Raw genomic sequence first — 144,179 nt, forward strand, 5'->3', positions numbered from 1 at the left:
GTGAGACAATGTGGGTTTTGGTGGGTAGTCTCAATGATGCCAAGGATTGCCACTGAGGAAGAGGTTGGAGCACCTCAAAACGTGTCTGGCATTACTTGGCATCATTGAGACTACCCACCAAAACCCACTCACTTCAAGGGATAGGATCTTTCTATAATAGTGCCAAACTCCTCCAACCACGATTTAACAAAAGAAAGATTGGAGGAGTCCAATAGAATAATAATTGGTCTTATATATCCTCACTATATGTTTTTGGTCTTTTTAAATAATTTATATTAGAATAAAATGCGTATTTTAATTGATTGCCTGTGTTGAGTCAGATGGTGAGTGCCTGCCTGTTGTCCTTTATATGCTTTTAGTGACTGGGTGAGCCACTCCAGACAGAGCACCAACCCACAGCAATAGGCCGCTAAAAACATCCTTGTTATTATACCGCTTTGTAGACCTAGCCTTAAATGGGTTGTCCCATTTTGGCCTTTCATGGCCTGGGGTGGCTAGGTTTATGGAAAAGGTGATCAGTGCTCCACTGTTTTTTGTAAATCCCATAGCTGTGAATGGGAGCTATGCTACAGAGTAGCAGAGCAAGTTACACTGTTTCTGTAACTGTAGGTTAGTCCCATATTGGCCATGAAAGGCCAAGATGGGCCAACCCCTTTAAGGAAAAGAAAACATCTGAAGAAAGGCTGAATTGCTTTGTTATGGTATCAATTTATGATCGGTGGGATTCCCACCGATCCTTTGAAGGAAACGAGCTGATTCAGAGAATGGGGTAACCTGCACAGTTGGAGTTCGGGCACATTGACCAGCTGTGTGTGGCTGGGATGTAGCTGTACCACGTGCGACCTCGGCAGTGCTGGAAGCTAAGGACGGGAACTGTGCTGCAAGTCCAGAGCATGACACTCGCTCGTCAGAAAATTACCTAAAAATACGCCTAGTCTAATTCACCAACGGTTGTGCAACTTTTAATAAATGCTCCTAAAGGGAACCTGTCACCAGGATTGCTAGATGGCCGCTAGCACATCCGCAATATCCAGGCCCCATAGCTCTGTGTGCTTTTATTGTGTAAAAAAAAAAACGATTTGATACATATGCAAATTGTGGCCGCGGCCACGGTCAGTAAGGTGACAGGAGGGGGCCCTAACAGTGGCTGGTGTGTGCCTGCAGCCACGGGACGTGGGCCTGCCTAAAAGAGGGCCAACCCTAGGGAGAGTAGAAAGAAAGGGGTGGGAAAGGGGGGGGGAGAACGAGTAGGCGGGCGCGGTGAGGTGAGCTGGACGAGGGGGTTTAAGAAGGGGGACCTGGCCCCTCCCACAATTACAGGCTGCACGCAGCCTTAACTATTTAACATAAAAGAGTCCTATCTTACTTGTGTGACCAGAGAAGAGTCATATTTTCAAGCTCTGACTCCTCTCAGGTTAATTTACATATGTATCAAATCGGTTTTTATACACAATAAAAGCACACAGAGCTATGGGGACTGGGTATTGCGGATGTGTTAGCGGCCATCTAGCAACCCATGTCCTCAGCTCTATACCCAAATTCCCGGTGACAGGTTCCCTTTAAAAAAAAAAAATAATAATTTATGACCAAAAACAGGCGAACTTGATAAATGTGCCCCTATATTCTCAGCATGGTTGAAGTCCCGGGGGTTAGGATCTCCACTTTTATAAAGCAATGGCTTAGCCTAGTGATAAATCACTGCACGTGATTCCTGTTCCTGTGCATAAGTGATGTAGTTCTCAGCGACTACTGCTGCTTCCCTGAGTGAACCTGGTCCTTCTGCCTAATATCCATAGTATGAGGTGAACATTTAGTTCTCCAGTAGTAAATGATTAGCTCTAATGCATAGTTATCTAGGCTAATAACTTAGGCTGCAAGTTCTGTCACTGCACAGAAAGCATGAGGGCTGTGTCTCTTTAAATCACTCTCCTTCACTCTTCCAGCAGTCTTCAGGGCTCCTTACAAGTGCCTGTTGTTTAGCAACCCTCCCAATCTAGAGGGACATGACACAGCAGCGCATGAAGTCAACCTGTTGCCACACAAAATTCTTTTCATATGCAGAGAGGTCTGAAGGTGTACAAAGGTGACAGTTGATTTTAAGGAGTGAGACCTAAGATAAGGAAGGGCTAGCCGGCTTCCTCCTCCCCATGCTACCACACCCTTTCCCTGGATAAACCTGGCTGACTGGTTGACTACCTGTGGCTGACTGTGTTTTCTGTCGCTTTATGTAACTGAGTGCGGTGTAGATCTGTCCGATGGCTCAGCCCAAGTTCGCTCACTGTAATGGGACGCACAAACAGCACCAAAATCATCTAAATGGAATAACCAAGAAGAACGGATTTCATAAAACACTACAGGTAAGTGATAACAAGTGTGCTTATTAACGGGTCAATGTACAATCCTGTATCCCGGGCGTGTATACTTCTGAAATCATGACCGGCGATGAAAGGGTGTAGAGGCATTATCAGTCACCGCAGTCGTTCCCAGTTAATTTAAGCTGGATCTCCTCTAACCTCACATATGACCGGCTAACTTTGTTGTGAAAGCTCCTTGTAAGTCTCAGATTAAAGGGACCTTATACTAGGTCCTTATTCTCCTGCCCCTGGCACATGCTACTTTTGGGATTCACGTCTACGGCTTCACTTGGAAGATAAGTTCTATCTGGAGAGGTGACGGGAAGGGTTGTGCTGAATTAGAGGAACTTCTGGTGGGATGAGGAAGTAAATGTAAACCCTTTGACACGTACTGCGATTGTGTTGTAATCTGCATCTCATTAGGAATCGTTACGGCGATATGTGTCAGTTGACAGCAAGTCTCCGAAAAGTTGCATGACCAGAAATATTTGTGCGATTTGTTGCACAACTAATTTTGGCCTCATGCACGCGACCGTTTTACGGGTCCGCATCCAAGCCGCAGTTTTTTTGCGGCTCGGGTGCGGACCCATTCACTTCAATGGGGCCGCAAAAGATGCGGACAGCACTCCGTGTGCTGTCCCGCATCCGTTGCACCGTTCCGTGGCCCCACAAAAAAAAAATAGCACGTCCTATGCTTGTCCGTTTTGCGGACAAGAATAGGCATGTCTACAATGGGCTGCCAGTTCCGTTCCGCAAATTTGCGGAAGGCACACCGGCGGCTTCCGTTTTTTTGCGGACTCCAAAAACCGGCACGAGGATTTAGAGCTGTGATTTTGCTGTAAAGAAACAGCCAAGTCGCTGAAAAGTGGTGGTCTATGATGGCAAAGCAGCAAGTGACAGAAAATCCACCAGTGTTGGATTTTCTGTAATTGTCGCGTTGCGGTATTAGATGCAATGTCGCCATGTAGCCCAAGCCTAAGGGCTCATGCACAGGGCCGTAATTGTTTTGCTGTCATCAAATCATGTCCAAAACACAGATCCCGGCCGAGTGCATGTCGCCATTTATTTTTTAAGTTCTTTAGAAATGTCCTAACCTTGTCCGCAAAACGGGCAAGAATAGGAGCTATTCTATTATTTATTTATTTTTTTACAGGGCACACAACGGATGTGTGGATGTAGACAGCACACAGTGTGCTGTTTGCATCTTTTGCGGCCCCATTGAAACAAATGGGTCTGCATCCAATCCGCTAAAAATGCGTATCGGATGTGGACAGAAATTATGGCCCTAAGGCCTCATTATTTATTACTTGGCTCACTTATATAGTGCTGACCTGCTCTGCAGCGCTTTACAGACATTATCATCATCCTGTCTCCCGATGGAGCAGTATTTCCCAGACTGAACTCTGTTTCTGGGACACGAACCTGTGGCATTATAATGAATTCTAATGATGCGTGTTCCTGGCCAACCTCAGCTATTCTGAATTGTACTCGCATAATGCTGTCAGTACAATTCAGTACAGCTGCAGTCAGACTGGAATTCACAATGCCGTGAGTTCATGTCACAGGAGCAGTGGTCAGTCTGGGAAATACTGCTGTCACACTGAGCGTCTTTCTCGCACTGAATACACTCACGTGAAATTGCCCTTGTCACAGAAATAATTTCTATTCATCTGAATGGGATGGTTTTCTTGGCAATCGCATGGATTTCCACAAGTCTCATTGAGATCAATGGAGTGGTCACTAATTTTACATTCGCTAGACAGTAAAAAAAAAAAAAAAAAGTCTTTTTTTAACAGCTGTTTTTAGAACCATTGATGTCTATTGGTCAATTCGCATGGCCATTTTTTTTTTTAACGGCCTGTGAAAAATAGGAAATGTTATATACCAACGGCCCCCATACAATTGAAGGGGCCATTTTTAACAGCCATCTTTTAGAAAGCGCCCTTTACCTGAATTTACCTTTAGCATTAAGCAGGCTTCAGATCACATTTCTGGCATCACGGAGATCAGTGATACATTACAATAAAGCAAACATTTCTTTTTATGTCGAGTCACAGCACACTTATTTACTTTATTAACATTTCTGATACATTCTGGGTGATAGCTACTGTACAACCAGGGGCGGATTGGCCATAGACATTACAGGGAAATTTCCCGGTGGGCTGATGCCCAGGAGGCCGCCCAAGCCCCCATCTCTGCCGCTGGCCGGTTACATAATGAGCTCTCAGCAGTAATTAAAGCTGTGAGAATCAGTTACTCATGTACCCGACCAGCGGCCACACATGCCCTCCTGAATTCAACTGCTGTGGCGCACATGTCGCCTCCTGAGACCCCTGCTCTATATCTTAACCAGAGGTGACAGAAAATGGCAGCTATTGGTGGCCACCACAGAGGGACAGCTTTTGGGCCAATACATTTTGCTGCGCTGAGGTATGTGGTTCTGCTGTGGCAGTATTTTGTGCTATGGTATTGTTGACCCTGCCTACTTGTGTTGCCCCTACTTCTGGACCCCCCCTTACAACATTGATCACCCGTCCTCAGAAGCGCTCATTAATATCAGATCTGTGGAGGTCCTACTCCTGGCATCCCCACCTGTCACCTGTTTGAAGAGGCTGTGGTGCTACGGTAAGCGCTGCGGCCTCTTCCTAGACCAGTGAAACGTTGCGTTCATCGGTCACGTGGCATTTATGCAGCCCAGTCCCATACATCCATACAATGGATGGTGCTGTGCGTGGTATAGTATGAAGAGGTTAGAACAGATGATCAGATGGAAATAAGTCGCCAGTCCCTTTAATGCTACATCCTCCACACGAGAGGGAAGACACAGCAGAGAAGTTTGCAGTAAATATTGTTATGGACACGCATCAAAAAACTAAAAGAAACCATGACAAAAACCACATGTATTATATTTGTCCGTCTGAATCCCAGCTCGATCTCCACCAGACCCCATTATAGTCAATGAGGCAGACAGGCTTAATCCAGAGAACTAAGGCAGGCTGTTCTCTGCCGGAACAGACTGCCGGGCCTAATATGGGCTAGGTTAGGGCTCATTCACACAAACGAGTGCTGCCCGTTGCCGTATTGCGGACCGCATTTGCATTCCGCATCACGGATGCGGACCCATTCACATCAATGGGTCCGCAAATCTGGAGATGCGGAACGGAAGAACAGAACTGAACACTACGGAAGCACTACGGGGTGCTTCCTGGGGTTCTGTTCCGTGCCTCCGCACCGCAAAAAGATAGAGCAAGTTCTATCTTTTTGCGGAACTGCTGGATCGCGGACCCATTCAAGTTAATGGGTCCGCGATCCCCATGCGGCTGGGCCACCGTCAGTGCCCGTGCATTGCGGATCGCAATTTGCAGTCCACAGCACGGGTACGTGTGAACAAGCCCTTAAAGGAATTTTCCAGGAGTTCAGTATTGATGGCCTATCCTCAGGATAGCTCATTACTATCTGATCAGTGGGATTCAGACTCCTGGCACCCCGGCCGATCAGCTGTTTGAAGGGTGCTGTGGCCTCCTCACAGTATACCAAGCACAGCGTCATTGTACAGTGCCTGTGCTTGGTATTGCATCCCAGATCCTTTCACCAGGTCCATAGCAGCATATAGGCAATGTGACTGTTGACTGTGATGTCACTGGCCTAGGAAAGAGGCCGCAGCGTTGACTATTGAACTCCTGGAAAATTCCTTCAAAGGGTTACCCAGCCACATACATAACACTGCCCCTGAACATAATGGCTGATTCAAAGCCTCCTGTGTCTGAGTATTGTGTACTGTCACCATGGAGAGCTAACTGCACATCCTGTCACTCTTATCACTCTCCCTGCTATTATCTATTGCCTTAAAGGGGTTGTCCAAGTAAATGGGATATAATAACATCCGTGTGACGTCCGTGTTACATCTGTTTTTTTTGCGGATCCATTGTAACAGTGAACATTTTTTTAACTATTTTTTTTTTGCGGAACGGACTTGCGGACATACGGATACGGAATGCAAACGGAGTCATTTACGTTTTTGAAATGAATGATTCCGCATACAGGTCGCAAGAAAGATGGAACGGACATGGACAAAAAATAAGTGTGCGGTCCGCATCCGTATTTTCGTTCCGCGGCCCCGCAAAAAAGGTACAGCATATCCTATTCTTGCCCGCAATCGCGGACAAGAATAGGCATTTTCTATTATGGGGCTAGCAATGTGTGGTCTGCAAAATGCCGAATACACACAGGCCGGTATCCGTGTTTTGCAGACCGCAAAACACTAACGGACATCTGAATGGACCCGACGGCTGATGACACGCATAGGTTTTAACATTTTTGTTGTAGTGTATTTCAGTTTTTAAGGCATACTGTCGTTTTTGCTGCCGTTTTTTCAACCTTTTTATAGGCAAAAAAAGACAGTTCTGGACGTTGCATTTTTTTTGTTTCATTTGTTTTACTCTTGAGGTACATTTTTGGATCAATGGCTTTTTTTCTCAAATCGTAGCATGCTCTGGTGTTTAACAGCGTTTTTGCATGATATTTTTTTTTTTTTATATATATATCAGTGTTTTTTTCCAAAAAATCTTTACAGAGAAAGTGACATGGAGGGACATTGACTTACAAACAAAAACATACTATACAGACAAAAAAAAACCTGAAAAACATCTTAAAAATGCTGCAAAAACGCCTTTTTTTCTTTTGGAACCAGAACTTTGTGTGAAGTAGCCCTTAAAAGGGGTTGTGCAGCCAGTAATATTAATGACCTTTCCTCCAGAGAGGTCCTCAATATCTGATCGGTGGGGTCTGACTCCTGGCATCCCTTGTAGATCAGCTGTTTAAAGAGCAGGCGGCGCTGTTACGAGTACTAATTCTTCTTCACGTCGCCTTGGAAGTCTCAGCAGCGCAGTGCTATTAAGTGTTTGTTCCATTCACTTGAATGGGACGAGCACTTGTAATTACACTGCTGCGCCACTGCATACGAGACAGCACATAGTGTAATCTTAAAGAGGAAATAGTGCTCGTATGAGCACCATCTCTTCTTCTACACCCCCCCCCCCCCCCCACACACACACACACACACTTGTTATATATATATATAAAATATATATTATAAATTAAAAAAGAGAATTGAAAATTTCAGCCGGACACATTAGGCCAGTTTCACACTATTTTTTTTTTTTAATCTTTTTGACAAATGCCACCTTTTTGTCTTTTTGCTTAAAAAAAAAAGACCTGGCCAGATATTAAAATGTTTTGTTTTATTTGCTCCTTTTGGTGTTTTTTGAAACTATAGTAAGCTATGGGTGTAATGTTTTCCCATAGACTTCTCCATAGGGAAAAAAAAGTGTCTGGAAAAAGTGTTGCTTGACAAAAAAGAAGCCTCCCCCAAAAATCCCTTGTCTACAAGCCTGAAGCCGTCCTGTAAAGTACAAGGACAGGCATTTTTCACAAGTCTGGATCTGAGCTTCTATTATGTATGCAGAAGTGAGCAGTAACTCACCACAGTCCGGCTCCTGGGCTTGCCCAAAACTGTTCTATAAGTTTAGGAGAACAGTAAGGAATCTAATGTGCAGGTTTGTGGCTACAGCCGTCGGCGACGATTTGGCGAATGCCTGGGTAAAGATTTTTTCGATACAATATTCTTATGGCACAAGGGAAATGTACCATATATGTCTTTAATGTATAAAATAAGACTAGCCCTTTAATGGCACAGCATAAAGGAATTTTGCATAGAACCTCAATGTCCTTCCACCCCTGATAAAATTCTGTGTACTTCATTGGTAAGTAACTGTACTGCCCTGTGCGCTAAAAAGTATACTACATTTGATGCTAAAGGCACCAAGCCTCTTAACAATAGCTGTAATCTACAGTTTGTATCTGCATAATCCTTCAGGGCAAAGTATTCAGTAACCTGGAAACCTTGTAACTACACGGATGCCGTTGTGTATTGTTTCAGCCGGACATTAAAAGAGTGCTGCACCTCCTGCATTCTATGGATCACTGGAATCAGACTCCCATGAAATATATTCCAGTTATATTAAGTTAGCCCCTATCCACATGGTAGGGGATAACTATTAGATCAGAGGGGGTCCTATCATTAGGAGAAATAAAATGGCCACCGTAGCCATACCCCCACTTCCTCTCTCTACTTCATGTCTCCTCATGAACTCCATTCCTACAGAGATTCAGCTGAAGATCTTATCATCTGTATTCAGCCTATATAAATAATGAAAGGTATTTGGGAATATATTTATAATAAAGTAATATTTAAGTATTTTCAGTAATTTTCTTTTCTTAATTTCCAGAGAGCCCCTTTAATGGAGTGGCCAATCTGGCATCAACGCAGCTGCTCCATTCATTTCTATGGGGTAACATCCAAGCACTGTACTCAGCTGTACCAGAAATTAATTCAGTGGCTGGTCGGGTATGAGCGCAGCGGCTCCATTCATTCATACATGCCACTCTAATAATTTTGAGGATCTCCATAGGGCCACAGTTCTCGTGATCGGTGGGGATCCCAGCAGTAGGACACCTACCAATCAAATAATTATCCCCTATCCTGTAGATACAGGATAACTTAATATAACCAAAATACCCCTTTAAGAGATGACACATCCTTGCCATATGTCATCACTAAGGCCTCGTTCACATCTCCATTTGTGGTTCGGGCAGGCTGTTCCGGAACAGAGCAGACTGCCAGATCCTCTACTTCACCGTTAGATCCGCATTGACTGCAATGGGATCCCGGTGATGATCCAGCCTACTGAATCCACAAACGGAGATGTGAATGAGGACGTACTTGAGTTGTGAAATATATCTATCAGTTTTTACACCACAATAGTAAAGGGAGGTTCAGTCATTCTCTGCCGCTCCCTGATCACCCAGTATTTATCTAGAGAGAAAATCCGTTCTTTACTCATGCATGATCTCATACGGCATACAGTATGTCAGGAGGTGAGTGACTTCAGCATAGTCACTGATTAACCCGCACAGTATTGCTGTCACCGTGAGGTTGAACATCCAAGGAATCTGATGTGTGTGAGTAATTACCTAGAGGACAAGTTTAGTACATTGTGGCTAAATACATTTTAAGAAATGAAATGACGTAGATTTACTATGTATTCTAGTGCACCACAGAAGATATCTTTTAATAAGATTCTACTACAAGCTGCGGCCTCAACATTTTCCAAATATAAGCCTCTGTGAAATAATGGGTATTACTGAGGAGTTTCATAATGATCATATTACAGATCTACCTTAGTGAAATAGCACACTTATCAAGCATACAGGTTTCAGGAGTGCAGATCTAGCTGTGGTGGTCAATACAGCAATATCAGACTTAGGCCTCATGCACACGACCGTTGCCCGGCCATGCCCATATTTCGGCCCGCAAACCGCAGATCCGCAATATACGGGCCCCGGCCGTTTTTGCACTGCATTACGGATGCAGACTTATTTACTTCTACAGAGAGTGCTTCCGCGGGGTTCCTCTCCGTGCCTCCGCACTGCAAAAAAATAGAACCTGTTCTACTTTTTTGCGGTGTGGACAGATCATGGACCTATTCTAGTTAAATGGATCTAGACCCATCTGTGGCAGCCGCACGGATGGTGCCCGTGCAGACCCTTTAATTTCAAAGGGGCCACAAAAAATGCAGATATTGTTCTCCTTCACTTTCGGGGGGCCCATTCTGGAGATAGGTGCAGGTCCCTGAAGTGAGACCTGCATCTATCTGACTTTGTGGTATATCCTAGTCTTATGCCATCAAAGTCTGTGATGACACAACCACTTTATACACTCCCTGCTGCCTGGTCCTATACACTGGCTTCCATTCCTTCATCTCCTTTTCTCCAGTTGTCTTCTGGCCAGGGCAAGGACAATGCCACATGCATTGCTTTAGTTAAGTGTCCCAAGTGACATATAACCACTATGGCAGGACACGTGACCACGTCTATGCCCCAGCTAGAAAACAATAAGCCGAGGACTGAAAAATGGAGGAACAGGAGACAGCAGGGAGTAGATAAGTATAAATCTTTAGGAAAAAGATGCAGACTAGGGGGCTTCCCTTAATAATTTATACTCTGGGAAAACGCCTCTAAAGCCATTTTAAGCTGGACGGCGATTACCTGGATGATCATTCCCAATCATTGCCCTGTGTAAACAGCTCTGTTGATCAACCAAGCACTCATTTCACGTCTTATATGCAGATATAAAAATCATCATTTCTCAGCAGCACATAAACAGTGTGTAAGCAGGGATGTCCTGCTGACAATAATGCAAACTGTAAAGAGTCAATGATTGCACCATGGAATAGAATAAAATGAGCCCCATTCCTATAGACCTCTCATATTGTCAATGTGCACTTGACACAAGAAAAGTGCCCACATGACATGAAGGAAATGCACATTAATAGCATTAGTTACTTTTCTTACATGTTGCTACAGATATCCTTTTGAAATAAACCAAATTATTTAATATATATGTCCTAAGATATTCCATCGTGTAACGAACAAGCGGGTGTGTACCCACTGTGCCACTGACTGGCAATACTCTGGAGGGGTGTAACTAAGCAACACCAGGTCTTCACTAGCGCCACTGGTGGTGAGGATAGACTTGAGCCACAGTAGTTGCCAGGGGCGACTCCAGAGCGTAAACAGAGTCAGTGGCAGCTGGTCCAGCAGAAGATACAAACAAGACAGAAAACCTGATACAGATTCAGATACAGATCCACAGATGGTCAAGGCATAGCAAAGGCAGAAGCAGTTACCTGCGCTGCAAGCGATAGCAGCTAGGCGGTCCCAGGCAGAGCTGCACATGGATGGCGATTCCCCCTCCGGGGAATCCAGGGACCCTCTTCCGAAGGCGGACATAAAACAAGCAGATACTGACATGGACAGAACAGGGACAGAAGCCAGAGACACAATAGGACAGACATGGGACAGGATAAATCGGAAGAAGTTAAGCTCTGCCAGGCTCTCGGACGCAGTTACGCACTGCGTGGCGAACGGGGAACAGACCAGGAACATAACATAATACAGGGCAGGTACAGACATGGCATATACAAGATACAGAATACAACAATATAAACCTAGGTGGAACCATACAAACGGCCAGATGGTAAGACCCCTTGGGTCAGCAGCAAAGAGCTACACCAAGAACTGAACAGGACAAACTGACCCCAAGCCCCACAGCTCACAGGAACTTAAAGCTGCAAAACGAGGCACCTGAGAAGCCCCACCCAGCCACAAAACAGGGGAGTTAACCCCAACAGAACCAGTGTCCAGAACAGACCATAACAGACAGACTGCAGCACAGGCTGTTGCCGCTGGCAACCGGCATACACGGAGACACCCGCAGCCAGTACGCCAGAGCACAACCAACCCGTGAAACTGCAGACAGACTGACACGAAATAGCAACATCCACAAGTTCACAGACCCCACAGCCAGCACCCAGCCCCAAGCCACCAGCCTGCACAGGAATTCAGCCTGCAGCCAGTACGCAAGGGTGCATGCAGCCAGCCTACATGGAAAACGTCACAGTGAACCGCACTGTGACACATCGTAGAAAACTTTAAAGGGGTTTTCCAGAACTTAAAGTGTACCTAACTTTTCAACAAACCCTGCATTAATTAATAGTACAGTGTGCATACACGAGAAATAACACTATTATTGGCCACTATATGATATGTATCGGGTATTTTTTAGCAGCTTGTCTAGGTTCCCAGAGATGGTGGGTGATGACTAGCTGCCATCCACAGCACACAGAAAGTAGAGGAGAATCAGCTTCATAACCTTCTTTTACTCACTCATAGGCCTCCTGTACACGTGTGCTGCTCGTTACCGTATTGCGGACCGCATTGCCGATCCACAATACACAGGCACTGTTCCATGGGCATTCCGCATCACGGATGCGGACCCATTCACGACTGCTGCCTCTTTCTTGATTGTCCTCACTCAGGAACTGTTTTGTAGTGCTCCTGGTCTCTTCTGTTCATATTCAGTGCTGGATATATATATTTTTTTGGACACCACCAACATGTCTCATACCTCACTAAGAGTCATTGATAATTGTGATGAAAGACTCAAAAAAATCAATGCTATATTCAATATAGAAGATGAGGATTCACGCAATGTTCTGGATCTTAAAATTCACATGAGTCCTCTTGAAAAATTGCTCACACGTGAAATGCGCACCTGGTGGGATCTAACCTCATTAAAGAAGTATGTGGATAGAGGAATGATTCCTCGCGGCCTGAGGTTGCACAAGAAACCCACAACCACTTATTCTGAGGATTTTACCACCAAATGGCAAACTATTTTGTCAGATTGTTCCATTAAATTAATGGGACTGATTATCTCTCACGAGGAAGAGACCCTGGTTAATCTCCGGGAAGAAATCAGAGTTACAAAAAATTCTATTGCACCTCTGGCGGACTCGTCCATTTTCTCAGATCTGGAAGAGAAACTCCAACTGAATTTAAATAAAATGGAGGACAGTCTGATTGCCATCAAGCAGGATAAATTCGGCAGAGACATGCAAGATTATAAAACCCATAATGTCTAAAACTGGTCTGCTGCTAAAACCAACACTCCTCGCTCTATCATGAGAAGAATATACAGAGGAAAGAAGTCCAGGTTTTCCATAGTCAGCTTCAGTTCTACAGACATCGACTCCTCCGACTCAGCGTCAGAAACCGTACGTCCCAGCGCTTCATCTACACCTCACGTCACCGCAGAGGAAACCACCTGCCCTGGAAAATCAGCAAAAAACACCGAGCAGGGCGTAGACGCAAGAAAAGGTGGGCGTTACCCCTCGCGTGAGAGAAAAATCTAGCTTCTTCTCAAGTGATCAATATTTCCTCTATGGTACTCTCCCAATCACAGATTCAAGTTCTATCTAAAGGACTATCTTTTTCACCTACGTGTCATTTTGACATCTACAAGACCCTGTTGGATGTGAATAGCTCAGGACCTTACTTTTAAAGAAACATTTTGCTTGTAATGACACAGGTGAATCCTCCCCTGCTACTTCTGTTCCTGCCTCTACTCCCTCTGCCACAATTTCTTCAAGTCAGATGAATATGTCCTTCCAGGAACTTGTCCACATCTCTCATTTACAGCAGGATCGGGACTTTTCCAGCTCCTTGTCTGTGTCTGATTTCTCTCATAATTTTGCAACTCCCAATCGTGATTTCTATCCCATACAGTCTCGCTCTCTGGCTCTTGATCATTTTCAGGAATCAGTGGAGCGAGATCTGGTTCCATTGAGGGATAACTGTCAGTCCCGACCTAAATTTAATAGTAACTGCAATCTGTCTACTGCTGAAAAAACGGCTTTAAAGGAGCTTGAAAATATGAAAGATGTCGTCTTTAAACAGGCGGACAAAGGGGGGTCGGTTGTGGTCATGGACCGCTCCATATATGCGTCCCAAAATCTTCTAATGTTAGGAGACTCGGTCACATATCTGGAGATGTCACATGACCCCACTCCCCAATTCCAAAAGGATCTGCTTTCTTTGTTGTCCTTGGGGGTTAAGAGTGGTTTTATGGATCAAAAACAAGCTGATTTTATATATGTTTTACAGTCTATCATTCCCATTTTCCACTCTTTACCCAAGATCCACAAACCACGCTTCCCCCCACCCATGCGGCCTATTGTAGCCGGGATAGGCTCATTTACGGAGCGGTTGTCTGCGTGGGTTGACAGTTTGTTGCAGCCACTTGTCCAGACTATCCCTGGCTTCCTTCTAGACACTAGAACTGTACTTCAGTCCTTTCATCAATTTCCCTGGAAGCCGGAGTATGTCTGAATAACTGCGGATGCTACATCCCTTTATACTGTCATTCCCCACCATGCAGCTATAGTCTCTCTACGATGGTTCCTGAATACCTATGCTGATTTCAGCTTAGAATTTCAAGACTACATGTTGTCTCTTTTCTACTTAAACACAATGTATTCATGTTTAACCACCGCTTTTTCCTCCAACGCACTGGTGTTTCCATGGGGGCAAAATTCTCGCCCTCCATGGCTAACATCTACATGGCGTGGTGGGAATCCTGTTATCTCTTTTCAGATGACAATATATGGGCCCCCTCATTACGGTGGTATGGCCGTTATATTGAAGGAGTTCCTAAATTATAACACTTTGAATCTGACATTCACTCTTAATTCTAACTGCACATCTATTGCGTTTTTGGACTTGACTTTGAAGGGTAACATTACCGACTCCAAAATAGTCACCCGCACCTACCGCAAAGAGACGGCGGGCAATAGTACTTTATTCGCGTCCTCATGTCATCCTGCTCATGTTGTACCCAATATCCCTTGGGGCGAATTCAAACGCCACGTACGGAATTGCTCCAGTGACACAGGCCTCAGGGAGGAGCTCAATCTAGCTGCTGAGCGCCTTGTTGCCCGTGGTACCACAACAGCAGTCTGACTCAGGCTGCGGCTCAGGTTAAGTCCAAACCACGGATAGATTTACTGTTTCCACAGAGTAGGGCTGGCAGTCGTCTCAATTTTAACAGTGAAGTCCCAAAGAATAGAGCTCCAGTTTTTTCTACGAGCTATAGTGCAGAATTTAACAAGATCTGCCATATTATCAGAAAAAACCTGTCCCTACTTCGTACGGACGAGCAGTGGTCTGATGTTCTCAGCTCAAATATTAAATGCATTGCTCGCCGAGCTCCAACTCTGGGCCACCGTATCAGCCCTAGTTTGTTCATGGATGATTTGCAGACACAGCAGAGCTGGCTACGTTTTTAAAGGCAACTATAAGTGCGGACATCATATCTGCACTTGTTGCAAGCACCTTTCAATTGGCCAAACTGTTGTCTCTGTATCTAATCAAAAAACCTTTACTTTGAAACAATATATCAACTGCAATATCAGTTTTGTGGTATGCTGGATGACATGCCGCCTACAGTATATAGGCTGTACCTCTAACAGCCTTAAAACTAGAATTTGCCGACATATTTCTGACATTCCACATGCGCTGACCCAAAATGTTTCTGCGGTCAGTTCACATTATGCGGATTGTCATGCTGGTGATACCAGTATCCTTGTGGTGCAGGGAGTGGAAAGGATCAAATTTCCTAAACGTGGAGGTGACCATAGGAGAGTTCTTTTAAACAGAGAATCTTATTAGATCTTTACTATGGGAACCTGCGTACCAACAGGCCTTAACCGCCGGCATGATCTTATATTGCATTATTGATTGTGGTATACTTTCTTTGTATCCTTTGTCTTTCCTCTTTTTCTTTTTCTTTTAGCATATGTTTTTATGTGTTAGAGGTGGAGCTATGTGTTGATTGTGTCCACCTGATATGTTTGACCTGCCCCGCCCCTTTATTTAAGGCCAGTGTCTTACACTATCATGTTGTCATGAGTAAGGATCTGAATTTGTTGATCTGAAACGCGTAGACCTGGTGTACATGTCCGGATTTTAGCACGTTTTTTCATTAAAGCATTCATATGGTCGTCTGGGAGGTGGATTTCATTTTTCTTGCATTCACTTCAATGGGTTCGCAAATCCGGAGATGCGGAATGGTGCGTAACGGAAGGACGGAACTGAACCCTACGTAAACACTACGGAGTGCTTCCGTGGGTTTTATGCCGTACTTCCGTTCCGCAAAAAGATAGAACATGTCTTATCTTTTTGCGGGAACGGGCGGATCGCGGACCCATTAAAGTGAATGGGTCCGTGATCTGCTGCGGCTGCCCCATGGTCAGTGTTCGCGTACAGTGATGGCCAGTTCGCATTGTTCGCCCGCGAACATATGCGGGCTGCCATCTTTTTTCACAAGTCCGGCGAGGCACAGTTAAGCCCTTACCTGTGCCGCGAGCCGGCCTGAAAACAAATGCGGTCACCGTGAGCAGGCAGTTCCGGGAACAGCCCGATGAAGGCCCCCAGTGGCTGTTCTCAGAACTGCCTGCTCCCGCTGATCGCACTTGTTTTCAGACCGGCTCGCGCACAGGTAAGGGCTTACCTGTGCCTTGCCGGACTTGTGAAAAAATATGGCAGCCCGCATATGTTCTCGGGGGAGTCCTGTCTCACTCAGCTCTTCCATAGACTTGTATTGATATGTGTAATATGATTTCTTTTGTGAGCTTCTCCCATCCTGGATGGATTCAATGCATATCTAAAAGAGAAAAGCATTTAGCAAGCAGGGGTGGGGGGAGAGGTAAACAGATGATAACATGAGAACAGGGCCGTTTGAAGGAATTTGGGGGCCCCAAGCAAAATAGACATGGAGGCCCCCCTCCACGCCCTCCCCACCTTACGCACACAAAGCCTACAGGAACCACAGTATAGCCATACAGTTTAAGTTCACCCACACTTTATATAAATAAAAAAGGAGGTTTACAGTGCAAATACTGCTGTTGCATTTAATGTGCATGAAATTTGAACATTTTCAACAAATGAACATTTGCAAAAAACACCATTGTACCATACAATCCAATATACATTAAAAAAGTGCACAATAACTAAATCCAACATACTTAAAACACACACATTAACATTTTTCAGTTCTTACAAACATGTGCAAATGATCTAAAACTGCTGTTTGCGAACCTTGTTTTTTGCAAAGGCAATCACAATGTCCTCCATGTCCAAAGACTGGCGAACATCACGCTCAATTGATGTAAGTGCCAGTTCTTACTTCCCCCTCCCCCTCCCTGTGTCCTACTTACTCTCCCCCTCCCTGTTTTTTGTTTTTTTTACTCCCTACCCTACCTTAGATAAGTTCCTAAGTTAATTCAGTCCTCCGGCTCCTTCCCTGGACCCTGTAGCGTGACCGAGCTCCGAGCTCCTCGCTCTCTACCTTCAGTCCTGGCTGTCACTCAGTGCGGCCGGGAACCGCGTGGTACAGGTCAGGAGATTCAGTTTCCTGTTCCCGGCCGCGGCCGGACTAAAAGGAAGTGAGCACTCAGTGTACACTTCCTGTCAGTCCGGCCGGGAACAGGAAACTGAATCCCCTGTTCCTGTACCGCGCGGTACCCGGCCGGACTGAGTGACAGCCAGGAGGTAGAGGAGGAGAGCTCGGCCACGCTACAGAGCAGCAGTCAGCAGAGGAGGAACTCGGGAGGTAACCAGGAGTGCTGCAGCCGCCTGAGGCTCTCTATAGAGCGCTCAGGCGGCTGCAGCCTTAAAGGAAGCAAAACAAGCACCGGCTCTGCTTGGGGCCCCGGGCCAGCTCGGGGCCCCAAGCAATTGCTTGTTTTGCCTGTCTGTTAGCGACGGGCCTGCATGAGAACTAGACATTTCTCTGATGGGACATATTGCAAAGTTTCTTATGGTCAATTTGCTTGTACTATTGATTTATGCAAAGTTGTGTGAAAAGTTATTGACCATTTAAATATTAATGACCTGTCTTAACAATGAGTCAATATCTTATGCGTGGGAGCCTTACACCTGACTCCTCACCAATCAGCTGCTGGAAGGGACTACAGGACTCAGTTACATGCCTTTTCTGCATCTCAATTCTATTTGAGTGGATTGGATTGAGCTGCAATACCAAACAGTGCCACTGTACAATGTACAGTGCTGTGTTTGGCATTATATAAAGAGCCACAACACTCGTCTGAGCATGGTAACCCCTTCAAATAGCTGATCTGCTAAGGCAATGTTCCTCAACTCCAGTCCCCAGGATTTCCTTAGTACCAAGCAGGTGATATAATTAGTGTCAATGCATCAGGACTTACCAAAGGTATTAATTCTGTGGGATATTCTCAAATGCTGACAAGCAGGTGGGCCCTGAGAACTGGAGTTGAGGAACACTGTGCTAAGGTGACAGAAGTCAGACCCCAGTAATCTGATAGTGATAAGCTATCCTGAAACTAAGTCATGAATATCTAACTCCAGGACAACCCCTTTAACAATGAGTCATAAGGCAACAATTTCATTCTTTTCTACTGCCCAGAAAACGCTTAAAATTTTAAAGAAAGCCTGTTGTTATATGGTTCCTATAACTACAAGATCCCTATGGAGTCGTTTCACAGAGACTTTGCCTTTGACCTAGGAGCACTACAGCTCCAAGGTCACTCCCTGTTGGCTTTATGCAAACATTTCCAGTAGGGAGAGATTGCTTATTCTAACAGGGATTGAACCATTACTGCATGCTTTGTTTAGGATGGGCTAGCAATGAAACAAAGACACAATACAGAATGCGCATTTGTATGTGATTGGGGTAAATGGGCAGAAGTCTGTATTCTTGTTTTTCTTGCATGCCTGCCTTTGTTTCAACAATATAAGATATAAGATATAAGATGTTGCACATAATAAGCAGTTGTGCGTTGGTAATGGCTACACAATGCTTCCATTCAAACATATTTAGAGGTTTTTAGAGGTTCTTTATTTGATTGCGATTAGAGATGAGCAAATAAAAAAAATAAAAAAAATCGATTTGCCGGTTCGGAATTACGTTAAAAAACTGCTATTTCCTGGCTGCAGAGAGCCTTTATAGTGGTGTAGAACACTGTGCCTTGCAGTAACACGCATAGGGAGTCTGCTTTGGTAGTAAAATAATACTGTGAGACCGTATTACATGCAGATGACAGGCGTCGCTCTTAGAATCACTGCACACTTCACTTATGTGGGCAGTCACGGGGCCAAAACTGACCAAATAACTCAAGTATGAACTCAGCCTTACAGGTCGATGTTGGCGCCAAGAAGAAGCGCACTCCTTTTACACCGTTGTCAGCTGATTCCACATAGATGTCTACAGAACCTGTTCTATTAAACGCTTATACAAGTAGAGCCTCCCGACAGAGTGGAGAGGGTGTCAGCAGCAAGTTTGTGTGGACATCACTGATTATTTTGCCCTTCTTCTTATCCGTCAGAACAATAACCCACAAAAAACGGATCCTGTCTGTGGAGTATCCGCCTTCACTCGGTCAGCATTTGGTCAGTAATCCATCAGTAATGCTAATGCCAAAAAAAACAGGAGTGGATCAAAACCGAGATGTCACGTAAACTGAATATTTGCAAGTCTTCTGTGTTTTGTACCCACTCCTGCTTTTGGCTACCAAATCACAAGCCAATTCTGATGGGACCATACAGGCCTTACAGCTGCCACACAGACAGGATCCGTTGTGCATCTAATTTTACCTTCCTTCTGACAGATCAGAGGAAGGGTCAAATAAATTATGATGTCAGCCAAGCCAAAAAGGCTAAATAGTGGCCCAGTCACGAAGAAGGGAGGGTGGGAACAGCATGAGAAGTCCACGGAGTGGCCCTATGATATAGTAGTGAGCTGAAAGCAGCATGAGGAGACCACAGAGTGGCCCAATCACAGAGTCTGTAGGTGGTGGCAGCATTAGGAGGCCACAGAGTGGCAAGGTGACATAGTGTGGAGGTGGCGGCATCATCAGGACGCCACAGAGTGGCAAGGTGACATAATGTGGAGGCGGCAGCAGCATGAGAAGACCACAGAGTGGCAAGGTGACATAGTGGTGAGGTGGAAGCAGCATGAGGAGACCACAGATTGGCCCAATCACAGAGTCTGTAGGTGGTGGCAGCATGAGGAGGCCACAGAGTGGCAAGGTGACATAGTGTGGAGGTGGGTGGCAATACCAGTACCAGCTGAAGATGGTGGGTGAAAGAAGAAGCACTTGGCATCAGATGTGTGGCATCAGAGGTGGGTGGCAGCATCAGAATAGTAGGTGAGGCAGGTAGCCAGAAGAAACCAGTCTCTTTTGTCAAAGTGTTGGTGTGGCGCCATGAAATCTTGGATGATCCACGCCTGATTCATCTTGACAAAGGTCAGTCTCTCCACATCTTTGCTGGACAGGCGAGTTCTTCTTGGGGTAACTATGGCCCCACCGCACTAAACACCCGCTCTGATGCCACACTACTGGCCGGGCAGGACAGCTTTTCCAGGGCAAACTCGGCCAGTTGTGGCCACAAATCCAGTTTGGCTGCCTAGTAGTCCAGCAGATCTTCAATGTCGGCTGGCTGTGTGCACTCCAAGTATGCCACCACCTGCTGGTTCAGGTTCTGCTCTACGTCTAGCTGCTGGTGAGTAGTTTCTTCACTATGCGGGTGAAGAAAGCTGCTCATCAGCGACTCTAGACTCAGGCTGCTGCTGATGGAGCTGGCACTGCTCCTGCCACCCCACCCCTCCAGAAACAGCCATGGCAGTGGAACGTAAGTGCAAAGGGCCCCCCCTGGTCAGACCTGCGAGAGGATGGACGATGGCGCAGATAGGCAGCGGCCAACTGACTACATAGGATGCCTCTATAGTAGTTCACTACAAGAAAATTTAGACTAGAACCTTCAGAAATCACAGGTGCATATCCATGAAGCAAACTTACAAACATTAGAGCTAAGAAATGGGGGTCATTCCAAATAAGTGGTATGATACCTACTATAAATGAGTCAATAGAAGCTCTTAGCACACATATTTGATCAAACGTGTGTCGGGCCCATCTACCAGGCGTCAAGGTGGCTTCCGCAGATGGGTCCCTAACGCTAGTATACTGCCTCTCTTTGGACTTACCTAAGCCTACAATATTAAGGGCAGTGTAGGAACCAGCTACATACGTACTCTACTCAAAACTCCCAGGTATATGGGCGTGTTCAGTCTAAAAGAGGCGCTACCCTCAATTGATACTACAAGAAAATTTAGACTAGAACCTTCAGAAATCACAGGTGCATATCCATGAAGCAAACATGATTATAAAAAAAATAAAAAAAAGAGACTGAACACGCCCATCTACCTGGGACTTCTGAGCAGAGTACGTATGTAGCTGGTTCCTACACTGCTCTGAATATTGTAGGCTTAGGTAAGTCCAAAGAGAGGCAGTATACTAGTGTTAGGGACCCATCTGCGGAAGCGTCAACCTGGTAGATGGGCCCGACACACGTTTGATCAAATATGTGCGCTAAGAGCTTCTATAGTAGTTCAGTTTGTCAGTTTGACATTGTCGCTGGACCAACGGAGTGGCAATGTGGAGGCGGAAGCGGCGTCACCTGGGCAAGTTGCTGGTGTGGCTGTGGAGGAACCACATTCACCCAGTGGGCCATAAAGGATATGTACTGTCCCTGACCTTAGTTACAGCTCCACATGTCGGCGCTGCCGTGCACTTTGGCAGACACTGACAGGCTCAAGGACTGGCCCACCTTCTGTTCTACATGTGTGTGCAGGGCTGGTACTGCCTTTTTGGCAAAGAAATGACGGCTTGGCACTTTCAACCTCTGCTCGGCACAAGCCATCAGTTCTCTGAAAGGTGCAGAGTCCATCACTTGGAAAGGGAGGGACTGCACCAGCAACTTAAAAAGGAGCACATTCAGCTTCTGCGTCGTTGGTTGAGTGCACGCATACTGTTGTCTCTTGGCAATCGCTTCTGTGATCGATTTCTGGCGGAATAAGTGACTAGGAGAGGGAGGAGCAGGAGCATCAGGACCAGCAGATGATGGGAAGGACAGACAGCCCCCTTCGGCTGAGGTGGTAGATCCTTGACTGCCAGAAACCGGGTGCGTGCCATTGGGTGGACCACCACATCGGAGCCACGGTTTTCCCAGGCCACTTTATGACGACGCTGCATATGTTGATGCATGGCCGTAGTGCCAACATTGGCACCCTGGCCACGCTTCACCCTCTGCCCACAGATTCTACATACGGCCACGTTGATCTCCTCCGGTGGATAAAAAAAAAAAATGCCACACCACCAAGTAGGTGATTTTACCCCCAACACTACGCACTGACTGACTGCTATTGCCGCTGCCTCCTTGAGCCCCTGCACCGCTACTTCCCGGGCAGGTAGGCTCCCGCGAAGCGGGTGGTCTACCCCGGGCGTGTTTGGATACTGACCTCACTGACTCCCGTCCACACTAGTGACTTGCTGGCTCACGGGCAAGCTGCCACCCTTTTCTCTCGATGATGATGAAGCCCCTTCGTCACTCGACTCCCAAGTGTGGTCGTCGTCGTCGTCGTCGTCGTCCTCAACTGTCTCTGGATCAGGAGCCTGACCGCTCTCAACACCAGCTCCCACGCGACTCTCCTCCACATCTTGGCTGGGCAGTAGCTGCTGACTGTCCTCTAGTAGCTCTTACTCGCTGAAAAGTGGAGCAGAGCCTACAGCAAATAATACTTCTCGCAGTGAGGGAACAGAAAGTACAGAGGCAGGTTGAGAACAGGTGAGGGCACAGGGCCTGCTCCCAGGCCATGCCAATTAAGGGTTGTGTCTGACAAACCCACTGACTCTTGGCTGGGGGTGTCTGATGTCACTTGCGACGAAGTCGAAGATAGTCAACCATTGAAGAACCGCTGGGTTGCTGGTCAAGACTTGACCGCTAGCTGACACTCAGGCCTCTCGAAGTGACCCCTGCTGACATGGCCCCTTACTCTGCTGTGACCTCTGCCTGCGCCAGAAATATTTAGGCCTCTGCCACTCCCCTGTGCAGGGCCTGGCACTTCTCTGCCTGACATACTGTTAGATCAAATAATCAAATGTTAGATCAAATATTTTTTATTTCGCCACTAATACACAGCAAACAGGGCTTTAGAATATATCACTGCACCGCTGAACGGCAAATAGGCCCTAATTTTTTTAAACTGTTACAGAACACAACAGGCTTTTCAAAAGATAAGTGCAATGCTGAACAGCGAATATTTATTTTTTCGCCAGTAATACTCGGCAAACTGGGCTTTAGAATATAGCACTGCAATTCTGAACGGCAATTAGGCCCTAATTTTTTTTTATTTTTACACAAAAGGCTTTTCAACAGATAAGTGCAACAATGAACGGCGAATATATTTGTATTTCGCCAGTAATACACGGCAAACTGGGTTGTAAAATATCTCACTGCACCGCTATACGGCAGAGATATTTTTCCCTTTTCCACTAATACACGCAAAAAAGAGCTTTAAAACACATAACTGCACCGCTGAGCGGCAAATATATTTTTTCTTTTTCCACTAATACATGGAAAAAAGGGCTTTAGAAAAGATAACTGCACCGCTGAGCAGCAAATATATTTTACTTTTGCCACTAATACACGACAAAAAGGGCTGTAATTTTCGCACTTCACCACACAACGGCTAATAAGCCCTTTTTTTCCCCAATAATACAAGCCAAAATATGCTTTAGAACATATAACTGCACCGCACTAGGGCAAATAAGACGTATAAATATTTCCTTGTATTAACCCCTGTTAATGTCTGTACCAAACAGCACTTGCACCCTAATAAGAACGGTTTGCTGGAGTTACAGAGCTGTATAATGGCAATTTGGATACCCAGTCCGTGGAGCAAGGTGTAAGGCCTATTGCACACGACCGTATGGCTTTTTCAGTGTTTTGCAATCCGTTTTTCATGGATCCGTTGTTCCGTTTTTTTGTTTCCGTTGTGTTTCCGTTTCTGTTCCGTTTTTCCGTTCCGTTTTTCCGTATGGCATATACAGTATACAGTAATTACATAGATAAAATTGGGCTGGGCGTAACATTTTCAATAGATGGTTCAGCAAAAAACGGAACGGAAACGGAAGACATACGGATGCATTTCCGTATGTGTTCCGTTTTTTTGCGGACCCATTGACTTGAATGGAGCCACGGACTGTGATTTGCGGGCAATAATAGGACATGTTCTATGTTAAAACGGAACGGAAAAACGGAAATACGGAAACGGAATGCATACGGAGTACATTCCGTTTTTTTTGCGGACCCATTGAAATGAATGGTTCCGTATACGGACCGTATACGGAACGCAAAAAACGTCCAGTAAACGGGGAAAAAAAACGTCCGTGTGCAATAGGCCTAATAGGAATGTTCCTATTATCTAGCCTCCCTGAATGAACCCTGTTTAACAGAAATGCTGTGGATTGATTCCTCCCTATCCTTTCCCTATACTTGTAAATCGTTTTTTTTTTTTTTTAGAACAATTAGGTTTTTTCTATCACTGTCTCTAGCGCCTGCTGACGTCTCTTCCTGCACTAAGTACGCTGGTGAATGGCAGAATCTAAGATGGCTGCGCTATTTATAGGGCTGTGACATCACAGGGCTGGCTGCTGATTGGCTGCATGCATGGCATTATGGGTGATCCTGCCTTCCCAGAGTTCATTTCTCCATGTCCTCACATGTGCAGCAGCCATTTTAGGAAATTTGCATTCGGTGCGAATAGAATTTTTCCTGAACGAATTCCACTTCATCAGCTTCGATTCGCTCATCTCTAATTGTAATCTTGCAATTGTGGTGCTGAGCTAGTCATTACTGTTTCTAGTTGTGCACTCTAGAGTCAGATCTCCACAGCCAGGTTATGTCTACCATGTTTCTCTGCTGTCCTGCAGGCAACCACTGATATACAGTACGTGTTCATTGACAGTGTTGAACAGGCATGTAGATCTAATTAACGAGAACCTATCACCATGAAAATGCCGTGCAGTCCGCAGGCAGCATGTCGCAGAGCAGGAGGAGCTGAGCAGATTGATTCATGTTCAAGTGTGATGACATTTAGAATGTCTGGTCCTGTCAATCAAAGTGCAGAGAGCGCGGCAGTTGCAGAGAGAGCAGAGCTTCTAGGTGTAACAGCAACGCCCCTGTTGTTATATACAATATGGTCCCATTGTTACTAGTGCCTAACCATAAATTGTCTCTCTTCCATCCTGTACCAATCAATATATATTCCTATGTGCAACTATTGATTAAATCTGTGAAAAAACAAAGTAAATTGTGATTTTTCTACAGAATGGAACAGCAAATGGAAATCTTTACAAAAGAGAGTTCAAAGAGTCCTTTGAAGAAGCTCCGTTGTATGTTGCAGTACTCACCTACATAGGTTTTGGTGTTGTCACATTGTTTGGCTACCTGCGGGATTTCATGAGAGCATGGGGACTGGAGAAATGTCACATGGCTGAGGAAAGGGAAGAACAAAAAGTAAGACTTTTCTACATAATGTCAGAGATTGGTAACCTGTTCTCTCTACTAGAGGGGGTTTTCAAGCGGAATTATAAAAAAAAAAAGAGCAGATTGGGTTAAAAATAGCAATTAAGAGGGTTGTCTGGCCTTGGAGCCAACAATCCCGGGGGTTCTAACCTGCGCCCTTAAACATCGCCTGTCCTTGATCCTGTCCCTACTCGGTTGCTGGGCATTTCCCATACACCAAAGCCATGGAAGTGGCTTGGTCCCATGACCACTGCGGCCAATTGCAGGAATCTGTGGTCACAGCAGCTTGAATGATACGTTATATCCAAGATGTACTGTTCAAGTCCCTGTGAAGGCTGACTCCTGTGATTGGCCGTGCCTCTTCCAGATCCTGGGGGAGTGGGACCGTGAACATGTGAATGAGGGTTTTCTATGTTCAGGGGCACAGGGATTGTCAGCTCCAAGGCGAACAACCTTGTGAATCATTACTCTACTCCCCCATTACTCACCTCACTGATCACCCACTGCTGCCATAACACTGCTCTAGTCCTACTGCTCTCCACGTCATGGTCATGTGCTTGACACCCAGGAAATGGCTTGGACTGCTCACCGAGCCAATGACCGGTCTCAGCAGTGACCCACCTCACCAGTGATTGGCTTAGCTGACAGTCCAAGTCATTTCTTGTGTGTCAATCCCAGGACGTCGAGAGCAGTGCAGACCAGAACAGCAGTGGTGGGTGATCGGGGACATGAATAATGGTTGTTATTTTTAACCCATTCTGCCCAATTTGTTTTACAAAAAAACATATTTCTCTGGATAACCTGTAAAATATTTAGCAAACTCTGGACAGCACATACACTAAACTTAAAATGGATGTCATACAGAATATCCTTATTTTATAATTTTATCAATCAATATACTGAACTGCTCTGTATTATAATTTTACTAATTCACATTATAGCGACCCAATATTTTATCTCTACGGTGTGAATAACTCCAATCTATGTGAAGAAAAGTCATGATCTTTACTTTCTTACAATGGTAGGACTTTGTGCCTCTTTATCAAGACTTTGAAAACTTCTACACAAGAAATCTCTACATGAGAGTCCGAGACAATTGGAACCGTCCCATCTGCAGTGTTCCTGGCTCTCAGTTTGATCTCATGGAAAGAGTGACTGATGACTACAACTGGTCCTACAGGTGATTTTTCTGAGTTTTAATAGACCTGTGGCTGAAAATTAAGCTATTGCATATAACAAGGAATGTGGCGGCTACACCTGTAGATTGGAATGTAATAGGTGCTCTAGGTCTAGTCTGACTCACCCAGTCAGTAGAGGGTATATAGAAGGATAGGAATGTAGACCGGCACTCAGTATCTGGAGTCACGCAGAAATCCAGAATAAAATCGTCTATTTATTATTATTTGAAGAAAGTAATACATAAAATATAGAGGGCATAAGTATTACGGATGTTACTCCCAAAATAGGATTGCGCGTATCAAAATGCCTAGAAATATGCTGAGTACATGTAGCCATAAAAATAAAATAAAAATAGAGATATAGAGAGATATAAAAACCGTGTATCCTCAGATGTATCTCCAAATGTCCAGGATGTTGCTGAGGAAAAACTAAAATAATGGTCCGGTACAGAGTCCCTCTCCCCAAATGTTGATAATGTTTTATAAAACTTGCTACTAATTTTGATCCAGTCTGTTATATTGCACAGTGCCAGTTTAATGTTAGTCCATGTAACAGGTAATGACAATCTGGTATCGGTGTTCCACCGGTTTTTCAGACGTTCCAATAGCGCAATCTGATATGTATGGCTAATGAACTATACATTTGCATAATAATATATCGTACTTAGGGATTCATATGAAAGAGCGGACCAGTATAGGTGTATGTCTCTGGTGGCATCCCACCATACACCAATGTACTGGCCGTTATTACTTCTCCTGGAGTCTTCATAGACGGTGTCCGCTGATGTATCACTGGCCCTGTATGTGATGGCGTCCCACGTGGCTCTGTAGTAAAGTGCTCAGGTGCTGAGATGCAGGCGCTCGCCAATGCAGGTGAATATGTTAGCTGCTGCTGTGTAATGGACAGTGTATGCGCGCGAGTCTGGGCGTCCCACGTGGAACTACGCCAATGTGCCGGGGTACCAGACAGAATACACTGGGTCGGTGTATATAAATCCCTTGAATTCAGAGAAGCGCTACTCAATCTAGTGTCAGTAAAGGTTTATCCTGGTATGGGAGTGTGCAGGTAGAGTCAAAAAATTCCCAGACGCGTTTCGAAGTCTTAATCTGACTTCTTCATCAGTGGAAAATTAAGCTAATGTCTAGCACTGTAGTTCAGTGGTTAGCACTATTATCTTGCAGCACGAGGGTCCTGGAAGTTTATAGGAAGGAAGTTTGCATGTTTATGTAGGTTTCCTCCCAAACTACCAAAGCATACAGATAGATAGATTAGTTGACTTCCTTAGAAATTCATCTACAGTATACCTGTGTGAGAAAGGGACCATGTTATAGAGCAGGAGGAGCTGAGAAGAGTGATATATAGTTAATGGGAAAAGATTCAGTCTAGCTTTTAATTTATACGTCTAAATTCCTGCTCATTCTGAGCTTTGAGGTCCAGGAGGCGGTCCTATTAGTGATTGACCGCTATCTCTGTATACACAGAAATAGGGGGAATGCTGTCAATCACTGATAGGACCACCTCCTTGACTTCAAAGCAAAAAATGAACAGGTATTATAAGGAGTTGTCCATTTTTTTTATTTATATTGATGACCTATCCTCACCAATGCAGTTGCAACAGCGATCATGGAACCAACAAACGGAAGGCTGTGCTGGCACGGCATGCGCCTTCTCTTCAACCAGCTGATAGGTGGGGGTACATGGTGTCGGATCCCCGTCAATCTGATATTGATTACCTATTCTGTGGTTAGGACATCAATAAAAAAAACTTTGACAACCGCTTTAAACTGAATCTTTACCAACAAAACTATATATATCACTCTGCTCAGCTCCTCCTGCTCAAACACCATGTTCAATATGACAGGCTCCCTTTAAAGAGAACCTGTCCCCACAAAATGCAGTGCAGTGCAATCTGCAGGCAGCATGTTATAGAGCAGATGGAGCTGAGCAGATTTATATATAGTTTCGTGGGAAAAGATTCAGTAAAACCATTTATATATCTGTCTTTTCTCAACTTAAGTCTTTTGAGGGTAGTTTACATGGAACAGTTTTTCACTGTATTTTTTGTATGGCCCATTTATATACTTGTACAGGTTAATCATGTCCCCCCTTAGACGTCTCTTCTAAAGACTAAATAAATTTAATTATTTTAATCTTTCTTCATAACTAAGACCCTCCATGCCCCTTATCATTTTAGTCGCTCTCCTCTGTACTTTTTCCATCTGCAGTGCGTCCTTTCTATGGACTGGTGCCCAGAACTGAACTGTATATTCCAGATGAGGCCACACCAGCACTTTGTGATGTGGTAATATTACATCCCTGCCCCGGGAGTCCATGCCTCGCTTAATACATGATAATATCCTGATAGCCTTATCAGCAGCTGATTGACATTGTATGCTGTAATTTAATCTACCATCCACAAGGACACCCAAATCCTTCTCTATAAGTGACTCTCCCAGTGTTACATCCCCTAGGACAGTGGTGCACTGAGATTATTACTACCAAGATGCATAACTTTACATTTATCCACATTGAACCTCATTTGCCAAGTTGATGCCCAATCACTGAGTGTTCAAGTCAGCTTGTATTTTATGGACATCTTCCATAGACTGCACAGTACTACACAGGTTAGTGTCATCTGAAAATATAGAAATGGTGCTATTAATCCTGTCCTCAATATGATTATTAAATAATAGAGGACCCAGCACTAAACCTTGGGGTACACCACTTATAAGCCGGGACCATTCTGAATAGGAATCATTGACTACAACTCTCTGGACACGGTCCTCCAGCCAGTTTTCAATCCAATTACAATTACAAACTATACATTCCAAGCCTATAGACCTTACTTTACCTATTAAACATCTATCTATGGACAGTATCCAAAGCCTTTGTAAAATCCAGAAACACTACATCCACAGCCGCCCCTCTGTCCAGACTTCTACTCACCTCCTCATAAAACAAATCAGGTTAGTCTGACAACTTCTGTCCTTGGTAAACCCATGTTGGTTATCACTTATAATATTATTTACAGTCACATACTCCGGTATATGGTCCCTTAAGAGTCCTTCAAACATTTTTCCCATGACAGAAGTTAAACTAACTGGTCTATAATTACCTGTGGAGGACCTAGATCCTTTTTTGAATATGGGCACCACATTTGCCTTGCGCCAATCACTTGGCAGTGTACCAGTACCTAGAGAATCTTTAAAAAATTATAAACAAGGGGACATCAATGATTGAACTGAGCTCTTTAAGAACTCTTGGGTGTAATCCATCTGGACCCGGAGCCTTGTTCACATTTACCTTATTTAACTTAGCTTGGAACATATCTACAGTTAGCCAATTGAGTATATTACTGGATGTAATTTTTTTTTTACAGTAGCTGTAAGCCATGGGGGGTTTAATTTTAGCCGTTTATACTTGTTACCCGAAGGAATACATTTTTTAGTGCAATTACGCAATGTGGCTTTAAAGCTCTCCCATTTATCCTCAGTATTATTATGTGACAGTAGCTGCTCCCAGTCTATGCCCTGAAATGCTGCCCTCAACCCAGGGAAATTGGCCTTTTTAAAATTCTGTGTTTTTGCTCTATTACCTAGTGTTTCTCGAACAGTAACATTTCCAACAAGCTCTGCATCATTAGAAATTACCAGATCCAACAGAGCATTGCCCCTAGTGGGAGCTTCTACAAACTGGCCCATAAAGTTTTCTCCCCTTTGCGGTTGAGGCAGAACCATGACCCCAGTCAATGTCTGCGAAGTTAAAATCTTCCATTATGACTACTGTAGCAGCCTGTGCAGCCCGCTCTATTTGGTTATACAGTTAAGCTTCTATCTCTTCTGTGATTTTAAGGGGTCTATAGATTACACCAAGTATTATTCCACCCATAAGGTTTCCACATCCTGACCATCCTCACCCACAATTGCCTCTTTCACACTTGTCTTCAGATCACTCGTCACATACAGGCACACGCCACCTCCTTTTCTATTGACCCTATCTTTCCTAAATAGTGTAAAACCCTCAATATTAACAGCCAAGTCATGCGAAGAGTCCAACCATGTCTCAACCACACCAACTACATCTGTCATTTCAGTTTGTGCCTCAGCACTAGGGTTGTTGCGGGTATCGAAATTTCGATACCCAATCGATACTTTTGTCCCGGTATCGATACGATACCGGGATTTCCGTTTTTTCGATACTGGGCTGCGCTTCTGCGCAGTCTAGTATCTCTGAACATGAGCGCGCTGCTATCGGCGCGCTCATGTTCTCTCTCAGCAGCACGGGGAGAAGGAAGCTGTCCTCCCTCCCCCTGTGCTGCTGCCGCTGCCACCAATGAGAAGAGAGGGGCGGAGGAGGGGCGGCAATGAGAAGAGAGGGGCGGAGGAGGGGCGGCAATGAGAAGAGAGGGGCGGAGGAGGGGCGGCAATGAGAAGAGAGGGGCGGAGGAGGGGCGGCAATGAGAAGAGAGGGGCGGAGGAGGGGCGGGCGCACTGCGCCCCCAATGATAGGATTACTATCGGAGCGATGGGAGGAGACATCAGCTTCACTAGTGGGCGTTCCTTTTCCCTGCGCTGCGATTGGACAGCGCTACAGCCAGGGAGAAGGAACACCCACTAGTGAAGCTGATGTCTCCTCCCATCGCTCCGATAGTAATCAGCAGCATGTGGAGCAGGAGAGGAGACAGTAATGGGGCACTGCGGGCGAACGGAGCGGCGCCCAGGACTAATGGTGAGTGCTGAGACATCGCTGGGCGCCGCTCTATATGGCCTAATAGTGAAAGTCTGGACTCATATACAGTAGTCAGTCTTTAACACATACAGGAGGCGGGTGCCGGCAGCAGAATCGCATTGCCGGCACCCTGCCCCTGACAGGGAGCTGCGATCAGCGGCAGTTAACTGCCGCTGATCTGCTAGTACCCGCCTCCTGTATAAAGGGGTAAAATCATTGGTGGTGCAGTGTGCCCCCCCCCCTCAATCCCCCCATCCCATTAAAATCATTGGTGGCACAGTGCGCCGGCCCCTCTCAACCCTCCAGTATTAAAATCATTGGTGGCAGTGGCCACAGGGACCTCTCCACTCCCCCTCATTGGTGGTGCAGTGGCAGCTTCTGATCGGAGCCCCAGCTGTGTAAGCCTGGGGCTCCGATCGGTTACCATGGCAGCCAGGAAGCCCTGGTTGCCATGGTAACATCCCTGATGCTGTGTGCACAAAGCACAGAGCAGCAGGGACAGTGTGGAGTCCTATTCACCCTGATAGAGATCTATCAGGGTGAATAGGAAAAGGGATGAAAGATCCCAGGTTCTAGCCCCTAAGGGGGGAAATAGTTATTAAATAAAAAGTGAAAAAAAACAAAACACTAAAATATGAAGTATAAATCACCCCCCTTTTCCCAATTTCACATATAAAATATATAAAAGTCCAAACTATTAAAATATAAAAAAAAAATCTAGGTGGTGAATGCCGGAACAGAAAAAATAAAATAAAAACTGCGCGATTCGCCATTTTTAAAAATGAGGAATGCACGTGGCTTTTTTTGTTTATTTTTTTCGCGTGGTATCGAATGGTATCGAGTATCGCAATACTTTTTCATGGTATCGAAACCGAATCAAAAATTTGGTATCGCAACAACTCTACTCAGCACCGCAAAAAATAAAACGTGCTCTATTTTATTACGGTGTGGACGGATCGTGGACCTATTCAGTTGAATGGTTTTGCATCCGCCAGCCAGATCAGAAAGACAGTGCCCCTGCATTGTAGATCGCACAATGCACAGCATGGGCGGCACACGTTCATGTGCATGAGCCCTTACATTGAGAATGATATCAGTCACTGATAACCCTGGGTACTGAAAGCTGTTTACAGGGGTGGTATTAGGTTAGAAAAAGCACAGATATAAATGTATAAATTAAAAGTTTTAATGAATCTTTTCCAAAAACATTATACCGTATATCAATCTGCTCAGTTCCTCCTGCTATACAATATGCCAGGAGTCGGACACCCACAGAATACGTCGGAACCCAATTCACTATAATCGGATCCAGAGGGTTTCTGACATAAATACCGGCTTTCTGCCATAAAAATACTGCTGCAGGAAGCAGTACGTATCAGGCAGAAAGGCAGCATTTATGCAGGAAACCCGCCGTTGCCCAGCTATGCCGGATATGGTAACTCCAGTAGTCTTCTCCTCCGCTGGAACAGACTACCAGACTTACCGAATACAGATGTGGATGAAGCCTAATATACTGTAAGTGACTCCACTTGCTTATTTTAATGTCTTTAGGAAACAAATAGCAGATACATTTTTATTACTACCTTTGGCATGAACTGGTGAGGTCCAGGCGTCCACATGTTCTGGATGATCTGAGCCCCAGTAGGAAAAGTTTTAGAAGACCTGATCTAAAGTAAAATATTCAGTATAGAGGCCATGTTGCATAAGCTTGATGTATTGTATAAAGGATAGATAATCATGTGATAAAACATATCATTTGTATTTATAAATAGGTACACTGGAAAAGTCATTAAGGATGTGATAAACATGGGATCATACAACTATCTGGGGTTTGCAGAGAATGATGAAGAGTCACTGGAAAGTGTGAAGAATGTACTTGAGCGATATGGTGCTGGTGTCTGTAGTACAAGACAAGAAGTGGGTAAGTCAGATGACCAAGGGTGTTTTTGTGAATAACGATCTCTTCAAAATATAAGCTAATCAGATAAATATTCTTACACCTCCCATCCATAGTAGACTCCACTGTTGGCAGATCCACCTATCCTCTCCTCCTGGCCAGTCCCATAAAGGGAACCTGTCACCGGTATTTTGGGTATAGAGCTGAGGACATGGGTTGCTAGATGGCCGCTAGCACATCAGCAATACCCAGTCCCCATAGCTCTATGTGCTTTTATTGTGTAAAAAAAACTATTTGATACATATGCAAATTAACATAAAAGAGTCCTATCTTACTTGTGTGACCAGAGAAGAGTCATATTTTCAAGCTCTGACTCCTCTCAGGTTAATTTGCATATGCATCAAATCGTTTTTTTCACACAATAAAACCACACAGAGCTATGGGGACTGGATATTGCGGATGTGTTAGTGGCCATCTAGCAACCCATGTCCTCAGCTCTATACACGAAATCCCGGTGACAGGTTCCCTTTAACTGGCTACGTATTGCCCAACAAACTACTGATTATGACATACAAGGCCATCCACACCCTGTCACCTCCTCCCTAATCTCACGTCCCGCTCTCCTCTTATCTATTACTCTTATCGATTCGTTCATCGGAACAAAGTTTACACTTCTGAGAAAGTGTCCCCGCTGCACATGTGCCGTTACTGTGAGTAGTGCCGCACGTGCAGAGTCTTTGCATCAACGAGCTTGCAATGTAAGGGCTCATTCACACGACTATATAATTGAGTCCGCATCCATTCCGCAATTTTGCAGAACGGGTGCAGACCCATTCATTTCAATGGGGCTGCAAAAGTTATGATATGTTATGTTCCACGGCCCCGCAAAAAATATAGAGCATGTTCTATCCTTGTCCGCATTTTCTATGATGGCGGCGGCAATGTGCGGTCCGCAAATTGTGGCATGCACATGGGCCAGTATCCGTGTTTTGCGGATCCGCAAAATATTACAGTCGTTTGAATGTAGCCTAAAAATATGTTCTGCACATGCGCCACTTGTCAAGATTGTCAAGGCTGCGTGAGATGTTCAGTCCTGTCAATTTAGCAGCATGGTGGAGAATCGTCTGTAGAGGGACAGCCCTTCAGAGACTCAGAATGCGTTCGGATGAACGAATCAATGCGTACAAATCAACTCACTCATCCCTAATTTCTGCGTTTTCTCCAGTGCATCCCCCATCCTCTGGAGCTCAACACTACAACACATTAGACTCTTTTTCACCTTTGAAACTTTGAAAAGAAACCTGAGCCCTGCCTATTCAGACAAGCCTACCAACTGCAATAATCCTGCCTGAACTACATTGTACGGTATAATCAGCTTCTATCCGCTCGTACTGTCTCCCCCTTGCCGTCATAGACCCACTCTCCTCTTTTACCAGGTCCGATGCTCTGTAACCCCATGGAAAATTCTGTACCTTAGGGGGCACAATCTGTTTGACCATGTGTACAGGCTCGGACTGGCCCACAGGGGTACAGGGGAATCCCCTGGTGGGCCCCTGAGCAAAGTGGGCCCCTAGTCTCCCACCCCCTGCACAAGTGGCAGATAACACATTAGACTTACTGTACTACATACATATATTTAATGTACAGCACCTCAACCAGCCTATGTTAATATAAAAACTTGTTAGATTATTTATTATATTTGAATGTATGCGTACGGTGGGCCCCCAAAATAAATTTTACTGGTGGGCCCTAGGTACCCCAGTCCGACACTGCATGTGTACTATGACTACTATGAGAATAGCTAAATGTTGTTCATATAAATTCATTCTTCTCATAGTATTGTAATAACTGATACTCAGAATATTGCTCAAATATAAATAAAATAACTTTTTACCCATTTTCAGTCTTGGTCTACATTGGCAAGTATTTTTCAGCAAGACTAGCAAATACTAGTAGTTACATCACAATGTGTCATCGATGGTTTACACATTCAGACATTTCCCTTAAACACTGGAAGAACCAGTTTGTCACGTGGAATGTGAATTATTTCGAGCACAAACTCGCTGACCAGGAAACTGCATTTTCATGTGTGTGACCTTTCTACAGAGCTTCTAATTCTGAGCAAGTAATTCCCAATATTATTGCTACATAGTTCTAATCCCCCAAAATGTTACTTGCTGCCAGTGCCTCGCACATATATTATGTTTGCTACATCATCAAATGTTATGAACAAATTCTAGGTTCTAAGGCTTCTTTCACACTGCCGGCAGAGAACAGCTTGCCAGAGCGCTCTGGAGCCGGTATTGTTACTGGAATACCTGCTGACCCCGTTGACTATAATGAGGTCCATCGGAGATCCGGCCTCGACCCGACAAATATCACTGCAGCAGTATTTGTCTGGTCAAATCCAGGTATACTGTATTTGCTGGGTATCAGCCAGATCGCCACCAGACCCAATTGTAGTCAATGGGGCCGGCGGATATTCCTGTACTGTCCAACTATGCAGGTAGCGTGAAAAGGGCTGAAAGACCTACAATCCGAGGCATCCAATATTTTTATTGTTGCCCCAAATTTTTGTGTGTGTCATAAATTCCAGTCAATGGTCGGGTTTTTTTTTTTATCAGATGTTCCTGTAAGGAAGGTAAACCTGTTTTCATTGTGACTGCATTATTATCTTTGTTTTCTTCCGGATATCTGGGCAAAGGTGGCCTTTAGGCAATGTGATCAGTTTATGTGATATCTGTGTACTGTAAATGTGACACGTTCAGCTTCCTTCATTTACACATTTGCATATGTAATACAGAATTTGTAGAACTTTTTGGATAATGATGTGCAAAAACATCAGAAATGAAAAATGTCTCCCAAATCTGCTTGACAACATGCTAAACTGGTATTCCCGTTTCAGCAAATAAATGTTACTCTTTGCTTCATGAAAAGTTATGCAATTTTCCAATACTTTAGAACTGCTGTATAAGTTTACGGTTTTTACAACAAAAAAAAACTGTCTTAAAATTGCAGTAATAAAGATTAAAAGGGGCAGAGCAGGATTAGAAAAACATGTCTGCTTACTTCTAGAAACGGCAGCACATGCGTCCGCAGGTTGTGTATGGTATTGTAGCTCAGCTCGGTTGAAGTGAATGGGGCTAAGCTGCAATACCGAACAGTTTGTGGAAGAGTCTGATGATTTTTTCGGAGAAAAAAAAAAGCAGCCTTAATTTTCTAATCCTGAACTCCCCCTTTAACTTTAATGATTCCTACTGGGAAAAAGCATCTTTGTGACTGGCGAACATATTGTATTTTTCAGATGGTCGCCAATTTTTTTTTCTTATGAGGTAACTTTAAAGGCAATGGGTTATGCAGTAATTTACTATTGATAGCCAATCCTTATGATAGGTCATTCCTAGCACCCCCGCTGATCAGCTGTTTGTAGAAGCCACAGCACTCTGTGAGCACTTCGGCCTCTTCCTAGGCCAGTGACGTCACCATACAATTCTCATTCAAGACAATGGGGCCGAGCCACAATACCAAGTACAGCCACTATACAATGTACGGCGCTGTGCTTGGTGAGCTGTCAGGATATCCAGTGAGCATAGCGGCCTCGTCAAACAGCTGATCGGCAGGGGTGCCTGAATTTGGACCCCCACTGATCTGATATTGATGACCTATCTTGAGGATAATTTTTTCTTCTTTGTAGGTATCTTGAGGATAAGCCATCAATCTCAAACTCCCGAAAAAAAACAAAAAACTGTAATGTAGCAGTTTTACAGGGAATCACAGCCATTCCTGAGGACCCCTACCTGCCTCTACAGAAAAGGTTTTCCTCCCCACATGCTAAACCAGTTAGTTAGGATCATTTTACAGAAGTCGTAGAGTAGGCTTCCAGAAATAAGTCTGTCACCTCCAACAAGCACAATTAACTTCAGTACTACTCGAATAGCACAAATTCTTATGGTGATGCTCATTCTTCATTGAAATAGACTGACATCCTGAGTGCATGTGCATAATGGAGAGGACTTTCTGAGCATGAGCTACAGTGGCCACTTGTGGCTGTGTATCAGAAGAATGGAGGGTGGTATCAACTTGAAAATGAGAGATGCCAATTTTGGAGGTGAGAAGTCAAAAAGGAAACTTACACAACTAAAATATAACAAAAAGGAGAGTTTTTTTTTTTTTGTTTGTTTTTTTTTTTGTTTTTTTTTCTTCACCTGAAAACTTTACTAGAAATATTAGCAATGACTGTTCAGGACTAATTTCTTAAATCAGCATTTTAATTCCAGCATTCTTTTTCAGGACACTTGGATATTCATCAAGAGTTGGAGGATTTGGTTGCAGAGTTTGTCAAAACAGAAGCAGCTATGGTATTTAGTATGGGATTTGCCACAAACTCAACTAACATTCCTGCGCTGGTTGGCAAGGTACGCCTTCATAGGAATATGTCAAAGTTACTTCAAAAGTATTTTTTTATCCAAATATATATGATAATTTTCTTTCCCTTTTTTGTAAATTATGTTAACGATTTATACGTCACAAGTAAGGATGAGTGAACCAGTTTGACCTGAACCGAGTTAGGTCCAAAATTTCCTATTTTTGAGACCGCAGATGAACGCAAATTTTTCCGGGTTAGTTTCGGACGAATCCCCTAAAACAGTGAGTGGCGCCATTTTAGTGCACATATTGGTGATAAAAAAGCACTAGGGAGGAAGAAGAAGGGTTCTCACATGACCCTGAGAGGAAGGTGGGGAAAGGGCTTGCCCTGATTGGCTCATTCAGGCTGTCTGTCAGCCTGGGAGCCAATCAGTGTTGCAGCGGGCAGAGAGGTGCCCTAGAAGAACAAGCAGAACGCCATTCTGTGCTGGGCTGTGAATGAGGGTGGATGGGTGTTACAGTGTCTGCCAGAAGTCAGGGAGAGTGAAAAATCAATCAGGGACAGTCAGAAATCAATCAATTAAGCTTATTACCAGGGACAGTGAAGGGAAAGGCTATTGTTGTGTACAATAGAGAGAACCAGGGCAGCTGACAGGGAGAGAGGAGACAGGACCTGTGGCTCTGCCTGCTATCAAAAGTGTAGGTGCTCTTCAAAAGCTACAAGCAAATACTTTCATTTTGTTTCCCCATTTTCACAAAAATAATTTTTTTTGTGGTGTTCAATATAATTAAGCAATGTATGTGTGTGTGTGTGTGTGTGTGTGTGTATATATATATATATATATATATATATATATATATAATATATATATATTGTAAGAAGGTAAAAGGAATCATCGTGAATGATAGGTAGGTGTCACCGAGGTTCCTGGCCTCGGTGGAGTAAGAGCCAGTTTTTATGTGTTTCAGCAGCAGTTGCTGTTTTACACCTTGATGCTTAATATGGCTGTAATAGCTGATCCGGGATGGCTCTTACTGGGAGTAGTCAAAGTGCTGGGTGGGTGACTACTCCCCATGTTCCAGGCCGGGTTTTGCCAGGCATAAAAACCAGCCATCACTGCCAGGTGGGGAGGATTACCTCCGTATGACAGTGGAGCTCAGGAGGTCTGTGTTCTGTGATCTTAGGGCTGTGTTGGGATCCGTGGCTTAAGCCGGGCTGAAGGGCTCAGACTCCTGTGAGGGCGAACAGGAAGGTATGGAAACCATGTTGCCGCTGGTAAAGGAACATATGGAGGCAGCTCAGCGAGCTCAAAGTCGGGTGTATAATAAGAAGGGTCGGGTCCGGATCTTTAATGCAGGAGATCAGGTTTTGGTTCTCGTACCGACAGTGGACAGTAGGTTACTGGCTAGGTGGCAGGGACCCTACGAGGTACTCGAAAAGGTTGGAGAAGTAAACTACAAGGTACACCAGCCAGGGCGGCAGAAGCCGGAACAGGTGTACCATGTGAATTTGCTCAAACCTTGGAAAGATAGGGAGACCAGTACTGACGATAGCCCATGGCTGAGTTTTCTAGGAGGAGAGGTTCCGGCCCCTCAGTCTGATGTAAGGGAAGTAGTTGCCACAGTGAAGATTGCTGACAATATATTTCAGTGGACCGCGCTGTTTCTACCAGTAACCACTTCCTCCCAGAGTCATCCAACTTTATACACAGGGGAAAAACATTGATTCCCACAGACGTCTTCTCAAAAACTAAGAGCCCTGTGGAATGCCAAAAACCGCACTGATAGTGAAGTATTGTGGTCACTATTCACACACACTTGCACAGGTTGTACTCACAAGCGTAGAAGAAAACGCTGGCACAACAATCAGATTATTAGTTTCTCTATTCCTCTTGTAATTTGCACCCTTTAGTCACCGCTGCAAAGGAAGTGTATATCACATAAAACCAGCCCAATGGCATGAACATTTGGATGGTTTTATGTGATTTATATGCTTTTATACACCTATGCTTGTGAGTATAATAAATATTTATACGGTAGAATTGCCTACAGGACTTCACTATTTGGAGCACACTTCCTTTGCAGCGGTGACTAAAGGGTGCAAAGTACAAGAGGAATAGAGAAACTAATACTCTGATTGATGTGTGTGCGTTTTCTTCTACGCTTGTGAGTACAACCTGTGCAAGTGTGTGTGAATAGTGACCACAAGACTTCACTATCAGTGTGTTTTTTGGCATCCACAGGGCTCTTAGTGGTGAGAAGACATCTGTGGGAATCTATGTTTTACCCGTGTGTATAAAGTTGGATGACTCTGGGAGGAAGTAGTTACTGGTAGAAACTGCGCGGTCCACTGAAATATATTGACTGTTTGTGAATACGACCCACTTCACATTTGGGACTCGCCTCACTTCAGGATTAAGGCAACGTATTGGAAGGAAAAAAAGTCTTTATATTGCATAAAGATTGCTGACTGCCTCTCCTCTAAACAGACTCAGGAGGCCAGGAAGTTCGTCAGCGGGAACACGGACGTATACTTAGACATTCGTCACTGAGCCTCAGGCCAAAATCCGGTTGAAACCATACCAGGTACCTGAGGCGACAAGCCATCTCGTAGGAAGTGCAGCTAATGCTGCAACTAGACGTCATTGAGGAGTCCAAAAGTGAGTGGGCCAGTCCGATAGTCTTAATACCAAAGCCGGACGGGTAGTTACGATTCTGTAATGATTTCCGGAAACTAAACTAAATCTCCAAGTTCGATGCGTATCCTATGCCCCGGGTAGACGAGCTGATTGAGAGGTTAGGACAAGCCTGGTATTTTTCTGTTTTGGACCTCAAAGGGTACTGGCAGGTACCCTTAACGGAGGCTACCAAACAGAAAGTGGCCTTCATTACACCGGAGGGGCTATACCAATATAAGGTGTTACCCTTTGGTCTGCATGGTGCCCCTGCCACTTTCCAAAGGCTAATAGACATTTAGATGCAACCACATTGTCTGTACACTTCGGCTTACCTGGAAGATATTGTCATTCACAGTACCGACTGGGAAAGTCACCTGCCCAAAGTTCAGGCTGTAGTAGACTCCCTTTGAAAAGCTGGACTAACCGCTAACCCAAAGAAATGTGCGATAGGGTTAGAGGAGACAAAATACCTGGGGTATGTCATTGGGCGCAGAGTGATCAAACCCCAAGTAAACAAAATAGAGGCGATAAGAAATTGGCCCCGACCTGTCACCACTAAATAAGTAGTCATTCCTAGGAATTATAGGCTATTACATGAGATTTATTCCCCACTTTGCTACTGTAGCCGCGCCATTGACAGGGTTATTGAAGGGACACAAGTCAGTGATGGTTCACTGGAATGACCGGGTGGAAGAGGCTTTCTCCGCTTTGAAGTCGGCCCTGTGTGGGTCCCCGGTTTTGATGACGCCCGACTTCAAGCCGGAATTCGTAGTACAGACAGACGCCTGTGAAGTAGGCCTCGGTGCTGTACTGTCTCAGGAAGTCAACGGGGAGGAGCATCCCGTTGTCTTCCTAACCCTTAAGCTCATCCCAGCTGGGACCAGGTACAGTATAGTGGAGAGAGAGTACCTGGCTATCAAGTGGGCACTCAAGTCTCTCCGCTATTATTTGTTTGGTAGAACATTCCGCCTGGTGACTGACTCCCCTCTCAAATAGATGAGCCAGGCCAAAGAGAAAAATGCCCGAGTCACCAGGTGGTTCCTGTCCTTACAAAACTTTAAGTTCTCCGTAGAACACAGGGTAGGCCGGTTGCAGGGAAACGCAGATGCCCTGACCAGAGTATACTGTATGGCATGTGTTCACCCCCTCAGAGTTGAACAAAGGGGAGAGGTATGTAAGAAGGTACAAGGAATCATCGTGGATGATAGGTACGTGTCACCGAGGTTCCTGGTCTCGGTGGAGTAAGAGCCGGCTTTTATGTGTCAGCAGCAGTTGCTGTTTGACACCTTGATACTTAGTATAGCTGTAATAGCTGATCTGGGATGGCTCTTACTGGGAGTAGTCAAAGTGCTGGGTGGGTGACTACTCCCCATGTTCCAGGTTGGGTTTTGCAAGGCATAAAAACCAGCCAGCACTGCCAGGTGGGGATTACCTCCATCTGACAGTGGAGTTTAGGAGGTCTGTGTGCTATGATCTTAGGGGTGTGTTGGGATCCGTGGCTTGAGCTGGGCTGAAGGGCTCAGACCCCTGTAAGGGCGAACAGGCCACCTAATGCCTGCCTGTGGACTTCACAAAGCAGAACTTCCAACAGGGTGTGAAGTAACAACCAGGAGAAAAGGTGACTGTTTTGTATATGAACTTTTCATGTGTGTGAACGATCACCAAGCAACTTGCATTTTTGTTTTGCTTTCACGTGTGAATAAACACTGATGTTTTGAACCAAGAACTTTTACTTTGCCTCTGTGCTGCACCCACTAATCCTAACTACCAGAGCGAATCCCCACAATATATATAAAATTACTGCAGCAATCTACCTGTGTGTCAATTTGAAATTGAACATCAAGCCTCAGTCGTCCGTACAGGTGTTTTTAATCTCCACACAGTCGTAATTTAATTTTATTTATTTTTTTTTGGGGGGGGGGGGTCTTTCAGTTTAATTTTTGGGGAGATTGTTAGATGTAATTAAACCAGAATATATATGTGATTACTACGAGACTACCTGTGACAGCGATCTACCTGTGAGCACCAGGCCTCAATTGTCAGTTTCCAAGAATTCTATTTCCACACGGTTGGAATTTAAATGTTTTTTTGAGACTTGTTCAATTTAATTAAACCAGCATATAGGTGATCAACACCAATACACAGGCCAGCACACCAAAGTATCTGTGGGGAGTTCCGTCCTAGGGGCTCAATACCGGAAAAGAACTGATCAGTTTTATCCCCATGCATTCTGAATGGAGAGCATTCTGTTCAGGATGCATCAGAATGTCTTCAGTTCTGTCTTTTTGACTGATCAGGCAAAAGATAAAACCGCAGCATGCTATGGTTTTATCTCCGGCCCAAAAGAACGGAAGACTTGCCTGAATGCCTATATCTGGCTTTTTTTTCCCATAGGAATGTATTAGTGCCGAATCCGGCATTCAAAATACCGAAATGCCAGATCCGTCCTTCCAGTCTGGGCATGCGCTGACCGGTAAAAATGTGAAAAAAAATCTAAATGGATCCATTTGTCCGTATGACAAACGGACAGAGGGATCCGTTCTTGCAATGCATTTGTAAGACGGATCAGTCTTAAAATGCAATCAGTTGGCATACGTTTTTCCGGATCTGGCTGGCAGTTCCGGAGACGTAACTGCCTGCCGGATTCCTCTGCCGCAAGTGTGAAAGTAGCCTAAACTATGTCCAGTCTCTGTCGCATGCCAAGTTTCCTGACTCCGTGGATTTCTAGGCAGGCAGACTGGAACAGTGGCCCCAAATGGCACAGCACACTCTCTATCTTCTTTCTTGCCCAACCTCCAGTGTCATCTCTAAAAGGGTTTTCAGTGCTGCGAGGGCGGAACAGCTTGCCAGAATTCACAAAGGAGATGTGAAAGTAGCCTTAGATAGACCATAGGTTACATTACAATAAGTATTTTTTTCTTTGCCACCAGCGTCCGTTCCAAACAAGTGATTCTATGCACCAGTGATCCTATGTCCGAATGGGTAGCCTAGGTTTTTCAGCAATCGGCATATCACACCACAGTGTGCGACAGATAAATTGCATTAGCCAAAGAAGACCCCACTGATTCCCTGTCCCCCCTTCCCTCTTATGCTCGGTGTGGTGTTTCCCTCCCACACCGAAACGTGACATTATAACATGTTACTCCACACCTTTTGCAGAGAGTCCTGATGATTGAAGATTTTCATCATTCTTGAGGCTGCTCCGCACAGATGATTTTACGGTATTCGATGAACTGAATAACATCTGTAAGAATGAACTCTATTGCTCATAATAATTTTCAGCAAACCTAGTTCCCATTTTGGAAATGCAGAGTGAGGTTGAACACCACAAATGATCAGCAGATATCAGGGAAAAGTTGCAGTCACTAGAGATCAAATGTGATATTACATGGCAAATACTTGAAATCAATGTGTGAACATATAATACATGACTGGCGTAACTCTGTCGGCGCAGGAGATGCTCAGCCAGTGCTCTATCATTAGCAATATGGTGGTTACGGTATATGCCCTAACAGGCTTGTCTTGTTGAGACCTAATTAAATATAGGAGTGATTTTATATTTTTATGATAATTGTAATATTTATTAGGCTGGAAAAAAAAAGTTTTTATTTTTAGCATATTTTTTTTCTCTGCACTTGATTTTACATAATTTTGTATCCTGAGTAACCGGATTGCAATATCTCTCTGTGCTGTAATCATACCGTGAGGTCAGGAGTTACCCAGTGACATCTATAAATAAATCCAGTTCACGCTCCGACAATGCAAATATAAACAGCTACACTAATTAGTGATGACAAGCATTTGACGATTTCCCACAGGGGCCCTATTGTTGTGCTTTATGGAGGCAAGGAAAATGAAGCATAGTGGCACTAGACGGCAGTTTAATGGAGTGATCATTTATGTATCCTTAATGGCGACCTAATTGAGGCTTCTCTTTCCTCTGAAAAATTATCAGAGTGAAAACTACTCATCTAGATTTTTATCCTTTGCCCCTACAAGATTTACAGTATAGAGTCTTGTTCTAGATAGAAATATACTGTTGTATGCCGGAATAGGACACATTGGATGGTGCATATACACTTTTGTTTCACCTAAATGCATCTGGAAGGGGTGTTTTTAGAATTCTTTGTTTGCACCTGGGTTAGAATCGTTTGCATGTTGGATGTCGGAAATTCAAAGAAGCAAAAGGCAACTTCAAGGGCGACTGCTCTGATGTCCCAAAGGCTGCACACACGTCAAGATGAAATTAGAGGTGCTGAGAACCTTTACGATCTACAATGTAGTATCGCATTTCAACCAGGGAGTCGGGTCTTTATCAGATGATAAAGATCCCATTTTGGGGTTGAAACGTATTATACATTGCAGATAATAAATCTTGTAAGCACCTCTAACTTTATCTGGATTTTTGCGCATCCTTTGGGGCATCAGAGCAGAATGGAAGTTTCCATATTATTTTTTATTTATTTTTTTGGATCAATTTCTCTAAAGGCACTCGAGAGACCTCCAGGAGGCTTTTTAATGGTGGAAATGTTGCGGCTCAAAATCCCCACCATTTGGTCCAAATTCACCGCTAAATTCTTTATAGAGCTATGGCTATAGCTTGCACTCCATACCAGAATGCATTCAGTTCTGATTGGTTGCGTTTTTGAGTGCGTCATTGGATGCGGAGCAAGACGGATCCGGCATAAAACACAATGTAAGTCAATGATGCTGGATCCGTTTTCTCGGACACAAAAAAAATAAAAATGGATCTTGCACCCATTGACTTACAATGGTTTTAGTGTCGGATACGTCTTGGTTATTTTAGAGATAATACAACCGGATCCATTCATAATGGATGCAGACGGTTGTATTATCCTAACAGAATAATTTTTGCTGATCCAGCATAAAAGCAGATGTCAAAGTAGCCATATTTTTTTCTCTCCTCTTTTTTCCCACAATGCCTTAAAAAGGGCTCCATACATTGCATGGACTGCTATTCATTTGAATGGCCAGTGTCGTGTGACCACTACAGAGGGATTAGAGAAGTCAGAAGCCTGATAATCTGCTGATCGCCACGACAGCTTCTTTTTTTTATTAAGCTAGTTTTGTGAGACAACACATTTAAAATGGGTTGTCTCACTTCAGCAAATGCCATTTATCATGTAGACAAAGTTAATACCAGGCACTTACTAATGTATTGTGATTGTCCATATTGCCTCCTTTGCAGGCTGGATTCATTTTTCCATCACATTATACACTGCTCGTTTCCAGGAGTTATAACCACCCTGCAATCCAGCAAAAGTGGCCATGCTTGCACACTATAGAAAAAGGCTCCAGCCTCTCTAGTGGTCAGGACCATGGGAGCGCTTATAGGCATGCTTGCACAACAGGTCGCATCCCGGCCACCTCGGATCTGTGCTGCATCGGTAGCCATAACCCTGGAAACATGAAAAACTGAATGACTCAATCCAGCAATTCCATGAAAATACCGTACAGTTTTTCTGTATATCACTATTTCTTTTATGTTTCCTTTGAGCCTAAACTATTTAAGTTGAGCTTAAAAGAGTAGTCCCAGAAAGAAAATGTATCACCTATCTGCAGGATAGATTGGTGGGGTCCAACTACTGGGAACCACACAAATCATTAATAAATGGAGTCCCATGTTCCCCGTTTGAATGGACATACAATCCAATCAAGCTCTATTAGACTGATGGACATAGCTGAGCGCTGTACTCTACTGCAGTCACTTAGACTTTAAATGAATCGGCAGTGCACATGCTAGAGAGCCTGTCCATTCAAACAGACACATCACCTATCCTGGAATATAATGGGAAATCTCATTGAGGCAAGCATGCAAAAATTGCTGTGAAAAATGGTCTTCTATAAGGCATCGGGTCACAAAAACATAGAATATAGGTTAATTGAAAATCCCTTACAAACATTGCCGACCATAGGTGGTCTTTTGTTGAGGCTTTACTTCTTCAATAAAACTTGTTGGATTAGGTGACGTTGTGTTATGCCTTCATCTCGTTGTATGGAGTTTCTTTGGTCTGCTTTGACATATTTTTTTTCCTAACTAGACATAAGTAAAACTATTATTCTCAGTAGAAGAAAATATTTCTAGATCTCAAATTTCAAGAGCCTCACCCAGATATTTTAGAAATGCCTTTGTGTTTCGATAAACCTTATTTCCTGCAAAACATTCCTATTGCCGATCCAACTGTGATGTTTCCTCTGATTGTATTACTATAGGAGGTAACAGAATTGTGGAGGTGTTTTGATCTCAGTTATTTAATTTGGCCATTGCTGCTGTTTGGGGTAGATCAACATACAAGTGATATTCAAGAAAAGCGTTTTATGAATATAATTTTTGTGGTCTGCTAAGTTTCATAGAACTTCCATATTTTTTATAATAATCAGTGAGTGATTGTAAAAAAAAAGTGTTATAAAAACACTAATTTAACTCACAATTTTTCATCACTTGTAAGTGAATGGGACTTGTCTACTCAAATGAATGGGACTGAGCTGCAATACCCAGCATAGCCTATAGAATGGCACTGTTAAAATAAGACCTTTTTATTTTAATCTCATAAATCCTTTAAGGGTTTATTCACCTTATTATTATTTTTTTTGCCTTAAAGGGGTTTTGTCACTTCAGCAGATATCATTTATTATGTAGAAAGTTAATACCAGGCACTTACTAATGTATTGTGATTGTCCATATTTCCTCCTTTGCTGGCTTGATTCATTTTTCCATCAGATTATACACTGCTCGTTTCCATGGTTATGACCACCCTGCAATCCTGCAATCCAGCAAAGGTGGTCGTGGAAAAAGAACCAGTCTATGTGCACTCCCACGGTCCCATCCACCAGTGAGGCCCGTTCTTTTTCCTATAGTGTGCAAGCACGGCCACCACTGATGGATTGTGGGGTGGTCATAACCATGGAAATGAGCAGTGTATAATGAGATGGAAAAATGAATCCAGCCAGCAAAGGAAGCAATATGGACAATGACAATACGTTAGTAAGTGCCTGGTATTAACTTTCTCTACATGATAAATGACACTTGCTGAAGTGACACAACCCCCTTAATTTTGTTCTGAAAGCCATGGCGAAACCGTTGCATGACATGTGAACAAACCTGATAATGGATCTTCTATCCCCATGACTAGGCAACGGTTGTTCATAATTTCCAAAATAACACAGGGCTTCTTGGAGAAGTAACCTTTAGGTTCTTTTTGTGGACTATATTCAAATTACAGCACAACTGGGAGGTTTCTGGTATTTTATTAAAGCTGCCATTCAAAATCCCATTCTTCTCCCCTGTCTAGTTAGTACAGTTATTTAATTTTTGTCTAATTATTTTTTTTGTACCAGTAATTTTATTTAATTTTTTAGGGTTGCCTTATTTTAAGTGATGAGCTGAACCATACTTCTCTAGTTCTCGGTGCTAGACTTTCAGGAGCAACCATCAAAATTTTCAAGCATAACAGTAAGTGCCTACTTATCGTCTGTTGCCCAATGTAAAGGGTTATAGGATCATTAAAATTACCATATTATTAATTCTCATTAAATTATTTCTGCCATTTCTAGATAATTATTGATACCTGGCATCAGGACAGGTCATCAATATCAGGTCTGTGTGGATGCAGCATCAGCACCGGAAACAAGTACAGTGGATGGAGCCAGAAGCAGAAAGCTCCGTCCACAGTGCACTGGCTTTGCCGGGTTACTGCAGCTCACCTTCTATTCAGGTGAATGTGTGCTACACAGTGAATGGAAACTACACAGTCTTCTGCTTCCACCTCCATCCACTGTACAGTATCCAGCATTTACCGAAACAGCTGAGTGGTGGGGCTGATGAGTGTTGAACCCAAACTGATCTAATAAACCACCAGCAAAATTAATTTCTTGTTATAAGAAAAAACAAAGGGGCTTCAGTATGTTGATGATCTATCTGGATAGGCCATCAATATGATTTCTGAGGGTGACTCTCTGCACCCTCAACAATCAGCTGGTTGAAGGGGCTACCATGCTTGAGCACTGTTTCTTTATTCCCTTGAATTGGATAAATCTGCACCATCCTGCACCCTTGCCGCTAAGTAGACATCGTGCCGACAGACAGGCTCATGTAAATAATGAAGAGGCTGCAGTGGTCCCACAAGCATCAGGAACCATCAACCAGCTGATCAGTGGGGTTGCTGAAAGACAGCACCAGAGAGATCTTATATGAAGAGTCTATCAATAGGATAAGCCATCAATATTCTAAACCCAGAAAATCCCTTTTAAGGTTCATAAGAGAAGTCTTGGACCTCAAAGTAGAAACTGCCTTTCATGGATTTCTAAGCATGCGTGATTACTGCAGGTACAATCGCTTACACATCTCCCTACTCCAGGGAATCTCTTTCCTAAGGGATCATCATTACTGTCCTCTGCTTAGACGTTCACATAGAAGCAATTACTCTCCCCACTGCCAATCCTATGGGTGCATGTAGGGACCAAACTTCATCATTCAGCCCCTCCAGGTTAAACTCATGTTGACGGATGGCTGGAAAGATTGTTGTTTGTAGATAGCTGGAAACACACCTCTAAATGTAGACTGCTGGTATCTAGGGAAGAAGGGGAAGGGGACCACCATTTACTCACCTCTGGCCCCTTTACCCGACCTTGACCCATAACAAAAACACTGACAACTCTGTCACTTTTATTGCTGGGTGGTGATCGCCCACAGCTTCTTTATTAAAGTGGCAAACCTTAATAAACCATAATTATGGAGCGGTATGCCAAACGCCGGACTCCCAGCGGGCAAGTTAACCGTAATCATCAGAGCGGTATGCCAACCGCTGGACTCCCAGCGGGCACGTACGCCATATGCCACCACCATATCTCTGCTGAACTCAAATGCCGCCAGATGTGACTTCATAAACTTGACCATAATTCGTCTTTCTCCAAAGCCGCAATCATCGGAGCGATGTCCAAAACGCTGGACTCCCAGCGTGGATTCTTAAGAATAGAAAAAATAAAAACAGAATAACCAAGTCTCCATAGCCAAACATAACCCCGAACACTGATCTGTCTCCCAAGGATCACCACAGAGGGAGGGCCAATCTGCTTCCACTGGCAAGAGGAAGTGCCAGCATCGGGAGGGAGTATATGTATATCTCCAGGATCCCCTGAACCGCCCACATCCTGTCTAAGAAGGCTCCCCAGTGCATTAACCCTTAATGGCCCTAAACAACCACCTTCTTAAGCACTAATGTAATGGGGCCAGCTCCCTAAACGCCCTAAGGGGGGAAAGGGGAGGGGGGACCATCAGTCCCTAATCACCCTCCTTATACAGTCGGGTGCTTACCAGAATTACAGAAAAGACACTACGTGGAATCAGATTTATGACAGTTTCCACCTAAATAGATCTCTAATAACCTTCCTGGCTAAAAGATCATTTGACCAGGATCCAAAGTTGCACTTTCTAAATATGCAGGAAGCCTTTAACTTGAAGCTCCTGAGCTCCAGTGCAAAATCTGTAAAAGGACCTTCCCACCCTACCCCAAGTGTCATGTATAATACAGCATTTTATATGCCAGAGGAACCTATAGGTCCCTAAGGCACACTAGAACTGATAAAACTGCTGACCTTGCATGCTATATAGCTTGCATGCTATATATGCTATATAGCTATGCCCTTCAATATCACATATACAGGTGAAACTTGAAAAATTAGAATATCGCGCAAAAGTCCATTTATTTCAGTAATGCAAATTAAAAGGAATTGCATTAATGCAGCTTAAAATTAGAATTTTGTGAAAAGGTTCAATATTCTAGGCTCAAAGGGTCACACTCTAGTCAGCTAATTAATCCATACCCCCTGAGCAAAGGGGACCTGAGATTGAGACTTTGGAGTTTCATAAGCTGTAAGCCATAATCATCCAAATTATAACAAATATAGGCTTGAAATATATCGCTTTGCATGTGATGAGTCTCTCATGTGTTAGTTTCACCTTAAGTTGCATTCCTGAAATAAATGAATGTTGCACGATATTCAAATTTTTCGAGTTTCACCTGTATATATCTTACTGTAGCAGTTAAAATATCAAAAGAATGAGTGAAGTGCAAAATGGCTTGTGTACTGAAATGTCTTAGTTTCAATTGAAGTCACCTTCCCAGCAACTTTTACTGACTTTTTGGGTACGGTATATCCACCTGGCAGTTTTTTACAAAATCCTCTACATATCCCAGAGCAGAAACCAGCATGGCTTGTGCTGTGGTTTTCAATTTAAAATGCTGCAGTCCTGCTCTTAGTTGAGCTCCTTTGAACTTCGAGCAGACGCCTGCCACGCTTTTCCATGGTGTCAGCGGTGTGCGATCTGGAGAACTGCACATAAAAAGTCCTTGTCTACATGAAAGGCGGAGATGACTCCCATTAGAAACAATTGGAGGCAGTTTCAGTGCAGAATATGCTCTGAAATACAGAGTGGATTTCCTGCAATGGAATTTCTGTTGTGGATTTGCCGCGGATTTCACCCTATTCATAAATCCAAATCTGCAGCGTATTCATCCAATGTCAAAATTGTAAGTATTCAATATGGACAGCATTAATGAAAAATAGATTTGGAACAATGTTACCAAATCCAGTGTGATTTCAAGGTTCCTCTATTTAGGGTGGGGCGTTACTACCCCTGAAAAAAAGCCAGCAATCCTTGGATCTGTCCAATACGTGGTTTCTGCAAATTAACCACTTAAATGGCCTACAGGCTTTGTTAAATTCCCTTCAGAGTTTTTAGTCTGGCCATGATGTCCAGACTCAAAGAGGACATGGGACCATAATCAGATGAGCCATGATGTGTCTTCTAATGGGCCAAATAGATTTCATTTTATTTTAATGGGAAAAAAATATATTCCAGCAGACTACGCATTACTGGCTGTCACTGACCCTAGGCCCATGTGAACATAGTTGGGCAAGGAAGATCAGAAGTCCAGCTATAAAAAAGCTAGTCTGTGTCACATTCTCCTACGATGACTCCGTATTTATGAAGTGCCATTAACCTTTGCCATAGTTAACCATTCACTAACGTTTTACTTAGAATTTATGAAATAAGGGATAGGCCATCTTTTTAGGAAAGCCGTTTATATCGCACTATGACCTTAACCTAATAAGTCAACAATTACACTAAGAGAAAATCTATATACTATTGATGTGTTACATGTACACTCTATGTACAGAGTATTCATTGTCAAAGATCGTCTATGACGTGATGGCCATAAAATATTCACTGGTGACATTTAACTGGTCAAATGAATAACATGGTTTATCTTGTAGCAGTGGCACTTGTCAAGGAGTGGGATATATTAAAGGGGTTGTGCGGACTACAGATACTGAGAACTTATCCCCAGGATAAATATCAGATTGGTGTGGGTCCGACACCCAGCTCCCCCACCCATCTGCTGTTTCAGGCAGCCATAGCATCAGAAACTATACAGTGCATGGAGCTGAAACAGAAGGCCTTGTACACTGTGCAGCTGTCTAAAGCCGAAGAACAACAATCTTTTTTTGCAAATGGATTGTATTGTATACATTATATACACAAATCAGCCATAAAGTTAACACCATTGTCTGGTGAAGTAAATATCATGTAACAATAGCCCAAATGGAAGGATATATTAACTCCTTAAGGACACAGCCTTATTTCACCTTAAGGACCAGGCCATTTTTTGCAAATCTGACCAGTGTCACTTTATGTGGTGATAACTTTAAAACGCTTTGACTTATCCATGCCATTTTGAGACAGTTTTTTCGTCACATATTGTACTTCATGACAATGGTAAAATGAAGTAAAAAAGAAAATCATTTTTATTTATAAAAAAATACCAAATTTAGCAAAAAAAATTTATTTCAATTTCTCTACTTCTATAATACATAGTAATAACTCCAAAAATAGTTATTACTTTACATTCCCCATATGTCTACTTCATGTTTGGATCATTTTGGGAATGATATTTTATTTTTTGGGGATGTTACAAGGCTTAGAAGTTTAGAAGCAAATCTTGAAATTTTTCAGAAATTTTCAAAAACCCAATTTTTAGGGACCAGTACAGGTCTGAAGTCACTTTGCGAGGCTTACATAATAGAAACCACCCAAAAATGACCCCATTCTAGAAACTACACCCCTCAAGGTATTCAAAACTGAACTTCGTTAACCCTTTAGGTGTTGCACAGAGCGCCGTGTGGTTTTTGGAGGGCTGATTTTACAAATGCCGTTAAACCTTTAGGTGTTGCACAAGAGTTATTGGCAAATGGGGATGAAATTTGATAATTTAATTTTTTAGCCAAATTTTCAATTTTAACCCATTTTTTTCACTAACAAAGCAAGGGTTAACAGCCAAACAAGACTGTATCTTTATTGCCCTGACTCTGCCCTTTACAGAAACACCCGATATGTAGTCGTACACTACTGTACGGCCACACGGCGGGGTGTAGAGGGAACGGAGCGCCGTGTGGTTTTTGGAGGGCTGATTTTTATGGACCGGTTTATTCACACCGTGTCCTGTTTCAACCCCCCTGATGCACCCCTGGAGTAGAAACTCCCTAAAAGTGACCCCATCTAAGAAACTACACCCCTCAAGGTATTCAAAACTGATTTTACAAATGCCGTTAAACTTTTAGGTGTTGCACAAGAGTTATTGGCAAATGGGGATGAAATTTGATAATTTCTTTTTTTTGCCAAATTTTCAATTTTAACCCATTTTTTCCACTAACAAAGCAAGGGTTAACAGCCAAACAAGACTGTATCTTTATTGCCCTGACTCTGCCCTTTACAGAAACACCCGATATGTAGTCGTACACTACTGTACGGCCACACGGCGGGGCGTAGAGGGAACGGAGCGCCGTGTGGTTTTTGGAGGGCTGATTTTTATGGATCGGTTTATTCACACCGTGTCCTGTTTCAACCCCCCTGATGCACCCCTGGAGTAGAAACTCCCTAAAAGTGACCCCATTTTGGAAACTACGGGATAAGGGGGTGTTTTTTTTTTGGGACTATTTTTATGGTAGATATGATTTTTGGTTGCTCTATATTAAATTTTTGTGAGGCAAGGTTATAAAAAATTGAAATTCTGAAATTTCATCTCCATTTGCCATTAACTGTTGAGGAACACCTAACGGGTTAATAAAGTTTGTAAAATCAGTTTTGAATACCTTGAGGGGTGTAGTTTCTTAGATGGGGTCACTTTTAGGGAGTTTCTACTCTAGGGGGGCATCAGGGGGGCTTCAAATGGGACATGGTGTCAATAAAAAAGGCCATCAAAATCTGCCTTCCAGAAACCATGTCGGTCTTTTCCTTTTGCGGCCCCTCTTTTACTGATACAGCAGTTTACGACCACAAATGTGGCGTTTATGTAAACTGCAGTATCAGGGTAATAAATATTAAGTTTTGTTTGGTTGTTAACCCTTGCTTTGTTACCGAAAAAAACGGATTGAAATGGAAAAGTGCCAAAAATAGCTGTTTTGGCACAATTTTTTATATTTTTTTTTTGACAGTGTTAATCTGGGGGGTTAGGTCATGGGGTATTTTTATAGAGGAGATTCTTACGGACGCGGCGATACCTAATAAGTCTACTTTATTTACAATTATTGAGGTTTTAGACTACATTATCCATTTTGATACAAAAAATGTTTTGTTTTTTTTAGCCAATTATCTTATGTGAGGGCTCATTTTTTTGCGGGATGAGAGGACGGTTTCATTGGCACTATTTTGGTGGCTATATGACTTTTTGATCGCTTGCTATTAAACTTTTTGTTATGTAAGGTGACAAAAAAAAAAAATTTGCACCGTTTTTTTTGGTTTTTTTGGACCGTGTTAATCTGGGGGGTTAGGTCATGGGGTATTTTTTATAGAGGAGATTATTACCGACACTGAGATACCTAATTTGTATACTTTTAATAAATTATTTTAGTTTTTACATTTTTTTTGGGTGTCTCAAGTCTGAGAACCAGTTTTTTTATCCAATGTCAGTGGCTAAATTGGGATATAAATTTAGTACTCCATGGAAGTTTGGTACTCCCTGAAGCAACCAATAATGCAGAGGCCCGGATGATCGGGGCACGTGTCACATTGAGTAGTGGTGTCCTTCCGTATCCCCCTCCTGTGACACACTCTGCACCTTTTTTGGGTTCGTCCCTTCTTTCCAGTATGGGGGACCACACCTGGAAAGTGTTGGCCAGGGACGATCCGGGCGCCTACAGTTCCCGAGGTACTCCAGCCTGCTCTTTCCCGGTCCGAAAAGATCAGGGCCTTGAGGACTGCCTCATAGAACTGAAGGAATGTCCCTGTGTTGCCAGCGCTCCGGGACAGCACAAAAGAGTTGTACATGGCAACCTGCACCAAGTAGACCGCAACTTTTTTGTACCATGCCCGGGTTTGGGCATGGCATTATATGGCTTGAGGACTTGATCAGAGAGATCAACTCCTCCCATATACCAATTGTAGTCGACGATACAATCGGGCTTGAGGACCGTTGCCGCGGTACCTCGCACAGGGACAGGGGTGATGCCGTTACCATGAATTGTGGACAGTACAAGGACATCCCTCTTGTCCTTATACCTGACCAGCAACAGGTTTCCAGTGGTAAGGGCACGGGTCTCACCCCTGGGGATAGGTACCTGGAGGGGGAGGGCAGGGAGGCCGCGTTGATTTTTCCGCACGGTCCCACAAGCGGACGTGGATCTGGCGGCAAGGGACTGGAACAAGGGGATACTAGTATAAAAGTTATCCACGTAAAGGTGGTAACCCTTATCTAGCAGTGGGTGCATAAGGTCCCACACAAGTTTCCCGCTAACACCCAGAGTGGGGGGGACATTCTGGGGGTTGAATACGGGAATCTCGCCCCTCGTATACACGAAACTTGTAAGTGTACCTTGAGGTACTCTCACAAAGTTTGTATAGCTTCACGCCATACCTCGCCCGCTTTGAGGGAACATACTGGCAGAAAATGAGTCTCCCCTTGAACGCAATGAGAGACTCCTCAACCGCGACCTCCCTTCCAGGTACATAGGCCTGTACAAATTTGGCCGCAAAGTGATATATGACCGGCCGTATCTTATACAGACGGTCATGGGCAGGATCACCTCGGGGGGGACATGCTGCATTATCTGAATAATGCAGACATTTCCAGATGGCCTCAAACCGGGAGCGTGTCATGGCCGTACTGTAAAGTGGGGTCTGGTAGAGGACGTCCCCACTCCAGTAATGCCTGACACTGGGTTTCTTGACCAGGCCCATATGTAGCACGAGGCCCCAAAATGTCCTTATCTCGGCTGCACTGACCGGCGTCCAACCACCGGGCCTAGCCAAAAAGGAGCCCGGGTGTTGAGCAACGAACTGTTGGGCGTACAGGTTCGTCTGCTCCACCATCAGATTTACCAGTGGGTCACTGAAAAAATTACAAAAAAAGTCATATTCACTGTAGCCCACTGTGGAAATCTGGATTCCTGATTGGCCTACAAAATCAGGAATCGCGGGCTCATATCGCTCTGGGGTACACCAGACAAGTTCACCGGCAGGGGGCTCCGGTGGATTTAACTGGTGGGCCGGGAAACCAGTACAAGCCCCAGAGCTGCTCGTACTAGGGTGGGCCACAGGGTCCCTAACATGGTGGTCCCCTTCCTCCGCCTGGCGGCGTCTCCGCCGCCTTGGGGGCTCATCATCATCTCTGGATGATGAGGAGGACGCGGATGACAACAGGAAAGTGGGGTCATCCTGGTCCTCACTGGGACTCTCGGAGTCGGAGGCAAGCTGGGCGTATGCCTCCTCGGCCGAGAACGTCCAGCGGGCCATAGGGGAGTGTGTGTCTGCGTGTGTATGTGCGTGCGTGTAAATCTTTATTTGGTGTGCGTGTGTGTGGGGGCACGGGTGTTCGCGAACTCACCCTAAAAAAAAAAAAAAAAACTAACTAAAAAATAGGGCAAATAATGTGAAAAAAAAAAATCAAAACCGCTGATCAACCGTCTGAAGTTGATCAGCGGTGGGGTGTGCGATGCGCTAACAGTGGCCAGACGCTAAGAGTGACGGCCACAGTCGGTGTACACAAAAAAAAAAAACTGCACCCCAAAAAAGTTGGGGGGGGGCAAGCGACAGCACCCCTGGGGGGTCTAGGGTCACACAGCTGTGCTGTGGACCCCAGACACCCTACTTAGGGTGATGCAATAAAAGTTTTCTTCAAACTAACTTTCCCTTTATTATCCCTGCCTAGCCCAACCTTTCCCTATACTTTCCCTAAGTACCTGCCAATCAGATGGGGGGTCCTGGTGGGCACAGATGGGGTGATGCTGGCACAGATCGATGACGTGCAGGCAGCTCCTCTCTCCTCCGGCTCCGGGACACAAAAGGAGGAGGAGAGGAGCACTGGCAACATTTGAATCTCCCGCCGGCCCGCCCACCAACCAATCAGACGCGATCCTGAGAGGTGATGTCACCATCACCACTCAGGATCGCAGCATGGTGATTGGTGGGGTAAAATCACACCACCGATCACCATCCTGTTCCGGGTTATCTGGTCCCCCAGAGACCCGAATAACCCGGAAACGCAGAAAACCGTAGGTCTGAATTGACCTGCAGTTTTCTGCGATCGCCGACATGGGGGGGGGGGTCACAGGACCCCCCCGGCGCATTTAGCCTAGGTGCCTGTTCAATGATTTGAGCAGGCACCGGGTTCCGATCACCTCCCGCCGGGCGGAGGTGATCGGAACCATACATGACATACCGGTACGTCATGTGTCCTTAAGTACCAGGACAACATGACTATACTTACCTGGCTCCCCACTCCCTGCGCCACTCCTGGTCCCCGCAACGCCGCTGCTGCTTCTCCCCATGCACGGATGAAAATATCCGGTGTTGGGGGGGGGGGGGGAGCAGCCAATGACAGGTGGGGACGGGGGCGAGCCTCCCTAGCATAGCGAGTGATGCTCGGGAGGCTTATCCCCATCTGCCATTGGCTGCCCCCCCCAAACACCATATGTTTTCATCCGCGCACGGGGAGAAGCAGCAGCGGTGCGGGGACCAGGAGCGGCGAGGTAAGTGTATTCATTGTGAGGGGCCTGGGTATATGGGGGGAATTTAATGGTCTTGGATAACCCACTTTAAAGGGGTTGTCCAGGGTACAGATCAGATCGGGAGTGGTCTGACATCAGTCGTCCCCACCTAGGAGATATTTTGGGCAGCCACAGCACCAGAACCTATATATACAGTGAACAGAACCGAAACAGAAGACTCCATACACTGTGGGGTTTCAGGCGCCAGTGATCGAAGATGTGAAATAACCATTAGAAGTAGACCTTACTGGAAAGTGACTCCAAATAGGGTCTTTCGCAGGATCATTGCACGTTATTGTGTCACACATTGGCCAGCCAGAAGATCCTTTGGTTGCTTAGTCCAACCCTTGGTACTCAACAGAAGGGGATAGCTTTTGCATCCCACTCTTTACAGTATATTCAAATTGAGATTAAAATACACTCATACAATTCATTGTGTCCTGCCTCTCACTCTTAGGCCCCTTTCACACGGGCGAGTATTCCGCGCGAGTTGAACGCATTGCACCCGCACTGAATACCGACCCATTCATTTCTATGGGGCTGTTCACATGAGCCATGATTTTCACGCATCACTTGTGCGTTGCGTGAAAATCGCAGCATGCTATATATTCTGCGTTTTTCACGCAATGCAGGCCCCATAGAAGTGAATGGGGTTGCGTGAAAATCGCAAGAATCCGCAAGCAAGTGGGGATGCGGTGCAATTTTCACGCACGGTTGCTAGGAGACAATCGGGATGGAGACCCGATCATTATTATTTTCCCTTATAACATGGTTATAAGGGAAAATAATAGCATTCTGAATACAGAATGCATAGTAAAATAGCGCTGGAGGGGTTAAAAAAATAAAAATAAAATTTAACCCCTCCAGCGCTATTTTACTATGCATTCTTCTATTCAGAATGCTATTATTTTCCCTTTATAACCATGTTATAAAAATAATACAATCTACAGAACACCGATCCCAAGCCCGAACTTCTGTGAAGAAGTTCGGGTTTGGGTACCAAACATGCGCGACATCTGGTATCTCCGTATTCAGGAGAAGTTGGGGAATGTGTTTTGTGGTGTCATTTTACATATACCCATGCTGGGTGAGAGAAATATCTTGGCAAAAGACAACTTTTCCCATTTTTTTATACAAAGTTGGCATTTGACCAAGATATTTCTCTCACCCAGCATGGGTATATGTAAAATGACACCCCAAAACACAGTCCCCAACTTCTCCTGAATACGGAGATACCAGATGTGTGGCACTTTTTTGCAACTTAGGTGGGCAAAGGGGTCCATATTCCAAAGAGCACCTTTAGGATTTCACTGGTCATTTTTTACAGAATTTGATTTCAAACTCCTTACCACACATTTGGGCCCCTAGAATGCCAGGGCAGTATAACTACCCCACAAGTGACCCCATTTTGGAAAGAAGACACCCCAAGGTATTCGCTGATGGGCATAGTGAGTTCATGGAAGTTTTTATTTTTTGTCACAAGTTAGTGGAATATGAGACTTTGTAAGAAAAAAAATAATAATAAAAATCATAATTTTCCACTAACTTGTGACAAAAAATAAAAAATTCTAGGAACTCGCCATGCCCCTCATGGAATACCTTGGGGTGTCTTCTTTCCAAAATGGGGTCACTTGTGGGGTAGTTATACTGCCCTGGCATTTTCCAGGGGCCCTAATGTGTGGTAAGTAGGTAAATGACCTGTGAAATCCGAAAGGTGCTCTTTGGAATGTGGGCCCCTTTGCCCACCTAGGCTGCAAAAAAGTGTCACACATGTGGTATCTCCGTATTCAGGAGAAGTTGGGGAATGTGTTTTGGGGTGTCATTTTACATATACCCATGCTGGGTGAGAGAAATATCTTGGCAAAAGACAACTTTTCCCATATTTTTATACAAAGTTGGCATTTGACCAAGATATTTCTCTCACCCAGCATGGGTATATGTAAAATGACACCCCAAAACACATTCCCCAACTTCTCCTGAATACGGAGATACCAGATGTGTGCCACTTTTTTGCAGCCTAGGTGGGCAAAGGTGCCCAAATTCCTTTTAGGAGGGCATTTTTAGACATTTGGATACCAGACTTCTTCTCACGCTTTGGGGCCCCTAAAATGCCAGGGCAGTATAAATACCCCACATGTGACCCCATTTTGGAAAGAAGACACCCCAAGGTATTCAATGAGGGGCATGGCGAGTTCATAGAAAAAAAAAAAATTGGCACAAGTTAGCGGAAATTGATTGTTTTGATTTTTTTTTTCTCACAAAGTCTCCCTTTCCGCTAACTTGGGACAAAAATTTCAATCTTTCATGGACTCAATATGCCCCTCAGCGAATGCCTTGGGGTGTCTTCTTTCCAAAATGGTGTTATTTGTGGGGTGTTTGTACTGCCCTGGCATTTGAGGGTCTCCGCAATCATTACATGTATGGCCAGCATTAGGAGTTTCTGCTATTCTCCTTATATTGAGCATACGGGTAATGAGATTTTTTTTTTCCGTTCAGCCTCTAGGCTGAAAGAAAAAAATGAACGGCACAGATTTCTTCATTCGCATCAATCAATGTGGATGAAAAAATCTCTGCCAAAAAAAGAAAAAGGAGGGGAAAGGCGTCTGCCAGGACATAGGAGCTCCGCCTAACATCCATACCCACTTAGCTCGTATGTCCTGGCAAACCAGATTTCTCCATTCACATCAATCGATGTGGATGAATAAATCATTGCCGGGATTTTTTTTTTTATACAAAGTGTTTGCCAAAGTATATGAACACCGCCACCTCCTCAGCTCATATGCCTCGGCAAACGTATCTTTTACTGCAGAGGAGAAATCTCGTCTTGCAGCGCCGCATACACCGACTTGCGTGTAATCTGACAGCAGCGCAATGCTTCTGTCCGAATGCACATCAGTGCTGCAGCTAGTCGATCGGTTGGTCCACCTGGAAGGTAAAAAAAACAAAACAAAAAAGAAAAAACCAGGCCGCAACGCAATAAATTTATTAACTTTTGAACAGAACATATAAACTTTTTTTTAACTTTTTTAACTGAACGTTAACTTTTTTACTTACCGGTATTTTTTTTTTGTTTCGTTTTTTTTACCTTTATAGAACAAACCTCTCCTTCCCCATGGGACAATGTACAAAGCGCAAATCGCCCAAAGATGTGGCGAAGTACGTTATGCACTTTATCCCAGGTGAAAGGAGAGGTTTGCAGCAGCTGTGAGTAAAAGGGCCCTAATAGCCCTGTGTGCCTGTCCTGTGAGATGCAATCCCTATGCTAAGTGTACCTGTGTGTGGTACTTCCGGAAACACTCACCAAAGCATAGGGCAGGGTGGTCAGGACAGAAATAGCGGGTGTCACGCCTTATTCCACTCCTGCTACAGACACGACATCTTTTTCGGGGTGACGGTTGGGTTGAGGTACCAGGAACGACACTGGGGAAATGTCGCTCGTGTAGACGGCTAACTACACTGGTGGATGGGGCCACGGAACCTCCTGGATACAGGAGGTTCTCAATGATCTCTTCCTGGAATTTGAGGAAGGATCCTGTTCTCCCAGCCTTACTGTAGAGAACAAAACTATTATACAGCGCCAATTGAATTAAATATACAGACACCTTCTTATACCAGCGTCTGGTTCTGCGGGAAACTAAATACGGAGACAACATCTGGTCATTGAAGTCCACCCCTCCCATGAGCGCATTATAGTCGTGGACACAGAGGGGCTTTTCAATGACACGGGTTGCTCGCTCAATTTGTATTGTCGTGTCTGCGTGAATGGAGGAGAGCATGTAAACGTCACGCTTGTCTCTCGATTTCACGGCGAGCAGTTCTTCGTTACACAAGGCAGCCCTCTCCCCCCTTGCAAGACGGGTGGTAACGAGCCGTTGGGGGAAGCCCACGCGACTAGTTCGCGCGGTGCCACAGGCGCAAATCCGTTCTAGAAACAAATGCCTAAAGAGGGCCACACTTGTGTAGAAATTGTCCACATAAAGATGGTACCCCTTGCCGAATAAGGGTGACACCAAGTCCCAGACTGTCTTCCCACTGCTCCCCAGGTAGTCAGGGCAACCGACCAGCTCCAGGGTCTGATCTTTTCCCTCATAGATCCGAAATTTGTGGGTATAGCCTGTGGCCCTTTCACAGAGCTTATACAATTTGACCACATACCGGGCACGCTTGCTTGGGATGTATTGTTTGAAGCCAAGGCGCCCGGTAAAATGTATTAGGGACTAGTCTACGCAGATGTTTTGCTCGGGGGTATACAAATCTGCAAATTTCTGGTTGAAGTGGTCTATGAGGGGCCGAATTTTGTGGAGCCGGTCAAAAGCTGGGTGGCCTCTGGGACGGGAGGTGGTGTTGTCGCTAAAATGCAGGAAACGGAGGATGACCTCAAATCGTGCCCTGGACATAGCAGCAGAGAACATGGGCATGTGATGAATCGGGTTCGTGGACCAATATGACCGCAATTCATGCTTTTTAGTTAGACCCATGTTGAGGAGAAGGCCCAAAAAAATTTTACGTTCGGAAACTTGGACTGGTTTCCACCGGAAAGGCTGGGCATAATAGCTTCCCGGGTTGGCGGATATAAATTGTGTGGCATACCGGTTTGTCTCTGCCACGACTAAGTCCAAGAGCTCCGCAGTCAAGAACAGCTCAAAAAATCCCAGGGCCGAACCGATTTGAGCCGTCTCAACCCGAACTCCAGACTGGGCGGTGAAAGGGGGAACTACTGGTGCGGCTGAAGTTGGTGACTGCCAATCAGGGTTTGCCAGCACCTCAGGGATTCTAGGGGCTCTACGGGCCTGTCTGTGCGGTGGCTGCGACGGGGTAACTACTGCACGTGCCACCGTACCAGCTTCAACTGCCCTTCTGGTGCTCGCCACGTCACCATGTTGTACGGCAGTGCTGGTACTAGGTCCAGGAAGGGCTGCGCTGCTGGTGTATGCCTCACCACGTGATCCGGCAGCGACAGCCCCACTCTGCTGCTCTTGAAGCGGATCCTGCATAACCTGTGGTCTAGCGACACGGGGCCTGGTACGCCTGGTGCTATCAGGGACCTCCACCTCCTCGTCCGAACTTTGGGTCAGAGAGCCACTGCTTTCCACAGGTTCATATTCTGACCCGCTAGATTCGTCAGATGAGGGTTCCCACTCCTCGTCCGACTGGGTCAGAATCCTGTAGGCCTCTTCAGAAGAATACCCCCTGTTTGACATTTTGGACTACTAAATTTAGGGGTATTCCCTGAGACTACCCAAGAAAAAAAGCAAGCCTGTCTTACAAAGGGGAGGCTAGCGAAGTACCGGAGGCCGCTGCGGTTGATAAAAAATATCAAAACTGATTTATTTTATCGCCGCAGTGCGTGTAAAATGAATGTGCAGTGATCAAAAAAAATAATAATTTTTGTCACTGCGGTGGGGCGGGCGTGGGTAAACGCACGTGTGGGCGACCGATCAGGCCTGATCGGGCAAACACTGCGTTTTGGGTGGAGGGCGAGCTAAGGTGACACTAATACAATTATAGATCTGACCGTGATCAGTTTTGATCACTTACAGATACTATATACTAACCAAGGGGCCTAAACTATCCCTAAAACCTAACAGTCAATACCAGTGAAAAAAAAAAAGTGACAGTTTACACTGATCACTTTTTTCCTTTCACTAGTGATTGACAGGGGCGATCAAAGGGGTGATCAAAGGGTTAATTGGGGTGCAGGGGGGTGATCTGGGGCTACAGTGAAGTGTTTGGTGCTACTCACAGTTCAGTCTGCTCCTCTGCTGGATCCAACCGACGAAAAGGATCAGCAGAGGAGCAGAGAAGCCATATAACAGATCATATTTACTAATATGATCTGTTATATGGCTTGTGATTGGATTTTTTGAAAATCGCCAGCCTGCCAGTCAATGATCGTTGCTGGCAGGCTGGTGACGAACTTGTTCTTTAACTTTTGCCGGCCCGCGATGCGCATGCGCGGGCCGGCTTTGAGCGAAATCTCGCGTCTCGCGAGATGACGCGTATATGCGTGACTCTGCGCAGCGCTGCCACCTCCGGAACGCGAATCTGCGTTAGGCGGTCCGGAGGTGGTTAAAGGGGATGTCTCACTTCAGCAAATGGCATGTATCATGTAGACACAGTTAATACATGGCACTTACTAATGTATTGTGATTGTCCATATTGCCTTCTTTGCTGGCCTGATTCATTTTTCCATCACATTACACACTGCTGGTTTCCATAGTTATTATGACCACCCTGCAATCCAGCATTGGTGGCCTTGCTTGTACACTATAGGAAAAAGCGCCAGGCTCGCTGGTGCCAGAACTGGTGTGGAGTGCACATAGCATGATTTTTTTTTTTGCTATAGTGTACAAGTACGACCACCGTTGCTGGATTGCAGGGTGGTCTTAAAGCCTGGAAACAAGCAGTGTATAATGTGATGGAACAATGAATCTAGCCAGAAGAGGAGGCAATATGGACCACAATCACAATACATTAGTAAGTGGCTTGTATTAACTTTCTCCACATGATATATACCATTTGCTGGTGAGACAACCCCTTTAAAACTATAACTTGATTTTCTGAGATTTCCAGACTAAGGGTACTTTCACACTTGCGGCAGAGGGTTCCGGCAGGCAGTTCCGTCAAAATGTATGCAAACTGATGGCATTTGTCAGACGGATCAGGATCCTGATCCATATGACAAATGCATTGAAATGCCAGATCCGTCTCTCCGGTGTCATCCGGAAAAACGGATCCGGTATTATTTTTTTCCCACATTTTTTTGGCGGTCTGAACATGTGCAGACTGCAATGCCGAATCCGTTTTGCCTGAACACTCGGAGCCAGATGAAGTGTTCCGGAATTTTGGACGGAGATAAAACTGCAGCATGCTACACCTAGACTTTTTGTATCACTACTAATTGATTTTCTACAGCTGCAATCCAAAAGTGCTCCAAGAAGTCTAGGTGTAGCTCCAGCCCTACCAGGTTGCCATGCACCTGATATATTTATAGTAGACCATAACTTCCTCCAGCAAAAAATGCTGATCATGGTAGTTCAGTGCTTCGCACTGGTGTCTTGCAGTACTGGGATCCAAGGCTCAAATCTGACCAAAGAACAACATCTGCATACAGTTTGTGTACCATGCCATGTATCAGCTCTGCTAGTAAAACACTATGGGGGAGATTTATCAAAACTGGTGTAAAGGAAAACTAGCTTAGATGCCCATGGCAACCAATCAGATTCCACCTTTCATTTTCCAAAGGAGCTCTGAAAAAATGTAAGGTGGAATCTGATTGGTTTCAATGGTCAACTAAGCCCTTTTTCCTTTTCACCAGTTTTGATAACTCATCCCCAATGTCTCATGCCTTCTTATCTCTCTTATTACATTTTATTTCTGAAGAGCTCAAAACAATCTTGGTGACCATATTCTTCCAGTACTTTCTTCAGGACTCTTTATTATCACAGAGAGCAAAGACTTGGGTGCAGAGTAATGCGTGGCTTTGGTGATGCAATTTCTTAAGCAAACCCTAGCCCTGACTGACTATATATACACGAGGAGACGTTGACCTGCACGTACGGGCAAATGTGTCACATTGAATGAAGGACCTTGTTTTACTATACAGGTTCTTTAAAAAAAAATTGCATATTGTGATAAAGTTCATTATTTTCTGTAATGTACTGATAAACATTAGACTTTTATATATTTTAGATTCATTACACACAACTGAAGTAGTAGTTCAAGCCTTTTCTTGTTTTAATATTGATGATTTTGGCATACAGCTCATGAAAACCCAAAATTCCTATCTCCAAAAATTAGCATATTTTATCCGACCAATAAAAGAAAAGTGTTTTTAATACAAAAAAAGTCAACCTTCAAATAATTAAGTTCAGTTATGCACTCAATACTTGGTCGGGAATCCTTTTGCAGAAATGACTGCTTCAATGCGGCGTGGCATGGAGGCAATCGGCCTGTGGCACTGCTGAGGTGTTATGGAGGCCCAGGATGCTTCGATAGCGGCCTTAAGCTCATCCAGAGTGTTGGGTCTTGCGTGTCTCAACTTTCTCTTCCCAACATCCCACAGATTCTCTATGGGGTTCAGGTCAGGAGAGTTGGCAGGCCAATTGAGCACAGTAATACCATGGTCAGTAAACCATTTACCAGTGGTTTTGGCACTGTGAGCAGGTGCCAGGTCGTGCTGAAAAATGAAATCTTCATCTCCATAAAGCTTTTCAGCAGATGGAAGCATGAAGTGCTCCAAAATCTCCTGATAGCTAGCTGCATTGACCCTGCGCTTGATAAAACACAGTGGACCAACACCAGCAGCTGACATGGCACCCCAGACCATCACTGACTGTGGGTACTTGACACTAGACTTCAGGCATTTTGGCATTTCCCTCTCCCCAGTCTTCCTCCAGACTCTGGCACCTTGATTTCCGAATGACATGCAAAATTTGCTTTCATCCGAAAAAAGTTCTTTGGACCACTGAGCAACAGTCCAGTGCTGCTTCTCTGTAGCCCAGGTCAGGCGCTTCTGCCGCTGTTTCTGGTTCAAAAGTGGCTTGACCTGGGGAATGCGGCACCTGTAGCCCATTTCCTGTACACGGTGGCTCTGGATGTTTCTACTCCAGACTCAGTCCACTGCTTCCGCAGGTCCCCCAAGGTATGGAATCGGTCCTTCTCCACAATCTTCCTCAGGGTCCGGTCACCTCTTCTCGTTGTGCAGCGTTTTCTGCCACACTTTTTCCTTCCCACAGACTTCCCACTGAGGTGCCTTGATACAGCACTCTGGGAACAGCCTATTCGTTCAGAAATTTCTTTGTGTCTTACCCTCTTGCTTGAGGGTGTCAATGATGGCCTTCTGGACAGCAGTCAGGTCGGCAGTCTTACCCATGATTGCGGTTTGAGTAATGAACCAGGCTGGGAGTTTTTAAAAGCCTCAGGAATCTTTTGCAGGTGCAAATCCGTTCTAGAAACAAATGCCTAAAGAGGGCCACACTTGTGTAGAAATTGTCCACATAAAGATGGTACCCCTTACCCTTACCCCTTACCGTTACAAAGTCGTGTGGATCGCCTTCTCTGGAACCTAGTCATCACATGATGCCCCTTTTCTAAAAACCCTGCTTCCAACAACGTCATATTCCTTACCAGGTTTCAAGTACGGGCTATAGATGGTACATCACTTCCACTGTGGACAAGACCTGAGCTATTGAACATCCTAGTGTATGCACAAACTCCTAAATCCATCTCATCCGTAATTGTTTTGGTCTCAGTCACAGTGAAAGTAGCATCCTGCCCATAGTCCAGGCCAAAAACCTGGTAAAAGACGTAACATTGGCGGAACCAAGATTTGACATTACTGGGTATCGCGTCCCCACCTATACCTTGGTTGAACTTGATGGACGTTTGTCTTTTTTCAACCGTATTAACTATGTAACTATGGGTTCCTGAGAGGCCAATTCACGTGACTTCGAAGCAGTAAGTACAGTACAGACCAAAAGTTTGGACACACCTTCTCATTCAAAGAGTTTTCTTTTTTTTCATGACTATGAATGCATCAAAACTATGAATTAACACATGTGGAATTATATACATAACAAACAAGTCTGAAACAACTGAAAATATGTCATATTCTAGGTTTTTCAAAGTAGCCACCTTTTGCTTTGATTACTGCTTTGCACACTCTTGGCATTCTCTTGATGAGCTTCAAGAGGTAGTCCCCTGAAATGGCCTTCCAACAGTCTTGAAGGAGTTCCCAGAGATGCTTAGCACTTGTTGGCCATTTTGCCTTCACTCTGCGGTCCAGCTCACCCCAAACCATCTCGATTGGGTTCAGGTCCGGTGACTGTGGAGGACAGGTCATCTGGCGTAGCACCCCATCACTCTCCTTCATGGTCAAATAGCCCTTACTTTCAAAGTTTTCCCAATTTTTCGGCTGACTGACTGACCTTCATTTCTTAAAGTAATGATGACCACTCGTTTTTCTTTACTTAGCTGCTTTTTTCTTGCCATAATACAAATTCTAACAGTCTATTCAGTAGGACTATCAGCTGTGTATCCACCTGACTTCTCCTCAACGCAACTGATGGTCCCAACCCCATTTATAAGGCAAGCAATCCCACTTATTAAACCTGACAGGGCACACCTGTGAAGTGAAAACCATTTCAGGGGACTACCTCTTGAAGCTCATCAAGAGAATGCCAAGAGTGTGCAAAGCAGTAATCAAAGCAAAAGGTGGCTACTTTGAAGAACCTAGAATATGACATATTTTCAGTTGTTTCACACTTGTTTGTTATGTATATGATTCCACATGTGTTAATTCATAGTTTTGATGCCTTCAGTGTGAATCTACAATTTTCATAGTCATGAAAATAAAGAAAACTCTTTGAATGAGAAGGTGTGTCCAAACTTTTGGTCTGTACTGTATATTAAAGACTTTTCTCTACAGGGATGTTAAGAGTAATTAAAGTGGCTTTGCAGGATCCACTGGTCCCAGAGAACCCCTTTAATGCATGGAAACCTTTTTTCTTTAAAAATTGCATATTCAACCTCTCAATGACATTACACCAATGTCTGCCCTTTGCTGACTCACATGACAATAGTTTTCTTTTGCTTCATGTGGCTGAGAAATGTCTTGACATCTGAAATGTTATTGTGCACTGACATTTCTAGAGTTCACCCAACATCCTCTTGGAATGCAACACATCCCAACAGTTTGTGGTATTTAACATTCTGTACCATCATTAGGAGATTATTGTGGAGAATTATTTTTTGCAGGCTACAAAAGGGTTACCTGTCAGTCCCTATACAACTTTTTGTTTGAGGAACACTAAAGGAAAAACTGATGCCCTCTGTAATGCCTAATGGAGGTCTTCAAAAGTTATACAGAGCCTCTGTTTTTCTTGGAATTTTCCTTTAACATTTACCTGTACGCTGCACCTGCAGTTTCATTTCTTACATTTGTGTTCCTTTCATTTCAATGACACTAGCGCCACCTAGAGGGTCATTTTACATTTTATCACACTACAATAACACACACCTGAATATATAATACATGAAAGTTTTTCAGTTTTTCTGTGGGTTGGGGTCTTTATATTGGAATCTCCACCAGTTTCAAGAATGAAGAGACTAAGGGGGAGATTTATCAACACAGTGACTGGTTAGCACTGGTGCCTTGCAGCACTTGGGTTCTAGGTTCCAAACCGACCAAGGATAACATCTGCATGGACTTTGTATGTTCTGCCCGTGTTTACGCGGGTTTTCTCCTACACTCTAAAAACATACTGATGGGGACCGTAGATTGTGAGCCCCACTGGGGACAGTGAGTGATGATAATGGCAGTAAAGTACAGCAGAATATACACTGCTCAAAAAAATAAAGGGAACACAAAAATAACACATCCTAGATCTGAATTAATTAAATATTCTTCTGAAATACTTTGTTCTTTACATAGTTGAATGTGCTGACAACAAAATCACACAAAAATAAAAAAATGGAAATCAAATTTTTCAACCCATGGAGGTCTGGATTTGGAGTCACCCTCAAAATTAAAGTGGAAAAACACACTACAGGCTGATCCAACTTTGATGTAATGTCCTTAAAACAAGTCAAAATGAGGCTCAGTAGTGTGTGTGGCCTCCACGTGCCTGTATGACCTCCCTACAACGCCTGTGCATGCTCCTGATGAGGTGGCGGACGGTCTCCTGAGGGATCTCTTCCCAGACCTGGACTAAAGCATCTGCCAACTCCTGGACAGTCTGTGGTGCAACATGACGTTGGTGGATAGAGCGAGACATGATGTCCCATATGTGCTCAATTGGATTCAGGTCTGGGGAATGGGCGGGCCAGTCCACAGCATCAATGCCTTCGTCTTGCAGGAACTGCTGACACACTCCAGCCACATGAGGTCTAGCATTGTCTTGCATTAGGAGGAACCCAGGGCCAACCGCACCAGCATATGGTCTCACAAGGGATCTGAGGATCTCATCTCGGTACCAAATGGCAGTCAGGCTACCTCTGGCGAGCACATGGAGGGCTGTGCGGCCCTCCAAAGAAATGCCACCCCACACCATTACTGACCCAATGCCAAACCGGTCATGCTGGAGGATGTTGCAAGCAGCAGAACGTTCTCCACCGCATCTCAAGACTCTGTCACGTTTGTGTCACATGTGCTCAGTGTGAACCTGCTTTCATCTGTGAAGAGCACAGGGCGCCAGTGGCGAATTTGCAATATTGGTGTTCTCTGGAAAATGCCAAACGTCCTGCACGGTGTTGGGCTGTAAGCACAACCCCCACCTGTGGACGTCGGGCCCTCATATCACCCTCATGGAGTCTGTTTCTGACCGTTTGAGCAGACACATGCGAATTTGTGGCCTGCTGGAGGTCATTTTGCAGGGCTCTGGCAGTGTTCCTCCTGTTCCTCCTTGCACAAAGGCGGAGGTAACGGTCCTGCTGTTGGGTTGTTGCACTCCTATGGCCTCCTCCACATCTCCTGATGTACTGGCCTGTCTCCTGGTAGCGCCTCCATGCTCTGGACACTACGCTGACAGACACAGCAAACCTTCTTGCCACAGCTCGCATTGATGTGCCATCCTGGATAAGCTGCACTACCTGAGCCACTTGTGTGGGTTGTAGACTCCGTCTCATGCTACCACTAGAGTGAAAGCACCGCCAGCATTCAAAAGTGACCAAAACATCAGCCAGGAAGCATAGGAACTGAGAAGTGATCTGTGGTCACCACCTGCAGAACCACTCCTTTATTGGGGGTGTCTTGCTAATTGCCTATAATTTCCACCTGTTGTCTATCCCATTTGCACAATAGCATGTGAAATTGATTGTCACTCAGTGTTGCTTCCTAAGTGGACAGTTTGATTTCACAGAAGTGTGATTGACTTGGAGTTACATTGTGTTGTCAAAGTGTTCCCTTTATTTTTTTGAGCAGTGTAGCAGCGCGATATAAGTAAGTAAAATAAATAAATAATGGAAAACCGACTTGTTTGCCCATAGCAACCAATCAGATTCTACCTTTTATTTTTCAGAGCTCCTTTGGAAAATGAAAGGTGGAATCTGATTGGTTTGCTATGGGCAATAAGAAAGTTTTCCTTTGTACCAGTTTTGATAAATCTCCCCCTAAATGCGTCATTAATATACACAAACCTTTTTGGCTCAGACTTAAATTTCAGAGACATTCTGAGTAGAATTGTCCTCAGTGGAGCCATGTCAGGTGGGCACTTTAAACCTTTAATAAAAATCTAATACTTTCTCTGAAGAACTGTGTCAGAGATATATACATCTCTAATCTGGTCCTGCGTGTGGGTGTATTACTAAGTACAGTACCAATATAAATTCAGTGCCGAGACGGCAATCCCCGGCTATCCCCTCTACATGCATACGCACTGATGAGACTTGAAAAAAGGTCACCACGACTGAAACGTCGTCATCATTATCATGTTGAGAAACGATTTTTGAAATCATGAATGTCCTCCCTTTCTTTTCATTTTTTGCTGAGACAATGGAAATTATGTACAAATATCTCATCAAAGATTAAAAAAGATATAATTTGAATCCACATTTGTGTGAGCACTGAATTTATATCAAACTTGAATTGGGTTGTAGAACCCTTTTTGATTGCACCACACCCTACATATGGTGTGCTTCTCCAATATCTCTCCACTAACTACAGTACCATCACCCTTTCTGCTTGTTAGTATTATCTAATGATATATCGCTTGATCACATAATCACTACTCTTCAGAGTTTGTCAAATGACCTAATCAGCTTGACCATATTCTTCTAAGATGTTAGCGGTTCATGCTTTGCTGTCTTTTATATTTATATTATATGACTATTCATCATATGAAAAACCTATATCATAATAAAAATTCAATGGCAACTTCTGTGTGGACCATGCAGGACTTTTCTGTCCAGCAGATCCAGTAGCTAAGCAGAAAAGTGTCTTTGAGACAAATTGCATTCATATACCCTATCTTTTCACTTAGATATGAAGAACCTAGAGAAATTATTGCGGGATGCTGTGGTCAATGGACAGCCACGCACTCACAGAGCCTGGAAGAAAATCCTAATCCTTGTTGAAGGAATTTACAGGTATGACGCTAACTTTTTTTACAGCTCTTAGTTATCTCAGTCAGTCACACAAAGCTGATTGGAGCAGAGGTCATACATGAACATCTCTACTCCATTCACACAGTGGACTCCCACTCTTGTGCTCAATTAGGGTCCCAGTAGTCGGACCCCAACTGATCATATATTTATCAACCATTCCATGGCTGTCATAAATGTTGATTGTGGAACAACCTCTGGGGTCATTCTAAAATAAATATAAACAGTTTTTGATGAATTACTAAAGAACCTTGCCACCAGTTGTTGACTACGGACAACATGCAGACAACCCCATTGAAGGACCCTGATTTCATGTAGCGGAACAGCAAAAATTTTGCAAGTTCGATGTCTGATTTTAAGACTTATTTCGTTTCTTACATAATAAGCACTTTTGGTAGGATCCAAAACATAGATTTTACCAGTCTTTCTCTCTCTCTTTTGCATTTTCCAGCATGGAAGGGTCAATTGTCCGTCTTCCAGAAATAATAGCGTTAAAGAAGAAGTACAAAGCTTATCTGTACTTGGATGAAGCACACAGTATTGGAGCAGTGGGGCCTTCAGGACGAGGTGTGGTGGAATACTTTGGAGTGAACCCCGCAGACATTGAAGTGATGATGGGAACATTTACCAAAAGCTTTGGAGCCATGGGAGGATATATTGCTGGAAAAAGGGTATTTTTTTTTAAACCTCAGCCATATGGAATATCTATATATAATATCTATATATTAAAATCCTTTTTTTCTTGACACGTTGACACTGTATTGTAGAAATCCCAGTGTTTATTGTCTATATGTTCCACTTAAAATGGGTACATTATTTGTAAAGAATATAATAGTCTCACTTCCTGTGCTGGTTAACGCCAATATAGCCCTAGCCACCTTGAACAGGGGGATAGGTTGCTTTTTGTCCCTATTTCTCTTCCATGATCCTTCTCATGCCCTTGCGCTCTAACATTGTGCAGAATATGTAGATGGAATTTCCGCAGAGGTTTTCAGCACCCTCTCTCCAGGAACCCCATAGAAGCCACATGAGTGGTACATAAACCCTTGTTGTATAGTCAACCTTTGATTAACCTGCTACATTAAAATTGTATCTGTAAACATTTGTTTTTCGGTCTATAGGATCTTGTGGATTACTTAAGAACTCATTCTCACAGTGCACTTTATGCAGCATCTATGTCTCCGCCTGTGGCAGAGCAGACAATCAGAATAATGAAGTGCATCATGGCACATAATGGGACTGGTAAGTTTTTTTTTTTTTTGTAAAACTTCATTCATCTGCATGTTCCTGTATGTAGCAAGCTGCAGAATTCCATTGACGGTGAAATCCAGAGACCACTATCTCCTGTCCTGAACAGTCTTCTAATCCGAGTTATGACCAAATGAAGTCGATCATTTAGGATAGTAGAATGAGATGTCCTGATGAGCCGTCAGACATCCAGGCTGACAGATTTTCTAATGCACAGCATTCTGCAGCTTGCTATGTACTGTGAAACATAGAAACTGCAGAAGTCAAATAGTGCAGCATCTTTTGGATTACTTAACCCCTTAAGGACCGGGCTCATTTTCACCTTAAGGACCAGGCCATTTTTTGCAAATCTGACCAGTGTCACTTTAAGTGCTCATAACTTTAAAACGCTTTGACTTATCCAGGCCATTCTAAGATTGTTTTTTCGTCACATATTGTACTTCATGACACTGGTAAAATGAAATCAAAAAAATTATTTTTTTTGCACAAAAAAATACCTAATTTACCAAAAATTTGAAAAAAATTAGCAAATTTCAAAGTTTCAGTTTCTCTACTTCTGTAATACATAGTAATACCCCAAAAAATTGTGATGACTTTACATTCCCCATATGTCTACTTCATGTTTGAATTGTTTTGGGAATGATATTTTATTTTTTGGGGATGTTATAAGGCTTAGAAGTTTAGAAGCAAATCTTGAAATTTTTCAGAAATTTACAAAAACTCAATTTTTAGCGACCAGTTCAGGTCTGAAGTCACTTTGCGAGGCTTACATAATAGAAACCACCCAAAAATGACCCCATCTAAGAAACTACACCCCTCAAGGTATTCAAAACTGATTTTGCATACATTGTTAACCCTTTAGGTGTTGCACAAGAGTTATTGGCAAATGGGGAGGAAATTTGAGAATTTCATATTTTTGTCAAATTTTTCATTTTAACCCATTTTTTCCACTAACAAAGCAAGGGTTAACAGCCAAACAAGATTGTATCTTTATTGCCCTGACTCTTCCGTTTACAGAAACACCCAATATGTGGCCGTAAACTACTGTACGGCCACACAGCGGGGCGTAGAGTGAAAGGTGCGCCGTTTGGTTTTTGGAAGGCTGATTTTTATGGACTGGTTTTTTGACACCATGTCCCATTTGAAGCCCCCTGATGCACCCCTAGAGGAGAAACTCCCTAAAAGTGACCGCATCTAAGAAACTACACCCCTCAAGGTATTCAAAACTGATTTTACATATGTCGTTAACCCTTTAGGTGTTGCACAAGAGTTATTGGCAAATGGGGATGAAATTTGAGAATTTCATTTTTTTGCTTAATTTTCAATTTTAACCCATTTTTTCCACTAACAAAGCAAGGGTTAACAGCCAAACAAGATTGTATCTTTATTGCCCTGACTCTGCCGTTTACAGAAACACCCCATATGTGGCCGTAAACTACTGTACGGGCACACAGTAGGGCGTAGAGTGAAAGGTGCGCGGTTTGGTTTTTGGAAGCCAGATTTTGCTGGACTGGTTTTTTGACACCATGTCCCATTTGAAGCCCCCCTGATGCACCCCTAGATTAGAAATTCCTTAAAAGTGACCCCATCTAAGAAACTACACCCCTCAAGCTATTCAAAACTGATTTTACAAACTTTGTTAACCCTTTAGGTGTTGCACAAGATTTAATGGAAAATAGAGACACAATTTCAAAATTTCACATTTTTGGCAGATTTTCCATTTTAATATTTTTTTCCAGTTACAAAGCAAGGGTTAACAGCCAAACAAAACTCAATATTTATGGCCCTTATTCTGTAGTTTACAGAAACACCCCATATGTGGTTGTAAACCGCTGTACGGGCACACGGCAGAGCGCAGAAGGAAAGGAATTCCATACGGTTTTTGGAAGGCAGGTTTTGCTGGACTGTTTTTTGACACCATGTCCCATTTGAAGCCCCCCTGATGCACCCCTAGAGTAGAAACTCGTTTAGGGTACATATGATTTTTCGTTGCTCTATATTACACTTTTTGTGCAGCAAGGTAACAAGAAATAGCTTTTTTGCCACTTTTTTTTTTTTGTTATTTACAACATTCATCTGACAGGTTTTATCATGTGGTAATTTTATAGAGCAGGTTGTCACGGACGCGGCGATACCTAATATGTATACAATTTTTTTTATTTATGTAAGTTTTATACAATAACTTCATTTTTAAAACCAAAAAAATGTTTTAGTGTCTCCATAGTCTAAGAGCCATAGTTTTTTCAGTTTTTGGGCGATTATCTTGAGTAGGGTCTCATTTTTTGTGGGAGGAGATGACGGTTTGATTGGCACTATTTTGGGGTGCATATAACTTTTTGATCGCTCGCTATTACACTTTTTGTGACGTAAGATGGCAAAAAATGGCTTTTTTTTACACCGTATTTGTTTTTATTTTTTTACGGTGGTCACCTGAGGGGTTAGGTCATGTGATATTTTTATAGAGCCGGTCGATACGGACGCGGCGATACCTAATATGTATACTTTTTATTTTATTTATGTAAGTTTTACACAATGATTTCATTTTTGAAACAAAAAAAATCATGTTTTAGTGTTTCCATAGTCTAAGAGCCATAGTTTTTTCAGTTTTTGGGTGATTATCTTGAGTAGGGTATGATTTTTTGCGGGATGAGATGACGGTTTGATTGGTACTATTTTGGCGCACATGCAACTTTTTTGATCACTTTTATTACCTTTTTTGGGAAGTAAGGTGGGCAAAATTTCAATTTTCTCATAGTTTTTATTTTTTTATTTTTATGGCGTTCACCGTGCGGGGAAAGTAACATGACCGCTTTATAGATCAGGTCGTTACGGACGCGGCGATACCTAATATGTGTAGTGTATTTTATTTTTTTAATTTTTATTCAGTGATAAATGTTTTTTTTTTTATCTTAACTTTTTTCACTTTTTTTTACATTTTTGTGACCCAGACCCACTTGGTTCTTGAAGATCCAGTGGGTCTGATGTCTGTATAATACAGTACAGTACAATATATATTGTTCTGTACTGTATTTTACTTACACTGAACAGATCTATGCTTTTAGCACAGATCTGTTCAGCACCATGGACAGCAGGACGCCTGAGCAGGCGTCCTGTTGCCATGGGAACCTTCCCCGTCTGCTCAGAACTTCGCAGTCGGGGAAGGGTAAGCACGGGGCTGAGGGGGGCTCTCTGGGGGCTCTCTCCCTCTCCATCGGGGGGCTGCAAAGGCACAGCAGCCCCCCGATGGAGAGGGAGGGAGCTCCATGACCGATGACAGTTAACTTTTTCCATACAGCGGTCCGTACGGACCGCGGTATGGAAAGGGTTAAACGGCTGACATCTTCACAGATGTCTGCCGTTTATACCAGGGTGCCAGCAATGTGCTGGCACCCTGGTATAACCACTAGAAGCCAACGATCATTCATGGGGAGGCGGGCGGGGGATCGCGATCCCGCCTGCCGCACCGCCCGCCTCCCGCAACGCCCCCACCGCATGCGACACCCCCCCCGCACCACCCTCCGGCATAAAATCGTGCAGGGGTGCAGGGGGGGGTGAAAAATATTTATTTTAGCCACTCTAAAGTTTCTGATCCCCGCGGTCAGGGACCGCGGCGATCAGAAACTGCAAAAAGCGCAGCAAACCGCAGGTCTGAATTGACCTGCGGTTTGCTGCGATCGCCGATACGGGGGGGTCAAATGACCCCCCCCTGCATTGTTACGGGATGCCGGCTGAATGATTTCAGCCGAAATCCCGTTCCAATTAACCCCTGGGGCGCCGGAATACAGATTTTAAGTCAGGACGTACCGGTACGTCCTGGGTCCTTAAGGACTCGGGAAATAGGGCGTACCGGTACGTCCTGGGTCCTTAAGGGGTTAAGAACTCATTCTCACAGTGCACTTTATGCAGCATATATGTCTCCGCCTGTGGCAGAGCAGATAATCAGAATAATAAAGTGCCTCATGGCATGTAATGGGACTGGTAAGAGTTTTTTTTTTTTTGTAAAACTTCATTCATCTGCACATTCCTGTACATAGCAAGCTGCAGAATTCCATTCACAGTGAAATACATTGGATACCACTATATCCTCTCCTGAAAAGTCTTCTAATCCGAGTTATGACCAAATGAAGTCTATCATTTAGGATAGTAGAATGAGATGTCCTGATGAGCCGTCAGACATCCAGGCTGACAGATTTTCTAATGCCCAGCATTCTGCAGCTTGCTATGTATTGTGACACAGAAATCAAATGGTGCAACATTTTTATTAAAACCCTATTACAACCCTATTTCCAGCCCCAAATATTTGAATTTACGTGAAAAAAAACATACCCAAAGGTGCCCGTAGCTTTTACGGTTTCATTTACACATTCCAGATTTAATCCGTTTTTACAACGGAATCCAGTAGTGGATGCTAAGAAGAGAATAAGCATAACTGGTTAGAATCTAGTCATGGCTTACTGAAACTCATGCAAAAGACTGACCAAATCTAGAATGTGTGAATGTAGCTCTACCTGCACTAATACATTATTACAATTTAGTGTCTAAAGCTGGCCATGTTTGTGTTTAGTCAGTCACAACAGTTTTTATTAGGATCTGCTGACAAACTATGTGTAGGGCATCAGGATTGTCCCCAAGAGATAGATTTTCCATTTGAACATGTCAGAAGCCTTGCTACAAGATAAGTGAGTTTTTAAGAGGACCTGTAACTTCTCCTGAATGGTCTGTATTAGTTACTACTCACGTTCCCCATGTAATAACAATTCTGGAGTACCTATTCTTATGCCTCAAGCTATGAATGAATAGTTAGCAGTTTGCAATGAAGGTCAAGATGAGGGTCATCAGCTGGGGATGTGTCCCTGCATAGTTTGACACTGGCAGCACTGGTTACATAGTGTCAGACTGTGCAGGGACACATCCCAACTGGTAACACCCAGCTGGACTTTCTAGCACTTTATTCTTAATGCCTAGCAGGAATAATAAAGGAATGGTTCCAGAATTAAAAAAAAATATGTTCCAGAATTCTTATTACAAAGGAAGTGAAAGTAGTTAGTAAAACAGTCAAGTCAGGACAGGTTACAGGTCCTCTTCAAAATGGTTTTCCAAGATTTTCATACTGACCTCAAGATAGGTGGTCAGTAGGTGATTGGCGGAGATCCAAATCTCGACACCCTGTTGATCAGCTGATTGAAGATGCTGCAGCACTCCAGTGTGCGTTGCTGCCTCTTCCTAGGCCTGTGACATCATGTCCATCAGTCATAGCTGAGTCCCATTCAAGTGATTTGGGCTGAACTGCAACACCAAGCAAAGCTGCTATTCAGTAGATGGCACAGTGCTTAGTAAGTTGCAAGGAAGTCACAGTGCTCACTGGAGCGCATCGACCTCCTCAAACAGCTGTTCGATGGGAGTGCCGGAAGTCAGATGGCTACAAATCACAGATTGATGGTTTATCCTGATGATAGTCCATCAATATGAAAATCTTGGAAAACCTATAACTGAGTTTACACAGTGCACTTCTTTTTGGTAACAACTCAATCAGTTTAAACAGATAAACAGATTGTAAATACAAAGTAAAGCATAATAATTAAACCATAAAGTATTAGAAAACAGATTCAACATTTTATGTACATTTACATTATAGAGATATACAGTACAGACCAAAAGTTTGGACACACCTTCTCATTCAAAGAGTTTTCTTTATTTTCATGACTATTGTAGATTCACACTGAAGGCATCAAAACTATGAATTAACACATGTGGAATTATATACATAACAAACAAGTGTGAAACAACTGAAAATATGTCATATTCTAGGTTCTTCAAAGTAGCCACCTTTTGCTTTGATTACTGCTTTGCACACTCTTGGCATTCTCTTGATGAGCTTCAAGAGGTAGTCCCCTGAAATGGTTTTCACTTCACAGGTGTGCCCTGTCAGGTTTAATAAGTGGGATTTCTTGCCTTATAAATGGGTTTGGGACCATCAGTTGCGTTGAGGAGAAGTCAGGTGGAAACACAGCTGATAATCCTACTGAATAGACTGTTAGAATTTGTATTATGGCAAGAAAAAAGCAGCTAAGTAAAGAAAAACGAGTGGCCATCATTACTTTAAGAAATGAAGGTCAGTCAGTCAGCCGAAAAATTGGGAAAACTTTGAAAGTAAGGGCTATTTGACCATGAAGGAGAGTGATGGGGTGCTGCGCCAGATGACCTGGCCTCCACAGTCACCGGACCTGAACCCAATCGAGATGGTTTGGGGTGAGCTGGACCGCAGAGTGAAGGCAAAAGGGCCAACAAGTGCTAAGCATCTCTGGGAACTCCTTCAAGACTGTTGGAAGACCATTTCAGGGGACTACCTCTTGAAGCTCCTCAAGAGAATGCCAAGAGTGTGCAAAGCAGTAATCAAAGCAAAAGGTGGCTACTTTGAAGAACCTAGAATATGGCATATTTTCAGTTGTTTCACACTTGTTTGTTATGTATATAATTCCACATGTGTTAATTCATAGTTTCGATGCCTTCATAGACATGAAAATAAAGAAAACTCTTTGAATGAGAAGGTGTGTCCAAACTTTTGGTCTGTACTGTATATGCTATGCGAAAGTAGACATTTCCCTTTATGCAGTTAACACTCAGAAGCAATGTTTCAGAAATCTTCATGAGTTACTGTATTTCATATGGTACAGGTCTGCAAAGAGTACAGCAGCTCTACGAGAAGACCAGATACTTCAGACAAAGATTACATCAATTAGGATTCATAATATATGGCAATGAGGATTCTCCTGTCGTCCCTGTTCTCTTGTACATGCCAGGAAAAGTAGGGTATGTATGATAACGAATGGTAGGTTGTCATAGCCCAACCTGTTTCCAGCATCATTGAACAATTCCACAATTTTTACCAAACATTTTGTCAGTTAATAGCAAATATATTATTAAAGCCAATGCAAAGGCTTTTCCATAAGGGTGGACACAAAAATGTTCCAAAATTTGTTTGCAAATCTGTTTTTTGGAACATAATGAGAGGAGGCGTAATCCGATGACCTCCCCTTTCCACAAACATACTGCTACTGACAGTTGACTGCAAATAATGCAGTATTGGCGCCACTAAAAGATTTTGTCCTAACGTCTAAAAGTCTTTTGGGCATTAAAATATGTAGATTCAGAAAAAAATATTCAATAGTGTAAAACAGAAGTTGTCAACCTACAATGCAATTATTCCCCTACACCCCATCACAACAACACTCGAAGTGTTTGGAGATGCATCATCATGGATTTCGGCCTAGTTTTTCACGTTATCATTTAGAGATGTAAACCGTCCACTACCCTGTGTATTGTAAGACACATAATAAGCTATTTTCCTAAACTTCAACCAAAAAAATAAATAACATTTTTACTGTGTATAGAGGCACCTACAAGGATTTTGGCCTAGTATTTAGTGTTATCGCTCAGAGATATAATTGTCTGCTACCCTGCGTATTGTAAGACATGTATATGCTAGTTTACCAAACTTCAACCAAAAAAATAAAATTTTAACTGTGTGGAGATGCACCAACACAGATGTCTGCCTAGTATTTCACGTTATCACCCAAAGATATAATCGTCCGCAACCCTGTGTATTGTAGGACACACGCATGCTATTTTTTAAAAACTTAAAGGGGTTGGCCACTTTCTGGTTATTGTTGACCAATGTGTACATAAGATGATTACATGACGCTTAGTAATATAGGCTTTGTTGAAATTCTGCACCATTTTCTATATTTCATAAGGTACAAAAAGTATTTTGTGCTTTCCACACAGAGGTCTTATCCATAAAATGGCTGCTGGTGGAGGGTCATGTGACCAGGCAAATCACCTCCATGTGAGATCTCCTCCATTCAGATACACTGCCCCTGCCATCTGCACTTGTTCTGTTTGGAGTTTAGTGTAGGAGCAGTGTATTTGGATGGAGGAGACATTGAATGGACATGCCGGACAAAAGTTCAATACAAACGTTCGTAAAGAATCCTGTTCGTTACAAATTGGTGCGCTCATTTCTAATAATAAATATATATATAATTAGCAATTTTTATTTGTTAGATCTTGTCACAGGCAGTAATAAGGTGGGCCTGGGGAATACCCAGCTACCAAGACAACCACTCAGCACCTCACAATACTAATCAAAGGACAGAGAGAGCTTCTCAGATGCCAATGACCTCTGTATCTGAGGGGTTAAACTACCAGAATTATCTCTGATCCTGGCAGTGAAAGCAGGGTGCCAGCTGTAGGCTACCGACACCATGCCATCACAGCACCATACTATTGCGTCACTTCATGTTAACTATTACGTACATGAAGTGACGTAATAGTACACCACAGGGTGGGAAGGGGTCAATTTTTATTTTAGAGGAAATTCTGTAGAAAGTAGAAATCTGCTTTATATATCTTGTTATATTTATATATTTAGTTTATACATTCTGACTCCAATAATTGGACTTTAATTGAACTCTAAGTTTTTCTTTTCTGATTTGAAATCCACAGAGCCTTTTCAAGACACATGCTAGAGAGGAAAATTGGTGTTGTTGTTGTTGGATTTCCAGCAACTCCTATCACAGAAGCCAGAGCGAGGTTTTGCATTTCGGCAGCACACACAAAGGAGATGCTGGACACAGTACGTATGATGTACTGTAAATGTAATATATACTCTGATTCCAATCAACTGTCCAATCAATGTTGTTAATGTATCTGTCACTCTAATCCTTTTTAAATTTGCCGCAGCCTGGAAGGATCGGAGGATAGGAGTGGTAGTGGCTCTGGCTGGACCAGGAATTCATATAAATCACAGTGGCAGTCCTCATAACGATGCTCCCTAGGGCTGAGCAGGGACAAAACAGGGCACCTTCTCTTCCCTTAGGGCACACTCTGATGTTGGTATTATGAGTTTGGTACTGGTGCAAGGCAGAAAATGTAGGTGCTGTGAATGGTGCTGGAGTCAGAAACTAGGCCAGTTGTAGAAAATAGACAAGTCTCTCTTTAAGGTGCAGAATGGCAGTGGTAGTACATCCAACTATATTAAAGCACAGTTCCAAGTAATTCACAGTGCAAATTTTCCCTGATTGCAATGTATTGATATAGGCAAAGATAGGGTTTGTAGTACTCCTTTCCTCTATCTCTCCAAAGTCTATGTCTCTCTGCAGAATTCAACGCTGGCAGAAAGGTTCTTGCAAACTTGTCTGTAATTCCCAGACTGAGGAGTATAGGATTAATACACGGCTGTCTGGGACCGTGTCAAAGTGTGGAAGGGTGTATTAGCAATATCCCTCTCACTGCAAGTCTTTATCAGCCTTAAATAGTGAATACTTTATTGATTGACTCCAGTGCTCAGCCATACAAATTCTGTACCATTTAGTTTTTTTATTCCTTTCTGGAGTATTGTAAAGTAGAGATGGCTTTCTTGCTGCAAATATCTTAGAGTTACTTATTCTCTTGGGCTTAGAGCTGTATTACACCAACAGATTATCTGACAGATTTTCTGACCAATCATTGGTGAGATGACCTATTACACAGATCTTTTGTTATACAGACCAACTATTGGTCTGATTGGACAGATATTGGTCAGATAATCTGTTGGTGTAATACAGACTCAGCAGGGGCGGACCTACGTCAATCTCCTAGCCTCTTTCAAGAGCAGAGTCAGGATTGTTAACCCAGACCGATCATTACAGAGCTATACTGGATTATACAATACATCAGAACATTATACAAAAAGACAAAAATTGCAAGTACCCTATTCTTGGGTACTGAACATTCAGATGCAATTGTTATAATATTAGCTCTGTATGGTGGATATTCCCAGTAATGTAGAGTATAGTCCCAACCTTGGTCACATTTATTAAAAATATTATGGATGAATGATGCATGCCCACCACTGTTAATAAGCTTTTTATAAAGCCTTTCATCATTGGTTTAGATCATTGGTTCTTCCATGACCTCCCTGGTCCTATTGAAATGCACCAGTTTCCCTTACAATAGTTCAACAAGCTCTTGTGACATATACTGTCTTAAAGAGGACATTTTAATTACAATAAAAAATCTAAACTAAGTATGCTGACATGGAGAGCGGCGCCCAGGGATCTCCCTGCACTTACTATTATCCCTGGGCGCCGCTCCGTTCTCCCGGTATAGTCTCCGATATCTTTAGATTTTCGGCTCAACTGGGAGGAGCCTGCTCTTGTTTTCCTGGGCGTCTCCTTCTCCCAAAAAAAACTCTCAGGCTAAGAGCTGAGCGCTGCGATTGGCCAGCGCTACAGCCTGGGAGAAGGAGAAGCGGAGCGGCGCCCAGGGATAATAGTAAGTGCAGGGAGATCCCTGGGTGCCGCTCTCCATGTCAGCATACTTAGTTTAGATTTTTTATTGTAATGAAAGGTTCTCTTTAAGGCATGGTTACACTGGGCAATAGAAAAACGAAGACCACAGCACTCCAAAATGGCAGCCAAATGTGAGATAGTGGGCAATGATCATTGTTGTATTCCCATAATGAAACTGTCCCTCTTGTAAAAGCAGCCTAACCGTAGCCTGTGATGGGTTTCGTGTTCCACAATTGAACTAGCCCTACTCTACTTGCAGTGGACCCTGCAAAAACTGTAATAATGAAAATGAAAGGTGATCAGCTAGAATGACAATGACACAACCACAATACAGAGAAGCAAGAATCACAGGCTTCTAAGACATTTACTACATGCAGTTTCCCGCCAGACTCAAAAACACTCAAGGAAGAAGCTTGCTAGCATCCAATATACAGTCATGTGAAAAAATTAGGACACCCTTTGAAAGCATGTGGTTTTTTGTAACATTTTTAATAAATGGTTATTTCATCTCCGTTTCAACAATACAGAGAGATTAAAGTAATCCAACTAAACAAAGAAAACTGAAGAAAAGTCTTTTCAAGATCTTCTGTAAATGTCATTCTACAAAAATGCCTATTCTAACTGAGGAAAAAGATAGGACACCCTCACATGTATTCCCTCTTAAATTGGCTCAGATCTCACACAGGTATATCACACCAGGTGCACATAATTAGTAGATCGTTACTCTGCATGTTGAATGAGGCTTGCCCTATTTAAACCTCAGACATTTAGTTTGGTGTGCTCCTGACTGTTGAAGTGAGAGTGAGCACCATGGTGAGAGCAAAAGAGCTGTCAGAGGACTTCAGAAAAAAGATTGTAGCAGCCTATGAGTCTGGGAAGGGATTTAAAAAGATCTCAAAAGATTTTGAAATCAGCCATTCCACTGTCCGGAAGATAGTCTACAAGTGGAGGGCTTTCAAAACAACTGCCAACATGCCCAGGACTGGTCGCCCCAGCAAGTTCACCCCAAGAGCAGACCGCAAGATGCTAAAAGAGGTATCCAAAAACCCTAAAGTGTCATCTCGAGAACTACAGCAGGCTCTGGCTACTGTTGATGTAGAAGTACATGCCTCTACAATCAGAAAGAGACTGTACAAGTTTAACTTGCATGGGAGGTGTGCAAGGAGGAAACCTTTGCTTTCCAAGAGAAACATCGAGGCCAGACTGACATTTGCCAGCGATAAAGTTGACAAAGACCAGGACTTCTGGAATAATGTTCTTTGGACAGATGAGTCCAAAATTGAATTATTTGGACACAACAGCAGAGGACATGTTTGGCGTAAACCAAACACAGCATTCCAAGAAAAGAACCTCATACCAACTGTGAAGCATGGAGGTGGAAGTGTCATGGTTTGGGGCTGCTTTGCTGCAGCAGGACCTGGTCAGCTCACCATCATAGAATCCACGGTGAATTCTACTGTGTATCAGAAGGTGCTTGAAGAACATGTGAGACCATCAGTTAGAAAATTAAAGCTGAAGCGGAACTGGACCATGCAACATGACAATGACCCAAAACATACTAGTAAATCAACCAAAGATTGGCTGAAAAAGAAGAAATGGAGAGTCCTGGAATGGCCAAGTCAAAGTCCAGATTTGAATCCCATTGAGATGCTGTGGGGTGACTTGAAAAGGGCTGTACGTGCAAGAAACCCCTCAAACATCTCACAGCTGAAAAAGTTCTGCATTGAGGAGTGGGGTAAAATTTCCTCAGACCGATGTCGAAGACTGGTAGATGGCTACAAGAACCGTCTCACTGCAGTTATTTCAGCCAAAGGAGGTAACACTCGCTATTAGGGGCAAGGGTGTCCTATCTTTTTCCTCAGTTAGAATAGGCATTTTTGTAGAATGACATTTACAGAAGATCTTGAAAAGACTTTTCTTCAGTTTTCTTTGTTTAGTCGGATTACTTTAATCTCTCTGTATTGTTGAAACGGAGATGAAATAACCATTTATTAAAAATGTTACAAAAAACCACATGCTTTCAAAGGGTGTCCTAATTTTTTCACAAGACTGTAGATGGTATTTTATTTGTACTGATATAATTTTCCCACCATTTGTCAACCTGATCATCAAGCAAGCACTTAATAAGGACCCCTGTGTGCGTTAACCATGTACACCAAATAAAGTTATATCTATATTAGATGTTGGTAAACTTCTTTGAACAACCACATGATATGTCACATATAGGGTTGCCCATACTCCCTAGGTTATGGCTACTTAGAGACTTTTCAGTTTTAATTTTTCAGCTGTAGAACAGTCCATAGTAATAAGTCAGAAACTGGATTAGTATTTTCTCTTGAAGACGTTTCGCTAGTCATCCAACTTGCTTTTTCAATTAGAGGTTTTGCTAGTCCTCCAACCTGGCTTCTCAATTAGAACATCTTCAACAGAAATTATCCAGACATGATCTAGAGGAATGAGACCCTTCACATACCATGGCAGAACAGCTGTAGTTTACAGGAGTTAATTTGCCTGGATACAACTCAAAGTATTCCTTTGTGGCTGTAGCCCAAAAACTGGAAAGTGGCTCTACAAGTTTCTATGTTGCCCCAGCCTCAGGTCATCTGCAGATCCCCCATAGACAATGATGGAATCTGCCGTAGGTAATCTAATGTTTATAGATTACCTTTTTTTTCTATTGGATGTTAACTTGAGATTTTTGTTTGCCAGGTTCTGGATGCTCTGGATGACATGGGCAACTTTCTACGACTAAAGTACTCCCGTCAGTCTAAGTCACACCGAGCAGAGGTTTATGACGAGCCAAACGTTGAACTCGATGCTTGAAACGTTTTTTTTTATCTTTGTGACTTTTTTTTTTTACATTCTTCACCATTGTGGACATTTCTGATGTCAGATGAGAAAAGAAACATTACATGGCTTAGTACAAAGCCATGAGCAATACCAAAAGCAACCTATCAATGGATAAAATTATAATGGTTTATAGAAGTCATCTCTACGTGGTCCATTCTTCTCTGTTCAGTTTAGTTTTACTGTAACAAATCCAGATAAGTACAAGTCCATCATCATAAAGTGAGTGTAACACTAATGGAAGGAATGCCAGGAAGTGTGAATTTCTACCTCTTTATTTATAATACTAAAAACTTAGTTTTCTGCACAGTAATATCTATGTTATAAGAAAATGTCACATCCACAGTTTGTGCCAACATCCAGATTGGATCCTTATTTTCCATGCCTTCTGGGTAAACACAGTGTTAAGATAACTTATATGAATGTAATCAACAACAACAAGAGGGTTCGGAGTCTGGATATACTGTATTGGTTGTATATACAGATCCAAAAACAACAAAGGTCATTAATAATGTAATTAGCATTGGACATCTCTACTCAACCGAAGAGTTTGTTAACAATAGGATGATCACAAAGTGTTTCCTTGCTTAGATTCCCAGTAACCAACAGTAATCTGGTGGGAAACTTGGTGGTAAGTTTTCAATTTCCCTGTAGCGCCACCACAAGGAAAATGAAGCATTTACATAGTGACTTTTTAAATCAGGTCATGTCCTTGAGATGAGAGATGCTCTTTGTAACTGCTCTCCACTTTAGCAAAAAGAAATAAATGAGGAGTCCACCTCTCTAGATACTAATAGGGTAGACAAAATGGTTTTCTAAAGTAGACAACTACTGTAAAACTGCTAAAAATGAGTTTTTCAGTCTTTATATCAGAAATACGCTTCATCATATGCAAGGGAAATCTCCTTCAGACCAACATCGTTAATATTGCAGTGAAATATAGTCTTCTATAAGAGGCTAATATGCACAGAATGTAGGCTAACTGAAGATCCATTACAGAAGTATCTGTTTTAGATAAGGGGTGGATATCCTCTGAGAAGTTTTCAACATATTAAGGGCTTATGCACATAAACCACGGATCCACAAAATACAGATACTGTCCGCGTGCCATCTGCATTTTTTGAGGACTTATTGACTTCAATTGGTCCACGGATCGCATTTTGCAGACCAAAATAGAACATGTCATGGACATACAGATGCAAATGGGCATATGAATGTTATCCTTTTGCTGTCTGCATCCGTATATCCGTTACATAAATTACAGAACATATCCAATTCTGTTCCACAAAATGCGATCCACTGACCCACTGAAATTAATGGATTCACAAGAAAAATGCGGATGGTACATGGACGGTATCTGTATTTTGTGGATCCGTTGTTTTCAAACTGCAAAACAAATATGGTTGTGTGCATGAGGCCTAATGTATACTATATGACAGCACTGAAAATACTGTTACCTGGTGTATTGTCAATCAACTCTTTCCTCCATTTTCCGTGTCCATTAAAATGATTGTACGTTGGTTCTAGACCTAATGATGTGGAAAATGTGATCATTCCATTTTATTATGTCTGGATACTTCAGGCCAGCCATTGTGTCACATCGTTGTACAAAATCATTAGCATTTAAGTATTTGTGCTAGTTTTGGATGCTTGAGTGGCAGAAAATGGCTTTGTGCATATGTTCATGTATGAGGTTAGTCAGGAGTGATGGCGGTGAACATGAAGGAGTGGTCTATGTTGTTTTGCACTGAAAACGTTGCATACGTTCAGTTTGTGCCTTATGATAAATAGTTAGAATTTATTAAATAGTCATGAATGATGTATAACTGCGTGACGTTATAATTTTTAGCTTTACATAACTCTGTGCACTAAAAACTTTCTAAATATTTTTTTTTATAATGTGACGCTAATCTTCGGTAATCCTTCTCACACAAGACTAGTATTTTTAAAGGAGAACACCCCTTCTGACCTGTCATAGAGATATGTGAGATGAGGCTACCAATGGGCCTCAATGAGTTCAAAACCCCCACAAATTCCCAAATCACACCATTGAAATCAGTGGTGCAGTAGTACCTTTGGGTCTCAACAATTTTCAAGGGTTCCACTTTGGGTCACCATTTTCACATTACTATGGCAGCAATAATCCATCTATGCCTGGCGGAGTAGGTGAAGGAGGTCAAAGGTACCAGGGAAACCTGTACCCTGTTGCCCAAAGGCCCCTCTACCAAATAAAAGGACACCATTATTATACTGTAAATGACATGTGGTAGGTGGGCGCCCTGTTATGGATTTTTCAATAGGGTACAGGGGCTTCACATTACTTCACTGGATCAAAAGATGTAGTTGGATGAGGGGAGCAAGAATATTTTTGCACTATTATATTTAATCTCGGGCTTGTTTGCTTTTCTTCTTTTTATTTTTTATTTTCATATGTGCCCGCATTGCTGAGAAAAATGATGTTTTAATAAATGCAAACGAGCCTCTAGGAGCAACGGGGGCATTGTCATTAAACCTAGAGGCTCTGCTCTCTCTGCAACTGCTGCACCCTCTGCACTTTGATTGTCAAAGCCAAGCATTATGATGTTTTTACTGCCAGGCCCTGTCAATTAAAGTGCAGAGGACGCAGCAGTTGCAGAGAGAGCAGAGCCTCTAGGTGTAACGACAACGCCCCCGTTGCTCCTAGAGGCTCGTTTGCATATATTAAAACATCATTATTTTTCTCAGCACTGCACCCACATATGAACATGGGACCAACGCAAATGCCTTTAGCTGCCAAGCGCACATGTAACAGGTCAGCCAGTGTCATAGGTACAAATCTGCTGACAGATGCCCTTTAAGGACTATTAATCTTACTTTTATTATTGAGGTCAAGCAAATAATTGTAATGACTTGAAATTAACATTTCATGAGCTCATTTAACAAGCATTGTGCACTCATGACAGTTTTACAAGAATTTACTCCGTAGTCATGGATTTTTCTATAAAAAAAGCACTGGATATTTCCTATATCTTTAAATATTACAGAATAGTTGGAGTATATAACCTCATTGTATAGCTCCTGGCATAGTGTAAATAGATGAGGATTTTTTTCATTGCTAGGTTATTTTTATTTTATTTGTTGTAATCATTCATTGTGCAATAAAGTTGTCTGATATTTTGTTACCAGGTAGTATATTTTTAGCAATTTTACATATTTATTGCCTTTACTTTGGAATTGAGTTTGGCCCGGAGGGTGCAGGGAGGACTCGCCACATGAATACACCAGACTCATGACTTTAAAGGGGTTGTCCAATTTCTCAAACCCCCCCACCCATACTTACCCCGCTCCTGGCGCCGCTCCTGGTCCCCGCACCGCCGCTGCTGCTTCTCCCTGCACACAGATGAAAATAGCATCCAAAGGCAGGCGGGGACAGGGACGAGCCTCCCTAGCTTTACCCGCGATGCTAGGGAGGCTCGTCCCCGTCCCTGCCTGCCATTAGCTGCTCCCCCCTGACACCGGATGTTTTCATACATGTGCAGGGAGAAGCGGCGGTCCGGGGAGCAGGGTAAGTATATTACCGGTGAGGGGCCCAGCACATGTGGGGGGGTTTTGAGAAATTGGATAACCCCTTTAAGTTTGCCATATTCTTTCAATGCTACTATTAGCCAAAAGGGCCGAAAATTTTTATGCCGCTTTGACCACGAGGATTGCCATCCTGCAGCTGCGATATGCTGACCTAACAAAGGGCAGTGTATGGAGCGACAGATCCGCTTTACTGTGTCAGCTTTCATAGTTGTATTATACTCCTGTACTATGGAGGGATTTATCATACAGGTGACAAGGAAAACTGGCTTAGTTGCCCATAACAGCCAATCCGATTGATCCTTTCATTTTCCAAAGGATCTCTGAAAAATGAAAGGGAGGATCTGACTGGTTGCTAAGCCAGTTTTCCTTTGCACCAGTTTTGGTAAATCTCCCCCAGTGTGCTTTCCCCCCCTTCCCCCCTTTTTTTAATAAGCTGTTCTTCATTAGGTAGCATTGTGCATTTCAAAAGGAACTGCCATTTCATAAAACTTTTGTCATGTCCTAGTGACACATCGGAAGTGACAGTGATCACTGAAATGAAACACGGATCTGAGTGCTCTGCCCCTTGGGCTGTGGTCGGCTCTGCTTGACGGCTGGGTTAGGCCTCATGCAGACATAGTTTCGGTCCACATTTTTTGCAGATTGAGCGCAGACCCATTCATTTCAACGGGGCCGCAAAAGATGTGGCCCTGCAGAAAAGCTAAAACATGTCCTATTCTTGTCCATTTTGCGGACAAGGATGGGCCATTTCTACAAAAGAAATGGCAGCATGCACTCGGCCGGGATCCATGTTTTGAGGATCCTCTATTTGCAGACCGCAAAACACTTACGGCGGTGTGCATGAGCCCGTAGGGGTGTAATCCTCCCAGGGAAGCCAAATACTGCTAAAGGGGCTCAGCCCCAAATGAGCTCTTCTGCACCTTCATTGTAGTGGTTGGTGGGGGTCTGCATGATGAGAATCAATTTCTGACAGGTCTCTACCACATTTGAAAAGTTTCATCAAATGGTAGTTACAATTGCATATTATTTATATCACAGTAAAAATTGTAAAAATGTAATGATATTTTACATACTGTAGTTAGACAAACACCATAAATTTACTGTATAAACTTAGCACAGTTATAGTGATACCAAATTATATGTACATTATGATTCATGTATGGTAATTTTTTATATATGTAATAAATTTGATTTATTCCAACATGCCCCTCCTTGCTATTCATTCTGCTTACAATTCCCAGCTCGTCAGTGGTGTCCCTTCGTTGCTGACGCGCGCCTCGGGACCAGCCGTGTACAAATGATGATACTTTTTAATGTTTGGTTTCTTTAGCAGATATTTAGCACCATCTAGAGGATCATTTTATTTTATAGCATTACAAATACCTTACTGAATGCACCGCAGTTTATTCCAAAGTGTAAAGAAAAAACCTCAAGATTCTCTTATAAGACTGATCAGTTGAGGTAATGGTAATTCGCTAATTTAAATAAAAGAAATCAAAATGAAATTTACTTTCATAATCTGCTACTATGTATGCATCCAGAGATTACTAGCTAATAGAGTTGAGCGGACACCTGGATGTTCGGGTTCGACGGGTTCGGCTGAACTTCACAAAAAAGTTCGAGTTCGGTACCCGAACTTGAACCCCAACCCCATTGAAGTCAATAGGGACCCGAACTTTGGAGCACTAAAATGGCTCTAAAAAAGTCATGGAAAGGGCTAGAGGGCTGCAAATGGCATCAACATGTGGTTATAAGAGCATGGCAAGTGCTCTGCAAACAAATGTGGATAGGGATATGACTTAAAATAACATAAAATACGCAAAAAAAAAAAATCTTGATCTAGGAGGATGAGGTCCATTTGGAGTAGGAGGTTAAGGAGGTGGTGGATTTTGCGGAGTAGGTGGAAGCGGCGGTGGAGGAGGAGGTAGCCAACACTGGCTTTTGGTTTTTATTTATTTATTTATTTTTTGTTTAAATTGGGGTACACCCCAAAACATTGGGAAATATAACCTGTTATAACCCCCTCCAGCCGTACTAAACAAATGTTCAGACAATACACTGGCTGCAGGGCAGGCCAGCACCTCTAAGGCGTTAAGGGCAAGCTCAGGCCATGTGCCCAATTTGGAGACCCAGAAGTTGAAGGGGGCAGACTCATCAGTCAGTACGTATAGGCGTGTGCACACATACTGCTCCACCATGTTGCACGTCCCCGTGATGTCCACGATCCAATTGGATATCTTCTCTATCAACTTTCAATGTTCTTTTCTGGGCCTACCATGTTGATCACGGTTAGCGGCGAATCAGGGTTCCATGCCGGAGAGGGAGCGTGAGAGAGGGATACCACATCCAAGGGAGGTCAATGGCTGGAATGTGATCGAGCTGAAATGTGGGACAAGTTATTAAAGCAGAAGGATCGAATGAAAGGGCCAATTAAAGACGAATTTTAGAAATTTAAGTCCCTGTCACCTATGCAGAGCAGGGTTTTTCATCTGCAAAAATGGGTTAATGTCACCCACCAATGGAACAGACTATTTTTACAATTTCGGGCCCTGTCAAATATGTAGAGCAGGGGTTTATCTACGGCAATACTGTGTTCATGTCACCCACCAATTTAACAGACTATTTTACAAAAAAAAGGTTCCAGTCACCTATGCAGAGCAGGGGTTTGTATACGGCAAAATTGGTAAAATGTCACCTGACAATGTAACAGATGAATTTTTGCAATTTAGGTCCATGTCACCTATGCAGAGCAGGGGTTTATTCACGGCAAAAATGGTAAAATGTCACCCAAGAATGTAACAGATGAATTAGTGAAATGTATTTCCATGTCCACTAGGTAGAGCAGGGGAATATCACAGCCAAAAATGTGTGAATTTCAACCGACAATGTAACAGACAAATTTGTGAAATTTATTAACCTGTCCACTAGGTAGAGCAGGGGTATATCACCGCCAAAAATTGATGAATGTCACCCAACTATGTAACAGAAAAATTAGTGAAATTTATTAACCTGTCTACTAGGTAGAGCAGGGGTATATCACAGCCAAAAATTGGTGAATTTCACCCGACAATGTAATAGACAAATTAGTGAAATTTATTAACCTGTCCACTAGGTAGAGCAAGGGTATATCAAAGCCAAAAATATGGGATATGTATGTATCAGACAAATGAGTGAAATGACTTAAAATAAAATAAAACTATGTAAAAATTAACAAAAAATTATCTTGATGTATGAGGTGGAGGTCCATATGGAATAGGAGGTTAAGGAGGCGGTGGATGTGGCGGTGTAGGTGGAAGTGGCGGTGGAGGAGGAGAAGGTAGCCAACACTGGTTTTTGTTTTTTATTTTATTTTATTTTATTTATTATTTTATTTTTTTGTTCAAATTTTGGTAGACCCCAAGACATTGGGAAATATAAAAAAATAAATAAGAGAAAGTGCGCTGGAGTACAACAATGGCTGGGTGAGGTTAGTATACATGTCTATTCTGCACAAGGTACGGACAAGTCCTGTGGGATCCCTGCCTGGTTCATTTTAATGAACGTGAGCTTGTCCACATTGGCTGCGCTTGTCTGTGACGCCCCCTGCCGTGCTAAACACACGTTCAGACAATACACTGGCTGCAGGGCAGGCCAGCACCTCCAAGGCGTAAGGGGTAAGCTCAGGCCATGTGCCCAATTTAGAGACCCAGAAGTTGAAGGGGGCAGACCCGTCATTCAGTAGGTGTAGGTGTGTGCACACATACTGCTCCACCATGTTGCTGAAATGCTGCCTCCTGCTAAGACGTTCCATATCAGCTGGTGGTGCTGGTTGTTGTGGCGTGCTGACAAAGCTTTTCCACATTTCGGCCATGCTAACCCTGCCTTCTGAGGTGCTGGTGGTGCCCCGGCTGCATTGGCGACCTCTTCCTCCTCCTCTGCCTTCGCCTTGTGCTTCCACTGTGCCCCCGCTGTCAGGTGGGAATGCCACCAGCAGCGCGTCTACCAGCGTGTGCTTGTACTCACGCATCTTATGATCACGCTCCAATGACGGAATTAAGGACGGTACGTTGTCCTTGTAACGTGGATCCAGCAGCGTGGCCACCCAGTAATCAGCACAAGTTAGAATGTGGGCAACTCGGCGGTCGTTGCGGAGACTCTGCAGCATGTAATCACTTATGTGTGCAAGACTGCCCAGAGGCAACGAAAAGCTGTCCTCTGTGGGAGGTGTATCGTCTGTGTCCTCTGTATCCCCCCAGCCATGTGTAGATAAACTATACTGTGTAAACAGTAAATATCCCCAAATGGTGTCCAGACATCAATCAAATAAAAACAAACTAACAGTCCTCTCCATAGATAAACATAAGCATAGGAAAACTATATTGAAGAGTTTAAAGGACCTCTGTCAGCAGTTCTGTACCTATAACACTGGCTGATCTGTTCCATGGGCACTTGGCAGCTGAAGGCATCAGTGTTGGTCCTATGTTCATATGTGCCCGCATTGCTACAAAACAATGTTTTCATATATGTAAATTAGCCTCTAGGAGCAACGGGGGCGTTACCATTACTCCTAGAGGCTCCGCTTTCTCTGCAACTGTCACGCCCTCTGCACTTTGATTGACAAGACCAGGCAGTGGAAGCGTCATCACTGCCTGGCCCTGTCAATCAAAGTGTGGAGGGTGCGACAGTTGCAGAGAGAGCAGAGCCTCTAGGTGTAACGGCAACTCCAACGTTGCTCCTAGAGGTTAATTTGCATATATTAAAACTTTATTTTTGTCAGCAATCCGGGCACATATGAACATAGGACCAACACAGATGCCTTCAGCTGCCAAACGCACATGTAACAGGTTAGCCAGTTTCATAGGTACAAAACTGCTTACAGATGTCCTTTAACCATCTCACATCCGCCCATAGGATATAAACGTCCTATGGGTGAAGGTTTATCTCTAAATGGACGTTCTGGAACAGAGCGGAGGGGCCACTGTAAGTGACAGCAGGTTAATTTGCATATATTAAAACTTTATTTTTGTCAGCAATCCGGGCACATATGAACATAGGACCAACACAGATGCCTTCAGCTGCCAAACGCACATGTAACAGGTTAGCCAGTTTCATAGGTACAAAACTGCTTACAGATGTCCTTTAACCATCTCACATCCGCCCATAGGATATAAACGTCCTATGGGTGAAGGTTTATCTCTAAATGGACGTTCTGGAACAGAGCGGAGGGGCCACTGTAAGTGACAGCAGGGCAACCCAGGTGTCCCTGCCTTCTAGATTGCTGTATACACAGCACTCAACAAGCGCTGTGTACACACATCAGGAAGCGCTAAGCGCTATGCGCTGCACTGAGGCTGTACAGCTCTGTATTGCACTGTACAGCCTCTCTGGGGGCTGTATTTCCCTTGTAACTGGGGCTACTATGTCAGTCCAAGTTATAGGAGAGATCAATAGTGAAAAAAAAAAAAAAAGGGAAGTTAAATGTCCCCCAGAGGTCTTGTATGGCCTTATGGGGATGCAAAGTGTAAAATAAAAAAAGGTTTCACATGTAAAAATTAATTAAGTAGTTTAAAATAATGTTAAAAATAGAATTTTTTAAAATAAAATAGACATATTTGGTATTGTCGCGTCTCTAACGACCGGCTCTATAAATATATCACATGATCCACCCCGTCCGGAAAAAAAAGGTGTAAAAAAACCCATTTTGTCGATGTTTAATATAAAAAGTGCAACTCCAAGTGATCAAAAAGGCGTATGTCCTACAAAATTGTACCAATAAAACCGTCACCTCATCCTACAAAAAATGGGCCCCTACATAAGACAATCGCTCAAAAATAAAGAAAAAATATAGCTCTCAAAACATGGAGACATTAAAACATCATTATTTTTTTTATCAAAAATGCTATTATTGTGTTAAAGTGAACTAAATAAAAAAAGTATACATATTAGGTATCGTCGCATCTGTAACAACCAGCTCTATAAAAATATCACATGACCTAACCCCTCAGATGAACACTGTAAAACCTTTTTAATAAAAACAGTGCCAAAAAAGCCATTTTTTGTCACCTTACATCACAAAAATTGCAACACCAAGCGAAAAAAAAATAGTTTTCCCCTAAAATAGTACCAATCAAACCCTCACCTCATCCCGCAAAAAATGAGAACCTAAGACAATCGGTCAAAAAATTAAATCGCTATGGCTCTCAGACTATGGAGAAACTAAAACATAATTTTTTTGGTTTAAAAAATGCTATTATTGTGTAAAACTGAAATAAACAAGTAAAAGTATACATATTGGGTATTGCCATGTCCGTAACGATCTTCTCTCTAAAATTTCACATGATCTAACCCCTTAGGTGAACGCTGTAAAAATAAATAAATAAAAACTGTGCTAAAACAGCCAAATTTTGCCCCATAAAGTGTAATAATGAATGATCAAAAAATCATATGTACCCAAAAATTATACCAATAAAAACGTCAACTCTTCCTGCAAACAAACGAGCCCCTGCACAAGACAATCGGCAGAAAATTTTAAATGGGGAATGTTAAGTAATAAATATTTTATGAAGTATCACTTTCTGTTTTAAAAGCAGAGAAATTGAAATTAGGCTCTATCAGGAAGGGGGTAAATGGCCCGCATGTGAAGTGGTTAATGACTTCCATTGTACCATGTTAGCGCCCATAGTTTGATAAGGTGGGAGGAGATGATTAGGTTTAGGGCTTGTTCACACGAACGTATGTGTTCCGTTTCCGTATATGCAGATCCACAATACACAGACAACGTTCTGTGTGAATTCCTCATCACAAATGCGGATCCATTCACTTCAATGGGTCTGCAAATCCAGAGATGTGGAACGGTGCGGAACGGAAGCACGGAATGCTACGGAAGCACTACATAGTGCTTCCATGGGGTTCCGTTCCGTACTTTCATTCCGCAAAAAGATAGAACTTGCTCTAATTTTTTGCGGAACGGAAAGATGCGGACCCATTCAAGTTGAACGGGTCTGGATCCGTCCCACAGCCTGCACGAACGAAGCGAATTGCAGTGCCCAATGCACGGAACACAACACATGCGTTCGGGTGAACAAGCCCTTATACTGGGACTCAGCAACTTCAGTAAATTACAAGTCGCTGTGCAGTTCAGTGACCATATAAAAGCATACACAGTCCGTAGGCCAGATTTATCATTAGCTCAAGTCAAAATAATGGAGTAAAAAAGTCGCAAATTTTTGCGCAATCGCTACAACTGCGCAAAAAGTTGCGACTTTGCGACTTTTATTGGCTCTGCACTATGCTCACCAGTTTTCTGAAAGTGGGCATGTTTTCTTATGTAAATTAATCTCTAGACAGATTTACTATTGCAACAATTGAAAAAAAGTCGCAAAAAATTGCGCAATTTCACTCCAGTGAGGACCATGCTTATCTTATCCGACTTTTTAATAGAACATGCGACTTTTTCGTAAAGACGTGCGACTTTTGTAAAGCCGCTTACTGAAGGATAAACTGCTACCGTCAAACCACATTTATCACAGTATTAAAGGACCAGTAATGAATCTGACTTAGCCAAAAGTGACTTTGGACATTTTTAAAAGTGGAGTAAGATGTAGGTGTAATGATAAAGCTGGCCCCCATGTGTTTTTATATTATTCACAGCGATGATGTGTCCTCAGGTGACACGTGACTCAACAGTGACATACCACCTGGGCATACATCACTGTTGAGACCAGTCACTGGCTGCAGCGGTGCATGGGACCTTGCCTGTGCAGAAAGTTGAGAGGCACTAGTAGACCACTGAAGCAAGCCAGAGAGCCAAAACTGATCCATGGGGCCCAGGTGAGTATGGATTTCTCCACAGGTCCTGCTGGCTAGAGAACAGGTTTATAAAGAACCTGAACAACTTCTTTAAAGTTAAAAAAAAAAATTCATATTCTTACAAAGCTAGTGAGAAAGGAGGTAAAGGGGTTGTCCACTTCAGGATAGGCCATCACTAGCTGATCAGCAGGGGTCTGAAATCCCACTACCCCACAATCAGCTGTTCGGCAATCGCTCTTGCACCGGAAGCAGACAGGCATCACTTAGGCCCCTTTCACACGGGCGAGTATTCTGCGCGGACGCGATGCGTGAGTTGAACGCATTGCACCCGCACTGAATCCCGACCCATTCATTTCTATGGGGCTCTTCACATGAGCGGTGATTTTCACGCATCACTTGTGCGTTGCGTGAAAATCGCAGCATGCTCTATTTTGTGCGTTTTTCACATAACGCAGGCCCCATAGAAATGAATGGGGTTGCGTGAAAATCGCAAGCATCCGCAAGCAAGTGCGGATGCGGTGCGATTTTCACGCACGGTTGCTAGGAGACGATCGGGATGGAGACCTGATCATTATTATTTTCCCTTATAACATGGTTATAAGGGAAAATAATAGCATTCTGAATACAGAATGCATAGTAAAATAGCGCTGGAGGGGTTAAAAAAAATTAAAAAATTTTTAACTCACCTTAATCCACATGATCGCGCAGCCCGGCTTCTCTTCTGTCTCTTTCTTTGCTGTGTGCAGTAACAGGAACTGTGGTGACGTCACTCCGGTCATCACATGGTCCATCACATGATCCATCACCATGGTAAAAGATCATGTGATGACCGGAGTGGCGTCACCACAGGTCCTGTTACTGCACACAGCAAAGAAAGAAGACAGAAGCGATGCCGGCTGCGCGATCAAGTAGTTTAAGGTGAGTTAAATAATTTTTTTTATTTTTTTTAACCCCTCCAGCGCTATTATACTATGCATTCTGTATTCAGAATGCTATTATTTTCCCTTATAACCATGTTATAAGGGAAAATAATACAATCTACAGAACACTGATCCCAAGCCCGAACTTCTGTAAAGAAGTTCGGGTTTGGGTACCAAACATGCGCGATTTTTCTCACACGAGTGCAAAACGCATTACAATGTTTTGCACTCGCGCGGAAAAATTGTGCATGTTCCCGCAATGTACCCGCACCTTTTCCCGCAACGCCCGTCTGAAAGAGGCCTTAGGCCTCTTTCACATGGGCATCCCGGATTTGCTCCGGATGCGTTGTGTGTGCATTGAGGGAAACCTGCGCGAGTAGGCACGCAATTGCAGTCAGTTTTGACTGCGATTGCGTTCCGATGTTCAGTTTTTTCCACACGAGTGCAATGCGTTTTGCACGCGCGTGAGAAAAAACTGAATGTGGTACCCAGTCCCGAACCCGGACTTCTTCACTGGAGTTCGGGTTTGGGTTAAGTGTTCTATTCATTTAATTATTTTCCTTTATGGTTATAAGGGAAAATAATAGCATTCTTAATACAGAATGCTTACTATCGCACAGCTGGCATCGTCTTCTTGCTTCTTCTTTCAGGACCTGCAAAAGGACCTTTGATGATGTAATGACCACGTGGTGAGCACGGTGACGTCAGCGCAGGTCCTGCTGAATGAAGATAGAAATCTTTTAAGGGAAAAAAATACAGTGAATAAACTTTAATGCTTTCATCCCTATCATCTCCTAGCAACCATAAGTGAAAATCGCACCGCATCCGCACTTGCTTGCGATTTTCACGCATCCCCATTCATTTCTATGGGGCCTGCGTTGCGTGAAAAACGCAGAATATAGAACATGCTGCGATTTTCACGCAACGCACAAATTGAAGTGAATAGGTCCGGATTCAGTGCGGGTGCAATGCGTTCACCTCACGCATTGCATCTGCACGGAATTCTCACCCGTGTGAAAGGGGCCTTAATAAAAGATGGGCAACCCCTTTAATTCCTTAAGTACTGGGTAAATTTTTTGTTTTATATTTTCATTTTTTTCCTCCCCATGTTCCAATAGCCATAACTTTTTTATTTTTCCATTCACATAGCCATATGAGGGTTTATTTTTTTGTGGGACAATATGCATTTTTTAATAGCATCATTTAATTTAACATGTCTGTTTTAGGAAAATCACAATTCCACCAAGATTTTTGACTTCACAGCGTTCACTGCATGCTAAAAATGACGTCCTTATTTTGCAGCTCAATATGAATCTAGCAATACCAAACTTGTATAAGTTTTTTCTTTGTATTGCCATTTTCTGACAGCCATAACTTTTTTAGATTTCCGTCCACAGAGCTGTATGAGGGCTTTTTTTTTTTTTTTTAGCGGGACAAACTGTATTTCTATTCTTACCATTTTTGTGGTGCGTACAACTTTTTGATCACCGTTATTCAATTTTTGTTGGGGGGGGGGGGAGGTGACAAAAAAATTTCGAATTGTGTTGTTTTAATTTTTTATCTGTAGGGATTTAGGAAAACTAGAGGAATGGTCAAAAATCTGGCAACTAAAATTGAATGTTGATAAGTGCAAGATAATGCACCTGGGACGTAAAAACCCAAGAGCAGAATATAAAATCAGTGATACAGTCCTAACCTCAGTATCTGAGGAAAGGGATTTAGGGGTCATTATTTCAGAAGACTTAAAGGTAGGCAGACAATGTCATAGAGCAGCAGGAAATGCTAGCAGAATGCTTGGGTGTATAGGGAGAGGCATTACCAGTAGAAAGAGGGAGGTGCTCATGCCGCTCTACAGAGCACTAGTGAGACCTCATTTGGAGTATTGTGCTCAGTACTGGAGACCATATCTCCAGAAGGATATAGATACTCTAGAGAGAGTTCAGAGAAGAGCTACTAAACTAGTACATGGATTGCAGGATAAAACTTACCAGGAAAGATTAAATGACCTTAACATGTATAGCTTGGAAGAAAGACGAGACAGAGGGGATATGATAGAAACTTTTAAATACATAAAGGGAATTAACAAGGTAAAAGAGGAGAGAATATTTAAAAGCAGAAAAACTGCTACAAGAGGATAAAGTTTTAAATAAGAGGGGCAAAGGTTTAAAAGTAATATCAGGAAGTATTACTTTACTGAGAGAGTAGTGGATGCATGGAATAGCCTTCCTGCAGAAGTGGTAGCTGCAAATACAGTGGAGGAGTTTAAGCATGCATGGGATAGGCATAAGGCCATCCTTCATATAAGATAGGGCCAGGGGCTATCCATAGTATTCAGTATATTGGGCAGACTAGATGGGCCAAATGGTTCTTATCTGCCGACACATTCTATGTTTCTGTGTTCACCGCACAGGAATTTTTAAAAATATTTTAATAGTTCAAACATTTTTCGGACGCGGCGATACCTGATATGTTTATTTTTTTATTGTTAATATATTTTTAGATGTAAAATTGGGAAAGGCGTTGATTTAAACTTTTAATATTTTACTTTTTTAACTTTTTATTTAATAACTATTAGCCCCTTAGGGGACTAGAACCTTAGGAGTGCTTCCATGGGGTTTCTCTCCATGCCTCTGCACCGTGCGGACGGATCACGGACGCAGTTAAGTTGAATAGGTCTGCATCCGTCTGCGGAATCAGCAAGGATGTTGCCCGTGCATTGGGGACTGCAAATTGAGGTCCCCAATGCACGCAACAGCCGACCAGCGGTCGTGTACATGAGCCCTAAGGCTGAAAATCCACATGGGTATTTTCTGATATTTTTTTGCAGTTATGATCTTAGTGGTATTTTTTCAACACAGCAAGCTGAAGCTTTTGTTGTTTTTTGTTGTTGTTCTTTTCCGTCTCCTTCTACATAGAGGGAAAAAACAAGCAGTTTCTATGGCATTTTTTTGACTGAGCAAAAATTGTCAGACCAAATTTGAGTGCTTAGGGGCCCTTAATACAAATAAGCACTCAGTTAAGCGTGGCTTGAGAAATCTTACAATATAGATGACATGACTTTACTAATGTATTTTTACGGTGTACCAGGACCAGCAGATGGGGCACAGGAAGAGGCTAATTTTGGCTCATGGGCCGACGTTGTCATTAGTCATGAGAGTAAAGCAGATTTCCTCATCACTTCTCTGGCACATACTGAATCAATAGTAAGTGCTGTTCACATATTTAGTTATGCACATACTTCACATTGCATTTCTGTAAGGAACTATTGACATTTTCTTTGAGATTTGGAGGATTTTTGTCATGGTCCTCTCATCTGTGCTTTGGCTGGAGAACCCAGCAACAGAATCTGGAGACCAACTATTATCCAAATACCTGTCATTCGTTTCCAGCACATGTCATTCATTTCCAGGATCTGCTCAGTCTGGACATCGCTAGATTCTCCTTAGGGTGGGTTCACACTAGCATTAGGGATTCCGTTATGGCTTTCCTTTATAACATGGTCATAATGGAAAATAACGGAATCCATAAGACAGAAGGACGGATCCGTTAAGCTGCCCATAGACTTGTACTAGGATGGAATGCAAAACGGAAGACTTTAAAAGGCATTCAGTTTGCTCTCCGTCCTAATAGAAGTCTATGGGAATCAAAACGGATCCATCTGGGTCCCATTATGCAAGACGGCTGCCCACCTACAGAAAGGGAAAAAAAGTCATTCAGAAAAGCCTAATCAGCACCTTTGGCATCGGCAGAACAACACTGGGCAGCAACAAAGATCCCAGTGAACTGTAAGGAAGTATTGCGCATTCACCCACTTTCAGTTCGGGACAGAGCGCTTCAACTTAAGCGAGGGCGCCAACTAAGAAGCTCACTGTTGTGAACGCCACTTCTGGTGGGGTGAGCGATCTGTGTTTTGTCTGGTACTGTGGTTTCATCAAAAGCTGTCGATTGCGTCTGATGAGGCGCCGGGATTCTATTGAGTCAATTGCTCATCTGTCTAAGGCCCCGTGCACACGACCGTTGTTTGGGTCTGCATCCGAGCTGCATTTGTTTGCTGCTTGGATGTGGATCAATTCACTTCAATGAGGCGGCAAAAGATGTGGACAGCACTCCGTCCACATCCGTTGCTCCGTTCCGTGGGCCCACAAAAAAAAAAATAGAACATGTTCATTTTGCGGACAAGAATAGGCATTTGTATAATGGACGGCCCGGAATTGCAGAACGCACACAGGCGGCATCCGTGTTTTTTGGATCCACAATTTGTGGACGGCAAAACATGGCACGGTCATGTGCATGTAACCTAAGAAGACTCTTAATACCCAGCCAGTGACTGTATATAACGGCACATACATAGAAAGACTCCTGCACTGGACACTGCGTTATTTCTTACATGGTTGCTTAGCAAGATTTTACCACTTCTAATTGCATCATGTATTAATCTACCTAATAAGATCTCAAATGGCACATGCATAGATATATGCAATATTATAGAGGACAAACATAAAGGCTAGTATATTCCAAGTTGTTGTTATAGCAGAATCAAAATTGGGCTACTAAATCACATGGAAAAATGCAAGTGCAAGGGGGTGCCTGATTTGGGTCTATTGTGATCATACATGAGAATAATACAAAGAGAATAAAGACAGTCTCCCCTGATGAAGCTGACGCGAAACACATGTCGGGACGTGTGTCTCTTGGAGGTGCCAATGAGGGTCTGTATGTTACATGCTTTATTTGCAATGACTGTGTACTTTTAAACGGGGTACCACTGGTATCATGTCATTTTTTGTGCATATATTCCTTTTGTATTATCCTCATGTATGGTCACAATAGACCCAAATCAGACACCCCCTTGTGGTCTTGGAGTGTCAACGCCTTTATTATTTATTTGTTCTTTAATATGTATTTTTAACAATTTTATAAAGATAAATTTGATATATTTGGACATTTGTGTCTGCAGTGTGCTTTGATCTCTTATATTTGGATAAGTCAGGATGTTGTTATGTATAGAGTATCTAACGCTACTTTCACATCTGCGGTGCTACGGGAATGCCGGGAATCAGACGTATACAAACCGCAGCATGCAGCAGTTTGAGTCTCGCATATTTGCCGGATTTGGACAGATCTCCGCCGGACCCCATAATAGTTAAAGGGGTTATTATTATAGTAATTACACCTGCTCACCGCTGCAGATACAACGGCAAGAAAGGTAAACAGTGAAGAGGAGGCAGCACTGGCACGGCGCGCACCTTCTCTTCAAACAGCTGATCGGCGGGGGTGTCAGGTGTCGGACCCCAGCCGATCTGATATTGATGACCTATCCTGAGGATAGGTCATCAATAAATATAACTTGGACAACCCCTTTAATTGGGCAGGCGGGCATTCCGGTTGCATCTGACAATGCTGGATCCGCTGAGTTCTGGCAGGTTGTTTTCTGCCGCAAGAGCCTGTTGGAATCCATGCTGTAGATGTGAAAGTAGCCTAACAGAGATTTTCAACTTTTACACCAGGAAGATTTTTATTATGTGGACTTTTTTGGCTGTTTTGATGGATCCATAATTAATTTAATCTATTAACTGCTGAGCCAGCAGCAAACTGTAACTTGTTTTTCTGCTAAAACAAAGTAGCGGGTCCAGCATTGGGTCTTGGAAAAAAAACATGTATCTTTTATTTCTAATATTTAAAAAAAAGTCCAAAATAGCACACAGCAGGACATCTCTCCACACCAGTCAACGTGTTTCAGACTGTAATCAGTCCTTATTCATTACATAAAACAAATGAATCCCTTTCGTTTTAAAAAAAGAGTTCCACAGGTGGAAATGTTACATGACTGATGATAGGGGAGTAAGGTGTTGAATGGAAGCTAAAAGTGGGATCACGGTATTAACCCTTGCAGGTCCAGGAAAAAATATAGTAAAACAGAAATATATGGTTGCAAACAAGCTGTTATACAGTTGCAAGAAAAAGTATGTGAACCCTTTGGAATGATGTGGATTTCTGCACAAATTGGTCATAAAATGTGATCTGATCATCATCTAAGTCACAACAATAGACAATCACAGTCTGCTTAAACTAATAACACACAAAGAATTAAATGTTACCATGTTTTTATTGAACACACCATGTAAACATTCACAGTGAACCCCTATACTAATGACATCTCCAAGAGCTAATTGGAGTGAGGTGTCAGCCAACTGGAGTCCAATCAATGAGATGAGATTGGAGGGGTTGGTTACAGCTGCCCTGCCCTATAAAAAACACACACCAGCTCTGGGTTTGCTTTTCACAAGAAGCATTGCCTGATGTGAATGATGCCTCGCACAAAAGAGCTCTCAGAAGACCTACGATTAAGAATTGTTGACTTGCATAAAGCTGGAAAGGGTTATAAAAGTATCTCCAAAAACCTTGCTGTTCATCAGTCCACGGTAAGACATGTAAGACATGTCTATAAATGGAGAAAGTTCAGCACTGCTGCTACTCTCCCTAGGAGTGTCCGTCCTGTAAAGATGACTGCAAGAGCACAGCGCAGACTGCTCAATGAGGTGAAGAAGAATCTTAGAGTATCAGCTAAAGAATTACAAAAGTCTCTGGCATATGCTAACATCCCTGTTAGCGAATCTACGATTAGAGTTGAGCGAACACCTGGATGTTCGGGTTCGAGAAGTTCGGCCGAACTTCCTGGAAATGTTCGGGATCCGAACCCGATCCGAACTTCGTCCCGAACCCCATTGAAGAGTCAATGGGGACCCGAACTTTTGGGCACTAAAAAGGCTGTAAAACAGCCCAGGAAAGAGCTAGAGGGCTGCAAAAGGCAGCAACATGTAGGTAAATCCCCTGCAAACAAATGTGGATAGGGAAATGAATTAAAATAAAAATAAAAAAAATAAAAATGAACCAATATCAATTGGACAGAGGTCCCATAGCAGAGAATCTGGCTTCACATCAGCAGAGAATCAGTCTCTTCATGCCATAGCAAAGAATCTGGCTTCATGTCAGCAGAGAATCAGTCTCTTCATGCCATAGCAGAGAATCTGGCTTCATGTCAGCGCAGAATCAGTCTTCATGTCATAGCAGAGAATCAGGCTTCACGTCACCCACCACTGGAACAGGCCACTGTCACACATTTAGGCCCCGGCACCCAGGCAGAGGAGAGAGGTCCCGTAACAGAGAATCTGGCCTGATGTCAGCACAGAATCTGTCTTCATGTCATAGCAGAGAATCAGGCTTCACGTCACCCACCACTGGAACAGGCCACTGTCACACATTTAGGCCCCGGCACCCAGACAGAGGAGAGCGGTCCCGTAACAGAGAATCTGGCCTTATGTCAGCGCAGAATCTGTCTTCATGTCATAGCAGAGAATCAGGCTTCACGTCACCCACCACTGGAACAGGCCACTGTCAAACATTTAGGCCCAGGCACCCAGGCAGAGGAGAGAGGTCCCGTAACAAAGAATCTGGCCTTATGTCAGCGCAGAATCTGTCTTCATGTCATAGCAGAGAATCAGGCTTCACGTCACCCACCACTGGAATAGGCCACTGTCACACATTTAGGCCCCGGCACCCAGACAGAGGAGAGCGGTCCCGTAACAGAGAATCTGGCCTTATGTCAGCGCAGAATCTGTATTCATGTCATAGCAGAGAATCAGGCTTCACGTCACCCACCACTGGAACAGGCCACTGTCACACATTTAGGCCCAGGCACCCAGGCAGAGGAGAGAGGTCCCGTAACAGAGAATCTGGCCTTATGTCAGCGCAGAATCTGTCTTCATGTCATAGCAGAGAATCAGGCTTCACGTCACCCACCACTGGAACAGGCCACTGTCACACATTTAGGCCCCGGCACCCAGACAGAGGAGAGCGGTCCCGTAACAGAGAATCTGGCCTTATGTCAGCGCAGAATCTGTATTCATGTCATAGCAGAGAATCAGGCTTCACGTCACCCACCACTGGAACAGGCCACTGTCACACATTTAGGCCCAGGCACCCAGGCAGAGGAGAGAGGTCCCGTAACAGAGAATCTGGCCTTATGTCAGAACAGAATCTGTCTTCATGTCATAGCAGAGAATCAGGCTTCACGTCACCCACCACTGGAACAGGCCACTGTCACACATTTAGGCCCCGGCACCCAGACAGAGGAGAGCGGTCCCGTAACAGAGAATCTGGCCTTATGTCAGCGCATAATCTGTATTCATGTCATAGCAGAGAATCAGGCTTCACGTCACCCACCACTGGAACAGGCCACTGTCACACATTTAGGCCCAGGCACCCAGGCAGAGGAGAGAGGTCCCGTAACAGAGAATCTGGCCTTATGTCAGAACAGAATCTGTCTTCATGTCATAGCAGAGAATCAGGCTTCACGTCACCCACCACTGGAACAGGCCACTGTCAAACATTTAGGCCCAGGCACCCAGGCAGAGGAGAGAGGTCCCGTAACAGAGAATCTGGCCTTATGTCAGCGCAGAATCTGTCTTCATGTCATAGCAGAGAATCAGGCTTCACGTCACCCACCACTGGAACAGGCCACTGTCACACATTTAGGCCCCGGCACCCAGACAGAGGAGAGGTTCATTCAACTTTGGGTTGCCCCGCAATATAATGGTAAAATGAAATTAAAAATAGTATTGAATGAGGAAGTGCCCTGGAGTAGAATAATATATTGTTAAGGGGAGGTAGTTAATATCTAATCTGCACAAGGGATGGACAGGTCCTGTGGGATCCATGCCTGGTTCATTTTTATGAACGTCAGCTTGTCCACATTGGCTGTAGACAGGCGGCTGCGTTTGTCTGTAATGACGCCCCCTGCCGTGCTGAATACACGTTCAGACAAAACGCTGGCCGCCGGGCAGGCCAGCACCTCCAAGGCATAAAAGGCTAGCTCTGGCCACGTGGACAATTTGGAGACCCAGAAGTTGAATGGGGCCGAACCATCAGTCAGTACGTGGAGGGGTGTGCACAGGTACTGTTCGACCATGTTAGTGAAATGTTGCCTCCTGCTAACACGTTCCGTATCAGGTGGTGGTGCAGTTAGCTGTGGCGTGGTGACAAAACTTTTCCACATCTCTGCCATGCTAACCCTGCCCTCAGAGGAGCTGGCCGTGACACAGCTGCGTTGGCGACCTCTTGCTCCTCCTCTGCCTTTGCCTTGGGCTTCCACTGGTTCCCCTGTGACATTTGGGAATGCTCTCAGTAGCGCGTCTACCAACGTGCGCTTGTACTCGCGCATCTTCCTATCACGCTCCAGTGTGGGAAGTAAGGTGGGCACATTGTCTTTGTACCGGGGATCCAGCAGGGTGGCAACCCAGTAGTCCGCACACGTTAAAATGTGGGCAACTCTGCTGTCGTTGCGCAGGCACTGCAGCATGTAGTCGCTCATGTGTGCCAGGCTGCCCAGAGGTAAGGACAAGCTGTCCTCTGTGGGAGGCGTATCGTCATCGTCCTGTGTTTCCCCCCAGCCACGCACCAGTGATGGGCCCGAGCTGCTTTGGGTGCCACCCCGCTGTGAACATGCTTCATCCTCATCCTCCTCCACCTCCTCGTCCTCCTCGTCCTCCTCGTCCTCCAGTAGTGGGCCCTGTCTGGCCACATTTGTACCTGGCCTCTGGTGTTGCAAAAAACCTCCCTCTGAGTCACTTCGAAGAGACTGGCCTGAAAGTGCTAAAAATCACCCCTCTTCCTCCTCTTCCTCCTGGTCCACCTCCTCTTCCATCATCGCCCTAAGTGTTTTCTCAAGGAGACATAGAAGTGGTATTGTAACGCTGATAACGGCGTCATCGCCACTGGCCATGTTGGTGGAGTACTCGAAACAGCGCAACAGGGCACACAGGTCTCGCATGGAGGCCCAGTCATTGGTGGTGAAGTGTGTCTGATCCGCAGTGCGACTGACCCATGCGTGCTGCAGCTGAAACTCCACTATGGCCTGCTGCTGCTCGCACAGTCTGTCCAGCATATGCAAGGTGGAGTTCCACCTGGTGGGTACGTCGCATATGAGGCGGTGAGCGGGAAGGCCGAAGTTACGCTGTAGCGCAGACAGGCGAGCGGCGGCAGGATGTGAACGCCGGAAGCGCGAACAGACGGCCCGCACTTTATGCAGCAGCTCTGACATGTCGGGGTAGTTGCGAATGCAACTTCTGCACCACCAAATTCAGCACATGCGCCAGGCAAGGGATGTGCGTCAAACCGGCTAGTCCCAGAGCTGCAACGAGATTTCGCCCATTATCGCACACCACCAGGCCGGGCTTGAGGCTCACCGGCAGCAACCACTCGTCGGTCTGTTGTTCTATACCCCGCCACAACTCCTGTGCGGTGTGGGGCCTGTCCCCCAAACATATGAGTTTCAGAATGGCCTGCTGACGTTTACCCCGTGCTGTGCTGAAGTTGGTGGTGAAGGTTTGTGGCTGACTGGATGAGCAGGTGGAAGAAGAGGAGGAGGAAGCTGAGTAGGAGGAGGAGGAGACAGGAGGCAAAGAATGTTGCCCTGCGATCCTTGTGGCGGAAGGACGTGCGCCAAACAGCTCTCCGCCTGGGGCCCAGCCGCCACTACATTTACCCAGTGTGCAGTTAGGGAGATATAGCGTCCCTGGCTGTGCTTACTGGTCCACGTATCTGTGGTTAGGTGGACCTTGCCACAGATGGCGTTGCGCAGTGCACACTTGATTTTATCGGACACTTGTTTGTGCAGGGAAGGCACGGCTCTCTTGGAGAAGTAGTGGCAGCTGGGAACAACATACTGTGGGACAGCAAGTGACATGAGCTGTTTGAAGCTGTGTGTGTCCACCAGCCTAAATGACAGCATTTCATAGGCCAGTAGTTTAGAAATGCTGGCATTCAGGGCCAGGGATCGAGGGTGGCTAGGTGGGAATTTACGCTTTCTCTCAAATGTTTGTGAGATGGAGAGCTGAACGCTGCCGTGTGACATGGTTGAGATGCTTGGTGACGCAGGTGGTGGTGTTGGTGGTACATCCCATGTTTGCTGGGCGGCAGGTACCAACGTTCCTCCAGAGGCAGAGGAAGAGGCCGAGGCGGCGGCAGCAGCAGCAGAAGAGGCCGAGGCGGCGGCAGCAGCAGAAGAGGCCGAGGCGGCAGCAGCAGAAGAGGCAGCAGGGGGAGCCTGAGTGACTTCCTTGTTTTTAAGGTGTTTACTCCACTGCAGTTCATGCTTTGCATGCAGGTGCCTGGTCATGCAGGTTGTGCTAAGGTTCAGAACGTTAATGCCTCGCTTCAGGCTCTGATGGCACAGCGTGCAAACCACTCGGGTCTTGTCGTCAGCACATTGTTTGAAGAAGTGCCATGCCAGGGAACTCCTTGAAGCTGCCTTTGGGGTGCTCGGTCCCAGATGGTGGCGGTCAGTAGCAGGCGGAGTCTCTTGGCGGCGGGTGTTCTGATTTTGCCCACTGCTCCCTCTTTTGCTACGCTGTTGGCTCGGTCTCACCACTGCCTCTTCCTCCGAACTCTGAAAGTCAGTGGCACGACCTTCATTCCATGTGGGGTCTAGGACCTCATCGTCCCCTGCATCGTCTTCCACCCAGTCTTGATCCCTGACCTCCTGTTCAGTCTGCACACTGCAGAAAGACGCAGCAGTTGGCACCTGTGTTTCGTCATCATCAGAGACGTGCTGAGGTGGTATTCCCATGTCCTCATCATCAGGAAAAATAAGTGGTTGTGCGTTAGTGCATTCTATCTCTTCCACCCCTGGGGAAGGGCTAGGTGGATGCCCTTGGGAAACCCTGGCAGCAGAGTCTTCAAACAGCATAAGAGATTGCTGCATAACTTGAGGCTCAGACAGTTTCCCTGATATGCATGGGGGTGATGTGACAGACCGATGGGCTTGGTTTTCATGCGCCATCTGTGCGCTTTCAGCAGAAGACTGGGTGGGAGATAATGTGAACGTGCTGGATCCACTGTCGGCCACCCAATTGACTAATGCCTGTACCTGCTCAGGCCTTACCATCCTTAGAACGGCATTGGGCCCCACCAAATATCGCTGTAAATTCTGCTGGCTACTGGGACCTGAGGTAGTTGGTTCACTAGGACGTGTGGCTGTGGCAGAACGGCCACGTCCTCTCCCAGCACCAGAGGGTCCACTAACACCACCACGACCATGTCCACGTCCGCGTCCCTTATTAGATGTTTTCCTCATTGTTCCCGTTCACCACAATTTTGAGAATGGCAAATTTGGGAATAGTTTTTCAACCCAGAAAAAAAAGTGTGCTTTTACGGTCACTACAAATAACTTGACCAGCTAAAACAGTACAGATTTGGTTGAATAGAGATGTGAGGCCTGTTTTTTTTTTGCGCTGTGTGACAGGTATAGGTTTAATCACAGAATCAGACTTCTATCAGCACGCTAGCGTGTGTCTTAGGTTTTTCTGAATGACACTATCAGTACCTTCAATGTAAGATATTCTTTTTGGGATAGATTTCAAGTAGGCCTCAAATACCAGAAACTAGTTATTTTGAGAATGGCAAATTTGGGAATGGTTTTTCAACATAGAAAAAAAAGTGTGCTTTTACGGTCACTACAAATAACTTGACCAGCTAAAACAGTGCAGATTTGGTTGAATAGAGATGTGAGACCTGTTTTTTTTTGCGCTGTGTGACAGGTATAGGTTTAATCACAGAATCAGACTTCTATCAGCACGCTAGCGTGTGTCTTAGGTTTTTCTGAATGACACTATCAGTACCTTCAATGTAAGATATTCTTTTTGGGATAGATTTCAAGTAGGCCTCAAATTCCAGAAACTAGTTATTTTGAGAATGGCAAATTTGGGAATGGTTTTTCAACCCAGAAAAAAAAGTGTGCTTTTACGGTCACTACAAATAACTTGACCAGCTAAAACAGTGCAGATTTGGTTGAATAGAGATGTGAGACCTGTTTTTTTTTGCGCTGTGTGACAGGTATAGGTTTAATCACATAATCAGACTTCTATCAGCACTCTAGCGTGTGTCTTAGGTTTTTCTGAATGACACTATCAGTACCTTCAATGTAAGATATTCTTTTTGGGATAGATTTCAAGTAGGCCTCAAATACCAGAAACTAGTTATTTTGAGAATGGCAAATTTGGGAATAGTTTTTCAACCCAGAAAAAAAAGTGTGCTTTTACGGTCACTACAAATAACTTGACCAGCTAAAACAGTACAGATTTGGTTGAATAGAAATGTCAGGTCTATTTTTTAGGCGCTGGGTGACAGGCTCAACTTGCCCCTGATGTAATATATGGCCAAAAAATAACCACACTGTTGATGGTTAAATGCACTTGGGTGACACAGGCTCAGCCTGCACCAGATGTAGTATATGGCCAAAAAATAATCAGACTGTTGATGGTTAAATGCACTTGGGTGACACAGGCTCAGCCTGCAGCTGATGTAGTATATGGCCAAAAAATAACCAGACTGTTGATGGTTAAATGCACTTCGGTGACACAGGCTCAGCCTGCAGCTGATGTAGGATATAGCACAAAATAACCACACTATCGATGGTTAAATACACTTGGTGATAGCTTGTGCTGGCGCACCACAAGTCACAAAATGGCTGCCGATCACCCCAGAAAAAAAGTGATCTAAAAACGCTCTGGGCAGCCTCAAAAAAGTGAGCAAGTCAATAATAGCACTTCAATGATCCACAGCTGCAGATCGATCACAGAATGAAGTCTTTTGGAGGAGTTAATCTGCCTAATCTCGCCCTAACGTCGCAGCTGCAACCTCTCCCTACACTGATCATAGCAGAGTGACGTGCGGCGCTACGTGACTCTAGCTTAAATAGAGGCTGGGTCACATGCTGCACTGGCCAATCACAGCCATGCCAATAGTAGGCATGGCTGTGATGGCCTCTTGGGCCAAGTAGTATGACGCTTGTTGATTGGCTGCTTTGCAGCCTTTCAAAAAGCGCCAAGAAAGCGCTGAACACCGAACCCGAGCACTGACTTTTCCGAAAATGTTCGGGTCCGTGTCACGGACACCCCAAAATTCGGTACGAACCCGAACTATACAGTTCGGGTTCGCTCATCCCTATCTACGATACGTAAAACACTAAACAAGAATGGATTTAATGGGAGGATACCACAGAGGAAGCCACTGCTGTCCAAACAAACCATTGCTGCACGTTTACAGTTTGCACAAGAGCACCTGGATGTTCCACAGCAGTATTGGCAAAATATTCTGTGGACAGATGAAACCAAAGTTGAGTTGTTTGGAAAAAACACACAGCACAGCAAAGAGGCACAGCACACCAACATCAAAACCTCATCCCAACTGTGAAGTATGGTGGTGGGGGCATCATGGTTTGGGGCTGCTTTGCTGCGTCAGGGCCTGGACGGATTGCTATCATCGAAGGAAAAATGAATTCCCAAGTTTATCAAGACATTTTGCAGGAGAACTTAAGGCCACCTGTCAACCAGCTGAAGCTCAACAGAAGATGGGTGTTGCAACAGGACAACGACCTAAAGCATAGAAGTACATCAACAACAGAATGGCTTAAACAGAGGAAAATACGCCTTCTGGAGTGGCCCTGTCAGAGTCCTGACCTCAACCCGATTGAGATGCTGTGGCATGACCTCAAGAAAGCGATTCACACCAGACATCCCAAAAATATTGCTGAACTGAAACAGTTCTGTAAAGAGGAATGGTCAAGAATTACTCCTGACCGTTGTGCACGTCTGATCTGCAACTACAGGAAACGTTTGGTTGAAGTTATTGCTGCCAAAGGAGGTTCAACCAGTTATTAAATCCAAGGGTTCACATACTTTTTCCACCTGCACTGTGAATGTTTACATGGTGTGTTCAATAAAAACATGGTAACATTTAATTCTTTGTGTGTTATTAGTTTAAGCAGACTGTGATTGTCTATTGTTGTGACTTAGATGAAGATCAGATCACTTTTTATGACCAATTTGTGCAGAAATCCATATCATTCCAAATGGTTCACATGCTTTTTCTTGCAACTGTATCTGCATAACATAGACTGGTATGCTGATAACTTTGATAAGAATAATAAAATACAATGTGTGGCTGCAGGCAGACTGCTATACCTATGTAACATAAGTTGACATGCTAGTAGTAATTAGAGGTGGCCTTGCGGTACACCCGGCGGTCGTTTCGCTGCGAACTTTGCTTATTCGTGATTCGCCGAACATGCGAACATATGGCGATATTCGCACGCACCATATATTTTTTGCATGGCGCCAAACTTTGACCCATGACACATCTATCAGGTGGGACAGGACAGCCAATTGAGACGTTTCAGCACATGGATACCCCCCCAACCCTATAACAGAACTCTAGCAGCCATTTTACATTATGTGTTTTGCCAGTGTAGGGAGAGGTTGCATTTTGGAGCAGGGACAGTTAGGGACACCAAACCCTAGCTAATAGGGCCACAAAAGTCCTTTTAAGGACTGGCATAGGTGTGCTATCGATAGGTGTGACATACAGAGGGGTGTGATATAGTTATAATATACTTTCTAACATACAAAGTATATTATAGTGCATTTGTATTGTGCAGCAGTTGTGTGCGGTTCTGCTGAGATACCGCAGCTAGATAGAGGGACAAACATTATTGGAGTAACTAATTGCAATGGGTGTGATATACCTGTTGCCCCCAAAAAAACAGCTTGAGGGCTGCGATATACCTTCTGCGATATACCTGTTTCCGCCAAATAGTGATTGAGGGGTGCCATATACCTTCTTCAACTAAATACTGATTGAGGGGTGCTATTGCTATATACCTTCCTCCACCAAATACCTTTACAAACTGCCGCCGCCCAGCGCGTCCCTCCAGCCCGCCCATCTCCTCCGGAATGCGATCCTCCCTGTGAGCCAGCGGACGAATTTCGCGCATGCGCCGTGCGCGTATGTATTCGGCGCATGCGCAGTGAATGTCTGACCTCTTTCTGCACAGACATCTCCACTGCGCCTGTTCCTCGGAGCACTATGACCCGGAGGAGCTCCGTGGATGGGTGCAGCGTGCTGTGTGTATCACAGGCAATATTAACATCCAGGGACCTACTTCTTTTCCAATGGGACAAGGAAGTGTGGCGATTTACATGTCTTCCCTTCGGACTCTCCTCAGCTCCTTGGGGTTTTACAAAGTTGCTACATCCTGTTGTATCCTGCCTCCGCAGTCGAGGAATCCGCCTAATTATCTATCTAGACGATATCCTCCTCATGGCCCAGGACCGATCAATCCTGCTGACGCACTTGAACTGGACTATGGACCTCTTATCTAGGTTTCCTGCTCAACCTGGAGAAATCCTACCTGACTCCGGCCAAGTCTATGGGCTTCACGATAAACTCGAACACAGAGACGCTCAGCCTCCCGGTCTTCCAAAGTCCGGGCTATCCGCAAGGAGCTTTTCCACGCTCTCTCCCTTCCGCAGGTCTCTCTGCGCCAACTAGCCCGCATCATAGGTCTCCTCTCCGCTTCAATCCAGGCGGTCTTTACAGCCCCCCTACAGTACCGTGCCATGCAACTCCTCAAGATCACCCACCTTCATGCGGGTCTCTCTTATGCGGACTTGGACAAGGCAACCAGAGACAAGTTGACTTGGTGGATCCACAATTTGGAGGCCTGGAATGGCAAGGCGATTTTCGGCCCTCGTCCAGACTTTACGATCGATTCAGGTGCCAGCCTGCTGGGATGGGGCGCTTACTGCAACGGAGTGACCACCGGGGGGCGCTGGTCTGTAGAGGAGTCCAGCTTACACATCAATGCTCTAGAACTTCTTGCGGGCTCTTTCGCGATTCGCAGTTTTGCGAACGGGCTGGCCAGGGCCTGCATCAGACTGCGGATGGACAACATTTCAGCAGTATGCTACATCAACGCCATGGGAGGCACGCATTCGACGACCTTGTCCCACATAGCCCGGGATTTCTGGACCTTCTGCCTCGCCAGGGAGATCACCGTAGTCGCGGAATATCTGCCCAGCCTCCACAACACTCACGCGGACTGGAGTTCTCGTTTTCTCTCCGACTCCAGCGATTGGAGGCTGGACAGGACAGGGGTTTTCTTCCATATCCTCCCTATGGGGACCCTTCTATTTGGACCTCTTCGCGTCCCGCTTGAACACTCAGCTTCTCCGCTTCTACAGCTGGCGTCCGGACCCAGACGCGGAAGCGATAGACGCCCTTTTGCAGGACTGGTCCAGACACCTCATGTATGCCTTCCCACCATTTGCTATGATTCCCCGAATCTTAGCTCAAGTTCGCCAACAGAGAGCCGAACTAGTCCTGATAATCCCGTTCTGGACCACCCAATCTTGGTTCCCCCAGCTATTGGAATGCCTGATACAATATCCCCTGCTTCTCCCAGCTTTACCAGACCTCCTATTAGACCCTTCAGGTCTACAACATCCCCTCATACTAGAAGAATCCCTGCAGCTCCTGGTCTGCAGAATCTCGGGGAACCCTGGAACGTCTCAGTGGTTTCGGACTCAACTAGACGTCTTTTGGAAGACATATGGGCTCCCGGAACCAGACGATCCTATTGTGCAGCCTGGAAGTCTTGGACTGACTGGTGCATGGTTAGGCACGTGGATCCTGTTTCAGCCCCTGTAATGGAGATCCTGGAATTCCTCACATCTCTTAACGATAAGGGGAAGGCGTATTGTACAATCAATTTGTTTCGTTCCGCCATTTCTTCCTCTCATCAGGGTTTTAATGGAATTCCTGCGGGTCAGCACCCTTTGGTATGCCGCCTTCTTAGGTGCTCCCGCCTCTCGCGCCCTCCTAGGCCCCGTTTCTCGTCCACCTGGGACATGTCTTCGGTCTTATCTCTATTCTCGACCTGGCCGCCCAACACAGAACTTTCTTTACGACAGCTTTCAGCTAAACTGGTTTCCCTGTTCTGTTTGATCTCTTGTAAGAGAGTCTCAGACGTTAGGGCCTTGGATCACGATGCTCGTTCCTTTACACCGGATGGTGTGGTGTTTAATATCACTCGGCGCACCAAGACCAATATTCGGTCGGTGTCTTATCCTTGTTTCCCGGAAGCTCCGTCTCTCTGTCCGGTCACCTGTCTAAGAGAATATGAGTCTCGTACTGCTCCGCATCACGTTTCCACTTGCCCTCAGCTTTTTCTCTCTTACCGCCGTCCTTTTCACCCCGTTACCAGCGTCACCTTGGCTCGATGGGTTAAATGGATTATGTCCCAAGCGGGAGTGGACACCGCGGTATTCACCTATGCGACTTGCAGACTGGTCACGAGTTTCAACGTTTTGTGAGTTTTATTTTCGTCCTCCTTCTCATGTTTTCTCCTCAGTTGTGTGTCAGCTTTAAACTCGCAATAGGAGCCTCCGTGTCATGTAATAAAATTGCATGATTTTCCTAACCTGTGACGTAAAGTCATGATTTTATTAAAGACACGGAGGCGAGTATTGCCCCTCCCCTCTTTTCTACCCCCCCTTCTTACTATGTTGATCGTTATTATTTATTCTTTAGAACTTGTATTATGCCTTGTACTGTACTTAGAGTATCGATATATCTGTAGATATCTTACTAGACTATGCCTTATCCACATTCTTGCAAGGTCAATTACCCTTTGTTTCTATGTTTTTTTTCTATTCATAGGATGAGTCTACTATTTGGACTGCAACCGGTGATTGTCGTTTCTTCATCTTCGTTCTTCAGTTCAACAATTCTGGTTCCATGATGGTTTCGTCTTAGGTTTTCGTTCGGCTGGAATTTGGAGTTGTGATGTTCAGCATTCCAGAGGAGAATCTTTTTCAAAGAAAGAAGAAGAGTCTTTGGGATCCAGGACTATTATACTGGGTCATATGGGGGAGGGCCTTGTTGCCATGGTAACTTGTTTTAGTTTGGTATTTTTCTTTGCTGCTATTGGTTCACAGTAAAGGAAGAGATAGCAATACTCACCTCCGTGTCTTTAATAAAATCATGACTTTACGTCACAGGTTAGGAAAATCATGCAATTCTCTTCTACTTCATGTGTGCAGTGGACAGCAGCTAATGTCCACCCGCCATCTGTGGCAGAACTGCAAACTAGACATTCAGCATGCACAGGGGAAAACCACTAAAAAATGCCAGATACAATTCTTATGACTGCCAGAAATAGTGTTATTCCTTACGTACACACACTGTACCTTTTGATTAATGCAAAGTTTGTTAAAAAGTTACGTACGCTTTAACTATAAGCTAACTAGATGTTTTTTGGGGGGACCCCATCAGACTTTTAAGAGCATTTCAACATAGTGGAAGTTATAAAGCCGGTGGCTGGATGAACTTTAGTCTTCCAAGTCTACAAACATTGTTTCCGCTGCATAACATCTGGTTTTCTATTCTTTTTAGATAAAACTGTTTATAATGACTAATCATTGCGACAACTGGTCAGAGGTTGTCAGCTACAAGAAATACTACAATGTTCCCAATTTGTTCCTGATCAGTATATATCATTAGTGGGATAAGGGTCCTGAAAATATGAGTATTTCAGGTGGATCAGTTGACAATATGCCTATGCCCCTTGCACTCTGGTTTTCCCACTCTATGTAGTCAAGAGTATATAATGTGAATGATTAAGGGTGCTGCTTTGATCTGTCAGGACAGCAAGAATTTAGTTTGATGTATAACGTCTGGTTTTGTTTAAGACTTATTTAGTTCCTGCCATATTGAGGCCACATTTCTTCAGATAAACACTTTTCAAGATAAATGCTGAAAGTGGGAACCAAAACAGAATATATGAGACAATCTACATGACTAGGGTCTGGTCACATTTTGCTTTTTCATTCCATTAGAGGTATAAATGAGGAGTATTCCCAAACATATACCACCGGTGGAAGCCTCTGATGTGTACTTTATAGGCACACAGTGGCATACTTTAGTCATTATTGGCACTCTCATAGAGGATCTGCTGCTAGTAGTCTTAAACGGTCACTAACTTTTCAAGAGACATATCAAAAGTTTAGATCGGTGGGGTGGTGGGGTCTGAGTGCTAAGAACCCCACCATTCTCTAGAATAAGGGGACTGAAGCATATCCATATCTCACTAGCTCTCCTCCTTTCATGAGATAGACTCCAAAGAAGTCTATGGGCCCATCTCGATTCCGTTCACAGCAACGAGGAGAGAGAGAGCTCTTTGCCCTCTTCTCCCCCTTCGTTCTAGGGATCCACTGAGGTCTCAGTGTTCAGACCCCCACTGGTCTAAACTTTTGATATGTCTCTATGACATATCAACAGTTTTTTGACCAGTCAAAAAACTGTAGCAGATCAGTTGGCTGATCCGCCTCGGTGAGTAGCGAGCTTTTGGTGGTGAAAAAAAGCCTAGCTATTTTAGCCCTTCTCCATTGACTTTAATTAGGAACACAGCTAAAAGCTGCTTCAAAGAAGTAACTTGCCACTTTTGAATCGGATTCATAATCAGTAGTGGAAAAACGCTGAGACGGTCTGATCAACTCTTACCGTCACGGGTTCCACTTTTCTTCAGCCGGACCGCAATTATGCTATACAGGCAGACTAGTATAACCCCTACACATGAGCCGAGGCTGGGTAAAACAAGTCTGAGTTTATTGGCACACATGCATCCAATTATACAGTGCACAGAACACATCTCCCACAGCCTGGGAGATGATTGAGTTACAAACTAATCCAACCCCCAACTTCCCAAGGACAGAACAATACAGTATTGTAAACCACTCCTTTGATGTAATTTTCCTGGACAGAACAATACAGTATTGTAAACCACTCCTTTGATGTGATTTTCCTGAACAGAACAATACAGGGTTCTTGGCATTCCAGGGGAAGGGGGTCTCCATTCGGGGACCGAACAACCAGCCGAAATGAAGGAAATACGATGAAAAAGGTGCGAATGAATCCATAGTGAAAGGGCTCTCCTTCACACTGCTCCCCCCTTGTTGGCAGCTCCGGCAGACACAGTTGGCCCCTTTTGGGTCGATTTGGGGCTGTCCGGGTAGTACCTGATATAACTTACGCTACCAACTCAGTCTGTCTGGATAGGCCATCCGCATTTCCTGTTCAGCTTGCCAGGCCGGTAGTGTATAGTGAAGTCGTACGTTTGTAAGGCTAGACTCCACCTGAGAAGACGGGCATTATCCCCTGTGACTCGATTGAGCCAGACTAAGGGGTTGTGGTCGGTGATGAGGGTGAATGCATGGCCATAGAGATAAGGTGTCAGTTATTTTAGTGCCCATACGAGAGTTAGGCACTCTTTTTTTGATAGCTGCATAACTGACCTCCCTGGGCAATAGTTTCCGTCACAAATAGGCTACTGGGTGCATCCCCCCATCCTCTCCGACCTGGCTCAACACTGCCCCCAGTCCAAACATGGAAGCATCTGTGTGAACGATAAAACGTTTGTTAGGATCAGGGGCAGCAAGAACAAGTGCGTTTACAAGAGCTTGTTTCAAGGTTTGGAAGGCTGTCTCACACTCTGGGGACCACAGGACCTGTCGGGGTAAGTTTTTCTTCGTCAGGTCTGTCAAGGGTTTGGCCAGGGAGCTATAGTCAGGGACAAAGCCTCTATAGTAACCAGCTGTCCCTAAAAAAGCCATAACTTGTCTCTTGGCAACAGCCTCAATTTTAGAAGGCTTTGGTTGTTGTTTCCCACATCCTACCCTGTGTCCCAGATACTGAACTTCCGCCATACCAATGTGACACTTCTCGGGTTTCAAGGTCAAACCAGCTGTTCTGATCCTGTCTAATACGGTCCCTATGTGTTCTAAGTAGACTTCCCATGAGTCCCTAAAGATTGCTATGTCGTCCAGGTATGCGCACGCATAATCCTGGAGACCATCTATCTACCATTCTTTGGAATGTAGCTGACCCTAAATTGGTACAAGCCGAACGGGGTGACGAAAGTGGATTTCGGAACAGCAGCCTCGGCTAGAGGAATTTGCCAGTAGCCCTTGCAAAAGTCGATAGTAGTTAGATACTTCCCTCTAGCAATACAGTCCAACAGTTCATCTACCCGGGGCATCGGATAGGCGCCTGTAACCGCTTTATCATTAAGTCGCCGATAATCTATGCAGAAGCGGGTCATACCATCCCGCTTCGGCACTAGTACCACCGGTGAAGCCCAAGAGCTTTCAGAAGGCTCAATAACTTCTAAGCGGAGCATCTCCTTTATTTCTTTATGCATCCCTTCCCAGACTGCCACTGGGATACGGTAGGGGGGTTGCCTCAACGGAGCCTGGCCTGGAGTCCCTACCCTGTGGGTTGCTAGTCTAGTGTATCCGGGCTCCTGAGAGAACGTGGCCTGTTTAGCTTCCAGAAGGGTGATCGCCTGTGTCTGCTCCTGCGGTCCCAGCCGTTCCCCCAAGTGCACCAACTTCATGGCCCTTTTTCTCTGGTCACTCCCTAGCAGATCAGGTAATGGTAAGTTATCCGTATCCTCAGAAGCTGGGGCACATACGGCCGCCACTTCTTCCTCTCCCTTTGTGCTCCTTGAGCATGTTGATGTGAAATGTGCGCTTCACCTCCTCGTTCTCACAACTGGCTACACTGTAAGTAGTGTCACATATCTTCGCAATAATCTGGTATGGCCCCTGCCAGGCAGCCTGTAGTTTGTCATGCGGTGTCGGGCCTACCAGTCAAACTATATCCGCTGGCGCAGCTGAGCCACATGCGTACCATCTTAGTTAATGCCTCCATAAGGTCTCTCAACTACAGCACATATGGTACCACCGGGGTCCCTGCTGACTCTGTGCCCCCCTCCTGCAAAATGCCGGTCCGCAGGGGTAGAACACGTGAGGTTCACGGTGGGCCGAAGGATACAATAGTTTATCGGGTACTCACGGTTAGCAGATGCCTCCCTGGGCCAGCATTGCAGTGAAGGGGAGAACAGCACTCAAGAGAGAAATATATCCACCATTTTATGTTGAATGACAAGATTGAACAGTTGAACCACCATCTTATGCATACTGTCATATTGTGATATCTTTTCAACACGTGTTATGTACATGGACTATCTGCTCCGGAGGCGGCAGTGTTATATGAAGAAAAGTTGAGGTTAATAAAGAAGTTATTTCAAGCATTTGGTGTGCTCTTTAAACCTACTGTTTCCATAGAACGGCGCTAGAAGAATTACAGAGTAACAAACAGTCTGGTTAGACTTAAAGTCAGAGATATCAAAATTCTTCTAAAGCCAAAGCGCAAAAGGCACTTCATAGTGCTGCGCCTGGCACAGTGGAATTATTGCCCTCAGAGGGCGAAGCGATATCGCTCCTCAACTTGTACAGTAAAGAGCGCATTAGAGCAGCGGAGCGCCAGCATATACCGCCGCGCAGCAACTGTTCCCTGAGTGACCAAGCAAAGACACCTCAGCGGAGTTACCATAGAGGCCATAGAACATGTGCATTAGTCAAACTGCAGCCGACTCTTAAAGTGGCAGAACGGCAAAGGCAAGATAGTCAGAGAAAGAGCGCCAACCCTCCTGCGATCCCTAGAGAGAGAAAGAGACGCAAGTTGGGGAGGCCAAAGTCCAGAGCTAGAGTGCCCGCACCGGTATCCACGAAGAGGCCACGTACTGCAGCCAGCTAGTTTCCCACCACTAGGCCCAAAGCCTGCAGCAGCGTATCCAAGCCAGCGCATTGCAAGTCATCACAGATCATCGCAAGTCATCACAAAGCATCGCAACTCAGCGCTGAGCATCGAAAGTCTGCACAGAGCATTGTAAGTTAGCGCAAAGCATCGCATCACATCAAGAAAAGACAAGTCTCCTTTAAGACAGACATTTGTTCCAGCAACCTTCAGATCGCAGTATCCTGCTCTTCAGAATAAGATCAGAGTTTTCCTTTTATTACTTATCATTGCATATAGGCTTTGGCATAAAGAGACATAAAGACAAAGGACAGTTTGTATTACACGGACTCTATTGCATTTAAAGTGAAAGTCATTTATTGCCTGCATTTATCGCTGTTACATATAAAGTGAAAGTCATTTATTTCTGCATTTGTCAATATTGCATTTAAAGTGAAAGGCATCTTATTATTCGTATCGATTGTCAGTACTGCATTTAAAGTAAAATGTCTGAGCCTAGTATTACCATGCCACTGTTAGAGGATACAAAGATAGATAGAGTAGAAGTTGAAGAGCAAGGGAACCTGTCTGAGGTAGAAGATTCTTTTGCAGCATTGGTCTTGCCTCAAACAAATATAGCCCAAGCAGATGAACTAAGACGTTCATCACGTGCCAGAAAACCGACCCCAAAGATGCTGGAAAATTTGGAGCAAGAAGCAGCATTAAAAGGAAAAAAGTTCGCCAGAATATATAAGAAGTGGAAATCATATATTAAAGACTGCCGGCATGAGAGCACGCGTTTGAGAGCAGCTCCGCTTGCCCTCTGTAATCCTGCACCATCCTGACAAATTGCCGACTCCAGGCACAGAGTGGACGGTGTGTAAACGCAGGAGAAGACCCCGCACACCGACGATGGGGCCTAACAAAACACAGACTGCAGCGGAGAGGCTAAAATAATTCGCTAGGTCTGAGGCCCAAAATGGCGCCGCGACCGCATCACCATCGCGCACGGCGGTCACCCGGGGACAGGCCGCTCAGCAGGCAGAGGCTGAGGAACCCACCGAGCCTGAATTCACCCTCAAGGCTGCATATGACCAGCTGCTGGTGGCGATCTCATCATGCCAGTCCTCGCTCACCGGGAAGCTGGAGGAGGTGAGAGTTGATGTCAGCTTGCTCCGCCATGACATGCAACAATTGCGGGATCGGGTCAAGACCACTGAGGACCGAGTATCAGCCCTGGAAGATCTGACCAGACCGATTGAAGGGAGAGTGCAAGACCTGGAGAGATCTGTGGGTCAGTGGCAACCGAAGTGTGATGATCTGGAGAATAGATCGCGTCGCAATAATGTGAGGATCTTGGGCCTACCTGAGAAAGCTGAGGGCAGAGATCCGGCGGCGTTCCTGGAGACCTGGTTCAAGGAGCAGTTCCCTGAGGCACCTTTTACTCCTGCTTATGCAGTGGAGAGAGCTCATCGTGTTCCAGCCAGACAACCCCCACCTGGGGCTCCCCCAAGACCACTGCTGGCGCGTCTTTTGAATTGGAGGGATCGTGACCTTCTTCTTAGTCAAGCCAGGCACAAGCAAGATATAAGGCATGACAATGCGAGGATCTCCCTTTTTCCGGATTTCTCGGCTGATCTCTAGAAGAGAAGGGCCACGTTGGTAGCGGTTAAACACCGTCTCCGGGAGCTAAATTTACAGTACTCTTTGGCCTACCCAGCTCGCCTTAGAGTAATAGATGGCGACAAGACCGTCTTCTTTAGTGATCCCAGGGAGGCTGAGGACTGGGCCTCGAGGATGGCTGCACTTCCTCCTCCGCGCTGATTTGCTCACCGTTCACACAGCAAGTATTATCTGTTCCTTCAAGAAAGGCCGGACGCTGGAGGTAGGCCTGCATGAGGGGTTTTGGGCTCCGGGGTCGAGGAGGGCTGGAAAGGGTTAGGATAGTGAGGGGGCGGAGTTGCGCGGTGTGGGGGCGGAGCTTCAAAAAGGGGCGGAGCCAACGGACCGGCGCCATTTCGGGAGAAGAGGAGCAGGAGAGCGGACATCTCGGCATCCTCTCCAGCTCCAACCTTACCATCTCGGGCGTTGAGGAAGTCCTGGAGAGGCTGCGGGCAGCGGCGGTGGTCCGGGGTCAAGGCTGGCTTGAAGACCAGGTAGCCGGCTTGTTGCAGGGGGAGGCGGCGGGTGCAGTTTGCCCGCCGTCAGAGGAAAGATGGCCGCGGCGGGCTAGGCCGCTGGAGCGCCTGATTGAGGAGGACACCCCCAGAGTCCAGCGCCGAGTTAGGAGCCCCTCTAGGGACCCTCCGGGCCGTGGGGGACACGCTCAACCCCTCCCTAAGTCATATGCACGGCGGGATTCAGTGAAGGGAGAGGGGCGGCCCCCTTCATCGAGTGCGGCTGCAGACGGCGGGAGTGCAGGACCAGGTGCTGCAGGCTCCCCTCTTGGGCCTGAGGGGAGGCCTGCTCAGCGTGGGAGAGCAAGTGGAGCGAGGGGCTGCGGGGCTGTGCAACGGGAGGCGGTGCGGGTGCACAGGCCCCTTACTGATGACGGACAGCCGGCGGCTGGTCTTATTGAGGAGTCGGGTGAGCAGATGGCAGGGGCTGAACAAGACGCAGCCGTGCTGGGTCGCCGGGCTACAGTGGAGGATTACCGGAAGCAGGGTCCAGGATGGTGCGATCGGAAGTGGAGCGGCGGGAATCCGGATCAACGGCTGCGGGGTTCACAGCGCCCGGGCAGCCAGGTGAGGCAACTTTGGGGACACTGTTTACATTATTGCAAGGTGTGGGGATGGGGGCCAGCGGGGGTGGTCAGGCTGATTTATTTGGTGATTTAGGGAGGTTGCTGTGCGGTTTGGCTGGTGTAGGTCATGGGGGGGCAGGGCCTTTGCAAGGAGGAGGAGGGAGTACGTGGATATCTTTTCCCTTCTCCCGTTGGAGCGCTTTAATTTGGATGTTGTGAGGAAGGATTTGGGAAAGAAGGAGGAGGAGGAGAAGAAGCGGTATAGGCTGATACCTCGTACGTTTAGCAATTGGCTTCAGGCGTTTGCTATTTTGGCGAGTGTGATCGGGGAGAGGGCGCAAGACAGTTGTTCGCCTCTGTTTTGCTACATGGATGCGATAGGGGAAGCTTATCGTGTTTATGGAGGTTACGGGTGGTTGCGTTATGACGAACAGTTTCGTCAGAGGAAGGCGGTCCGCTCCAGTATGCGGTGGGACCATAAAGACATAGGGCTGTGGATGAGGGTGATGGGGGCTGGTAGACAGGGGCAGCCTTTTCGTGCGGAGCAGGGGGGGGATGGGGGGGAAGGGGGGCGGGCAGTCGGGTTTTGCCGCTGCCTTGGCAAAGGGCTTGTGCTTTTTGTTCAATGAGGGGAGTTGCAAGTTCGGTCAAAAATGTAAGTTTAAGCACGAGTGTTCGGGATGTGGGGGGAGCCACGGGGCCAGCAGGTGTTTCCGGGGGAATAGGCAAAGGGGGGAGAGACGGTTGGAAAAGGGGCGGACTCCGGTCAGGGTGGACGCGATGGGGCCGTATTTAAGTAGGTACCCAGATAGGGTAGGGGCGGAGCTGTTGCGGAGGGGATTTGAGGAGGGGTTTGTGATTCCGTCTGGTCATGGGGATCTTGGGGGTGGGAGATGTAAGAATTTGAGGTCGGCTTTGATGCACCCGGAAGTGGTGTCTCAGAAGTTAGCTAAGGAAGTGAGTTTAGGGAGAATGTACGGGCCGTTTGTGGAGTTACCTTTGGGGAACTTGGTGGTTTCGCCGTTGGGGGTGGTTCCAAAGAAGGAGCCGAATGCTTTTTGGCTGATTCACCATTTGTCTTTCCCAAAGGGGTCATCGGTGAATGATGAGATCGATCCGGAATTGTGTTCGGTTGTTTACACCTCTTTTGATACGGCGGTTAGTTGGGTTAGGAAGTTGGGGCTGGGTGCGATGTTAGCAAAGGCGGACACTGAGGCCGCGTTTCATTTGTTACCGGTTCATCCGGATAGTTTGCGCTTGTTGGCATGTTTTTTTTTTGGGGGGGGGGGGTATTATGTGGACGGGTGTTTGCCGATGGGGTGTTCGATCTCTTGCGCTTAGTTTGAGAAGTTCAGCTCCTTCTTAGAATGGGTGGTGAAGGAGGTTGCGGGGTGTCAGTCGCTCATTCATTATTTGGATGACTTCTTTTGTTTGGGGCCGGCTGATTCCGGGGTGTGTGGGTTGCTGATGGCCTCGTTGCAGTCGGTGTTTAGAGAGTTCGGGGTGCCGTTGTCGGCTGAGAAGACGGTTGGCCCCACTACAGAGTTATGTTTTTTGGGTATAGTGCTGGATACGGTTCGGATGGAATGCAGGTTACCTGAGGACAAATTGATTGATGTGCGGTCTGCGGTGCGGTCGGCGAGGGTGGGGCCGATGATTCGTTTGAGGGAGTTACAATCCTTATTAGGGAAGTTGAATTTTGCTTGTAGGATTATTCCGATGGGCATAATATTTTGTAGGAGGTTGGCGGCGGCGGCGGCAGGTGTGGTGTCGGGTCACCATTTTATTCGGCTGGGGAAGGAATTGAGGAGGGACTTGGAGGTTTGGGACGTTTTTTTTTGGGACCATTTAATGGCAGGACGTTGGTTATGGGGGAGGTGGTGGAACGTTTTAACTTGTTTTCAGATGCTGCTGGGGGGGTGGGTTTTGGGGTGTATTGTGAAGGACAGTGGTGTGCGGGTGAATGGTCGGTGAGTTGGCTTGAGAGGGGTTGGGTTAGGAACGTGGCGTTGCTTGAATTGTTCCCGATAGTGCTGGCGGTGGTGCTGTGGGGGGGCAAGTTTAAGGATAAGAAAGTGAGGTGGCATTGCGATAACTTGGGTGTTGTGCAGGCCGTTAATAGTCTGACTGCATCTTCGCCTCCTGTAGTTAGGTTATTGCAGCACTTGGTGCTGATGTGTTTGCCGGTGCATGTGCCGGGGGTTCATAACGGGGTGGCTGACTCTCTTTCTAATTTGCAGTGGGAGCGTTTTCGTAAGCTGGCTCCAGAGGCGGAGGAGGAGGGGTTGGAGTGCCCGGCATGGCTCTGGGACCTATTGGAGGTACTATAGCGGATTTGTTTAGGAGGTCTTTGAGTGAAGGTACTTGGTCTGACTATGGTAAGGCGTGGCGTTCTTGGGAGCAGTGGTGTTTGAGTATGGGGGTTGGTGTTGATGGGGGGAGGATCCCATTGGTGTTGTTTTTGGGACATATGGTGGAGGAGGGTTGGTCAGTGGCGAGGGTTAACCGGTGTTTTGCGGGTTTCGTTTTTGGTTTTAGGTTGAGGGGCCTTCCGGATGTTACCAAATCATTTTTGGTTAAGCAGGTACTGAAGGGTTTTCGTCGTGGGGGCCGGGTGGCGGACGGTCGGAGGCTGGTGTCCTTTGAGTTGCTGTTGAGAGTGGGGGTTTGTGTGGAGTCGGTTTGTAGCTCGGAGAGTGAGGTCCGGTTATTTAGGCTTGCATTCGCGTTGGCTTTTTTCGGGGCTTTCCGGCTGGGGGAGCTGGTGAGTAGGAGTACGGTGTGTGGGGGCGGTTTGGCGAGTGACGATGTGGATTTGTTCGAGGATAGGGTGGTTGTACGGATTAGGGTATCTAAGACGGACGGGGAAGGAAGGGGTCAGAACGTGTGTCTGTATGCAGTGGCGGGGTGCTTGGTTTGTCCAGTAAATTGTTTGTGGGTATATAGGGAGGGAGGGGGTTGGGTGGGGGGGGGGGGTCCGTTGTTGAGGCATCAGGATGGTTCTTTTTTGTCAAGGTTCCAGTTTGTGGCGGTATTCAAGAAGTGTATGGCGGTGCTGGGAATGGACTCTAGTGGCGTTACGGGTCATTCCTTTCGTATTGGGGCGGCGACGGAGGCTGCCAGATTGGGGTTGGGGGACGAGGTGATTAAGAAGATTGGGCGGTGGGAGTCGGCCCGTTTTAAGTCGTATGTGCGGCTGGGGGGCTTGTGAGTTGGGGTTGGAGGGCGCAGTGGTTTTTTGCTCATATTTTCATTCTCGTTTTTTCTTGTTGCAGGTGGGGAGGCGGCGTTGGTCTGGATCCTGGGGCATTCTTTTGTTTTTTGGGGTGCTTTGCGGGCGGTTGTGAGGCCTAACGGGCGGCAGTTGGGGATAGGAAGGGATGAGGCGGTGGTGAGATGGATTGGACGCAGGGGGATGTTGTGGGGGAGTGTGATGGGTGAGGTTCATAGACATGCGAGGTTGGATAGGGCCCCGGATATTCTAGTGCTGCATGTGGGTGGTAATGACTTGGGGGTGAGGTCTTGTCGGGATTTGATCAAGGATATTAAGTTTGACTTGTTGCGATTGTGGTCCTTGTTTCCTGGGATGATCACGGTTTGGTCGGATATGGTGTATAGGCAGTCATGGCGAGAGGCCAGGTTGTTTGAGAGGGTGGATAAGACAAGGGTGAAGGTGAACAGGGCGGTGGGTAAGTTTGCAGCCAGGAATGGGGTGGTGGTGGTTCGGCATGTGGAGTTGGAGGCGGGTACAGGAGGATTTTGGAGGGCTGATGGTGTTCATTTGAACGCGGTGGGGATTGACTTGTGGTCTTTGGGCCTGCAGGGAGGCATCGAGAGGGCGCTTTGCATGTAGAGGAACGCGCAGGCTTGAGGGAGGAGTCAAGCCGCGCGTTGTTGGCGGGGGAAGGTCATAGAAGCTGGTGGTCTTGAATGGTGTGAAAAATGGGAGGGCCCCCAGGAGGGGGGGCTGGACTCTCATAGTTGGGGCATTTTTGGTTCATTCAGAGAGGCGTCCATCAGTTGGTGTCTCCGAGCTGGAGTTTTGCGGCTGGAGGCAAGATGGAAGTGCCGGGTTGGCGTGTTTATACATATATGTGAGAAATTTGGGGCTTCTATGACCTCCCTCGTCAGGGGGTATGGAAAAGTTATGGTTATATATTTATATATATATATTTGTATATGTTATGTATTTATTTATTTATTAATAAACGGCTGCTGTGGCCGATTTAATCCAACTCGGACTGTGTGTATTCATTTAAGGGGTGTGAGAGGTTGGGGGGTAAAAAGGGTGGAGTTTTATGTGGAGTAAGTAGGCCCCGGGGGAATGCACAATAACCCATTCATGTCTCCCATGGGTGGGATGTGTTTAGAGACTCCCTGACTTTACTGCGAGTTTTAAGGGTTCTACGCCATGTTATAAAAGGCCGCATTATCTTGCAGGCCTCAGGAGAGGGCTAGTCTTATCCACAGGGTCTCTACGATTTTATCCGTGGACGCTATACCAACATGTTCCATTCTATTGAGTTAATGGTGGCAGTTTTCATGATTTAGATGTAATGAGTGTAGGGGCATTACCTGTGTGGTATTAACAACCATCTACACCATACAGGTCCCCGAGTTTAGGACCATTCAGTTAGTTGGTCCGGTACCTGACACACTCAGGTCATTCATGTTATTGTTATATGTTATGTTATTGCACGCTCATGTATACTCGTATCAAGTATGGCCAAATTTCTTCAACTTATTTGCAGGGAGATTGTCATATTGGAGAGTTCAGGTGTATGCACTGACGGCGCACGAATTGTATAAGGGGTTATATGTCCTTGATTCAGCAATTGCATCATTATGGCCCCCCTGAGAGTCATGTCATGGAATGTCAGAGGCTTGGGAGACCCTAAAAAGAGGATTGCAGTATTCTCTCAGATTCGGTCTTTTAACCCTCACATATTCGGACTTCAAGAAACCCACCTCACCCCGGAAACGGGAAATAAGCTTAAAAAACCCTGGGCTCAGCATTTATTTAGCGCCTGCGGCAGTGCACACTCCAGAGGAGTAGCACTCCTGTTTCATAGAAGTCTTAGGTGTGAGATTCATCACTCTATGGTTGATCCAGGAGGTCAGTAGATTTTCATATTTGCTCATATCGACTGTGTCCCCTATGTAATTGTTAATTTGTATAATTCACCCCCTGCATCTCTCTCCCTGCTGCAGTCAGTCGTGGGTTTCGTGACTCATTATCCCACTGCTCCGTTCTTGTGTATGGGAGACTTTAACCAGGTGATGAGCGAGGACTTGGATAGATTTAGTGGCAGGGCTGACAGAGTGGGGATGAGTGGTGAAAATACGGGATGGATAGATATGTGGAGGGCTAGGAATCCACATACTAGAGAATATTCTTGTTTCACACCCTCTAGAGGCGCTCTATCTAGAATAGACTATCTGTTTGGTAACTCCATAGTGTATACAGACTTGGTGGACATTCATCATGGACCGCAGGGACCCTCTGATCATGCCCCGGTGTTAGCTGAGCTGGCATCCTCTAACTCTCCTAGATCGGGCAGTAAAATGCGTGTCCACCCTTTTTGGCTCACCCTATTTGGCCCAACAGACAGAGTCCCTGATCAGCTGAAAGTGTTTTTTGAGGTCCAGAATGCTTCCACTGATCCCTTATTACTGTGGGAGACATTGAAGGCGTATCTTAGAGGTTGCCTCAAGTCCTCCATTTCATATGTCAAGAGAGAAGCGCAGCGTAAAGAGGAGGAACTACTTGCTAGTTGCAAGGTCGCTGAGAGGAAGTTTACTGAGTCCCCCACAGAGGAGCATAGAGTTGAGTGGATGTCTAAGGGTAGACAATATATGCTGCACTTGGAAGAAAAGAGAAAAATAAAACTTTTTTTTCCTTACGCAACAGGCGTTTGAGACAGGCAACCAGGCAGGGAAACTACTTGCCCATATAGCACGTGCCAACACTATGGCTCCACCAGTACTCCGCCTAAGAGAGACTGATGGACGCCTCCATGCTTTCTATGCGGATCTATACAGGTCGGCGGCTAATTACACTGAGCAGGATTTAGTATCATATCTTAGTGAAGTTTCCTACCCTAGACTAAATGATCTGGATAGGGGTATCATGGAGGAGGATATCACTCTGGAGGAGGTGGAAAGAGCTATCATGGACTTGCCTTCAGGAAAGGCCCCTGGACCGGACGGCATCCCGGTGGAGGTGTATTCTAGGTATAGGGAGGGTCTGAGCCCACAGTTGCTGAAGCTGTATAGGGCTGCGCACTCCGGCGGATCACTGCCGGAATCGATGTATGATGCCTCCATTGTTGTGATATTAAAACCCGGCAAGAATACACTGGACTGTGGATCTTATCGTCCAATTTCGCTTCTGAACTTGGATTATAAAATCCTGACTAGGATTCTAGCTAACAGATTGAACAAGGTGATAACATTCGTGATTCACTCTGACCAATCAGGTTTTATGCCGGGGAGATCCACCTCGGATAACATCAGGAGAGCGCAAGTGATTGCGCAGGTGGGAGTTGCAGAGAAAGCAAGGTGGGCATTAGCCTCTCTAGACACGGCTAAAGCTTTTGATTCCCTAGAGTGGCCCTTCTTAATAACTGTGCTGAGGAGCTTTGACTTCGGTCCCAATTTTGTTAGATGGATTGGCATACTCTATAATAACCCCTCTGCAAGTATTCAGCTCAATGGCTCATACTCTGAAAAGATCTCTTTACATAGCGGAACTAGGCAGGGATGCCCGCTCTCACCTCTTTTGTTCGCAATAGCGATAGAACACCTGGCAATAAGAATTAGACAGGATCCAGTATACACAGGGGTGTCAGCGGGAGGCAGGGAGGATAGAATAGGACTGTATGCGGAAGACCTGATCCTGTTTATGTCTGATCCGGAAGTGTCCCTCCCAAGAGCGATCGAGGTCATTGCGTCCTTCGGGCGATATTCGGGTCTACACATAAACTGGGGAAAGTCTGCCATCATGCCTCTATGGGCACACGACTGGCCGGAATGACATCACAATTTACCTGTAGTTGATCGGTTCAAATATCTTGGGGTAGTGATTACTAAGGCACCGCAGCTCTCCTATACCTTGAATATTGAGCCCCTAGAAACAATGTTTCAAGATAAAATGAAAACATGGGAATCCCTTCCATTGTCAGCTATGGGAAGACTAAACCTGGTGAAAATGGTTCTGTTACCCAAGGGTTTATACCTGTTGTCTCATGCCTGCACCCCGATTCCCCAAGGATTCTTTAAACGCATTCACGCTCTGATCACTGCCTTTGTTTGGGGTAAGGCCAGAAGGAAGCTCTCACTCCCGGTTCTTCAAAGGTCAAAACTGCAAGGGGGTGCCGCCCTTCCTGACTTTTTTCTATATTTTATAGCAAGTCAGTTAAGATTTTTGAGGTGCTGGGTTACTGAGGCTCCAAGGTCCAATGCGGAATCTTATTTGCATGAGCATCTGCAGGTTTCCACATTGTGGCCCGTACTAGAAGGCTCGGGACATTTACAAAAGTGCACTCTTCCAATTCACAAATTAGCCCATCAGATATGGCAGGCGTCCAAGTTAAATACGTATAAAGATTTACCTAGTGAGATTCCCATTTGGGATAACTGCATGTTCCCCCATTTATCACGGTTAGAAGGGGTATCGGAGTGGAGGAGATATGGGATTCCAATATTGGGGGATATATATGAGGGAGGCCAGCTGATCACATTCTCTCAAATCCAAGACAAAAGTAATTAAGATCCTTGAATCCGACTTTGCAGATATAAGTTCTAAAGAAAAGAGTGTATCCCAAGAAGATATAACGTTCGTAAACACTCTAAGAAGAAAGTATTATGCAGAATCAACAAGGTCATCTTGAAATGCCCTTACCTTTTAAAATACGACCTCATCTGCCAAATAACAGAAATCTTGCCCTAGCAAGATTGAAATGTTTGAAGAAAAAGATGGGAAGAGATCCCAAATTCAAGCAGGATTATTTGAAATTCATAAAAAATGCATCCTCGAAGAAGGACATGCAGGGAAAGTTAATAACCAACCTAAAGAAGGAGAAGTGTGGTACATCCCACATCAAGGTGTTCACCACTCAGAGAAACCAGATAGGATTAGAGTAGTATTTCATTGCTCAGCAAAGTACAATGGTGTTGCATTGAATGATCATCTACTAAAAGGACCAGATCTTACAAACGCTCTGCCTGAAGTACACTGTATATTCAGAAAGTATCCCGTAGCGCTCATGTGTGACGTTGAAAAGATGTTCCACCAGTTTCATGTGAAAAATGAAGATAGACTTCCTGAGGTTTCCATGGTGGGAGGACAGAGATACACAGCCAGCAGAATACAGAATAAAAGTACACTTGTTTGGAGCAATTATAGTATGAAGTACCTGGCTAATCAGAATGAAAAGGATTGCCCATCAGCAGCAAATTTTCTGAAGAAAAACTTTTATGTAGATGATGGTCTCATAAGTCTAGAGTCTACAGAATCTGCAATCAAACTAGTGAAAGAAAGCCAAGAGCTATGCGCAAGAGGAAACCTGCGCCTTCACAAATTTATCTCAAACAACAGCGAGGTACCGGAATCCATCAGTGACTCTAAACGTGCAGAAACAATGAAGAATGTAGATCTCAATTATGATCATCTTCCAGTTCAGAACGTACTTGGATTGGGATGGAATGTCGAGAATGATAAGTTCTTCCTTGAAGTATCTATTGAAGAGAAAGTTGCAACTAGACAAACCATTCTTTCCGCAGTGGCTTCTGTATTTGATCTATTGGGATTCTTGGCCCCAGTAATCCTCAGTGTAAAAGAAATACTGCAAGATTTATGCAGACAGAAGTTGGGATGGGATGAGCCCATACCTGAAAATTTGAGGCCAAGGTGGGAGAGTTGGATAAGAGACTTGCAAAACTTGAGAGAAGTTAGGATACCCAGATGTTTTGTAACTCATGATTTCGGAAAGTACAAGAAAATAGAACTTCATCATTTTTCAGATGCCAGTAGTTATGGTTATGGTCAGTGCAGTGGGGGAACTGTGTCACCATTCTACAGCAGCAACATGGGTAGGTAACCTGGTATCTGGATTAGGGTGGGACGAGTGGCTTGTAGTTCATCATATATTGTCAGCTTTATCAGTTTTATCGCACCGTCCATCTATACCCTACAGCATCCAGCGGACAGATGCTGTGAATGGGAGTCAGATAGTTGTTTTTACTAGGGAACAGCAATTGCACCCGCAACTACTCTATTATTCACAGCCTCTGTTGAAATTGTTTGTTACCTGCTGTATATGGTCACATTATCTCCCATTGTGATTCTCCACATTCCAGAGCCCTTGTGGCCTAGTCTCCATGCCTTGTCCCTTTTGAGTCTTATCTGTAATGATTATGTGATTTATATTGAATAAAATGAGATTGATTGTCTTTAAAAATCCTTGCTCTTTTTTTGTACAAATATGGTCAGTGCTCCTACATCAGAGTAATAGGAGAAGAAAATATACACTGTGCCCTGGTTATGATGAAGGCCAGAGTATTCAGACAATACCAAGACTTGAACTGACAGCAGCTGTAGATTCAGCATCAGTAAGCAAGTTTCTGAGAGAAGAATTGGAATTGAAAATAGATGAAGAATATTTTTAGACAGACTCACAAGTTATCCTAGGATACATAAACAACGAAGCTCAAAGATTCCAAATCTTTGTCGCCAACAGAGTTGAGAAAATTCGGGAAATAACAAATCCGGAACATTGGCATCACATTGACACAAAGCATAACCCAGCAGATCATGCTTCAAGAGGCCTGAATGTAACTGAATTGAAAATTCTAATTGGTTCACAGGTCCAGAGTTCCTTTGGGAAAAGGAAATCACGCCCAGCAAAGGTTACACAGAATTGTCTATGGGTGATCCAGAAGTAAAAGTTGTACAAACATTGAGCACTGCTGCCAAGTGTCAAGATTACATACTTGAAAGACTAGCCAGATGTACAAAATGGAATACAGTCATAATAGCTCAAATTCAACGTTTGGCAAAGGGAATCAGAAAGAAGGAATTGTTGAATGTAGAAGAAAGAATGAAAGCTGAAGAAACAGTCATAAGACTCATTTAACAGAGATTCTACAGTGAAGAGTTGAAGAGACTTAGACAAAAACTAGAGTTGAGCGGACACCTGGATGTTCGGGTTCGACAGGTTCGGCCGAACTTGAAAAAAAAATTCGGATTCGGAACCCAAACTTGACCTGAACTTAAACCCAAACCCCATTGAAGTCAATGTGGACCCGAACTTTTAGCCACTAAAATGGCTCTAAAATAGCCCTGGAAAGAGCTAGAGGGCTGCAAAAGGCATCAAAATGTGCTTAAGAGCATGGCAAATGCTCTGCAAACAAATGTGGATAGGGAAATGAATAAAAAAACATAAAAGACCTTAAAAAATAAAAATTAGGAATGATGTAGGAAGAAGAGCTTGAGGAGGCGGTGAATGGGTGGATGTGGCCATGTAGGCTCACGTGGCGGTCTAGGTGGAAGTGGCGGTGAAGGAGGAATAGGTAGCCAACACAGATGTGTGTTATTTTGCATTTTACATAGGGGTATCACCCAAAATATTGGGACATATAAAAAAAAAAAAAAGGAATAAGTGCACTTGAGTACAAGGATGGATGGTTGAGGCTGTTAGAACTGTCTATTCTGCACAAGGTACAGACAAGTTTTGTGGGATCCAGGCCTGGTTCATTTTAATGAATGTAAGCTTGTCCACGTTGGCTGTGGACAGGCGGCTGCGTCTGTCTGTAATGACGCCTCCTGCTGTGCTAAATACACATTCAGAGAGTACACTGGCTGCAGGGCAGGCCAGCACCTCCAAGGCATACAGGGCAAGCTCTGGCCATGTGGACAATTTGGAGACCCAGAAGTTGAATGGGGTAGAACCATCAGTCAGTACGTGTAGGCGTGTGCACAGGTACTGTTCCACCATGTTGTTCAAATGCTGCATCCTGCTAACATGCTCCATATCAGCAGTTGGGGCCGGTTGTTGCGGCGAGGTGACAAAGCTTTTCCACATGTCGGCCATGCTAACCCTGCCTTCTGAGGTGCTGGCGCTGACACAGCTGCATTGGCGACATCTTCCTCCTCCCCTGCCTTCGCCTTGTGCTTCCACTTGTCCCCCTGCGTCAGTCGGGAATGCTCTCAGGAGCGCGTCTTCCAGCGTGCGCCTGTAGTCACGCATCTTCCGATCACGCTCCAGTGAGGGAATTAAGGACGGCACATTGTCTTTGTAACGGGGATCCAGCAGGGTGGCCACCCAGTAGTCAGCACACGTTAAAATGTGGGCAACTCTGCTGTTGTTGCACAGGCACTGCAGCATGTAGTCGCTCATGTGTGCCAGGCTGCCCAGAGGTAAGGACCAGCTGTCCTCTGTGGGAGGCGTATCGCCTGCGTCCTCCGTATCCCCCCAGCCACGCACCAGTGATGGGCCCGAGCTGTGTTGGGTGCCACCCCGCTGTGAACATGCTTCATCCCCATCCTCCTCCTCATTCTCCTCCTCCTCATCCTCCAGTAGTGGGCCCTGGCTGGACAAATTTGTACCTGGCCTCTGCTGTTGCAAAAAACCTCCCTCTGAGCCACTTCTAAAAGACTGGCCTGAAAGTGTTAGAGATGACCCCTCTTCCTCCTCCTCGTCCTGGGCCACATCCTCTTCCATCATCGCCCTAAGTGTTTTCTCAAGGAGACATAGAAGTGGTATTGTAACGCTGATAACGGCGTCATCGCCACTGGCCATGTTGGTGGAGTACTCGAAACAGCGCAACAGGGCACACAGGTCTCGCATGGAGGCCCAGTCATTAGTTGTGAAGTGGTGCTGTTCCGCAGTGCGACTTACCTGTGCGTGCTGCCGCTGAAACTCTCTCCAGCATGTGCAAGGTGGAGTTCCACCTGGTGGGCACGTCGCATATGAGGCGGTGAGCGGGAAGGCCGAAGTTACGCTGTAGAGCAGACAGCCGAGCAGCGGCAGGATGAGAACGCCAGAAGCGCGCACAGACGGCCCGCACTTTATGCAGCAGCTCTGACATGTCGGGGTAGTTGTGAATGAATTTCTGCACCACCAAATTCAGTACATGCGCCAGGCAAGGGATGTGCGTAAAACCGGCTAGTCCCAGAGCTGCAAGATTTCGCCCATTATTACACACCACCAGGCCGGGCTTGAGGCTCACTGGCAGCAACCACTCGTCGGTCTGTTGTTCTACACCCCGCCACAACTCCTGCGCGGTGTGGGGCCTGTCCCCCAAACACATCAGTTTCAGAACGGCCTGCTGACGTTTACCCCTGGCTGTGCTGAAGTTGGTGGTGAAGGTCTGTCGCTGACCGGATGAGGAGGTGGTAGTAGAGGAGGAGGAAGCTGAGTAGGAAGAGGAGGCAACAGGAGGCAAAGAATGATGCCCTGCAATCCTTGGCGGCGGAAGGACGTGCGCCAAACAGCTCTCCGCCTGGGGCCCAGCCGCCACTACATTTACCCAGTGTGCAGTTAGGGAGATATAGCGTCCCTGGCCGTGCTTACTGGTCCACGTATCTGTGGTTAGGTGGACCTTGCCACAGATGGCGTTGCGCAGTGCACACTTGATTTTATTCGATACTTGGTTGTGCAGGGAGGGCACAGCCCTCCTGGAGAAGTAGTGGCGGCTGGGAACGACGTACTGTGGGACAGCAAGCGACATGAGCTGTTTGAAGCTGTCCGTCTCCACCAGCCTAAATGACAGCATTTCAAAGGCCAGTAGTTTAGAAATGCTGGCATTCAGGGCCAGTGATCGAGGGTGGCTAGGTGGGAATTTACGCTTTCTCTCCAAGATTTGTAAGATGGAGAGCTGAACGTTTCCGTGTGACATGGTGGAGATGCTTGGTGACGGAGGTGGTGGTGTTGGTGGCACATCCTCTGTTTGCTGGGCGACAGTTGCCAACGTTCCGCCAGAGGTGGAGGAAGAGGCCGAGGCAGCAGCAGAAGAGGGAGCAGGAGGGGCCTGAGCCCTTTCTTGGTTTTGAAGGTGCTTACTCCACTGCAGCCCGTGTCTCGCATGTAGATGCCTGGTCATGCAGGTTGTGCTAAGGTTCAGATTGTTAATGCCTCGCTTCAGGCTCTGATGGCACAGCGTGGAAACCACTCGGGTCTTGTCGTCAGCACATTGTGTGAAGAAGTGCATGCCAGGGAACTCCTTGAAGCTGCCTTTGGTGTGCTCGGTGCCTGGCGACGGTGGCCAGTAGCAGACGAACTGTTTGGCGACGGCTGCTCTACTTTTGCACCCTGCTCCCTCTTTTGCTACGCTGTTGGCTCGGTCTCACTACTGCCTCTTCCTCCAAACTCTGAAAGTCAGTGGCACGACCTTCATTCCATGTGGGGTCTAGGACCTCATCGTCCCCTGCATCATCTTCCACCCAGTCTTCCTCCCTGACCTCCTTTTCGGTCTGCACACTGCAGAAAGACGCAGCAGTTGGCAGTGGCACCTGTGTTTCGTCAGCATCAGAGACGTGCTAAGGTGGTATTCCCATGTCCTCATCAGGAAACATAAGTGGTTGTGGGTCAGTGCATTCTATGTCTTCCACCCCTGGGGAAGGGCTAGGTGGATGCCCTTGGGAAACCCTGCCAGCAGAGTCTTCAAACAGCATAAGAGACTGCTGCATGACTTGAGGCTCAGACAGGTTCCCCGATATGCATGGGGGGTGATGTGACAGACTGATGGGCATGGATTTCAGGCGCCACCTGTGTGCTTTCTGCAGAAGACTGGGTGGGAGATAATGTGAACCTGCTTGATCCACTGTCGGCCACCCAATCGACTAGCGCCTGTACTTGCTCAGGCCTTACCATCCTTACAACGGCATTAGGCCCGACCAAATATCGCTGTCGATTCTGACGGCTACTGGGACCTGAGGTAGTAGGTTCAGTAGGACATGTAGCTGTGGCAGAACGGCCACGTCCTCTCCCTGCACCAGAGGCTCCACCAACACCACCACGACCATGACTGCGTCCCTTATTAGATGTTTGCCTCATAGTTAGCGTTCACCAAGCAAAGTAAAAATTGGTTAAGTCTGTTAAAAATAATTAACCGCCAATAAAAACCCTGATGTAGGGTATTGCACTCAATTTTTTTTTTTAAACTCTATATGACAGCGGTATTTGTGGCCTAAATTTCACAGTAACTTATGCACCTCTAATCCTAGATGTGCAGTATATCAGAGGTTATTTTAACCCCAGTAAGCAAAAGCCGTATTTCTGGCCTAAAATGAACAGTCCTTTATGCACCTATAATCCTAGATGTGCACTATATGAAACAGAGGGGTTTGCTTCACCCAGTATGCCCCAGTATGCTAAAGCCGTATTTCTGGCCTAAATGTGATACTCACTTATGCACCTATAATCCTAGATGTGCACTATATGAAACAGATGGGTTTTTTTCACCCCAGTATGCCACAGTATGAGAAAGCCGTATTTGTGGCCTAAATTTCACAGTCACTTATGCACGTCTAATCCCAGATGTGCAGTATATCAGAGGGTTTTTTTTAACCTCAGTAAGCAAAAACTGTATTTGTGGCCTAAATTTCACAGTAATTTATGCACCTCTAATCCCAGATGTATAGTATATGAGAGGTTTTTGTTTAATTCCAGTAATCAAAAGCTGTATTTGTGGCCTAAATTTCACAGTAACGTATGCACCTCTAATCCCAGATGTGCAGTATATCAGAGGTTTTTTTAACCCCAATAAGTAAAAGCTGTATTTGTGGCCTAAATTTCACAGTAATTTATGCACCTCTAATCCCAGATGTGCAGTATATCAGAGGGTTTTTCAACCCCAGTAAGCAAAAGCTGTATTTGTGGCCTAAATTTCACAGTAACTTATGCACCTCTAATCCCAGATGTGCAGTATATCAGAGGGTTTTTTTAACCTCAGTAAGCAAAAGCTGTATTTGTGGCCTAAATTTCACAGTAATTTATGCACCTCTAATCCCAGATGTGCAGTATATGAGAGGGTTTTTTTTTTTATTCCAGTAAGCAAAAGCTGTATTTGTGGCCTAAATTTCACAGTAATTTATGCACCTCTAATCCCAGATGTGCAGTATATCAGAGTTTTTTTTTTAACCCCAATAAGCAAAAGCCATATTTCTGGCCTAAATTTCACAGTAATTTATGCACCTATAATCCTAGATGTGCACTATATGAAACAGAGGGGTTTGTTTCACCCAGTATGCCCCAGTATGCCAAAGCCGTATTTCTGGCCTAAATGTGACACTCACTTATGCACCTATAATCCTAGATGTGCACTATATGAAATAGATGTTTTTTTTTCACCCCAGTATGCCCCAGTATGAGAAAGCCTTATTTCTGGCCTAAATTTCACAGTCACTTATACAGCGATAATCCTAGACCTAGATGTGCACTTTATGAAACAAAGGTTTTTTTAACCCCAGTGTCTCAAAGCAGTATTTCTGGACTTGCAGACATGCAGAAATCCTGTGCTGGTGCAATATCGTTGCATAAAATGGCTGCCGATTATGTATTGATATTGACTAACTGAAGGGAAAAAAAAGTTCGTTTTCAGTAGTAGTTGGCTCAGGGCAGGCTTAAAACAATTGTGCACTGCACCCACAAAACACATTTGCTGTAGTTCGCTGAGTAAAGAAGCAGTTCTTCATAAGATTTCTCCCTGATCTCTCCCTCAAAGCAGCTGCAGTCTCTCCCTACACTAATCCGAGCAGAGTGATGGGTGGCGCTACGTGACTCCAGCTTAAATAGAGGCTGGGTCACATGCTGCAGTTGGCCAATCACAGCTATGCCAATAGTAGGCATGGCTGTGATGGCCTTTTTGGGCAAGTAGTATGACGGTTGTTGATTGGCTGCTGTGCAGCCTTTCAAAAAGCGCCAAGAACGCACCGAACACCAAACCCGAACCCAAACTTTTACGGAAATGTTCTGGTTCGGGTCCGGGGTCAAAAAATCCTAAAGTTCGGTACGAACCCGAACTTTACAGTTCGGGTTCGCTCAACCCTATAGGTGCATAAGTGAGTGTCACATTTAGGCCAGAAATACGGCTTTGGCATAATGGGGCATACTGGGTGGAAAAAAAACCTCCTAGGCCACTTGATCAATGAACGTGACGTCACATGGCCCAGAAAAATCACAGAGAAGGGCACAGGGCTCCCGGTGCCTTCTCTAACAGCTGATCGGCAGTGGTCCCAGGTATGGATCGACCGATTATCGGATTTACCGATATTATCGGCCGATATTCAGGATTTTTAAAGTTATTGGTATCAGCATCTAACCTTGCCGATATGCCGATAACGAATCGCGAACATGGATCGCGCTGCTATCAACGCGATTAATGTTCCCTCAGCAGTACAGGGGAGAAGAAGGCAGTCCCTCCCCCCTGTGCTGCTGCTGCCGCTGCCACCAATGAGGCAAGAGGGGAAGAGGACGGGAGGGGTGTGGCCATTGCGCCACCAATGATGTTAACTCAGTTATTAATTCAAATATAGGAGGCGGGTGAATCATATAGCTGCACCTGAGGGGTTAACTGCCGCGGATCGCAGCTACCTCTCATAGAGGTCAGGTGTCGCTATATTTGAATTAATGGGCAAGTTATCTTCATTGGTGGCAGTGGCAGCTTCTGATCAGAGCCCCAGCAGTGTAATCGTGGGGCTCCGATCGGTTACCATGGCAGCCAGGACGCTACTGAAGCCCTGGTTGCCATAGTCAGCTCCCTGCTGCTGTGTGTACTATGCACAGGGCAGCAGGGACAGTGTGAAGTCCTATTCACCCTGATAGAGCTCTATTAGGGTGAATAGGACAAGGGATTCAGGTTCTAGCCCCTAAGGGGGAAATAGTTATTAAATAAAATAAAATAAAATTTAACCAAAAGGTGTGCTTTTGGTGGGTTTGGAACTAATGGTGGTCTGTGGATGACACTATTACTGGGGATCTGTGAAGGACACTGTTATGGGGGGATCTGTGAAGGACACTGTTATAGGGGGATCTGGGGATGGCACTGTTATGGGGGATCTGTGGATGACGCACTGTTATGGGGGGATCTGTGGATGACGCACTGTTATGGGGGATCTGTGATGGACACTGTTATGGAGGTGTATCTGTGAAGGATACTGTTACAGGGGGATCTGTGGATGACACTGTTATAGGGGATCTGTGGGTGGCACTGTTATGGGGGATCTGTGGATGGCACTGTTGTGGGGATCTGTGGATGGCACTGTTATGGGGGATCCGTGGATGGCACTGTTATGGGAGATCTGTGGATGGCACTGTTATGGGAGATCTGTGGATGGCACTGATATGGGGGATCCGTGGATGGTACTGTTGATTTTGGGAGATCTGTGGATGGCAGTGTTATGGGGATCTGTGGGTGGCACTGTTATGGAGGGGGATCTGTGGGTGGCACTGTTATGGGGGATCTGTGGATGGCACTGTTATGGGGGATCTGTGGATGGCACTGTTATGGGGGATCTGTGGATGGCACTGTTATGGGGGATCTGTGGATGGCACTGTTATACAGGGAGTGCAGAATTATTAGGCAAGTTGTATTTTTGAGGATTAATTTTATTATTGAACAACAACCATGTTCTCAATGAACCCAAAAACTCATTAATATCAAAGCTGAATATTTTTGGAAGTAGTTTTTAGTTTGTTTTTAGTTTTAGCTATTTTAGGGGGATATCTGTGTGTGCAGGTGACTATTACTTTGCATAATTATTAGGCAACTTAACAAAAAACAAATATATACCCATTTCAATTATTTATTTTTACCAGTGAAACCAATATAACATCTCAACATTCACAAATATACATTTCTGACATTCAAAAACAAAACAAAAACAAATCAGTGACCAATATAGCCACCTTTCTTTGCAAGGACACTCAAAAGCCTGCCATCCATGGATTCTGTCAGTGTTTTGATCTGTTCACCATCAACATTGCGTGCAGCAGCAACCACAGCCTCCCAGACACTGTTCAGAGAGGTGTACTGTTTTCCCTCCTTGTAAATCTCACATTTGATGATGGACCACAGGTTCTCAATGGGGTTCAGATCAGGTGAACAAGGAGGCCATGTCATTAGATTTTCTTCTTTTATACCCTTTCTTGCCAGCCACGCTGTGGAGTACTTGGACGCGTGTGATGGAGCATTGTCCTGCATGAAAATCATGTTTTTCTTGAAGGATGCAGACTTCTTCCTGTACCACTGCTTGAAGAAGGTGTCTTCCAGAAACTGGCAGTAGGACTGGGAGTTGAGCTTGACTCCATCCTCAACCCGAAAAGGCCCCACAAGCTCATCTTTGATGATACCAGCCCAAACCAGTACTCCACCTCCACCTTGCTGGCGTCTGAGTCGGACTGGAGCTCTCTGCCCTTTACCAATCCAGCCACGGGCCCATCCATCTGGCCCATCAAGACTCACTCTTATTTCATCAGTCCATAAAACCTTAGAAAAATCAGTCTTGACGTTTCAGCTTGTGTGTCTTGTTCAGTGGTGGTCGTCTTTCAGCCTTTCTTACCTTGGCCATGTCTCTGAGTATTGCACACCTTGTGCTTTTGGGCACTCCAGTGATGTTGCAGCTCTGAATTATGGCCAAACTGGTGGCAAGTGGCATCTTGGCAGCTGCACGCTTGACTTTTCTCAGTTCATGGGCAGTTATTTTGCTCCTTGGTTTTTCCACACGCTTCTTGTGACCCTGTTGACTATTTTGAATGAAACGCTTGATTGTTCGATGATCACGCTTCAGAAGCTTTGCAATTTTAAGAGTGCTGCATCCCTCTGCAAAATATCTCACTATTTTTGACTTTTCTGAGCCTGTCAAGTCCTTCTTTTGACCCATTTTGCCAAAGGAAAGGAAGTTGCCTAATAATTATGCACACCTAATATAGGGTGTTGATGTCATTAGACCACACCCCTTCTCATTACAGAGATGCACATCACCTAATATGCTTAATTGGTAATAGGCTTTCGAGCCTATACAGCTTGGAGTAAGACAACATGCATAAAGAGGATGATGTGGTCAAAATACTAATTTGCCTAATAATTCTGCACGCAGTGTATATGTGCCATCACAGACCCCCCACCCTATAACAGTGCCATCCACAGACCCCCCACCCCTTACCAGTGCCGTCCACAGATGTCCCCCATAAAACTGTCATTCACAGATTCCCCCCCCCCACCGCTCCAGTGCAGCAGTATACAAATATAAAATGTCTCATTCAATTAAAAGTGATTAAACATGCCTCCTCACTCCTAATATTACCGTACACCCTAACAGCTTCTGTACAACGCAGGCAGGCAGGGCGGCCAGCGCGTCACTCACTGACGTCACGTGCCTGCGCCGCCTGCTTGATTCATAAAGTAGGCGGCGCAGGCACGTGACCTCAGGGAGTTACGCTGCCGCCCGCCCAACCTGCCTGTCTGCATTCTACAGAAGCTGTTAGGGTGTACGGTAATATTAAAAGTGGGGGGGGCATGTTTAATCACTTTTAATTGAATGAGACATTTTATATTTGTATAGTGCAGCACTGGAGCGGCGGGGCCGGAGTACAGTGACTGCACTGGCCCCACCGCAATTGCCGGCCCCCAGCTCCTCCTCCCAGTCCCTCCCCGCTCGCTCATACATCGCAGCCTGCGATATAAAAATGTCAGCATTCGCCCCATAAGACGCAGGGGCATTCCCCCCCCCCCCCATTTTTTTGGGGGAAAAAGTGCGTCTTATGGGGCGAAAAATACGGTAACCTCCAGAGACATTACATCATATGTGACCGATATCAGCCGCTCCTCTTATAACGCTCCAACGCTGATATAACCTTCAGAGACATTACATCCTATGTGACTGATATCAGTCGCTCCTCTTATAACACTCTAACGCGGATATAACCTTCAGAGACATTACATCCTATGTGACTGATATCAGTCGCTCCTCTTATAACGCTCCAGTACTGATATAACCTCCAGAGACATTACATATTATGTGGGGGTGAGGGGCTGG

The 144,179-nt window shown here is 44.8% G+C and overlaps 1 protein-coding gene across 1 annotated transcript; it reads left to right on the forward strand.

Moving 5' to 3' along the window:
* The first annotated feature begins 1,657 nt into the window (after window positions 1-1,657).
* LOC120999088 (serine palmitoyltransferase 3-like) lies at window positions 1,658-88,164 on the forward strand. The gene is made up of 12 exons (XM_040429960.1): window positions 1,658-2,357; window positions 25,020-25,208; window positions 26,243-26,397; window positions 32,897-33,045; window positions 37,312-37,436; window positions 47,445-47,538; window positions 71,108-71,213; window positions 71,680-71,899; window positions 72,350-72,470; window positions 79,151-79,286; window positions 80,982-81,111; window positions 85,517-88,164. Exons 1-12 carry the CDS (start codon window positions 2,256-2,258, stop codon window positions 85,628-85,630), a joined length of 1,641 nt encoding a protein of 546 aa, XP_040285894.1. The 5' UTR covers window positions 1,658-2,255; the 3' UTR covers window positions 85,631-88,164.
* The last annotated feature ends 56,015 nt before the right edge of the window (window positions 88,165-144,179 follow it).

The sequence above is a fragment of the Bufo bufo genome, chromosome 4 (genome assembly GCF_905171765.1).
Source record: "Bufo bufo chromosome 4, aBufBuf1.1, whole genome shotgun sequence".
Taxonomy (NCBI): Eukaryota; Metazoa; Chordata; class Amphibia; order Anura; family Bufonidae; genus Bufo; species Bufo bufo.

Coding starts and splice junctions, on each gene's coding strand:
- LOC120999088 (XM_040429960.1), top strand. CDS start 2,256: ATGGCTCAGCCCAAGTTCGCTCACTGTAATGGGACGCACAAACAGCAC. Junction 25,209..26,242: donor AGGAAAGGGAAGAACAAAAA/GTAAGACTTTTC, acceptor TTACAATGGTAG/GACTTTGTGCCTCTTTATCA. Junction 72,471..79,150: donor CATGGCACATAATGGGACTG/GTAAGTTTTTTT, acceptor CATATGGTACAG/GTCTGCAAAGAGTACAGCAG.